The 113,626-nt window shown below is 40.7% G+C and overlaps 2 protein-coding genes across 4 annotated transcripts; both read right to left on the minus strand.

The window, feature by feature from the left end:
* Positions 1 to 1,764: 1,764 nt before the first annotated feature.
* Positions 1,765 to 98,357, minus strand: LOC127535495 (cytolytic toxin-alpha-like). The gene is made up of 5 exons (XM_051953657.1): positions 95,173 to 98,357; positions 90,977 to 91,362; positions 14,377 to 14,981; positions 13,735 to 13,860; positions 1,765 to 1,924 (listed from the first exon to the last, which is right to left on the minus strand). The coding sequence occupies exons 1-5, from the start codon at positions 95,270 to 95,272 to the stop codon at positions 1,765 to 1,767; spliced, it is 1,377 nt and encodes a 458-aa protein (XP_051809617.1). The 5' UTR covers positions 95,273 to 98,357.
* LOC127535328 (uncharacterized) lies at positions 56,735 to 75,434 on the minus strand. Of its 3 annotated transcripts, none has more exons than XM_051952992.1 (5): positions 75,405 to 75,434; positions 74,290 to 74,373; positions 68,263 to 70,845; positions 67,651 to 67,758; positions 56,735 to 62,543 (listed from the first exon to the last, which is right to left on the minus strand). In XM_051952992.1, the coding sequence occupies exons 4-5, from the start codon at positions 67,748 to 67,750 to the stop codon at positions 58,882 to 58,884; spliced, it is 3,762 nt and encodes a 1,253-aa protein (XP_051808952.1). In that variant the 5' UTR covers positions 67,751 to 67,758; positions 68,263 to 70,845; positions 74,290 to 74,373; positions 75,405 to 75,434; the 3' UTR covers positions 56,735 to 58,881. The 3 variants fall into 3 exon arrangements, with proteins under 3 accessions (XP_051808952.1, XP_051808951.1, XP_051808950.1); XM_051952991.1 differs by having other exon boundaries at positions 68,263 to 70,894; positions 75,405 to 75,433; XM_051952990.1 differs by lacking the exon at positions 68,263 to 70,845.
* Positions 98,358 to 113,626: the final 15,269 nt, after the last annotated feature.

The raw sequence follows: 113,626 nt of genomic DNA on the forward strand, positions 1-113,626 counted from the left end.
TGAGCTTCTCCAGGACCTTCCTCAGCTGAGCCCAGCAGATCAGGACACCTTGGGCTGCCACATCACCTTGGAGGAGCTGACCTCTGCAGTAACAAAGATGGCCTCAGGGAAAGCACCGGGTATGGACGGTTTACCAGCAGATTTCTTTAAACACTTCTGGAGCACCCTGGGACCGGACCTGCTGGACGTGTTTCAGGAGTCTTTCCTGAGGGGAACTCTTCCGGCCTCCTGCAGGCGGGCGGTGATATCGCTTCTGCCAAAGAAGGGGGACCTGACGCTGCTGAAGAACTGGAGACCCGTAGCCCTTTTATGTACGGACTATAAAATATTGTCAAAGGTTTTAGCCAACAGACTGAAGGGTTTTATGGATTTTATCATTGGTGCTGATCAGTCTTACTGTGTCCCTGACAGATCCATGTTGGACAATTTGTTTTTAATGCGTGACACTTTTGATGTGTGCAAACTGTACAACTTAAAGACTGGAATAATATCTATTGACCAGGAGAAAGCCTTCGATCGTATCGATCACTCCTTTTTGTTTTCCACATTGCAGGCTTTTGGTGTTGGGGAGCACTTCCTTTCCTGGGTGAAGCTGTTGTACAGTGGTGCATGTTGTGTAGTGAAGGTGGGTGGTGGGCTCAGCAGTCCTGTTACAGTTGGCAGAGGTATCAGGCGGGGTTGTCCTCTTTCTGGCCAACTGTACAGTGTGGCCATTGAGCCTCTTCTTTGTAAACTCAGAAAGCAATTGAGGGGCTTATGTTTACCTGAACCAGCTCAGAACAGGTCTTTAGTTGTGTCTGCTTATGCTGATGACGTTAATGTTTTTGTGCAGGGTCAGGAGGACACCCAGCAGCTAAAAAACTGTCTGGGCCTCTATGAGAAGGCTGCTTCAGCGAAAGTTAACTGGGACAAAAGTGAGGCTTGTTTGGTCGGCCACTGGAGTGCAGGGAACATTCCCAGTCTTCCTGGTGGCCTCAGGTGGGGAAACAGGGGGCTAAAGGTCTTGGGAGTGTATTTGGGAAGTGAGGACATTATAGCTAAAAACTGGGAGGGAGTGCTGGAAAAGGTAGAAGCCAAGTTATCTAAATGGAAATGGTTGCTACCTCAGATGTCTTACAGGGGAAGAGCTCTGATTGTCAACAATCTGGTGGCACAGACTCTATGTGCTGAACCCTCCATCTGAACTGATGAAACATTTGCAACGGCTCCTGGTGGACTTTTTCTGGTCGGGTCATCACTGGCTTCGAGCATCCGTCCTGTACCTTCCGGTGGCAGAGGGGGGACAGGGCCTGATCGACATCGCCTCCAGGACTGCTGCTTTCAGGCTTCAGGCAGCTCAGCGGCTGCTGTATAGATCATCTCTCAGCTGGTCGGCGTTAGCTGTGCTGCTGCTCCGGAAAGCTGGAGGACTGGGACTGGACAAGCAGCTGTTCCTGTTGAAGCCCCCTGCTTCAAGCTTTACTGAACTCTCACCTTTTTACATGTCTGTGTTTGAGGCCTGGAGGACTCTAGTGTTCACTCGAATGTCTGACCCAAAGCCCGGGACGTGGCTGTTTGAGGAGCCACTTTTCAGTAATGATCTCCTGGTTAGCACCGTGCTGTCCTCTGTCACGCTGAAAAGTGCTTTCGTTAAAGCAGGAGTCACGAAGCTTGGACACCTCGCAAGAACCCCCGTGGAGAGACTGGCTCAGCTTACTGGCATAAGATCAACCAGAGTGCTGCAGAACTTGATGAAGGAGGTGTGGCAGTCCCTGTCGGGGCCCCTCAGGGCCTTTGCTCAGAGTCGGGGTCTGGCTGAGCGTTGGACAGACGGCCATGAGTACACCTTCCCGTCTCTGAGTGTGAATCCTGCAGTGGGTGACTGGAGAGAGCAGAGTGGGCTGCTGCTGTCTCTGAGGAGTCCAGTACTGGGTACTTTGAGCTCCTGCACAGGAAAGCAGTTTTACCTGAGCTGCATGAAGGTGCTGAACCTGGACTCCCTCACTGGAGTCAGGGAGTCCAAGTGGACTGAGAGTTTTGGCTCAGGCTTTTCCCCTAACGGCAGCTGGAGGGTCCTGTATAAGCCTCCTGTGGAGAAACGTGTGGCTGATCTCCAGTGGAGGATTATACATGGAGTAATAGCTACGAACAGATACAGAGCTCACCTTGATCCAAACACTGGGGATGGATGTCCTTTCTGCTCACACACAGAGACCACCAAACACCTGGTGCTGTCCTGTCCCAGACTAGCTGGGCTTTTTGGAACGCTGCAGGAGTGGGTGGGGGGTTTGGGAGAGGTGTTTTCTTTTCCCCTTTTCATCTTTGGTCCCAAATACATTCCCAAGAAAAAGCGAACGAGCATTAAGTATATCCTTGGGGGTAACAGGAATACCAAGTGTTTGAAGAAATTCTGTGTAGTTAAGCAAATTTCCATTATCACTGAGAAGCTGAGTAAGCAAAACTATATTATTATTGAACCAGGAGTTGAGAAATAAAGATTTGTTTTTGTATTTGATAAACTGATTCTTCCAAATGAAGCATCTGTGAGGAGAGAAGTTGTGCTTATAGATTAAGGACCATGCCAACAACATCTGCCGGTGAAAGTTCGACAGAGCTAGGGGAAGTTTATCTATTTTATAATCACACAATAAAACAAATTCAAGGCCTCCAATGGCAGAAAAAATACATTTGGGTATAAAGTTCCAAGTGGATGTAGGATTATGAAGAAACTGCTTAATCCAGTTAACTTTAAAGGTATTGTTAAGAGTAGTGAAATCAAGAAAGTTTAGGCCGCCAGAGTCATAAGTGTTCATAATAACAGATTTTTTAACATAATGCGTCTTATTCTTCCATATAAAATTAAACAACAATTTGTCAATGGCACTGCATACCTGTTTTTCAACAGCAAGAGGGGTAGCTGCGTAAGTAAGTCGAGACAGCCCTTCTGCCTTGGTTAGGAGAACTCTACCTTTCAAAGACAGATCTCTTTGAAGCCACTGGTTCAGTTTTTTCCTGGTCTTGTCTATGATCACATTAAAATTTTCGTGACATCTATCTGTCTGATTTTTAACAATAGTAATTCCAAGGTAGGTGAGTTTGTTTCTAATAGGAATTAAGCGTTTTTCAGAACAAAAGAAACAAAAAGGTAAAACCACCCCCAGACCTCCCCATAAACATTATGGTATAAATGAAGGAGTCAATAAAAACAGGGCCAGAGGAAACATTATGGTAAATAAATGCAACGACGAAGAATGAAGCATATAATGCAGCTAGAATAAAAAGTACTAACAAAGAGAACATTAAAATTAGTTTTAAAAGCAGCAGTCAGTTTTCTTTTTAAAAACAGAAACAAACATAACATGAATAAACTTGTAGCAGCTGATTTTAACTGATTTTAACTGCCATACAACAACCTGCTCCACTAGACTACATTTCTACATTGCAGCTAGGCTAGCATTAGCATTAAAGAGCTACATGCTAAGTGAGTTAGCATAGCGGACAGGTGGCCACCAGTCTGCTTCCAAGAACATAAACATGAAAATCACCAGCAGTGCAGAGAAACTAAATATATTTACTCAACTTAACTATGATTCTGAGGTATTTATTTTTATTTTCTGTTGTTCTCCTTCCACTCCTCTACATCTCAGAGGAAAATATTGTCTCATGACTGTAAATCCATATATGGTCATAAAACTGCCAGTGAGCAAATTCAAACTTTTGGACAGAGAAGAAATAAAAGATGAACTAAAGGTCTGTTTATTGTTTCTGTTTTTTCCATGTAAAACTGGGACATTTTTAAATGTTGTCGCTTCAGTTTAACTAGTTTAGTTTGTTAAAAAGTTAACCTGTTAACTTAGTTAACTGAGTCACAGACTAGTTAGTAGCTGGTTCTGGTAGTTTGATAACAATCTGGAAATTGACTAAAGTTAGCTAGATGTTTTTCTTATTTTTTTACTTTTAAATTAATATTTTTATATTATCTCTTGACATTTATTATTTCATGTAAGTTTTTAGTAAATTTACATTAACAGCAAACCTTCGTGAGACTAAACTGTGAGTTTTTAAACAGAATTCTCATATTTTCATGTTTAATTTTTTGACTCTGTGGATCTCGTCTTCAGCAACATCGGAGGACTTTTGGAGTTTTTTCTTGTGGAAAAAAAAATTCTGGTGAGTTTAAACCAATAAGGAAATTATCTGAAGTAAACTGTTAGTACGACAGACCGAAGCTCAGCTATGAGACGCCACTGAGACTTTATCATAGGAGTAAATCTGCCGTTAACGGATTAATTTAGATCATATTTAATGTTGATAATCGGTTAGCTTGTGGTAGCTGTCATTTGTGTGCAAACAGTGTAATTCCTGTGCAAACTGTCCAGGTTTCAGCACTGTGTCTAAGTGCACAGGGGCCTGGCTAATTCCTGGTGTGGTGTCATAAAGAGATGGAGCAGTTATCATTTAGTCACTGCTTTATTTGAGCTGTTCTTTGGATTGGAACCAGTCCAGCAGTTTGCTGAAATATCTGAAATAGGCCTGTTCTATGTGTTTAATGTGGTTTTACAGCCCCAACATTGTGACTGAAACGACTGATTTCATTCCTGAGGTCACATTTCAATGACAATAACATATGTTTGATATGTTTGTAAAAGACATTATTTCTTTATTTTAAACATAAAAGGCATCAATAAATCACAGTAATTACATTCTACAAAAGACATTAGACACATAATAGTGTAAACATTGCTCTTCAGAGGGCAGAATAACTGTATTTAATCAGTGGACACCATTTGTTTTTAATATATTACATTATAAGTGTTTATACTTTACTAAAGTACAGGTTTATTATCAGTATTATTGCTGCTAAACGTGCTGCATAGGTGTACACATTATTTATTTAGCCAGAGTTAGTACTTCCGTATCCTAAAAAAGTACCAGAAATGTACAGAAAGTAGCTTCAAATGCATTTTTGAAGGGAAACAACAGTGTGCTGTTTACTGTACAATTAAATGGAAAACTACAAAACTCAACTACAAAATACCAGTCTTCTCTCATCTTTTGAAACATTACTCCCTCCCACAAGATGCATAATCTACAACTATAATAAGATTCAAATATAATAATAGATGCAAAACAAAAATATAAATAACATAGTTTTTTTTCCGATTGCTAACAAGCATTGGTCCAAACTGAAGTCACATGTTCAAAACTCTTAACATAGCCTGCATTTCCATCATGTATCTCAGCTAAACAGTTAATCTCATCCCCAAAACTGTTTCTCACCAACAGAAAAATTCATACGTTTCAAAATAAACTCATCCAACCACAACACCAGCAAATACCTTCAACAAACGCTGCCACTCTGAGCATGCTGAACTGCAAAATACCAACAACAGAGAGCATTACATGAAATAAATTGTAATCTTTGATAAATGATAAAATAAGATCTTTGCACTTTGAGTGTTCTAAATGATTGTAATATTTTGCAACAAGAATGAATCGGGAATGCACCAGTTTACTTCAAGAACATTGACGTATTTTCTCTGTGCCTTTGCATCGGTACTTTGAGACCATGCAAAAAATAAAAAGTCTACTGTAAACAAAAATAAAATGTAGAATCACAGAATTCAGGGGGCAGAATAGAAATCAAGAGATAAAATTCAAAAACCAACAACATGTACATGTATACTGTAACATTCACAAGCTCTCATCTGCATTTGGCCTCATGTTTCCATCCATTACATCTGATGTCATCTGTAGAACCTTTATATCCTCTGAACACATTCCCATTAGAAAACGATGCTTTCAGGAAATGGTTCATTTGTTTGAAATTGTTAAAACTTGAGATTTGTTGTGGATGGTTGATGTTGCTCCTGAACAAGAAAGTTTTAGTTTGTCTGAGAACGATCAGTAGCAGTCTCAGTCTCAGTTTGTGTGTGTGTGTGTGTGATCAGGTGCTGGCTATACTTGTGGGGACATTAGGTCCCCACAAGTATAGGAAAACCAAAAGAAATGTCATTTGTGGGGACCTCATTTGGGTCCCCATGAAGGGAAACAGTGTTTTCTTGGCCATGTTGTTGTTACTGAAAAAAGTAAAAGTGCAATAACGTTTCTTTAGGGTTAGGCATTGTTTTGGTTAGGGTTAAGGTAAGGTAAGGGGATATTTCGGCTCCCCCGAAGGGGGAGTCGAAATGTGCGCTGGCACAATGGGCTTAGAATAGGGTTAGGGTAAGGGTTCGGGTTAGGGTTAAAGTAATGACTCCTAATACTGTGAGTGAGAATGCAGTGATATTACTGTGAGCACTTTGACAGTAAGTTAGTGCAGAATTTACAGCAACATGTTTCCAGTGTTTCTTTGAACTTTGTCCAGATTATCCACAGACTAATAACTACATTTAGCTGCTGCTGCCTGACAGTCAACATGAATAGAAACTGAGCTTCATGCCAACACATGATAAAGTTGAACAAATGAAATGTGACATTTGACATCCAGAATAAAAGTTTATTCAGTCTTTCTCCTGCTTTTAATAGTTGAGAAGTGTCTCTGTTTGTGACTGATGTCAGAAGTTTAGTTTGTTTATTTTGGCTTCCATCTGATTGCGTACCTGAGGAGGCCGTCGCTGCCTCACCTGTGTAGCAGCAGCAGGTGAGTCTTCAGGTTTGTGGCTGCAGAGTAACAGACGGCAGCTTTTTACACACACAACTTTGGAGTTAAACCATGGACAGAATTCTTCCACTCGCTGCTTCTCAGACCCTCTGATCCAGTCTTTGCTCTCCAGCATCATCCTCCATTTTTATTGATCAGCTGACGGGTCAATAAGGCAGCAAAAGCTCAATTTCAGAGCGTCCTCTGCTGGACAATCAGACCAACTGCTGCCAATGCTCTCTTCCCTGGACGTCTGACGTTACGGTGAGCGTATTGCGTCATTTCCTGTTCCTGTTTCAGCACTGTGTTGTGGTGTTAGCATGGCTTCTGCTTCTTCCTCTCCCTCTCCCTCTCTCTCTTTCTCCTGCTCAGTGTGCCACATGTTTAGTTATTCCTCTGCCTCCTTTAGTGATAACGATATATGTAATAAGTGCAGCCTTTTTGTAGTTCTGGAGGCGAGGCTCTCCGAATTGGAATCGCGGCTCCGCACCATGGAAAATAACCCGCTAGCAGCTAGCCAGGCCCCCTTAGCCGGTGCGGACCGCAATAGCTTAGCTTGTGTAGCATCTGTTAGCCGTCCCTTAGCAGCGCCCGAACAGCCGGGTGGATGGGTGACAGTTCGTAGGAAAAACAGTCCTAAACTCAAGCCTGCTGTCCCGGCTCACCACAAACCGCTTCATGTTTCTAATCGTTTTTCCCCGCTCAGCGACACACCCGCTGAGAAACCAACTCTGATCATTGGCAGCTCCATAGTCAGAAACGTGAAGCTAGCGACACCAGCGACCATAGTTAAATGCCTCCCAGGGGCCAGAGCGGGCGACATAGAAGCAAATTTGAAACTGCTGGCTAAAGATAATCGTAAATATAGTAAGATTGTTATTCACGTCGGCGGTAACGACACCCGGTTACGCCAATCGGAGGTCACCAAAATTAGCGTGGCATCGGTGTGTACTTTCGCCAAAACCATGTCGGACTCCGTAGTTTTCTCTGGACCCTTGCCTGATCTGACCAGCGATGACATGTTTAGCCGCATGTCGTCGTTTCGCCGCTGGTTGTCTATGTGGTGTCCATCAAACGACGTGGGCTTTATTGATAATTGGAGCTCTTTTTGGGGAAAACCTGATCTGATTAGGAGAGACGGCATCCATCCCACTTTGGCTGGTGCAGCTCTCATTTCTAGGAATATGGCTGATTTTATTAGTACTCCTAAAGCATGACAACCCAGAGTTAAGACCAGGATGCAGAGCTGTAGTCTTATACACCTCTCTGCAGTTTCCTCACAGCTGTCACCCTCCAGTAATTCAGTTAATTCAGTTAATTTTATTGAGACTGTGTCTGTCCCCCGACCACCAAAATTCAATAAATTAATCAAATCAAAAATATACAAAAGAAATAGTAACCACAAAAATTTAATAAAAATTAATACCTCTATTTCAACAGAACACAGAGACAGGAAAATTAAATGTGGTCTGTTAAATATTAGATCTCTCTTGTCTAAATCTCTGCTAGTAAATGAGTTGATAACTGATCACCAGATTGATTTGTTCTGTTTGACTGAAACCTGGTTGCAGCAGGAAGAATTTGTTAGCCTAAACGAATCAACTCCCCCTAGTCATATTAACTGTCATATTCCTCGAATCACAGGCCGAGGAGGAGGAGTAGCAGCAATCTACCATTCTAGTTTAAAATTGAACCAGAGGCCTAAACCTGATTACAGCTCATTTGAAAATCTCACTCTTAGTCTCTCTCATCCAAATTTGAAAGCTCAGAAACCAGTTTTATTTGTTGTTATATATCGTCCTCCTGCTCCTTATTCTGAGTTTTTATCTCAATTCTCAGACTTTTTATCCGAATTAGTGCTCAGTTCAGACAAAGTTATTATTGTGGGTGACTTTAACATTCATGTTGACGTAGACAGTGACAGCCTTACAACAGCTTTTAATTCATTATTAGACTCAATTGGGTTTTCTCAACATGTAAATAAACCAACTCATAGTTTTAATCACACTCTTGACCTTGTCCTGACTTATGGCTTAGAAATTGAAGAGTTAACAGTATTTCCCCAGAACCCTCTTCTTTCTGACCATTTTATGATAACATTTCAATTTAAAGTAAAGGATTGTTTAGCAGCTGAGAACAAATATCATTACAGTAGGTGTTTGTCTGACAATTCAGTATCTAAATTTAAGGAAATAATACCCTCACTGTTTACTTCAGCAACATTTACTGATAAATCAGAAGGCAAATATTATTATTTTACCCCCACAGAAGTGGATTATTATGTTAATAATGCTTCAGCCTCACTGCGTACAACTCTTGATAGTGTTGCACCTGTAAAAAAGAAAGTTATATCTCAGAGAAGACTTGCTCCTTGGTATAATTCCCAGCTGCGGACTTTAAAGCAGGCATCCCGAAAGCTGGAAAGAAAGTGGTATTCCACTAATTCAGAGGTAGTGTATGTGGCTTGGAAAAATAGTCTAGTAATCTATAAAAAAGCTCTTCATAATGCCAGGACAACTTATTATTCATCTTTAATAGATGAGAACAAGAACAACCCTAGGTTTCTCTTTAGCACTGTAGCCAGGCTGACAAAGAGTCAGAGCTCTGTTGAACCTTGTATTCCTTTAGTTTTAACCAGTAACGACTTCATGAGCTTCTTTACGCATAAAATAGTTCTGATTAGAGATAAAATTAATCTGGCCCTTCCTACAAATGTCACAGATGCTTTTGAATTGGCTGTTAGACCTGATGAATCTTTAGAATTCTTCACTCCTATATGTCTCTCTGAACTAATTTCAACAGTTTCTACATCCAAACCATCAACATGTCTTTTAGATCCTATCCCAACTAGACTCTTCAAGGAGATTTTACCTTTAATTAATTCTTCAATGTTAGATCTGATTAATCTCTCTCTAGTAACAGGCTATGTACCACAGGCTTTTAAGGTTGCTGTCATCAAACCTTTGCTTAAAAAGCCCACTTTAGATCCAGATGTGTTAGCTAACTATAGACCGATATCCAACCTACCATTTCTCTCTAAAATTCTGGAAAGAACAGTTGCAAATCAATTGTGTGAACACCTACAAAGGAATAATTTGTTTGAAATGTTTCAGTCAGGCTTCAGAGTGCATCATAGCACAGAAACAGCTCTAGTGAAAGTTACTAATGACCTTCTCATAGCATCAGATAATGGACTAGTCTCTATACTTGTTTTGTTAGATCTTAGTGCAGCGTTTGACACAATCGACCACAAAATTTTATTACAGCGTCTAGAATATTCAATTGGCATTAAAGGGACAGCACTGGATTGGTTTAAATCCTACTTATCAGATAGGTTCCAGTTTGTGCATGTCAACAATAACTCTTCTGAGCAGACTAAAGTTAATCACGGAGTTCCTCAGGGTTCTGTCTTAGGACCGATACTTTTCACATTATACATGCTTCCTTTAGGCAATATTATTAGGAAGCATTGTATTAACTTCCATTGTTATGCAGATGACACACAATTGTATTTATCTATGAAGCCAGATGAAACTGATCAGTTAGCTAGACTGCAAGATTGTCTTAAGGACATTAAAACCTGGATGACTTTTAACTTCCTACTGCTAAATTCAGACAAAACTGAAGTCATTGTATTTGGCCCCAAACATCTTAGAAACTCGCTTTCAAAGCAAATAGTTACTCTGGATGGCATCACATTGGCCTCCAGTACTACTGTGAGGAATCTTGGAGTTATTTTTGACCAGGACATGTCCTTTAACTCACACATAAAGCAAGTCTGTAGGACTTCCTTTTTTCACCTGCGTAATATTGTAAAAATCAGGAACATTCTGTCTCAGAGTGATGCAGAAAAATTAGTTCATGCTTTTGTTACTTCCAGGCTTGACTATTGCAATTCCTTATTATCGGGTTGTCCAAATAGCTCTCTCAAACATCGACAGTTGATCCAAAACGCTGCTGCGAGAGTACTGACAGGAGTTAGCAAAAGAGATCATAGAGGTTCGGCTTGTGTCTTCATTGTACAGCTGACCCCCTCTTGGACGTCCCTTCGTTCTGCCCCTAGTCATGCTGCTATAGGCCTAGGCTGCTGGGGGACTTTTCTTGACGCACTGAGCCCTTCTCTATCTACCTTTACATTTAATATGTATACCGTTATTGCAGTACATTCACTCTGTTTCCCCCTGTGCTATTTCTCCGAGTGTCCCTGGTCCCAGAGCTGGATGCTTCAGATCTGCGGTCGATGTTCCACCAGCTGGTCCAGTCTCCACCATGTCCACTGTGGGATGCTGCTACTGACCTTCCACCAGCCCTCTGCTTCCAATTCCCTTTTTCCACGAGTCAACTCTGCATCGCCTTCAATATACTGTTATGCTAACTTACATACTGTTTGAATTTTACTGCTAGCTATATAAGGAGTATGTTTAATGTCAGAGCCGTACATCATAAGAGTAAACTATGAGTCAGTTTTCAATGTTAGCTTATACTTTGTCTGTGTCACATATCCTGTCATGCATGTATTCAAATGTGTGTTGTGTTTTCCTTGCTTTCTCACCCCTCCCTCTTCTCCCATCCCTCCCCCTTGCCCTCTTCTGTCCTTCTCAACCCGCCCGGCCAGCAGGCAGATGGGTCCCCCCTATTTGAGCCGGGTTCTGCTCGAGGTTTCTTCCCTGTTAAAAGGGTGTTTTTCCTTGCCACTGTCGCCTTTGGGCTTGCTCTGGGGGTCAGGCATATGGGTTCTGTAAAGCGTCTTGAGACGATTTGACTGTAATTGACGCTATATAAATAAAATTGAATTGAATTGAATTGAATTGAATACTGAGGCTGTTCTTTTTCCTCAGTCTCTGAACATAACTGCCAAAGTTTACAGTTGAACAAGAACTACCTTCTCCAAGACTGAGGACAGAAAAAGTAACTTCAAAATCAGCCTAAAGATTGAGAGAACAGAACTGAGAATCAGATTTTTCTCTTTGATATGAGTCTGAACCACAAAGTGTTTAAAAGCAGCTGGAACACTGAAGAAAGAGAAGAAAATATCACCACAACGACACAATCAGATAGAATTCAGTACAGATCAATAAGGTAATATCAGAAAATATCTACAATAATTGTAAATGTCATCAAAACAAAAATCAATTCACAGAAACGGATTTATTTTGCAGTGGAGAAAATAAGTTTTTTTTAAATTGCAGCACAAAATTGAGTCACTGTTTTACATTAAATATTAAAGCGGAAATCAGCAGAAATGTGTATGTAAATATTGTAGAGATACTAAAATGTATAACTGAAGTGATTTACTTTTTAAATCTATCAAATAAGGCTGTAACTGGCTGGACGTTACTTTCTATCATCATCTGACTCTGGTTCTACGTCTACGTTGGGTTTTGTTCTGTTCTGAGGATGTGGCTGCAGATTCTGGACTCTACAGGAATTTCTCTCCTTTCTCTACTTGAACCATTAACTCTGCTTTTTCTTTCATGTCCATCAGAGACTCAACTCGTTTCTTCCAGCCTGGTTTGCCCTCAGATTTCTCTCCTTCAATCAGCAGGTCAATGTAGTCTGGATTGTAGAGAGGATTGAGCTTCAGTGAAATCTCTTTCAGTCTGTTCAGACATTTGGAGGATTTCTGAATCAGTTTCACCTCCTCAGTCTGCAGACGATCATATTCAGCCTTCAGGCCATCAATCACTTCCTGAACTATCTTCTTCTGTGCTTTGGCTTTCAGATGCTTGTAAGATTTCTCATTTCTGTTCATCTCTGCTTCATGATCTTTGAGATGTTTTATTGTCTCTTTTATTTCTTCCATCTTGGCTAACCCAAGTTTAATCTGCTCCTGTAAACTTTCAACTGAATCCTCCAGCTGTCGTCTCTCTTTGAGGACCTCCTTTGTCAGTTTCAAGCTTTTAGATTTGATGACATTCAGAGCAGCAAAGAAGTTTTCCATGCTGTTTGTTCCCATGTTCCAAAACATCTTATCAAAGCTTACACCTGTGTTGTTGGTCACAGATGATTTGTTGTCTACAAACAACGCTGAATTATTGAATTTGAAGTGAACTGGCAGCCCGTCATCTGTTTTAGGACATGGGACACCTGAAGCTTTGATGGCCTCTAGAACTGGAGGCTGCTGGCAGTCTGCAAATGTCACCAGAATCTGGATGTTTTCTGCCACATCTTTGCCAAACATTGAGAGAACTGAATCAAACACATGTTTCTGTGTTGGTGTGAGTCGTGCTAAAGTATCCTCAACTACAAAACACAAAGCATCAATTTGACCAACACCATCGTCAGCAGAGAAGAGATTACATAGCTGCTCTGTGATCAGTTTGTCTCTTTTTATTCCTCTTGTATCTCCAAATCCTGGAGTGTGAATGATGGTCAGTGAGTGATTTATTTGAAATCCCTCCTGGTGGTTGATTTTGTACACGGTGACTTCAGACGTCTGGCTGTGACTTTGTGATCTCCACTGATCCTCATGGACTAACTTAAAGCGATATGAGTCCTCCCATTGGACACCCAGGATGTAGTTGATCATTCCGTTGATCAGAGTCGACTTTCCTGATCCAGTTCCTCCACAAACAATTATTGTACGATTCTCCCTCCTGCTTTCTCTTCCAAAGGTAAACTTCCTGCAGCCGTCTGTGCCAACTTCTTCTTCTTCTGGTTTCAGTTTGTAAACTGAGGGTGAATCAGAGTTCATCCTTATGCATTTATGTTTCAGATATTGTGGAACAGACCTTGTTGTAGAGACATTAACAGTGATGCTTTCTTTGCTTTTTCCATCCACACCACAGTCACATCTGACCCTGACTGCATATCCTGTCTCTGACTGAAGCCCTGAAATGATCGCCTCTTCAGCCGTTGTCTTCATTTGTTTCCACTGCAGATCTTCTTCTTTCTCCTTATTGTCTGTTTGTGTGAACTCCAAGATGTAGCTCAATATCTGGACGTCCTGTCCGAGCTCAGCAGGTTTCTTCCAGCTGACTGAGATCTCACATGAGTTTGCTTCAACGTGAGGTTCTCCAGGAGGGCTGCAGGGTAAGGTTTTAATGGAGTCACTGACTACATTGGCCGGCCCGACGCCTGCTGAGGTCACTGCTCTGCATCTGAACATGTACTCTGTGTTTGGACTCAGATCGCTCACTGTGACTTCTCCAGCTTTCAGCACTTTCTTTTGCTTCCATTCCTCCTCTCCTCTGACACAGAACTCCACAAAGTAGGAGGTGATGTTCTCTGCTCCAAATCTGGGAGGAGAAACCTTCAGATTCACACTGTTGTGGTTTATGTCTGCTGCTGTCACAGTTTCAGGCTTTGAAGGCGGCTCAAAGTTCTCACTGACAGAGAAACCGTCTTCATAAAGGTAGATGCTTGAACCTTTCTGTGTCTCATTTGTTAAACCCACCATCAGGAACTTTGTGTTCTTGTTCTCCATGTTGGCTTCTGCAAAATCACTGAAGAGTTTTGCTTTTTTCCTCATTTCATCTGTTGTTTCTTTGGAACGGTACCATTGTTCTTTCTCTATATTGTGAGTCCTTGGATCTTGAACTTCTTCTGGTTTGATTGTTCCTTTTAAGTAGTTTGATAAAGCTGAGAGGTATGGTTCATCACTTCCCAGTGAGGTGAAGACAAAACACACAGCATGCTCTGCACTCAGACTTTCCTTGAATAGATCAGTTTGAGATTGGATGATCTTGGTGTTTTTCATCATGTTGGTAAAAGACATTAAGGTATAGATTTCTCTCCCTTTACAGTCCATCCACTCGTTCAGGTTTTTGCTGTTGAAAGGTGAAGAATGTCTCTTCTTCAGGATCTCTGCCAGCTCAGCCTCTTCTTCTCCTCCTCCTCGGATTGATGGAAGTTTCTTTGCTAAGGTTCGTTGAAATTCCAGCTTGTTCTCAGAGCACATCTCTTTAAAACCTTTAATCTTTTCTCCAATCTGTGGGAAATGCTGTGCAGTGGTGGATCTCAGAGCATCATTGGACCTCATTTCCAGCTCACTGAACTCCTCCAGGACTCTCTGTGCTTCTTGAACTAATCTTATGCTTATCTGACGGACCAGTTTGGCAGCAGAAGAATCTAAACTAGTCAGTGGCAACAACCAGACCTTCATTGGTACAGCCTTTTCTCCGTTGGCTCCCAGTAATGTTGGCAGACTTTGGTAGACTTCTACTGCTTCCTGAAAGGATGTAGGAGTTTTCTGAAGGCAAAAGTCTCCAATGAATCTGCAGGAGAATTTATCAAGATTGTTTTTGTCCTTGTCTTCCATTTTCAGGGAACCATCACCATCTTTAGAAAGGCAGGGGATTTTTTTGATCATCACTTTCATGTTTCCCTGAATGTCTTGATGGTTTTCTTTTTCAGACACCTCACGGTCAAACACAAAGAAGGCTTGTGCCCCATAAAGAATGGCTGTGACCACATGTGTTGCTAAACCTTTATCAAAAACATACTGGTGCTTCATATTGCCTCTTCCAAGATGATCCATGGACAGCTCCTGCATCTTTGTGGTTGCCTCGTACTTCAGTGTTACTCTGGCCTGATTTCTAGAAGACTTACTGTCATTGAGGTAATTGGCAGATCCAGAAACTTCAACCAGTCCACCCAAGAAACTTGCCTTCAGTGATGCGTTAACATTTAGTGCTGAAGATTTGTCCTCAATTGATTCAGATGCAACTATTTCGAAATCATTAAATGACTGTGGTCTCTCTGCAATATGTTTCTTCAGATCATCACGGTCCCACAGAGTTATTCCTGTAAAAGATAAGGAGACAAAATAAAGTTCAGGTGTCTTTACATCAAAAACACACAATGTGCTCGTACAAAGGACATTTGGTGGAGTCCCTTTTAAATGTCTGCTTCCTGTTTCCAGTTTCAGAATCTCAAATGTAAAATCAAACTTTTCGGGGCAGAAATTCAAGTGGATGATGTTACATGTGATGTCAGCCACTCTAACTGAAGGAAAATTCAGGATTTTCAAAAAATTCAGAAAACTTAACTGTGTAAAAACTGTAAAAGATATCAACATACAGATTTAGACAAATAACATTCAATGCCTTGTGACCCTTTTAAACTTGAGTGAAATTTCTGCTGTAAAATCTGATAAAACTACAAAGTTCCACAGATGGCTGGGTTTAGGTAGTGTCTCTCCGACTTCCCATTCATTTCAATGGGGATGTCTAACACAGTTGCTTTAAAATTTCATATAAACCGTTTGAGGAATCACTAACAAAAGTCATAGCACACCATTCCTGATTGATCCACACATTTTGATATATTTATGTGCTTCAATGCAAAAGCTTTACCGTATGACTTAATACACTGAAGCACATTTAACCAATGAAGACGGACGGGTATGTTTCTGTGTTTTCATGTTACGGCCAGGCGGAGTGTGAACCCAAAAAGCAGACACAGACAGGCAGGCAGGTACTGATTAGTTTAGTTTAGTTTAGTTTATTTAGAAGGACAATGTGCAGTAACATTAAAAAGATGCCTGCACCAGATTTAGCACAGAGCTAATTTCCATCTGCAGTCCTTTGCACAATAAAAATACATAACACTGACAGATAAAAATATTGCAGTCACACAGATGGGATACAATATAAAATACAATACAAATATTGCATTAAATACACAGAAAATTCATAAAAAATACACAGAAAATTCATAAAAAACAAAAATACACAGAAAATGCAGAATAGTCAAAGTGTAAGATAATGATGTGAAACAGCTTTACTATTACTGTCTGCTCCATATTTTAGTGAGTGCAAAACTGATGCTCTAAAAGCCAATTTTTGACCTCATGTGAGACGTTTAGAAAATCATCGTTATTCTTTAGATTGTCAGGGAGCTTATTCCATTCATTAGTAGCTTTAACAGAAAAGGCTGACCTTGAATAGGCAGACTTTCTATTAGGAACACTGCAGTCTCCCCGTGATACAGAACGCAAGGCTGTAGTTGTTTTTTGAGAGCGAAGTTGTACATATGTTCTTAAAGGTGGTGGGGCAGCATTATGTATAGTTTTATGTACCAAGCGGATGTCTGAGTATCTGATCAGATTGTCGAAACTAAGTAAATTATATTTTTCGAGTATTTTACAGTGATGGTATCTCAAAGATTTTTTATCAAGGATTTTCAAGGCCTGATTATGTAGCGATCTAAGCGGTTTTAAAGCAGTTTGACTAGCTTGAGACCATGACAACATACAGTACAGAATATGCGAAATGATCATTGCATTGAAATAAGATTTTGCCGCTTCTAATGATAAAGAACTTCTGATGTAACAGAAGTTGAAAATGCTATATTTCAGTTTATGACATAAATTTTTAATATGGTTTTTAAAATTAAGAGTAGGGTCCAGATACATACCTAGACATCTTACTTCATCAACATTTTGGATTATCAAACTATTCACGTGAATATTAGGCAGAAAGCTTTTGATTTTTTTGTTAGAGAAATACATCTCATCTTTTCTCTGTGTTCAAAGTAAGGCAGGACTTGTTAAGCCAATCTGCTGCTTTGTTCATAGCAGCAGATAGCTTAACAGCAACAAAATTTGCATCGGGACCGTGAGTAAATAAAACTGTGTCATCAGCGTACATCATGATCTCAACATCATCACAAATAGAAGCAAGGTCATTAATGTACAAACTGAAGAGCAATGGCCCCAAAATAGAGCCTTGAGGTACGCCTGTTGTACATGGTCTGAGTGGTGAGAATTTATCATCTATTTTTACGGGTTGAAAGCGGTCAGCGAGATAAGATCGAAACCAACTAATAGTACTAAATTGAAGGTTTGTAGTTTTTTTTAGCAGCACTAGATGATTAACGGTATCAAATGCTTTACGCAAATCTAGAAACACAGCCCCAACTACACCCCCTTTATCTAGACTGGATTTAATAACCTCAAGAAGATAAACAAGCTGTATCAGTTGAGTGTTTGGACCGGAAACCAAATTGCATGGGATTCAGCATGTTAGTAATATCAAGATGCTCAATCAACTGTTCCGCAACAATTTTCTCAACAACTTTAGAAACAGCAGGTAGTATACTAATAGGTCTGTAATTCCTAATATCTTTTCTGTTTCCTGATTTTAAAATGGGAGTTACAATTGCTGTTTTTAATGCAGAAGGGAAGACGCATTCTCTAAATGATTTGTTTATTATGTATGTTATTGGACCTGCGAAAACATCTTTATATTTCTTTAATAAAAGCGGGTCAAATCCCCATGAATCCTTAGTTTTTGAGTTTAATAATGCAGAGATAATATTAAGAACTTTTCCTTCATTTACATGTGTCAAATCCATTATTTCCAACAAGGGGGATTGTTGTCCTTCAGTGGGACCCTTGGCCATAGCCCCAGTGGAGGTTACAGATATTGGAGACAGTACAACGTTTAGAGGTGTGCTTAGTTCCAAGATCGAGGTCAAAAAATAGTCCTTGAACATGTTTGCAACAGTTAAGCTGTCTTTCACAGTGGCTTGTGTATAAGGTATGGATGTTCCAGAGTTACAGGACTTTATATCAAGTTCAATTAGTCCATTTTCAGTCCGTTCCCTTCCAGATAAAGTGTCAATACATTTCCAAATCATTTTAGTATTCCCCTTGGCTTGTTTTATTATGTCTAAAAAAAGTCTGCTTTTGCTTTTCTAAGCTGTCCTATGACTTTGTTTCTAAGGGTTTTGAAAATCAGCTGGTCAGTCCTCAACCTGGACTTCAGATACTTTTTTAAGGCAGCATCTCTGTCCTTCATTAAAGACCATAATTTCTCATTAAGCCATGGTAAAGTTTTTTGCTTCTGAATCTTCGCTGCTGTGTTTTTGTAAATTTAGAGAGGATTTGGGAAATAGCATTTTTAAGGGCACTACAGGCCTGGTCACATTGCTGCCCAGAAACTAGATCATTTTGAACGGTTGTTTTTATCTCGGCATATAAAAGCTCCATGTCACGTTTAAGAATAGAAGATATATGGGTCTTTTTCTATTCTGATTTCTGTAGCGGGCTTTAGATAGTTTCCTAGACACCAATGTTAAATTATGGTCCGATAAACCAGTTATGAGGTTATAGGTTTTATTAATACGGTCTGACTTATTAGTGAAGATCAAGTCTAGTAGGGTTTTTGTAGAGCTGGTTATTCTAGTTGGATTTTTTACCATTTGGGTTAGATTAAATTGTTTGACAAGAAGCCTTAGCTTATTGGAGTTTTTTTCTTCAACCAATCGAGGTTGAAATCACCCATTAAGATGGTCTCCTTATTGTCACAAACTTTAAGTACCTCTTTTAGTGAATCAAAAAATTCGTTATTCTTTTCATTTAGTGCCCTATATAAGATTACAACATTAAAAGACATTTCTGGAGATAGACAAATTGTGGCTCCTACACATTCCAGGTTATTTTGAGGTAGTTCTAACTGCTTGCATTGAAATTTCTTATTAATATATAACAGCACACCACCCCCTTTTTTACGTGGTCTGTCTTTTCTAAAAATATTGTAATTCTGCATAGTATAAACACCAACTGGGGTTTTCTTTTTCAACCAAGTCTCAGAGAGCCCTAGATAATCCAAGTTAGAGTTGAGCAGTAGTTTTTCCAGTTGTTCAGTTTTAGATCTAAGGCTTCTAATGTTAATGTGTCCACCAAGAATCCCTTTTGGTTTAGCTTCTGGTTCCCAAAGAATTTTAGCATGGTTTACAGTTTTGAATAATTTCGTTTGGGATTGTCTATGACATACCTTAGCTGATACAGGTGTTAGGGCTGAAAATTTTATTGGACCTGATATTGAATCCATGAGCCCCGCTTGAAGTGGCGCAGGTGTTAGACTGCGCCCAGTCGCCAAAGGCAGTGGCTCTGCTCCTGGCCCGCAGCAATTTCCCGATGATGGTAACAATGGGGTTGCTGTGGCTTCTATCCATGGACTATGTTGGACCACTGATCCACAGGCGAGGGTTATATCATTCCTGATGCTCTCCAACCCAGAGCGCGTCTTTTGGCGGAGGGAAGTAAGGCAGACACGGTGCAGCACAGGAGAACAAGCCGTACAATCCGCTCCCAGTGTCAGAGGAGTCGGGGCCGCCGACCACTGCGTCCACGCCGATCACCGGTGCCTCGACGACACTCGGCAAGGAGATGGAAGAAACACCGAGATGAGATTGGCCAGCCGTGCAAATCGGTGTAGATAATGTGCGTACCTGTAGGTTTTCTGCGGTGCTCCCATTGCCAGTGGTTGTAGAGAAGTTGTTTCTAAGCCGGGGTCCATGATATTCAAAAACTTTAGTAGGTCCGGGGCATTGGTGGATGTCTCCGGACAACAAAAGGCAGATACTAATTATTAGTGCAAAACTTTGTTTTGGTTTTAGAGCGGTATTTGTCTGTTTCGTTGTTCCTCCGTGTAGAAGAGTTGAATGAATGTAGTTGCCAAGACATATTTTCCGTATCCAACCTGCTTGATCGATTTGATTGCCTGCAGGTTTCCAGACAGACATTTAAAGTTGTCGCCGTATATATTGTATAAATCCTTCAAGATTTGTTCCGTGTCAGTGAAGCTAAAATTGCTTGTAAGCATTACGCAAATCAAGAGAGCTGCAGCTACTCCCTGCACACCGGGCACCGCCATCTTGGAATGATCAAGGGATTTAATGTATAAAATAAACAGGGAGCTCTCCATATGGGAGGAACAGGAAAAGAATTTACCTGGGAATTAAATTGAAAGTCAGGGCGATGAACCAAGTGGCCATGATGGGGGAGAATAAAACTAAGCAAGGGGGTGACTCACATCAGCAGTCCAGGGTGTCGGGAGATGAGGCAGTGACAGAGCTGATGTGAACCGGTGGCGGGGACAGCGGGGTGTTGGAGCCCAGAGCACACGGGAAAGTCCAGATTGGGGGAAGACTGGAGCAGACCGGGGGAATCCAGAATGGGGAAGGCAGTGGTGGCAGAACAGATCAGACGGATGTATCCAGCTTGGTGAACTGCAGGCAATGACCCAGCGGTGAGCTGTCAGGAGAGTCTGGCTTTGATGCAGCTGATCCGACATGGACCTTCCGTAGGCTGGACTGGAAACCGGCGGTGGCAGAACCCCTCCGGGGGCTGGACCAGTGGTCAGGCTGGGAGGGGGCGGTGGCGGAACCCCTCCGGGGGCCGGACTGGGAGCCGGGAGCTGATCCGATGGGAACCCCTCCGGGGGCCGGGCTGGTGGCCAGACTGGGAGCCAGCGGCGGCGCGACCCCTCCGGGGGCAGAACTGGATCCGGAGCCAGGGACTCCTCCGGGGGCAGAACTGGAGCGGAAGCCGGGGACCCCTCCGAACTGGAGTGGAAGCCGGGGACCCTTCTGAGGGCCGGACTGGGAACCGGCAGCTGATCCGATGAGACTCCTCTGGGGGCCGGACTGGAAACCGGCAGATGGACCGATGAGGACTCTCTGGGGGCCAGACTCGGACTGACAGATGATCCGATGGGGACCCTAGGCCGTAGGCCGGACTGGGAACCGGTGGCGGTGGGACCCATCCGGGGGCAGAACTGGATCCGGAGCCGGGGACCCCTCTGGGGGCGGAGTTGGAACCGAGGGCCCCTCTGGGGGCGGAGCTGGGGCCGAGGGCCCTTCTGGGGGCGGAGCTGGGGCCGAGGGCCCTTCTGGGGGCAGAGCTGGAGCCGAGGACAGGACTGAATTTGGGACTGGGGACCTCTTGGGGGGCAGGACAGAGGACAGGACTGGACCCGGGACTGGAGACCCCTCGGGGGGCAGGACTGAGGACAGGACTGGACACATGACTGGGACCCTCTCAGGGAGCCGGACTGGGGACTGAACTAGACCCAGGACTGGGGACAGAACTGGACTAGGAATTGGGGACCCCTCAGGGGACAGGACAGGGGACTGAACTGGAAGACAGGGAACCCCTTGAGGGACAGGACTAGATTCGGGACAGGGGACCCTTCGGGAGACCGGACCCGAGTTGGGGATTCTTTGGGGGAAGAGACTGGGGACTGAACAAAACCAAGACCTGCGGACCTTTCCCCCTTTGGGGGACAGGACTAGATTCGGGGCTGGGGAAAGGACTGAATGTGGAACAGGGAACCCCTTGGGGGGCAGAACTGGGAATTTCTCGGGGGACAGGACTGGACATGGGACTGAGGAGACCACCTCTGCAGGAAGGCCAATTGGGGAGATTGCTGCAGGGGCGCCACTTGGTGTTGCGGTGGCGTGACTCCTTTTCGGGACTGGTGGGGAGGCACTAAGCCTCTTCAGCCTTGAGGAGGCGCTACGCCTCTTCAAGTCTGCCGAGGAGGAGCTATGCTCCCTCAAGGCTGTCGAGGAGGCGCTACGCCCCTTCAAGGGTTCAGGGGAGACGTTACACCTCTTTAGGGCATGGGGGGAGGCGCTACGCCTCCTTAAAGCTGCCGAGGAGGAGTTATACCACCTCAAGGCTGCTGAGAAGGCGCTACGCCACTTCAAAGATTCAGGGGAGGCGTTATGCCTCTTCAGGGCCCAGGGGAAGGCGCTATGCCTCCTCAAGGCTGCCGAGGAGGAGCTAGACCCCCTCAAGGTTGCCAAGGAGGCTCTACACCTTCTCAAGGCTGCCGAGGAGGCGCCACACCCCTTCAAGGGCTCAGGGGAGGCCTCAAGCCTCCTCAAGGCTGCCGAGGGGTCGTTAGGCCCCTTCAAGGCTGCCGAGGAGGCTCTACATCTCATCAAGGACTCGGGGGAGGCGTTTTGCCTCATCAAGGACTCAGGGGAGGCGTTTGCCTCATCAAGGACTCGGGGGAGGCATTTCGCCTCCTCAAGGGTGCCGAGGGGGCGTTATGCCCCCTCAAGGCGCTGCACTGATTGCAGGTGGAGAGCAGCTGTTGCTCCTTCACAGCCACTCTTGATTATCAGAGCACAGAGCAAGAGAGGGAGGGGCCATGACATTTCATGTTGCCTGCTGTGATTCATTTTAACCTAAACCCAGCTGCTGTTTACATCTAGCTTCTCTCCTGCTATCTCTACTCCAATAAGCTGCATTTTAATACAGCTGAATTCACCATAAAGCTGTTTTTATTTACATATTGTTTTACATATTGTTTCTGTTGTCAGACAATGAAATGAGTATAAAATAGTGACTGAAACTCATTCAGACGACATGATAACCAGCATTACTTCAGTTCTAAGCTACTGCTCTGTCGGTAAAATACAGATTTTTTTCTTAAATTGCATTGTTGTCTGACAAACTGTGCCAATAAATAGATATAAAACAACAGCTGAGCTGAGGATTTGGTGATATTTCCACGTAAAATATCATTCAGAGAGTCTCCTTTCTGAAGTTGGACGGAACAGCAGCTCAGCTGCACTTAAAGCTACAGACACTGAAACAGCCCTTTTAGAACATTGAACATTTTTGCGTTTGTGGAGAAATCAGTGCTCTTGTGATGTATTTTTGGATGAAAAATTGAGAGACACATGAAGCTGGTGTGAGAGAAGAGGATGCAGAGGGACAGGGTTAGATGGAGGCAGATGATTCACTGTGGCGACTCCTGAAGGGAAAAAACTTAAAGAAAAGAGGAAGATTCTGGAGACATGAGACTTGCATTATTTTGTTGAAAAGGTTTTAGCCAAAGGTCAGGTATTGGTATTGAGGAACATGAAATAGAGAATATTTAGTTTGTTTTTTTTATCTGATTTTCAGCATCACAGCCAGTCGTGAAAATTTACATCTGCACAGTTTAGATCAGAATGGAAGCAGAGATGAAGATGGGTGTGGTCCAACCAGTGACTGTAGAAGTACTCCAATAATATGGTAACCACTCAGTTGGGGTGGGAATCGATGGCCGCCTGACGATTCGATAACAATTACGATTCAGGGGCTGCGATTTGATTATAAATCGTTTATTGAAGCATCTTTAATTTATGTATATTGTACATTTTCTCCTCTAACCTTCAATTGTTCTTGGTCTTCTTCCTTTCCCAGACCCATTCTCAGTGTCAGTAAACTGACCTGACATCAGTTTATGATTAAATATTCTTCAGCAAACCTCTGAACAGGAGAGTGAATGATTTCTGTAACACTCTTCACACTAAAGGCTGAATTCTCACCAACATCCAGAATATTGTGTCAGGAAAAAACCATGTTGCTGCTCAGGAACAAATAAAAGTTCTTGACTTCCATTCTGAGCTCCTCTCTACGTACTCTACCTCCATACCTCCTCATTTCTCACAACAACTACTTCGAACTGTTCTGTGGTTGAGGCTGGATGGTAAAGGAGGTCATGCATTTGCAGTTTCAGCCCAAAGGTTTGGAACGACCTTCCTCCCTCAATCGAATGTTCCTCCTCCATTGACATTTATAGGAGAAATCTTAAGGGGTAGATTCTGTCAGTAGCTTTTGGTTGCTCCTAATAGTTTCTATTTAACATTATGCTTAATCTTTGAACTAATTGTATTAATTGTTGTCCTGCTTTACCTTGTTTGTAGTATTTTATTTTACTAAAGTACGTTATGAATCTTTATTCTGTTTTGATTTTTTGCTGCCTGACTGTTAACATATTTAGCACTTCAACATATTTAGTCAAATCAGGTTATTTCAAATGTGCAAAATAAATAAATTTGATTTAATGACTTAGATAAATAAAAATGCTGCAGAATGGATCTAAAGAGACTGCAGGTAAAAACATTAATATATGTGACTTTAAATACTGAAAGTTTGTCTGTGATGCATCAGTGATGTTTCCATGTGGATTCTTACCAGGGATCAGTGAGTCTTTACGGCAGTCGTACAGCATCCCGAGACCGAAGGGTCGACCGAGCGCTGCCACCTCCATCGTCCCTCCAGATTCACAGTCCATCACTCAGTCTGAAGTGGAGACAGAAAACAGCTGATTAGTTCACTTCTGAACTCTTCTGCTGTCCAACCTGTCATTTTATTTGGAGGTGGAGCCTCAGCTGAGTTCATGTTTTCAGAGCTGTTTGTTTTTTACACAAAACCTATCGAGGAAAATTTTATGAAACCTGCTGGTAGAAAGGTAGAGCTCATAAAAGATTGGAGCTAATCCAGATCAGTTGATTTAAAATTGTGAGATAGAGCATCAGGTGTGGCAAAAGTCTGCACTATACAAGTTTTCCTTCTAGTTTTTGTGATGATGAGTTCAGCTCATCAGAATATCACCTACTGGTCTGAAGTCTGCTGTTTTGAAGTCTATACTTTGATATTTGGCCGTCGGCATGTTGGTCTTTTGAAAGCAGAAGTAACAAGTGAGAAGTAAATCTAAGTGACCAAACTGAGAACACCATGACAACACAATAACAAGCTGTCAATCACATGGTAGCCCCGCCCCCAAACAAACCCACTTTATTGTCTGTTTTCATCTAAACAGGACCATGATTTAATAAATGAAGACCGTGCTGTAATGAAGGAGACTTAAAACTACAGAGTGAAACCATAAACTTAAAGTGAAATTAATCACCAAGATAACAAGTCAAGTGAGAAGTAAATTCATTTTCTCATAGAATTCTATGCAATCAGATGATGTTTTGCAACCAGAGTCGCCTCCTGCTGGAAGTTAGAAAGAATGCAGATTTTAGGCTTCACTTCGCTTCTGTTTCAGTTTGTTAGCATTTAGTTGCCCTCATTCATTTTAAAATGTATATAAATATAAAAAAAATCCTTTCCTTATGTGTGATGAAGGCTGCTAAGCTCTGAGTGAACACACACTGTTTGGAGAAGAGTTTATTGTAAAGTGAAGGCAGATGGACTGTGATTTAACACCAAACGAATTATAATGCATATCAACCAAAGTAACTGGAATGTTTGGTTATTTTTCTGGAGGTGGTGATATTTTCTGCTGCAGGCTTTTTTACGAGAACTTACTGTTGCTGGAAATAGAGGTCCTCGAACTCCTTTTGTTAAGCAGCAACTTCATAAGATCTCCATCTGCAAAGTAAAACCATAGATAAGAGTCTGGAAGTCAGAATTATGATATGGTCACGCATATGTTGCGCTCTTCACAATTTTCCTGGGTTTCATGATCAGTTTTCACAATATAGTAGTGGTGTCAAACTCATTTTAGTTGATCGGCCACTAAAAGAAAGTATAGCGCAACGGCTCCTTTCCAATTCTTAGGTTCGAAATTCACCAACCACCACTGGTGTGATCGATTAAATCACAGACTGTCCAGATGTTCCACTTCAGAGACTTTATTGACAAAAGTCCACCTGGGTGTACAGAATGTCGTATGTGTGGTCTGAAAATAAAAATATATCACAAAATATATCTCTAAGTACCAACTACTATTTAACAGAAATTTGTTAATTCAAAATGTCACAATGACATTGTAGGGTGATTTAAAAGTGAACTTGATCTGTTGGGAAGCAATGTGGGCCTGCAGATCTGGCTGTAGTGACGAGAAGGCCTCTCTCAGTTCCCGCTCTCCACCCTTGTGCCCTGATCAGAGAGTATCTCCAAGGGTTTGCCTCGGCAGGCCACAAACCTCCTCAGAGCCATCAGGAAGCAGTCTGTGTCAATACTGGTGAAGAGATCTAAATGCACCGCCCTTGTGGTCAGGCATTTAAATATTATGCCCCATCTCTTTTCTGTTCTTCTGCCGATCTTTATGGTGTAGGCACCGAAACAATCGACCCCTGTTGAATAAAAGGACGGCTTATGGAAATGTAGCCTAGCTGGGGGAAGATCTGCCATGCGGGGGATGTGTGGCTTCCCACACTACTTCCTGCATTCAGCACAGTGATACTGATGACGCCGTATGGCCTCTCTTCCTCTTAGGATCCAGTATTTCCTCCTCACTTTAGCAAACACTCGTTCACTATCTGGATGGTGTAGCTGGTCATCGTAATGCCGATTGAGAAGCTGCGTGATTTTGTGCTTGGGGTCGAGGACAATCGGGTGGAGGGTCTCTAAATCGATGTCTGGTGTGTGCCGTAGCCGACCACCAACTCTGATGAGCTGTGCAGTCTTGTCAAATTGTGGAGCCAGAGTTATAAGGTGACTACTGCTTGAGAGAGATTTCTCTGCCCGCATCTGTTCATAATCATAGGGGAAACAGTCCTGCTGCACTCGCTGGAGTAGGATGTTCTCTGCCTCTCTGTAGTCATCAGCAGTGAGTTGGGCATGGGCCGCCCCCTGCAGGGACTGGGTAGTGGCTGCAACCAGTTCATTCTAGGTCTTAGACTGGGCAATTTCAGGAATAGCGGTGAGGGCAGGTGTGACAGCTAGGCCGCAGAAAGTCGATTTCTTCAGTTCCTCACACTTGGCAGTGACGGCTGGCACCTGTTGCAATTATGGCCACTGATCAGAGGTCTTTCGTAGAAAGACTGGACCTTGGAACCAGCGACTTGTGGCTGTAAGCTCTTGAAGGTGCTTGCCTGGAGTGATGTCGTCTGCAGCATTATTTGCAGTCTACAAACCTCCATGAGTCTCTAGCAGTCAGTTCCTGAATTTCTGCAACACGTGTTCCTACGAACACTTTAAATCTGCAAGAATCAGAGTGCAACCAGGTAAGTACAGAGGTTGAATCAGTCCATAGGGTGATCTGCCAGATGGGCAGAGTGAGCTCTTCTTTCAACACTTTCGCCAGCTGTGCTCCGGTTAGGGCTGCACATAGCTCCTGGCATGAAATTGATTGGTGTTTCTTCGGAGCTACGCGAGATCTGGTGGTGAGAAAGGCAGTCTCCACTTCACCTTCAGCACTCTGAGTGTGCAGGTATGCAACAGAGCCATAGGCACGCTCTGAAGCATCACAGAAGACATGTATTTCTCTCTGACTGGTCTCTGAGTCCAGATGTTCGCTGGTGTAGCACCTTGGTAGAATGATGTTCTTAAGAGCAAGGAGCTCGCTCTCTCTGCCAAGTGTGAAGGAGGTCTTCAGGAAGGGAGGGATCATCCCAATCTCTCTTTTGGTCCCACAGTCTCTGAACAACAACCTTGGCTCTGGTGGTATACGGCACAATAAATCCAAGGGGATCATATTGGCTAGCAAGCACCTGGTAAATGGTGCGGAGGGTGACCACTGTGTGCTCAATGGACTGGAGCTTGTAAGACAGTGTGTCTGAAGAACAATGCCAGAGGAGTCCAAGAGCTTGTTCAGAAGTATCTGGTTGACCTTGGATTATCCACAACTCTGCGCTGGTTGATCTGATATCAGGGGGCAGGTGGGAGATAACAGATGGTTTATTACTCGCCCACTGTCTCAGTTCGAAGCCCCTGCTGGCCAGTGTGTGCTTCAGATTATCCACTAGGGCTTTAGCCTACTCTTCAGATGAGAAACTTTGTAGACAGTTGTCCACGTAGAATGACTTCAGCACTGCTTCTCTGACGTCTTCTCCCTCGCTAGTGTGATCGATTGCATGTTTTTGGAGAGCGAATGTGGCACAGGAGAACTGGTGGTGCCGAATGGTAGCACTCTCCATTCATAAATGTCGGGCGGTTCCTCGCGTTTCAGATCTCTCCATAAGAATCTGAGGAGGGACTGGTCCTCAGGAAGCAGTCTGACCTGATGGAACATGCTGCGAATGTCGCTGCTGATAGCCACTGCATGCTCCCTGAATCTCAAAAGCACAGCCAGTAGAGAGGGACCCAGTGTTGGACCAGGGAGCAGGCGTCGGTTCAGGTTCTCACCTTTATACTCAAATGAAAAGTTGAAGACCACCCTGTTCTTCTCATTGTGCGTCACCATATGGTGGGGAATATACCAGCTTGTAGGAGTGTCTTCTTCACCTGGTTTCAACTTCTCAATGTAACCTGCTGTTGCCAGCTTCTGAATTTCGGCCGTGTAAGCAGCTGCTTTCTCTGGGTCTCGAGACAACCTTTTCTCTGTTGCACGGAGCTGAGGGCGAACTGCTTCCTTGGGAGCTTTGAGTGGGGGCATGTTCCGCACACGTAGGAGGGGGGTAGCGTATCTGTGGATGCCCTCTACATCCACTCTGATTGTTCTACTCTCCAGCAGGGCAAGAGCCTCTTGATCTTGACGTGAGCAGGTGCTAATCTTCTCATTGCGCCAGGGCCGAGTGTGCATTTGCCACAGCTTCTCCACATGGCTGTAGAGTTCCGACGGCTGTGACTGGATGGACGTGAATAAGATCTGCTGTTCTGCCCGACAATGCCGCAGAGCCTGTGCTGGGCCTTGGAGAGTCCACCCAAGACGAGTCTTTACTGCAGCAGGGCCTCCAGGGGGTCCCAGGCGTACTGGCTCTACTGGTGTGATCAGGTGTGGGTGATCTGAGCCAATGAGTAGAACTGGGCGGACAAGGTGCAGCGGTTGTAGTGGTAGATCTTTCAGATGTTTATATTTCTTCTGAAGTGCCTCAACTGGATGGGTGTGTTCAGCTAAACCCAGGCGTTTTGAGGTGAAGGCATGTTTGATGGCGTAAACCCGATGTGGTTCAGCAGCAGACAAGATGGTGAAGGAAACCATAGCACCATGTAGGATTTGCAATTCTTATCTAACAGTTCTCAAAGGGAGATTTTCAGGTTCCCCTTGAAGGCCAAGCTGCTGAGCTGCTGCTTGGAGGAGGATTGTGAGCTCCAAACCATTGTCTAGTATGGTGTAGTCATCCATGGTTCTGCTTCCATTCCTCAGCACAACTCTACTGACTTTGAGCAGCACCTTTTGCCCTTCTAAAGGATGGTCGATGTATAGGACCTCCTCTGTAGTGCTGGTAATGGGGATTTTAGTGGCGTCTGATTTCGCTCCAACCTGCTCTCTACCGCCACCAGCCCGTGCATTGATATCATGCAGAGCAAGAAGGTGACGGCTACTACAGCTGTGGTAGCGCATCTTCAGGTTACATTCAGCAGCTCGATGGCCTTGGCCACAACGCCAGCAGCGATGGTTATCTTTAATCCAACTCTGCTTCTGAATCGAGCTGAGCATCTTGAAATTAGTACAGTTATTCAGTGAGTGCTTACTGTTGTCACAGTAGGGGCAGTACTTCTTGTTGAGGTCAGCTGAAGGTGGTGGAGTTGTCTCCTTCTGGGGAGCGGGTGCTGTGCTCATAAAAACAGTTGACGGTCCTGTTGAAGCTTTAAAGGCTTTCTTCTGATCTTTGCTCTTGACTTCCCTCTCTCTCCTTGTGCTGATACTGAACTGGGTGTTGTCTTCCTGTATTTGGAGCTCGTACTCTAGCCAACCAGAAAACTCCAGGAGAGTTGGTATCGGCACGGTGAGGGGGAAACTAGAGTGAAGCTCATGGGGAAGTTTACTTAACAGCCGAGACACATGTGAGCCACACTCTAACTCAACGTTGCCTTTTCTTCCCAGTTGCTCCAACATGCTCACCAAGGAACGCACACGTAGGGCAAACATCCTGAAGGCTTTGGTGTCACCATGAGTGATATTTGGTCCATCCATGAGTTCAGCTATCCGTTATAGGGCTAACTGGTGGGGCTTTCCGTATTGCAGGTTCAGAGCTGCCATGGTGTCAGTAAAAGGACGTGTAGAGTTACTATATGAGTCTGCAATGAGAAGCGCCTCTTCGGTCTTAAGGTGATCAATGAGTATTTGATACCTAAATCTTTCTGAAGCATCACTGGGGAAAAGGTTATCAAGAGCAATCCTCAGACGATTAAAGTCCCATGGATTTGGGCTGCTCATGTCAGGAATTGTGGGCGTTGCGCCCCTATAGAACCGCTCCTGTCCTCACACTGGACTTGGGGTGTGGCGACGGAAGTGACGGTAATGGCGAGTGTCTTGTCTCCTGAATGCAGGGCCTCGATCTGACCTGTAGTGATGCTCCTCACTCTCAGAGGAACTGGGATCGGACGACTCTTGGGATTTCCTAGTGATTGGAGCCCTCCTATGGTTAACAAAGGAGGTGGGTTGCACCTTGAGTGGTGGGGAGAGATGTGCTTTCACTGGGATGGGTTCACATCTCAAAAGGAGCAGATGAACACTCGGTCTCCATTGGGCTGGTGGTCCTGGGCTTAACTAGTTCACTTGATGCCTGCAGTTGCTGAACTAGACCACTTAATTGCTCTACTTGTTCACGTAGCTTGCGGCTGTCAGAGGAGTTTTGACGGCTGATTTGGTCCAGCTTGAGCTGATTATGCTCACTCTGATAACAAAGTGTCGCATTCTGCACCTTTACCTCCTCCAACTCTGTGAGCAGGGCTTCTCCATCTGAGCCTAGTCTCTGCTGGTCAGTCCACCGGCGGGATTCTGTCTTAGAGGACCACCGATCCTTCAATATCCACTGGGTCAAGGGGATATCATCCTGGCTGATGGGTGATAACGAGCGCTCGCCTCCAGTTGCTCCTTCCTCTGTCCTCCTCATAGTACTGAACAGGGTGAGCTGAGAGAGGTAGAGGATTACTCCTTTGGAAGCCGGTGAGGTTGTAGCCTTGCAAGTGTGCGGGAAGGGATGGCTGCCTCCTGACGCACACTGGGCTTGTCCTCTGGTACTTCAGGCATCCTTATCAGTGGCGAGATGGCGATCCGGCTCGAAGGACCATAAAAGAAAGTATAGCGCAACGGCTCCTTTCCAATTCTTAGGTTCGAAATTCACCAACCACCGCTGGTGTGATCGATTAAATCACAGACTGTCCAGGTGTTCCACTTCAGAGACTTTACTGACAAAATTCCATCTGGGTGTACAGAATGCCGTATGTGTGGTCTGAAAATAAAAATATAACACAATATAAGAATATATCTCTATGTACCAACTACTATTTAACAGAGATTTGTTAATTCAAAATGTCACATTGACCTTGTAGGGTGATTTATTGCTATACCACAAATGGCCACTAGATGGTGCCATGAGACCGTACAATACGTCCCTTCACAAAATTCCCTTAGGGGGATATATACAAAGGCAGTATCTTTCATGCAGGAAATACCAATAACTATATGCAATTAGTAGAGGTTAGCACTCTACAGCACATGTGCAACACACACACATATCTCTGCAGTGACAATAGCCATAGCATATAAACTTCTTCTACAACAGCATACGTGGTAATAAACATTAACTACTACTACAATAAAAACAGGCACATGCAACCGCAACACTGCATTCCGTAGCGCCACTTAACGACGCTCAATTAACATGATGCCGCAGATTAAATATGAAATGCACAAACATAATTCAGCGGATATCCTTCACACTATGTATATCTTACTTAAACAAACTTACGTTCTTTCAAATGACGCACACAACGGCATGTACTAACAAGTTGAACACCGTCCTCTCAACTGCACCAGGGCTGGAGCATACCAACTTAGACGGGGTGAAATGTACCACTCCAAATGGAAGGGTGCAACAGTCAAGAAATGTTCGCCTTTGTTACAGCCACATTCAGCTCAATCTGATCTCCAGTGATCAGTAAAATCACAGCGTAATAACCTATAAATTACAACAACAACTAATTATTGCCCTTTGTTTTGGTGCAAAAAAGTGCATTTTAAAAATGTTCACCTTTAATGAATTTTCTTTTTACAAAACATTATGAACAACCTGAAATTTCTTAAGAAAAATCAATTCAGTTTTAACAACATGCAGCCTCAGTTGATCATTTCCACATCAACACCTACAGATCACAGAATGTCTACAAAGGAACGCAACATTTAGTCATCTGGAACTTGTGACCGGCTGATTAGCCGTCATACCGTACAGCTGCGGGGAGGAACTATTTGGCTTAGCCGTTGCAGCCAGGGGAGTTAAATTGAGTGACGGACATGGCTCCAATACACTCCTGGGCTGAATCCCAAACCGCCCCCTACACACTACCCCTCCGTTTGCGCGTTCCCGCGGAGGGTCCTCCATATTAAGGGCCGTCCCAAACCGCGTAGTGCGGAGGGAGAGTGGACTGTTCAGCCCTTAAATAGCGAGTCTGCATCGATGCTCACTCTGGACAACTTTTTCAGGAAGTGCAACGTCGAAATGGAGGAGGAAACAACATATCGATGTAAGTTCCACATGCGTCCTTTATTTCTCCCACGCCTTTATCACACTGACAGAACATCACAAAAAGAGTGGTGTAAAAAGATAAATCAAAAGAAACAAATCTTCTTCTCTGCTGACGTTTGATTTAGTTGTGCACCCCCTGACACCTTAAAATTTGAACACAACTGACAGAATTAATTTATTCATTCATTTGTTGGATTTGAAATGCCAGATAATAGGATTGGAAAAAATGTGAGTGAAAAAAAAGTGGGATGCTTTCGTCTTCTGGAAGCAGCAGCGATCCTTGTTAGTTGCAACCTGTGCCACAGCGCTACAGCCATGCACAGTAGGCATCTTTGTGTTACCATGGCGATGACGTCTTCCGTTCTCCGGTGAGGCGACAGGGCATCCCATTCCTGACGATAGTATTTACACACGTGGACAAAATTGTTGGTACCCCTCAGTTAAAGAAGGAAAAACCCACAATTCTCACTGAAATCACTTGAAACTCACAAAAGTAACAATAAATAAAAATTTATTGAAAATTAAATAATCAAAAACAGCCATTACTTTTGAATTGTTGATTAACATAATTATTTAAAAAAACAAACTAATGAAACAGGCCTGGACAAAAATGATGGTACCTCTATAAAAGATTGAAAACTATTTGACCAGAGTGACATGATTAACTCAGGTGTGTCATTTCATTGACATCACAGGTGTTTCCAAACTCATAATCAGTCAGTCTGCCTATTTAAAGGGAGACAAGTAGTCACCCTGCTGTTTGGTGAAAAGGTGTGTACCACACTGAACATGGACAACAGAAAGCGAAGGAGAGAATTGTCCCAGGACATCCGAAAAAAAATTATAGACAAACATCTTAAAGGTAAAGGCTATAAGACCATCTCTAAACAGCTTGAAGTTCCTGTGACAACAGTGGCTCATATTATTCAGAAGTTCAAGACCCACGGGACAGTAGCCAACCTCCCTGGACGTGGCCGCAAGAGGAAAATTGATGACAAATTGAAGAGACGGATCGTTGGAATTGTATCCAAAGAGCCCAGAGCAACCTCCAAAGAAATTAAAGGTGAACTCCAAGGCCAAGGTACATCAGTGTCAGATCGCACCATTCGTCGTTGTTTGAGCCAAAGTGGACTTCATGGGAGACGACCAAGGAGGACACCACTGCTGAAAAAAACTCAGAAAAAAGCCAGACTGGAATTTGCAAAAATGCATGTTGACAAGCCACAAAGCTTCTGGGAGAATGTCCTTTGGACAGATGAGACCAAACTGGAGCTTTTTGGTAAGGCACATCAACTCTATGTTCATAGACTCAAAAACCAAGCATACGAAGAAAAGAACACTGTCCCTCCGGTGAAACATGGAGGAGGCTCAGTAATGTTTTGGGGCTGCTTTGCTGCATCTGGCACAGGGTGTCTTGAAAGTGTGCAAGGTACGATGAAATCTGAAGACTATCAAGGCATTCTGGAGAGAAATGTGCTGCCTAGTGTCAGAAAGCTTGGTCTCAGTCGCAGGTCATGGGTCTTCCAACAGGACAACGATCCAAAACACACAGCCAAAAACACCCAAGAATGGCTGAGAGAAAAGCGTTGGACTATTCTAAAGTGGCCTTCTATGAGCCCAGATCTGAATCCCATTGAACATATGTGGAAGGAGCTGAAACATGCCATTTGGAGAAGACACCCATCAAACCTGAGACAACTGGAGCTGTTTGCTCATGAGGAGTGGGCCAAAATACCTGTTGACAGCTGCAGAACGCTCACTGACAAATACAGAAATCGTTTAATTGCAGTGATTGCCTCAAAAGGTTGTGCAACAAAATATTAAGTTATGGGTACCATCATTTTTGTCCAGCCCTATTTCATTAGTTTGTTTTTTTAAATAATTATGTTAATCAACAATTCAAAAGTGATGGCTGATTTTGATTATTTAATTTTCAATAAATTTTTATTTATTGTTACTTTTGTGAGTTTCAAGTGATTTCAGTGAGAATTGTGGGTTTTTCCTTCTTTAACTGAGGGGTACCAACAATTTTGTCCACGTGTGTATACCCTCCCCCTTCAATAATAGGTGCCCTCTGTTTCCTTGTTTTATTGGGGTGTATCTTGTTTGGGTTGCCCTTTGTTTTCTGTTCCTTTGTTTAGTTTTGCCTCAGTTTGTCTGGCTTTAGTTTCGTTTTCTCAGAGTGTGTTTTGTTTCCTTTTAGGTTGCCATGGCTGTGCTCTTTGACTCAGTTAGACCGGTTTCTCCCTTCCATAACTTTACAGGGCTCATGTGACCTCAAGTTTTAATAACTTCTGATATTAACATTAGTGTGTCTTTAGGTTGCCGTGGCAGTGTCTTCTGGCTCACTAGCTAGGTTTCTTTACTACATAGCTTCACAGGGCTTGTGTGGTTTCTAATTTTAATGAGTGTTTATATAAATATTTGTTTTGAATATATTTTTGTATAAATAAAATTTATATTTTTCTGTACAGTTGCCTCTGTATTCATTTGTGCACTTACCTGTGTTTCTAGTAGGGGAACCCTTTGTTGAGAGGCAGTATTAATAACATTCTTAGGGTGAAAGTCCCTAGGTGGCGTTGTCGGTTCAGTGTGTTAAAAGCCAGAAGGCCCTCACCAGTCCTAACTTGGTTGCGACCAAAGTCAGATAAAACCCAAGAAAAACGAGCACAAAAATGAGACAACTAAAATTAAACGAAGTCACAAAGCGACAACAAAATAGACAAATGCCAAAAATGATAAAATTCTACAAAAGACACAAACTAGACCAAAAATGACAGGTCCGGGATACAAAAACAACACAAGTGAGACAAAATGAAACGCAAAATGAGAAACAGAACAACAAAAACATAAATGACAAAACTCAGACAAAAAACAAAAACTAGACAAAATATTAGAAAAATGAGACAAAGGAACAAAAGAACAATGAGCAATATAGTAATTTACTTCATGTCTGGAAATTACTTAAATTTTTTTTTTTTTTTTTAAATTTACAGTTTGCCTTCTCTGGAATTTTCACTCTTTTACAAAGTCATGCTGTGGGCCGGATTGGACCGTCTGCAGGGTCCGGTTTTGGCCCGTGGGCCACGTTTGACAAGTAAAACTTGATTTCATGCCAACCGATAAACTTCCTGTTCTTACCTGACAAACAAGTTTAAGGCTTTAGTCAGTCTTTAGTTGAAAGGCAGAAAATTAAAGTATTTTCATTTTTTTTATTGAACTGAAGAACATTATTTAATTTATTTAAACTGTGTCCTGGGTTGTTTCCCTGTGAACTGTCACACATATGAATAAAAAAAAAAAAACATTAAATCATTGTTCTAAAGATTTTTAAACCATCTGCTGAGCTGCACATCTCTGAATTTTGATTAAACTTTTTGTTGCGTCATAAAAAACCAGCAAGGACACACTTTATTTGTTAGGACCTAGATAGAAATGCAGAAACAGCTTAAAGTCTATTTTATTGGTACAGTTACCAGAAAATGTTTTTCTGTGCAGATTGAGGAATCAGAAGATTCTGGAAACAGCTTTCAAACAGCTGTAAAAGCTTTGAAATCACTGTCTGGGTTTCAAAACTTGTCAAAGAATTATTTCTTTTAAAATCAGATGAGCTCCGTTACCTGAAGAAAAATAGTGTCCAGACTTTAACTGAATCCCAGAATTTAAGTCGATAACAGAGATTCTTTAGAAAGCAGTGATGAATAAATTGTAATAAACAGTGATTTTACACGTTAGCATGTTCACTGTGAAAACTCAAAGCTGTCACACTTTTGTTTTTCATAGTTAAACTATAAAGATCAGTTAATATGTATATTTAACTAAAGGTCTCACATTGTCAAATCAGAAGATAGCAGAAGGAATCATCACTCAGTTTAATTTAAATGAGACAGAACAGATTATTTTCAGACTTGCTGTATAATTGTGCTGTCAGACGAAGATGTTTTCTGCCATAAAAACAAACATCCGTAAATCTGTCTGGAAATCAGGAAAAACAACAAATCACCCCAGAACCTGCTAGAAAATCATCACATTTTAGATTGTTTTCCGTATCACAGTAATCCAGAGACAGTTTTCTCCACATCCATGATGACATTACAAACAGGAGCTGCTAACAGATCATTTAGAAACTTTTAAACTGGAGGATTTGACAAAATGTGAATAAATACAGGAAAAAAGTTGAGTATCAAACTGCAGCACACCACAAGCTAAAAAACATTTCTGATGTCCTGATTCCATCTGAGGATCAGAGTTTGTAGAAACTTACCTGGAAGAAAACAAACCAAGAAGAGTCCTTCCAGTAGAAAGATGACGGATCCTCTGAAGCTGCTCTGTGGTTGCTGCCCTTTAGATTCTGTCTGAGAGAAAATGCAGAATCACTGACAGGAGGAAGAAAACAGGAAGTCCTCAGGTGTGGGCTGTACAGTCACGCTTTGAAAATGCAGGTGGAAACCAGACAGGACAGACTACAGGAATTACAGTGAATGTTTGAGGACAAACAAGGTCTAATTAACCCTTTGGTAAAATGAAGTTTAGTCTTGATGGTAGTTTGTCCTGGTTTGGTTCATGTTTCTGCCGTTCATGTGACATCTGAGGCTGTCGCATGAACGGCAGAAAGTCATGTTTTGAATATGCAGGTCATCAAACCAGACAGACCACATTCTGCAGGAATGACAGTAAGTAATGATAAAATCTTATTAAACTGACTAGCATGATTCAGAACCAGGGATCTTCTTGCTGCAAGGTGAAAGCGCTAACCATTACGCCGCTGTGCAGCCCCGAATTGAAATAATTTGAAGATTTTTAAATCAATCTAACACTGCTGACACAGAACAGGACAACTGCATATTAATACAACCATTAACAGACAAAGAAATTTTACAAAAATGGAAGAAAATGTTTCCTCTGCACCTTTAAAAGATGAAAATAAAATAAAAAAATTGACATGTGGTGAGATTAGAAGGGATCTTGGTACTTAATCAGACCAACTATGGGTCTAGCACCCAGGAAATCTAGCTCTGGTGAGTTTCCAGTCACTAGGCCAACACAAGTTCCATTACACAGGAGGGGCGAGACATGTCCGATTCAACAATGTTTATTAACAAATTATCAAAAAAAGAAAATAATCCACACCAGTTAACGTACACCAGCTAAAAGAAAGAATGGGCAACAAGGAATTAAAACCTGGGCAGAGGCTTACCCTGCGGCAGGACAACCAAAAGGGGAGAAGAATCCTCAAAGTAATCACCCGTGACACTGCAAATCATACACACACAAAATCAAACAAAAGAAGGGGACCGTGAAGAAAATACCACCACCAGGGAATAACTGCTGCAGTAAGACACAGCACCTGTAACAGAAGACAAAAAAAGATTAATAAAACATGCCCAAACTAACCATAACTGGTGTTGAGAAAAGGAAACAGAAAAATGAATTAAATCCAAAACATAAAACAAAATACACTCACAAAAGCAAACAACAAAAAACAAACAATTAAACCAACTGATACAAGAAAACACACCAAAAGAGAGAATTAAAGCAATATCTAAATCATCAGTAAAAAACCCAAATCATTATAACAATTGCAGGAGCCCGGGTCACCAGGCATCAGTCCCCCAAAGTCCAAACAGGGGTGACACGGCCTCTGAACAAACCAGGCCCAGGCTGCACACAGCAGTGCTGGGCCCACAGGAGACTCCGCCCTAAGTTGAGAGCAAATTTTAAAAAAAAAAGCAATACCAAAAACAAGAAAACCGAAGCAACCAAAACAGCAGCACGAGTCCACGTGGTGATGACTGGACGCTGGACAGCTAAAAAGAAAAGAAAAAAAACTATAATTAAATAGATGGACCTAAAAATCAGCCAATTTAAAGGGCCAGGATTCATATACCCGGTGAGCCGAGGATATAAACCCTGGAAATACAGCCCATCCACGTCTTGGCCACACACCTGGAGCCGACCAACAATCCCAAACACACTGCAGGGCTCCAGCTGATCGTCTCCCCCAGGCCAGCAGTCAGCCACACTACAAGGAGTGGTGATTTTAATCAGTGAAAGTAAATACATGCAACAAAAAAGGACCAGAGCACTCACATTGTCGATGGCGCGCCTTGACAACAATTTACAGCAGCTGGACACAAAGAATGTGGCTACAACCAGAACACCGCCATGCCAAACCACAGCCACCACAACAGCAACCAGAGTGGAAGACAGTGAACTTCACTGCTGTGCACCTGAATATAAACAGCGCATGGTACCGCCCAGCAATTAAGGTACCCACCCTGCTGGCACAGTGCCTCACAGTGGCCAGGAGGAAAACATCCTCCTGTCACACACGTTTTACACAGAGAATCAGATAAAAGTGGTTTACACTCGTCACAAATAGAACTGATCAGCATTTCTAACATGGAAAGAGGAAAAAGACGACGCCGACTGCTGAGTGGAATGTCTCTGTGGTTTCTCTCTATTTGATCTGAAAAATTATTTTTTAGAAATTTATGGAGCAACAACAGAGACAGTATAGATTATCAACGAATGAAAGAATTAAAAAAATGGAATTTATTACTGGAAAAAAAGAATTTGTTTATCAAATAAAAGAATTTGTCACTGAAAATAAAATTACAATTTTCAGAGTTTTTCCCTTCATGTCTGCTTTCAGAAACAAATTGTGGTAAAGTGAGTTTGAGTTGTGTCTGTTTGTTGGAATTTTCTTTTTTATTAGTATTTTCATTTGTAGTTGATTAATTTGTTCTTAGATCTGAAATGCTCTAATTAATGTTTTCATTTTTTCACTAATTTCACTTTCTAATATTTTGTTGTTAATGTTATCTAAGTTTTTATTTGTGTCCTTATGTCTTTTATTTTCTCACAGATTTTTGTAATTTCAACAGTATTTTACTGTCAAATCAGCAGTTGGATAAAATGTTTATACAACATCTTCCTGTAAACAGCAAAGCACAGAGGACTGTAGAGCTGAATATTTGTAATGATTTCTTTGTAGAGTCGGTCAGAACAGACAAAGTTCTGATTCTTACACAGCTTTAAGACAGCAGAACAGAGTTAAATAATCTTTGGTCTAAAATAAGAACAAACAAAAACCAAACATCATAAATCCACATAACCAAGTATAATTAACTTAAATGACTTTTTCCTAAACCATCACATTGCCAGTACATTTAAAATATAGTTAACAAACAGATACACCACTTAGCATACAAATAAAATGAAGCATAAATTGTGATTTTTACAACCAAAGGAAATAAAAATGCAATAAAAAAGGTAAAACCACCCCCAGACCTCCCCATAAACATTATGTTATAAATGAAGGACTCAAAAAAAAAAACAGGGCCAGAGGAAACATTATGGTAAATAAATGCAGCGAGGAAGAATGAAGCATATAAGGCAGCTAGAATAAAAAGTACTAACAAAGAGAACATTAAAATTAGTTTTAAAAGCAGCAGTCAGTTTTCTTTTTAAAAACAGAAATATAACATGAATAAACTTGTAGCAGCTGATTTTAACTGATTTTAACTGCCGTACAACAACCTGCTCCACTAGACTACATTTCTACATTGCAGCTAGGCTAGCATTAGCATTAAAGAGCTACATGCTAAGTGAGTTAGCATAGCGGACAGGTGGCCACCAGTCTGCTTCCAAGAACATAAACATGAAAATCACCAGCAGTGCAGAGAAACTAAATATATTTACAAAACTTAACTATGAATTTGAGGTATTTATTTTCATTTTCTGTTATTCTCCTTCCACTCCTCCAAATCTCAGAGGAAAATATTGTCTCACTGCTGTAAATCCATATATGGTCACTGTGACACACAGAAATGTGTGATCACATTTTTTGTAATGTATATTGGTTATAATGTGTTGAATTGAATGTAAAAATCTGTGGATGGGATTATTTTTTATTTGAATGTTTGTATAAAGCTTGTCTAGGTGTAGTTCCTAGATTACTCCACAAGGGGGCTCAATCTTCTACAGAGATGGCTTAGAGTGTTTAGCAGCCTCGTCTTCAGGGAAGAAGAACAGCATCCACTGTCCGTCTCATTCTTTCTCCTGGTTTTCACAGGTTAGTTATCATCATAAAGTGCAAATTATGTTGAAACAACTTACACGATCTGTTACGCCTCAAATATTGTCGTAAGGACGCTATTTTTGATGCCAGTGTATGCATTTTTTGTATGCTAATGTCCGTTTGGCCTAGCAAGGATTAGCCTCGCAGGCTAAGTTCAGCTAGGAGTAGCAGTAATGGTGCTGCTATTGTTGTTTTCGAGCTTTTTTTTTTTTTTTTTTTTTTGCTTTTGCTAAATTTGTGGGGCTCCTTTGACATTCCTTTAAAATATGTAACATTCTGAATCTGTTTTTGTGTGTAAAAAGGGTTTGTGTTCAACTTTTCCAGACTTGCCAGTGCTTTTATGGAATTATGGGATTCTCATTACTTGTGTTAGTGGCACATTTTGCCGATTTTATTTGTACTGTTGCATAATAGATATTGCATTGTGTACACTGTGAAGAGACATGGAAGTATGGTGAACAAAGGGAAAAAAGAGTTAACAATAGATGCATTTTAAGTATGATGTTTGGATTACATTTCTATGTATTAGAAATAAACAGACAAGGAGAAGCCAGGGAAGAAGAACAGCATCCATTGTCCGTCTCAGTCCTTCTCCTGGTTTTTTCATAGGACAATAGGGTATATGCCCGAGCTAGACTGACGTACTTCCGCTAGATTCTCAAACAGCGTAACCACTTCCGGTCACTCGTGTAGCTGCAGAGTAGCTATGGCGTTCTTCACACGCTCGCTCCAGGATCTGCCCATAATAACGATTAACGACGTAAATCATTTTATTCAAGCATCGACAAGAGCCGCATTGAGTAAAAAAAGCAAGGGACACCAACTTTACGTTACAAGCTACATTCACAAGTACAAAGGTAAGACCTGAAACTGTGTTGTTTTTTGAAATGGTAAATGGTTGTATTTATATAGCGCTTTTATCCAAAGCGCTTTACATGATGATATGTCACATTTACCCATTCACACACACATTCATACACTGATGGCGGGAGCTGCCATGCAAGGCGCTAACCACAACCCATCAGGAGCAATTAGGGGTTCGGTGTCTTGCTCAGGGACATCTCGACATGAGCTTGACGGGCCGAGGATCGAACCAGCAACCTTCCAGTTACAAGACGGCCACTCTACCCACTGAGCCATGCCACCCCTGGGCTTTAACATTAGCTAGCATATGTCGGAGATAACACGTTTTGGTTAAAATGATTTACATTGCAAGCTTTTATACTATATATGTACATATTCATAATAATGACATTCCAAGTAACGTTACAAGGATCGTCACTACTGTAATGTTGTAGCTACTGCAGGCTTAACATATTGAGACTAGCTGGAGGATATATTATTTACCTTGTGAAAAAACAAATGTCTTGGTCTGAGTGGGCAAAGCGATGGATGCCAAACCGCTGCCTCAATGTCATCCTCTCCATCTCTTCCCTCAAGAGCTTGATCTATTTTCCTCCAGAGCAAGATCAACCACTACAGGATCTGGGAGAGAGGCGTAGTCATGGTGACCGGCAGAGTTTACGCTCGCTGCTGCCTCCTCCGGTGCATCCTCGGGCTCCGAGTCCACTGCCGCTACCGCCGGTCGCTCTGTTCTCTGCCAAACCCCCGGTCTTTGTGGGGGTAAGAAAAAAGAGTTCCATTCAAACAGCGAGGGCACAACTCCTTTGTTCAAGAGCCTCCGCCCTGCTGTGTCACGGAAATCATCCGGAGTAAAATGCCGGCTGCAAACCCGGGTACGGTCAGTGATCGTGAAGTTGTCCCAGTGAATAGCAGCTTTCCACTTTCTTCTCGTCTCGGGATCAGCAGGCAAAGAGTGAAAACTGAGAACAGAATTGTATCGACTGGATGCCTGACACAATGGAACAGAACAATGCTCCGCTGATGTACTATTTACCACTCGCTGCAGTTTGATTTTTTCGCACTTCGCCATTTTAAACGAGTGACCGGAAGTGGTTACGCTGTTTGAGAATCTAGTGGAAGTACGTCAGTCTAGCTCGGGCATATACCCTATTTAATCTGAAAACACTCTTTCTGCAGCTTCGGAGCTTCACCAAGATGGCGGAGTGAGCACACGCATGTGTGGGAGCTGAGCACCAATTAAGGCATAACTAAGTGATTCATAGCTTATATTACAAACTACTCGGGGTAACCTAGAGCAATGGTGAGTACAACGTGCTGAACTGGCAAACAACCTTATTCTGTGGGGAACTGTTACCATAATACGTGGAGGGGAGACTTTTGCTAACTTCTTCAATAAGCCAAAACGCAACAACAACGTATGGATGCGCCATTAGCAAAAGAAAACCCGCTTATGCACAACCTGCACGACTATTGCATGGCAGATGTACCTGCGATTTCTATTGTGGACGACGAATTCCCTCCGCTTCCTATTACACCGTCCTCTACACCTTCCAAACCTCCTGCGTCGAAGAAATTGAAGACACACCGATCTCTGAATATGAATGAAGGGGACTTGGTGAAAAAGATATCTGACATCTTTAACGCTAGACTGGACAGCCTGGAAAAAAACATGGAGAAGCTCATTTCTGATAATACTCTGAAAATCGAGGGTCTGAAAAAAACAGTTGACTTCGCTTGTGCTGAGATTCGGGAGATAAAAGGAAAGGTGACACAAGTTGATGCTGGAGCTACTGAGACGGAGAAGAAAATGTCTGTTATGGACCAACGAGTCTCTGATCTGGAGAACTACTCACGACGCTGGAATTTGCGCCTGTTTGGAGTGCCTGAAAATAAGGAGCAAGACGTCCGTACCGAGGTGTTAGGCATCTGCTCGGCGATCCTGCCGGAGTACAAAACTCTCAGACGCGATTGATACAGTGCATCGGCTCGGTCAACCACGGAAAGATATCACCAAGCCACGAGGAATCATCACGCAGTTTGCCACCTGCTTCTACCGTGACAAAGTCTGGAAGGCTGCAAAGAAGTCAGCATATCTACAGTCCAAGAACCTGCGTTTTGCTGAGGATTTGTCTCCAGCCAGCAGGGAGAGACGAAGGCAACTGTGGCCTCTGGTGGCCAAAGCACGTGAACAAGGGAAAACTGCCTACTACATCGGAGGGCGAGCCTTTGCTGAAGGAACTGAACTGATTCCAACTACTTGAAGGTGATAACTACATGGCTGTTTGCAAGGCTTATGCCGAGGAATGTTAGGACATGATGCTTATGGTTCATTGTTTTGCAGGCTGATTGTTCAAGTTGAAAGTTACACCCTATCACACTGTAGGAATGAACAAGGACAACTTTACTCAGGAGTTCTTTTATATTTATTGCCTTATAATTAATGTGATGTGAAGATAAGCCTGAAAACCTAGGTGCCTTTCTTTGTTTACAGCTTATATGTTTCACTGAATACAGAACCTAAGATGGGTCAGCTCCTGATAAGGAAGTTAATTCTCTTAAAGTTTATCCTATCTCTATACACATTTTGTTATCTCAATTCTTGTTATTAATGTGTTTTTATCCGTTGTTACCTTTAATGCCAGGGGGGTGCGAAATAATATTAAGCACAAGGCGTTGTTTCTGTTTGCTAAGAAGCACAAAACTGATTTCTGTTTTATCCAAGAGTCACATTCAGTTCCTGATGATGGTAAATTCTGGAGGTCCCAATGGGGTAATGAGCTGTGGTTGGCTCATGGATCTGAACACTCTGCCGGTGTTGCCATTCTAAAGCATAACTTTTCAGGATCCTTGTTGTTAACTATTTGTGACCCGTCAGGCCATTTTATCTTCCAAGTGATAGACATTGAAAACATCATAATTGCAATTGTTAATATCTACGGCTATAACTCACATAATGACAATAATCTCCTGTTGGAAACTTTAGAAAATCATATTCAAACTGCTTCTAATAACTTTCCTATCTCAGGTATTGTAATAGGGTGTGATTTTAACATGATACTTGACCATAATCTGGACTGTTGGCCTCCACGTAACTCAGCTGCGGTCAATGAAAATCTGAAAGTCTTTATGCAGAAATTTAATTTAATTGATGTTTGGAGACACCAACATTGTAACTCCAGTGTCTATACATGGAGTAATAGAACTGCTACTAGGAAATCACGGCTTGATTTTTGGTTAGTTTCTAGTAACTTGAATACTGATAAAACATTAGTTAATATTATTACAACGCCACTAACTGATCATAATGCAGTCGCCATGTCTATTCCTTTACATTCTGCTTCCACAAAGATAAATAGGAATGCTTATTGGAAGCTTAACAGTTCTCTTTTAAAACATGAGGCAGTTAAATCAGGCATAAAGAGGATAATAGCTCAATTCTGGAATAAGGCAAATGCTGATGATGTTTACGGAAGCAATTGGGAACTTATGAAATTTAAAACTGCTCAATATTTGAGAAACTATGGCAGTACCTCCAAAAACCAAAGACTAGAAGAAGAGAAAGTAATTTCTAATATAATTTCATTATCTCAGAAAAACCCTGCTGATATGTCACAAAAGGAGCGCTCTGATCTGATCTCAGAACAAACTAAACTTAATGAAATCTATTTACAAAAGGCTAAAGGTGCCTTTATAAGATCAAGAAAGAGGTGGATAGAAGCAGGAGAACAAAATTCAGCCTATTTTTTTAGCCTAGAAAAACATCATGGAAAGATTAATTTAATCCAGCAACTCAACATTAATGGTGATCTAACTGATGATCCTAGAAGAATTGCTGACTTTTGCTCCAGCTTTTACAGGGATCTTTACAAGACCAACTACTGTCATCAGTCAGCAACTTCATTCTTTAGTTCTTTGAGTAACGTCACTAAAATTACTGAGGATGACAAAGTTATGTGTGACGGAACTGTAACTGTACAGGAAGTCACTTATGCAATAGAACACCTCAAAACAAAGAAGTCTCCTGGAGTTGATGGTCTTTCCGCTGAATTCTATCAAACATTTATTGAAGATTTATCTCCCTTCTTACTTAAAGTAATTGTAGAAAGTGTGGAACGAGGAACTTTACCCCCTACATTAACACAAGGCCTGATTACACGAATTCCAAAGTCTAAAAAAGACCACCTACTTATTGATAATTGGCGACCCATTTCACTACTAAACAGTGATTATAAGGTATTTGCATCTGTACTTGCTAAACGGCTTAAGAATGTCTTAGACACAGTAATTGATGAGACCCAATCGGGATTTATGAGAAGAAGATATATCTCCAGTAATATTCACCTTGTTTTAGACTTAATAGACTACTCTTCTCTGTGCTCTGATGACAGTTTTATCTTTTTCTTAGACTTTTACAAGGCGTTTGATACCGTAGAACATAATTTTATCTTTCAAACAATTAAACATTTTGGATTTGGTGATTTCTTTTGTAAAGCAGTTAAAACTATGTATTCAAGAGGCAACAGTTCCATTAAACTAAAAAATGGGACTTCCCCAAGGTTTGATTTACAGCGGGGCATACGCCAGGGCTGTCCTGCTTCCCCTTACTTATTCATCCTTTGTACTCAACTACTTGCTACTCATATAAAAAATAGCTTGTTAAAAGGTGTCTTTATTGCAGAAAGAGAAATTGTAATAAGTCAACTGGCTGATGACACCACACTCTTCTTAAAAAATGCCTCCCAGGTCCCCATTGCTATCCATACAATAGATTTATTCTCTGCAGCATCTGGGCTTTGTTTAAATCTCAAGAAATGTGAGTTATTTCCTCTCAAAGACTACGATGAGTCTACAATTTACAATATTCCTATTAGAAACAAACTCACCTACCTTGGAATTACTATTGTTAAAAATCAGACAGATAGATGTCACGAAAATTTTAATGTGATCATAGACAAGACCAGGAAAAAACTGAACCAGTGGCTTCAAAGAGATCTGTCTTTGAAAGGTAGAGTTCTCCTAACCAAGGCAGAAGGGCTGTCTCGACTTACTTACGCAGCTACCCCTCTTGCTGTTGAAAAACAGGTATGCAGTGCCATTGACAAATTGTTGTTTAATTTTATATGGAAGAATAAGACGCATTATGTTAAAAAATCTGTTATTATGAACACTTATGACTCTGGCGGCCTAAACTTTCTTGATTTCACTACTCTTAACAATACCTTTAAAGTTAACTGGATTAAGCAGTTTCTTCATAATCCTACATCCACTTGGAACTTTATACCCAAATATATTTTTTCTGCCATTGGAGGCCTTGAATTTGTTTTATTGTGTGATTATAAAATAGATAAACTTCCCCTAGCTCTGTCGAACTTTCACCGGCAGATGTTGTTGGCATGGTCCTTAATCTATAAGCACAACTTCTCTCCTCACAGATGCTTCATTTGGAAGAATCAGTTTATCAAATACAAAAACAAATCTTTATTTCTCAACTCCTGGTTCAATAATAATATAGTTTTGCTTACTCAGCTTCTCAGTGATAATGGAAATTTGCTTAACTACACAGAATTTCTTCAAACACTTGGTATTCCTGTTACCCCCAAGGATTTTGCAATTGTCATGGATGCCATTCCTTCCGGTATCCTGACTCTGTTAAGAGGTGCTGGAAAACCAGTCTGTCCTTCATTAGACCCCACATTAACACCAGTTGGACATTTGTGTTTTTCGACCACAACTAAGAAAAAAATTGTCTCATCAGATCTTTATTTCAAACTGATATTACGACTTCCACATGTGTTGTTCAGTACTGGTCCAACATTTTCAATGGGTTGAACTGGGTCCATATATGGAATCTTCCATACAAATATTTAATTGCAAATAAAGTTAGAGAAATATCTTACAAAATAATTCATAAATACTATCCTACCAAATGCTACTTGTTGAGGTTTGGGAGAGATGTGTGTGTGGACTGTTCTTTATGTGGTTGTGAGCCTGAAACTTTGATGCACCTGTTTTGGGACTGTCATTACACTGCCACCTTTTGGAAAGAGGTACTGCATTATATTACTCTGAAAATTGACAAAGACTTTCTTCTGAAATGGGACAATGTGCTCTTTGGTGTTCATGATGTTAGAAGTAAAAAACAAAAAGAACTGTATGTCATAAATCTAATAATTATTTTGGGTAAATATCATATCCACAAAGCCAAGTTTAGCCATTCGAACCCATGTTTTTTTGGATTTCAAAAGGAAACAGAAAAGTACTTGGAAAGTATATGTGACTCTAAGAATAAGAAAGCTATGAAGACCTATCATTTGTGCTCTTTATTTCCTGTGTTTATTTAGCAGCCTTCCCCCCTGGCTGTTGTGTTGTCTGTATGTTTGGACATTGTAATAACTGCTGTTGTTATTCTTTGTAATAAATAATTATGACAAAATAAAATTTAATCTGAAAACAGGCTTCATCTGCGGGGCCTGTTACATCATAAAACTGCACGTGAACAAACTGACCAATGAGAGGAGAGAATTCAAATTCAAACTTTTAACGTTTATCTGGAGTAAACGGACAGAGAAGAAGAAAAAGAAGAACTAAAGGTCAGTTTATTATTTCTGTTATTTCATGTAAAACTGGGACATTTTTTACATTTTTTTTGCTGTAGTTTAGTTTGTTAAAAAGTTAACCTGCTAATAACTTAGTTAACTGAGTCACCGAATAGTTAGTATCTGGTTCTGGTAGTTTGAGAACAGTGAAGTTAACTGGAAATTAACTAGACCGAAGTTAACTTGAAATGTTTTTTTAGTTTTTTAAATTAGTTTTTTCATATTTTCTCTGAACATTTAGTATTTACAGTCAGTCAGTAACTCAGGAAGAGTTTTCAGTAAATTTACTTTAACAGCAAACCTTCGTGAGTCAGACTGAACTCTGAGTTTTTAAACAGAATTCTCATATTTTCATGTTTAGTTTTTCCACTCTGTGGTCTGGATCTAGTCTTCAGTAACAGTGGAGGAGTTTTGGAGTTTTTCTGGTGGAAAAAAAATTCTGGTGATTTTTAAACCCACAAGGAAATTATCCGAAGTAAACTGTTAGTACGACAGACCGAAGCTCAGCTATTAGACGCCACCGGGACTTTATCATAGGAGTAAATCTGCCGTTAACGGATTAATTTAGATCATATTTAATATTTTTCATCTTCTAGTTTGCGGCAACTGTGGCGTCATTTGTGTGCAAACGGAGTAATTTCTGTGCAAACTGTCCAGCTTTCAGCACCGTGTCTAAGGGTGTGGTGTCATAAAGAGATGGAGCAGTTATCATTTAGTCACTGCTTTATTTGAGCTGTTCTTTACATTATAACCAGTCCAGCTGTTTGTTCCTGCTGAAATATCTGAAATAGACCTGTTCTATGTGTTTAATGTGGTTTTATAGCCCCAACATTGAAACTGAAATGACTGATTTCATTCCTGAGGTCACATTTTATTAATAATAACCTATGATATGTTTGTTAAAGACATTATTTCTTTATTTTCTACAGAAAGGCATCAGTAAATCATAATAATTGCAGTCTGAAAAGGATATTTGACACATAATAGTGTCAACATAGGAAAACATACCGTAGTATTGTCTAAAATCATCTTCAGTTTCAGGCCTGATTTGACTAAAAACTGTGACGACATTAAAGTTTCATGAAAAACAGACTTTTGCTACAACAGAAACAGAATTTTAAACGGTGCTCATTAAAAACGGGTTTTATTCTGCGTTAATCAGTCATTTAATGGTTCCTTTAGTATCTGTTGTTTGTGCTCTTTCCAGTGACTGTTCAGCGTCTGGTTTCCTGCTGTCCTTTTTGGTTTCATTTCTCAGATTTGTTTGCTTTATTTGGTCCACAACAGATCTGGGGCTTCGTCTTGTGAGAGCAGATGAACTCTTTTTATGTTGAATAGTTTTCTTTGTTTTAGTCTCTTCTCTGTTGTGGATCCACTCTGGGTAATTAATGTCCTTAATCCCTGGTACTACTGAGACCAGACTGATGTGTGCTGCTTTTATTCACCAGGGAATTTATTTTGCTGCCATTTGATGTGTGCTGATGTTTGGGGTGTTAAAGGAATCTATGGATAAATAGGATTGTGATTTTCAGATTTATGCACTGTGGACAGTAAATATTAGCACTTATATTCCTTGTCCTTGGATTTATTTCATGTTTATCTCGTGGTTTAAGGTTCAACACTTATTTTCAAGCTTCCTTTAACTGAATGTTGGCTGTGGAGAAAGAAGAACTCCAACTGTTCTGCTTTTAATACTGAACAGAGAAAATAGTGTCAAAGAAAAGTCCTGTGGTCAATTTTTACCTGAAAAGTGAAGAATGGAAACACAGAAAATACCACAAATATAAAACATGTAGAAATGTTGAATCAGTTTATTCCATTTTGTTGTCCTTAAAGGTAACAAGAAGTACTGCTCAGAGTACTACAGTACTGGTGGGAGTAGTAATACCATTCCAGTCTTAATGACCGCATCTCGAGTCAGGAAGTTGGAACACCAGATCCATTCCAAGAAGAATCCATCTGATCAGAAGTTGATGAAGAAACAGTCATTCTCTGTATGTTTGATGAGTTTCTCTTGGTCACTGTGACTCCAGCAGATGGAGTTAGAAGTTTGTGAGTCCAGCAGCCCAACACTGATCAGTCAGTCAGTCCATCAGAACGTGTTGATTGATTGATTGATGGTTTGTTCAGGCTTCTCTGCTGGTTCACCTCATCAATAAGCAGAGACGGATCTTTGCTGTCCAATCAGGAGGCAGCACCATCATCCCTTTTCACCGACTAACTGATGACGGGGTTTTCCTTCCATAGAAACGTGTTGAATGTTGTTTATTTAGCAGAAAGTCCAAACAGCTCTTAGTGTGGTCAGTACGACTCCATGTTGAAGCTCCATCAGCTCCTTGTTAGTTTGACCTCAGACTGGAATGAGACTGAAATCCTGCTGTGCTGGTGTCTGTTGTAGGGATTCTGCTCTAACAAAGTCCTGGATGCTGATTGTGGAGGGCAGAATGAACCTGGAGCTGCATGACGGAGTTTCATCAGCATCACATCCTGTTTTCCTGCTTCTACGTCTTCAGGTGAGAACCAGGAGGAGGCAGCCTCCATGTGGAGCTCATTCAGAGGTTTGTACACCATGTTCAGATCCAGGAGAACTTCAGCTGTCACATGACGTCTGAGGAAGGTTTAAACTACTGCTCATGTTTCTGTTATTCAAGTCCAGAACTACAAATTAGACATAATTCATGTCACTGACTGATATTTTTGAATGAATTTAATCAGTTTCAGGTCAGCAACAGTTTCAGTGAGTTCTTGTCTGGTGTCAGCAGCTCAAATCCTGCATGTGTAGCTGTGTTTAGGGTAAATGGCGCCACCTGGTGGACAATTTAAATGATGACATTTCATCAAAACGAGGGTTCCAACATTAAAGAAGCTAAAATCCATTTTGTTGTCATCAGAATCAACTTTATAGACCAAGTTTGTTCACAAACAAGGAGTTTGACTTTGGTCAATCTGAGCTCTCTGTGTGCAGAAATCAGGAAAAAAGTCCTAAAATAAGGTAGAAGTTGAGAAGTAAAGAAGTAAAGTAGAAGAATAAAATCAGAGCAGCATAAAGAAGAATAAACAGCAGCATTTCCAGAGTGTGTGTAAAGTGTGAGAGTTAGTGAGGGAGGTGTGGTCCATTTAAAGTAGAGCAAATGTGAACAGGTTGATGGATGAAAACATTCCAAGACTGCTCCTGTTTATATGAAGCCAAACTACCTGAAAACAGCAGGAATAAGGTGTATATAAATACACAATAATAGCAGTAATATCACAGCCATAGTCCTGTAGAATAAAGTAATGACTCCTAATACTGTGAGTGAGAATGCAGTGATATTACTGTGAGCACTTTGACAGTAAGTTAGTGCAGAATTTACAGCAACATGTTTCCAGTGTTTCTTTGAACTTTGTCCAGATTATCCACAGACTAATAACTACATTTAGCTGCTGCTGCCTGACAGTCAACATGAATAGAAACTGAGCTTCATGCCAACACATGATAAAGTTGAACAAATGAAATGTGACATTTGACATCCAGAATAAAAGTTTATTCGGTCTTTCTCCTGCTTTTAATAGTTGAGAAGTGTCTCTGTGACTGATGTCAGAAGTTCAGTTTGTTTATTTTGGCTCCCATCTGATTGCGTACCTGAGGAGGCCGTCGCTGCCTCACCTGTGTAGCAGCAGCAGGTGAGTCTTCAGGTTTGTGGCTGCAGAGTAACAGACGGCAGCTTTTTACACACACAACTTTGGAGTTAAACCATGGACAGAATTCTTCCACTCGCTGCTTCTAAGACCCTCTGATCCAGTCTTTGCTCTCCAGCATCATCCTCCATTTTTATTGATCAGCAGAATCAGCTGACGGGTCAATAAGGCAGCAAAAGTTCAATTTCAGAGCGTCCTCTGCTGGACAACGAGACCAACTGCTGCCAATACTGAGGCTGTTCTTTTTCCTCAGTCTCTGAACTGCCTCCATGAGCTGCATGTCTCTGATGATTCTGTCCATTAGAAACCAAACAGCTAACTGAAGCTAAGCGGCTAACAGATGATTAGAAACACAGATTCTAACAAACCTGGCAGATAGTTTTTACCTGAACAGAGAAAGAAAAAACACTGGAGTCATAATGAAACATATTTATTGTTGACTATCAGATGAAACAGTGGAGTCTAAAACACTGAAACCTCCAGTGTGTGAGTGAATTTTCTGAACCATGAATCAATCCTGAAAATTAAAGAAGCTTCTGATGTAGAACAACAAACTAAGTTAACATTCAGAGTTTCTCACCAAATTCATAGAGAATCACTGGAAGCTATGAAACATATTAAATGCATTTCCTCCTCATAAAATCACATTTTAAAGTTCTAGTTTTAAATCCATGCATCATTCCATGTATTTATATGAGAGCTGTGGATAGATAGATAGATAGATAGATAGATAGATAGATAGATAGATAGATAGATAGATAGATAGATAGATAGATAGATAGATAGATGATAGATTAGTACAAAGAAATGTTAAAAAATCTTTCTTAAGAACATTCACATAAAATTTTTATGTGAATGTTCTTAAGAAAATATTAGAAGTTTTACTCATATATGTAATCACTTTAAGTATTTGTTGGATTTTTTTTGGAAGATTTTTACTCATTTTTTACATATTTTTTTAAATGAAACTTCTAGGGGAAATTTTTTTGGCTGATTTTTTTTTTTTTTCAGACAAACACTATTTTTTGGTGCCTGTAAATGAAGATACCAGGAGGGTTAAACTCCATAAGGAGCAGAGACGTCCTCCAATCTCACTGGATCAGTCCTAATGTGACGATGACTGAGACTCCGACCACTCAGTGATGAGTTCTACAGTCTGATGGACTAAAGAGGTCAGAGACAGCAGCTGGAGATGAACACTCCTCTGACTGATCTCAGTCCTTCCAGAGGATGCTGGATGTTGTCCAGGATGGAGAGGATCTTCTCCAGGGTCCTTCTCTCTGCTGCTGAGACCAGAGAGTCCAGCTCTGTCCACCACTGGTCCAGCTGTCCTCACCAGTCTGTCCAGTCCTGCAGCGTCCCTCTTTTTAAAGCTCCTCCCCAACAAACTACAGCAACAAAGAGAACACTGGACACCACAGACTGGTAGAACATCAGCAGCAGGTTCTACAGATGTTGAAGGACCCCAGTCTCCTCAGGAAGTACAGACCACTCTGTCCTTTCCTGTAGATGCTGTCCATGTGGTCTGACCAGTCCAGTTTATGGTCCAGCTGCAGTTCCAGGTTCTTGTAGGTCCTGACCACCTCCACGTCCGTGTCCCCGATGGAAACGGGCTGGAGATGGGGTCTGTTCCTCCTGAAGTCCACCACCATGTCCTTGGTCTTGGAGGTGTTCAGCTGCAGGTGCTTTGAGCTGCACCGTCCCACAAAGTCCTCCAGCAGAGCCCTGAACTAAACCTGCTGTCCACCCTCCACACGTCCAACAATCACAGCATCGTCTGAGTTCTTCTGCATGTGGCAGAGCTCAGATCATGCTGGAAGTCAGACGTGTAGAGAGAGAACAGAAGAGAGGAGAGCACAGAGCCCTGTGGCGCCCCCTGCTGCTGACCAGAGTGTCTGATGTGGAGCCGTCCAGTCTGATGAACTGTGGTCTCTGTGAGCTCGTCCCCCATCCACAAACCAGGTGAGTCCACTCCCACGCTGCTCAGCTGCTCTCAGAAGGACGTCTGGATGGAGTTAAAGCTGCTGCTGACTCCAACCAAGAAAACACATCAACACCAATATTTCTACAGGTTTTTAACTTCACTTTATTTCAACAAATGTTTTTCTTGAGTGTATAATTGTTGCTTCACAGCATGAGTTGTTTTCATCTCAGTCACTGATCAGCTGCTGTCAGCTCTACAGTTTTAGAAAACGGAGTCGACGGCTGCAGCAGAGTCCAACTCAGTTCACAATAAAAGTTTGTGGATTTCAAAGTGTGAGAGCACATCAGTTATCAGAGAACAAACAGGTGATTGTTCACTGTAAAAGAAGCACTTTACATCTTTGAACTTCTCTTCTGCACTCTGTGTTTACTCATTTAAATACAGCAGAATTCACAGGAATTCTTAAAGCGTTCACATCTTTTAGTTTCTGCTGTCAGACAACAAAACTAATGTGACATAGTGTCTGATCTGCAGCCCACTAAGAATACGTTAACCAGCAGTCACTGCTGAAGTTTAGAAGCACAATGAAAGCTAAAAAAACTCTCCATCCACATGAGTTAAAGACGCTGACAATTCACTGATATTGTTGTAAAGTCTAAGTTACTCTCAAAGTCATTGGAAAATTAAAGTATAATTTTATTCTGTAGACTAAACTTTCTCACTTTGTTAAAGGTTTAATAGAAACTTTCTGTTGGAGTTACACCTCTAACTTAAATAATAAACCCTCTTTTTTATTTATTTTCATCATGTTTAACTTTCCTGTTTACCTCGACAACAAGAAAACTGAAAAACTCTTTAAAAACTTTAAAATACAAACTTTTGTTTTCATTTCATTCTGTCCTGCTTTATACAAGGACATACACTTTGGAAAAATAAATTAAAGGTTTATTTGCTTTTTAGTAATAAAGTAATCTTTTAGATGAATCAACTAATCTGTGAAATCCATAATAGATCCACTGATAGAGAAATAGTTGTTTGAGGCAGTGCTGGTGTGTATCTTTCTACATTTGGATGTGATCATCCAAACAGCGGCCCACTCACTCCCAGAGCTACTGGAGGTCTGAGACTCTACAGGAAGCTTAAACTTTACTGGTTTCCAGTAGCTGTGCTGCAACAGGCTCTGCTAAATGCTGTTCTACTGCAGATAAACCAAGAGACAGAGCAGAGAAGTGATGAAATTACTGTGGAAACATTGAGGCTCCTTCAGTCAACACGTGCTCTAAATGATCTGTATTGACGATGTTAAAGTAGCAAAGAACTCAGCAGTAGGCTGAGAGAAAAACACACTGAGCTGATTGAACATCTTTATTCTGCTGTTCAACTTCATTTCTTTCATTTCTCACAGTTGATATGAATTTTCCTGCATCTTTGCCATCAGCTTTAACATCTAGTTTCATTTAAAGGTTCTACATTATTTATTCTCATTTTAGCTTCACATTCATGACAGTTTTCACAAATTAAAAACTGAGTCACTTAAAACCACTTCTCTGTTTTACTTCTTTACTCATTTCTTTCTTCCCCTTCAACTGTTCAGAAAATGTTATTTACACAAAGAAAAAAAGCCATTTAAGATGTTTCTGAACCATGTGGACCCTTTACAGAGATCATTTAAAGGATAAAGAAGTGACCCACAGTTTACTTTAAGGATTCAGAAACAGTCTGTTGAGAAATACTGCCACCTGCTGGTTAAGTGTAGAAGTGAATTACTGCTCTGAACTCTTCACACATTTTCTGTCCTCACATTTCTGATCAGTTGTGTTGAATGTTTCTCTTAGATGTGATAAAAACGCTGTACATCACTTGTTGTCAGCTGCAGCAGATCATTTCAGTCTAATTCATGCTAACCCAGACACAATGATTATTCTTCAATGTTTTACTTCTAAGTACTCAGTCTCTGACAAAGAATTTTTACAGTAACAAAGCTGTTGAACTGGTCTGTAAATAAACCAGAAATATTTTCTCACTTTCTGTAGAAAAACAGAAAACTTTAGAAATTTTGATCAATAATTGTAAATATGTTTAATATTTATCTAAATAACTGATTTTAGTGAACACATTTTATCTTGTTGTTTTTAACTCTGTCCATTTCTTCTCATTTATTTCCTGCTCTGACAAATGTAGTGAACACATTATACAGGATGGAGCATAAGTTTCCATACAGAGGAAAATGTATAATCTATATTTTTATGGTCAGATTCCCTAGAAGATGTTTGACGCTTTCTTTGGGGCACTTGAAGGCCATCAGGTGAAGATACGAGACATAAATCATCTCCAGGAAGGTATCAGCAACGACATGAAAGCAGAACTTCACCTGTGCTCTCCAGAGATTCACTTCAGGAGTGTTTTCATGGAGTGAACACATGAGGATGCAGCCACAGGATGCCAGCAGGTGTCACTGACCTGAAGAGGCTGAACTGAGAGATCAGAGAGGACAGAGGGAAAGTTTGATCTTTGTTTAGGATTTCTGTGCTTCATTTTGTGTTTTCTTTCATTTGTATCATTGTGTATTTTAACTATAAAGATGTTAAATTACAGAGATGTGTGTTTCTAACAGAAGTGTGGGCAGGTCTCTGAGGTGGGAGGAGCCTATAGAGGCCAGGTGAGCGATCAGTGTAGAGTGTTAGAAGGAGGAGGTCAGACTGAAGCTCTGCTGCTCAATCTGCCCTCATCCACTCAACCTTTATGTCGCCGTTTGTTTGCTGAGCTGTATTTTAGTTTGTGAAAACTAAATAAAAAGTGGAGCTCTGGAACTAAACTCCTTGCTGGTCAGCTGCTCTGATTATTTTGATGGCGTTTGGTTCATCCAGATTGTAGAGGTTTACCACCATCAAAACCCTACAGCCAACAATTATTTACAGAAAATAATAATCATGTCAACAGTAAACTTTGAACTTAGCAGCAGATGATTCAGTCTTGTTGTTTTCTGGAAACTTGTGGAGTTTCTCACAGCTTAAACACAGATTCTAACAAACCTGGCAGATAGTTTTTACCTGAACAGAGAAAGAAAAAGAAGAGAAAAAACACTGGAGTCATGATGAAACGTATTTATTGTTGATTATCAGATGAAACAGTGGAGTCTAAAACACTGAAACCTCCAGTGAAGATTCTTCAGTTGTTTTCACTTTCATCCATTTTCATCTTTCAGTGATTATCAGCTGAACAGTTTGACAGAAAAGTGAAATGTGTGAAAAATGTCCATGAATTTCATGTGATCATGTTTTCTAGGATCACAGAGCTACTTAGTGAGCAACGTTCTGCTGGAAACTGGAGGCTGACTTTTATTTCTAACATGAACAACAGCTGCAGTGGAAGAATCCAAGTGAAGGAAATGTGATCAGAGGATGTTCACTGATACTGATGTAACCCACTGAAAATAACCAAATTCAGGATTTACTCAATTTCAGTTTTTTTAGATGTAGCGGCCACTTTATGCCAGCAGGTGGCAGGTGGTAGCCCTGCAGCTAGAGAAAGGGTCAACCAGCGCTGCAGAGGAAGCAGATACTGAAACGGAGCAAAACAGACCACATGGAGTTCATCAGCAAGAGAAACGAGTAAATTGAAGGACTTTTCTGAACAACTTGTATTTCAGGAAAAGTTACAAGGAGTAACGAGTTTGAGTTTTGTCAAGGATTTAAAGGTTTTGTTTCCTATTCTCCGGTGAGTGTCGCTAATAACTTTACATGCCGTGCAAGCTAATGTAGCCTAGCTGACATACTGTTTTACAAAGAGTAACTCGTATTGGGCATGGATAAATGATACGTGCTTGTTATTTTCTGTCGTTATTGAATATTGTTTTGAAAGTTAGGGGAAGGACCTATTAAAAACCAATTGGAGTATGACTTGTGTTATGCAAATTAAAGTATGAATCGATGGAATGAAGAAAAAACGCTTGTTATGTTGCTCTGCGGGATCTACATGTCTATAGCAAGTTAAATTGAATGTGTTGAAACTTTGAACGTACTTTAAATGTATACTTTAGAACATTGAACGGTAAAAAAAATTCCAGATCTGGTGATGTTTGACATTGAGAGAGTAATTAATGTTGCCCTGCTTACGCAGGTTGGTTTTTTATTCACCCTGACAAATTGAGGGAAAGAAGCTGAGTTTATTGTGCAAATCGCCGATGGACATACCAACGGACAAAGGGCGTGCTACAGACGAACAGAGAGTACATCGCAGGTGTGAAGAGGATTGCTTTGCTGATTAGGACGACGAGGACTTCAATCTACATTCTTCTGTTCATCATACAGATAAGCACTGAATAATTGTCGCACTGCAGCAAAAGGAAAAAACACACTACCCGGGTAGATGAACTCTGGTTTTATTTTATTTAGTTTGTTATTTTGTCAGAGCTCTGATATTATTTTATTTCTTATTTCATTCTCTTTCTAAACTGAACTGATGGAGAGGTCAGGGAAAATCTGAGTTTCACAATTTAAAGGACAACATAAACTGAAAGGAAAGAACAATTGAACTCTGGGTCCTAACGAACTGAATCCTATTGGACTGAGAAAGGTTTTGCTTCTTTTTGAAGTGTGGGGTATCATAAAGGTACACCAGAGGTATTCATTGTATAATGCTAAGTGTTCCTGTTAAATAAAGGCCGGCTATATGTTCTAAAAAATTTGGGTAAGTGGTTAAATGCTTTTCCTCTACACCTCATTGAAAAGTGCCGAGGTTAAGAGATTGTGGCGCTTCCTACTGTGTACACAAACAAAGAGAAAAGTGCTACACTAATCTGATGGCTTTGATTGATGACGGAGACTCAGAGCTCAATCTGACAGATTTACCTGCCACAACTTTTTAGTGGTTCAAACGCTTTGAATCATCAAACTCTGATTCTGGTTAAATATCACCACAGCAACGACACAATCAGATAGAATTCAGTACAAATCAATAAGTTTCATATCAGAAAATATCAGCAGTAATGTAAATGTTATCAAAACAAAAATCAATTAACTGAAACGGATTTTATTTCTTTTTTTCCAATAGAGAAAAGAGTTTTATTTAATTGTAGCACATAATTGAGTCGCTATATTACATTAAATATTAAAGCCTAAATCAGCAGAAATGTATATGTATGTATTGTAGAGATATTAAAATGTACAACTGAAGTGATTTATTTTTTTAAATCTATCAAATAAGGCTGTAACTGGCTGGACGTTACTTTCTATCATCATCTGACTCTGGTTCTACGTCTACGTTGGGTTTTGTTCTGTTCTGAGGATGTGGCTGCAGATTCTGGACACGGCAGGAATTTCTCTCCTTTCTCTACTTTAACCATTAATTTTGCTTTTTGTTTCATGGTCATCAGGGAGTCAACTCGTTCTTTCCAGCCCGGTTTGCCCTCAGATTTCTCTCCTTCAATCAGCAGGTCAATGTAGTCTGGAGTGGAGAGAGGATTGGGCTTCAGTGAAATCTCTTTAAGTCTGTTCAGACATTTGGAGGATTTCTGAATCAGTTTCACCTCCTCAGTCTGCAGACGATCATATTCAGCCTTCAGGCCATCAATCACTTCCTGAACTGTCATCTTCTGCCCTTTGGCTTTCAGAAACTTCTCTTTCAGGACTTTCATTGTTTTTTTTTCTGTAACCTGCTTGTACTCCCACCTGTACTTCTGATTAAAGTGAACACTCCAGATACATTTCTTTGGGCACTGAGTACAGGATCCATTTCTCATTGCAGCACAACCTGCTTTATCTGCATCATTTGGTATCGGACAAGGATAGTGACAGGTGACATCACACACCTGACAGTTGGTGATGAAGTTTCCAGTACCAGAAATGTCATGTTGATAAGGCTTTGTGACAGTTACTTCAAACTCAAAGTTCTCATTTCTTTTCATCTCTGCTTCATGATCTTTGAGTTGTTTTGTTGTCTCTTTTATTTCTTCCATCTTGACTAACCCAAGTTTAATCTGCTTTTGCAAATTTTCAATTAAAATCTCAATCTGTTGTCTCTCTCTGAGGACCTCCTTTGTCAGAATCAAGCTTTTGGGTTCCATGACATTCAGAGCAGCAAAGAAGTTTTTCATGCTTTTTGTTCCCATGTTCCAAAACATCTGATCAAAGCCTCCATCTTCATCATCATCATCATCAGATTTGTTGTCTGTAAACAACGCTGAATTATTGAATTTGAAGTGAACTGGCAGCCCGTCATCTGTTTTAGGACATGGGACACCTGAAGCTTTGATGGCCTCTAGAACTGGAGGCTGCTGGCCGTCTGCAAATGTCACCAGAATCTGGATGTTTTCTGCCACATCTTTGCCAAACATTAAGAGAACTGAATCAAACACATGTTTCTGTGTTGGTGTGAGTCGTGCTAAAGCAGACTGAACTACAAAACACAAAGCATCAACATCTGTGACACCACGATGATCAGAGAAGAGATTACATAGCTGCTCTGTGATCAGTTTGTCTCTTTCTATACCTCTTGTATTTCCAAATCCTGGAGTGTCAATGATGGTCAGTGAGTGATTTATTTGAAATCCCTCCTGGTGGTTGATTTTGTACACGGTGACTTCAGACGTCTGGCTGTGACTTTGTGATCTCCACTGATCCTCATGGACTAACTTAAACCGATATGAGTCCTCCCATTGGACACCCAGGATGTAGTTGATCATTCCGTTGATCAGAGTCGACTTTCCAGCACCAGTTGCTCCAAGAAGAATTATTGTACGATTCCTCTTTATACTTTCTTTTCCAAAGGTAAATGACCTGCACCCAGATATGTTCATACGTTCTTCTCTTAGTGCCAGTTTGTAAACTGAGGGTGAATCAGAGTTCCTCCTTATGCATTTATGTTTCAGATTTGGTGGAACAGACCTTGTTGTAGAGACGTTAACAGTGATGCTTTCTCTGCTTTTTCCATCCACACCACAGTCACATCTGACCCTGACTGCATATCCTGTCTCTGACTGAAGCCCTGAAATGATCGCCTCTTCAGCCGTTGTCTTCATTTGTTTCCACTGCAAATCTTCTTGTTTCACCTTATTGTCTGTTTGTGCAAACTCCAAGATGTAGCTCAATATCTGGACGTCCTGTCCGAGCTCAGCAGGTTTCTTCCAGCTGACTGAGATCTCACATGAGTTTGCTTCAACGTGAGGTTCTCCAGGAGGGCTGCAGGGTAAGGTTTTAATGGAGTCACTGACTTCATTGGCCGGCCCGACGCCTGCTGAGGTCACTGCTGTGCATCTGAACATGTACTCTGTGTTTGGACTCAGATCGCTCACTGTGACTTCTCCAGCTTTCAGCACTTCCTTTTGCTTCCATTCCTCCTCTCCTCTGACACAGAACTCCACAAAGTAGGAGGTGATGTTCTCTGCTCCAAATCTGGGAGGAGAAACCTTCAGATTCACACTGTTGTGGTTTATGTCTGCTGCTGTCACAGTTTCAGGCTTTGAAGGCGGCTCAAAGTTCTCACTGACAGAGAAACCGTCTTCATAAAGGTAGATGCTTGAACCTTTCTGTGTCTCATTTGTTAAACCCACCATCAGGAACTTTGTGTTCTTGTTCTCCATGTTGGCTTCTGCAAAATCACTGAAGAGTTTTGCTTTTTTCCTCATTTCATCTGCTGTTTCTTTGGAACGGTACCATTGTTCTTTCTCTATATTGTGAGTCCGTGGATCCTGAAGTTCTTCTGGTTCATTTGTTCCTTTTAAGTAGTTTGATAAAGCTGAGAGGTATGGTTCATCACTTCCCAGTGAGGTGAAGACAAAACACACAGCATGCTTTGCACTGAAAAGTTCTTCATCTAGACCAGCTTCAGATGAGATGGTCTTTGTGTTTTTCATTATTTTGGTGAAGGATTTTAGAATGGAGATTTCTCTCTCTTTACAGTCCATCCACCAGTTCAGGTTTTTGCTGTTGAAAGGTGAAGAATGTCTTTTCTTCAGGATCTCTGCCAGCTCAGCCTCTTCTTCTCCTCCTCCTCGGATTGATGGAAGTTTCTTTGCTAGGGTTTTTTGAAATTCCAGCTTGAACTCAGAGCACATCTCTTTAAAACCTTTAATCTTTTCTCCAATCTGTGGGAACTGCTGTGCAGTGGTGGATCTCAGAGCATCATTGGACCTCATTTCCAGCTCACTGAAGTCCTCCAGGACTCTCTGTGCTTCTTGAACTAATCTTATACTTATCTGACGGACCAGTTTGGCAGCAGAAGAACCTAAACTAGTCAGTGGCAACAACCAGACCTTCATTGGTACAGCCTTTTCTCCGTTGGCTCCCAGTAATGTTGGCAGGCTTTGGTAGACTTCTACTGCTTCCTGAAAGGATGTAGGAGTTTTCTGAAGGCAGAAGTCTCCAATGAATCTGCAGGAGAATTTATCAAGATTTTTTTTGTCCTTGTCTTCCATTTTCAGGGAACCATCACCATCTATAGAAAGTAAGGGGATTTTTTTGATCATCACTTTCATGTTTCCCTGAATGTCTTGATGGTTTTCTTCTTCAGACACCTCACGGTCAAACACAAAGAAGGCTTGTGCCCCATAAAGAATGGCTGTGACCACATGTGTTGCTAAACCTTGCTCAAAAACATACTGGTGCTTCATATTGCCTCTTCCAAGATGATCCATGGACAGCTCCTGCATCTTTGTGGTTGCCTTGTACTTCAGTGTTACTCTGGCCTGATTTCTAGAAGACTTACTGTCATTGAGGTAATTGGCAGATCCAGAAACTTCAACCAGTCCACCCAAGAAACTTGCCTTCAGTGATGCGTTAACATTTAGTGCTGAAGATTTGTCCTCAATTGATTCAGATGCAACTATTTCAAGGTCATTAAATGACTGTGGTCTCTCCCCAATATGTTTCTTCAGATCATCACGGTCCCACAGAGTTATTCCTGTAAAAGATAAAGAGACAAAATCAAGTTCAGCTTCCAGAAGAAAATAATGTATGTTCTATCAAAAAGATCATTGTTGTACAACGACAATTTAGAGTGAGAGTCTCTCTGAAATCTTTCTTAACATTCAAAAGAGACATTTACAGATGTTTTAGTGAACTTTCCAGAATATCTGTTATTGGTAATGTTCTTATTATTACATTTTTTTTTAAACTTTGCCCAACTTGTTTTGAAGGATAAAGAAGAGAAGAGGATGAGAGTGATGTCAGAAAATGTTTTGTGGATTAACTGTAGTATCTGGTTGTTCCACCAGGTGGAGCCTGTCACTGTTTACAGTTTTTCTCAGTCACTTTGGTACATTTCACGAATCATTCTCGACACTGGCAAAATAGTCAGTGCAATTCTCAAAATAATTCGTACAAACAGCAAAACACCATGGATTACTTGCAAAAGCCAGTTTCTTCCTCAAAATCCTGAGTTCATCTCTCTAAAGTAAATATCTGTGTCAGTGAACATGTCAGTGCATCAGAATGATCAGTCCTTGTGTCATTGTGTGGATAAAACAGTCAGATTGCTGAGTCATGTTGTCATTCTAACACTGTACTCTGGAGGGATGTTCTGATGTAAACTATGGATAAATTATTGATGACAATTATTGTAAATTGTAAGTTACATCTTAGTGTATGTGGGAGATTGATTGTGTAACCGGCGCCAGAGCTAGGGGTCTCTGGGCCAGTCCATAAGATACACCAAAGTCTGAGCCTGGTGGATCTGTGAATCAGTGAGAGCAGACGAAGAATATACGTTCTTCATGAGGACAGCGCCGTTTTATTCTGACGCTACGGGCCTCAGGAAGTTGCTCTCGGTTGACCCACAGAAGCGCTCAAGCGCCATCTACTGGATTGGCAGCGGTCATTACACCAAATAAACGGTCATCCTTTCTCACTAATTCAGTTCTTTCTACTGGAAAGGAAAATGAAAAATATTTTTAAAATGGGGGGGGGGGGGGGGGTGACTGTTTTATGTTAAAACACAGGAAACCATAACACTTTCTCTTTTATATTAAAACTTAATAAATCTGTAACTTGCATTTGTTTTGTATCAAAACATTTTTATTTTGTTTATTTGACTATATTTTCAGTCCCTTACACTTGCAAGAGACTGGACAAGATTCACATTTATGCTTTTACTGTCTGTAGTTTGTTGACAGACCACGTCATTGTGATACAGAAAGGAGAACAGAGCTGCACAGCACAAAGAAAAAACAAAACAACAGTAGAAATGTGAACATAGGACAATCTCCTGAGGGAAAACTGTACATGCAGTGCTGCAGGAATTACACTTCAGTCTTCCTACACCTCCTGATGTTCCTGTCTGTTGGACCACAAATTCTATCCACATCATGAAGATCTTCTCTTGAGTCTTTCAGTGATTTCAGAAAACTCTAACCCTTCACACATTTCCTTTTGTTAGAGAAAGTCAAGATTCACCTGGAAGTAATTTACCAATTCAGGACAGATTTAGAAAAGAAGTCTAAAGGAAACGTATAGAAATATCTTTGACATATTCTGACAACTTGTTCAACCGTTCTGCATGTAAAGACTGATGTGATGAACTAATGCCTAAATGTTGTGGGGGTGAGACTATTCAACAGAGAGCCGTTATAATACATTTAGATCAACATGACAGAAGCAGCTGATAATGTAGGAAACAGCAGAGAATTGTACAGAATCATTTCATGGATGAACCAAAGCATTTATAACTTGTTCAGAGAAATGAGAAACTGATTTTTGATGTGAACAAGTGACAGAAAGATGTGAAGATTGAAGAAGTAGTTTGAGAATTTAAGCTCTGATCTGAGAAATGAAGCAAAGAGAAAAACTGTAATAAGCCCCAGCCAGAGCTCAAACTGGGATCAACCTGGATTTTGTTCTTCTATCCCAGTGACACATGGAACAGAGATGACTTCACATTAATTCACTAAAACACCAAAATCAGGACAGAACGAATGTTTGCTCTGTGTTACTAATCAATTGAATTTTCATTGATGATGCTTCGATGATTGAGAAAAAACTTTTCAAACTTAGATCCTGATGTAAAACATGCTCTCCTTTTACAACACTGACAGTAGACATAAACCAGGGATCAGGCTTTGTGTCGATACGATCATTTAAAAAATGTCTTGATTGGCTCCAATATCTTTCTTTCAAATTGAATTGGGAGATTCCTGGTTGACAACAAAAGAAAGAATGATGGAGCTTGTTCCTGTTGTGAGTGAACATAAATTAGATATTTACCAAGAACAAAACATTTAGTTTTTAAAATGAGGAGTGATTTGGAAAACACTGTTTAATGTTTACAGTTTACTCCCATCTGATGCAGTTGTATAGACCCATTTACTGTAGGTAAATAAAGAGGGCTGTGTACGCACCCTGGCAACGGAAGTATGGCGGCTGGCAGTGGCTTGTCAAGCCATGCAGGTACATTATCAGTAAAAGATGGCGAAAAATACTTTAAAAAGATCACTTTAACAAACGGCTCCCACATCCCTGTACACTTACCAAATGGGACTATGATGTTAGTAAGTGGCCCAATATTCAGTGGCCTGATATTTATTTGTATTTAGTTGAAAAACCTAGAGTTTACACTAGAGAGAAGCTGCGAGCATACAGATCTATAGAGGCCTATGATTATGCAATTTGTGGACAGGTACAGGTGAGATACAAGGACACTGACTAAGAGTTTTGTGTTATGTCTGAAATCCTACCCAGCCAAAGGCAAGGGCAGAAGACTATGATGTATGAGGCATGGATGATCATCAACAAAGTGGAGAACTACATACACACAGCAAACTGCACCTGTATGGCGGCGACTCCAGTCGCTTTATTATTTATGTCCCCCTGTCACAACAGTCAACAGGGCTTTTATTAGTGGATCTAATCGTGTGGGAACCGACAGCTCGTCAGTTTATTTTGCACTGATTTCACTTTATTTGCGACATCAGAGCACACGCGTGCATTGTTGATGGTATCCTCCATCCAATCCGCTGGCTTGATAGCCTGGAGCCACAGCCGCCTTCGGTTGCTCTGAAACAGCTGAGAGCCCATCGGCATGCGGTAGAACTTATGTCCCTCTTGAGTATTTCGGTTCGTACAACCAAAAACACAACAGCCTGACATTATGATGCCGACAGTTCAGCGTTAGCTTTTAGTTTTGCTGTGTGGTGTGAACAATGCCAGGTAAATGATATGAAGCGGTACTTCTGTTTCCTTGATGCGCACGCAGCTTGTTGATGACGTAGGCTCTGATGGGGTCTATTGTTTTATGCTAAAATCTTAATCACAGGAAAATGTTGCTGCATTTAATGGTTGAATTTTTATGACTGTTTATTTTTGAATAATCTTTTGCTAAATTACTGGCACACAATTATTTAGAATTTTTGTCATAATAAAAAATATTTATAGTCTCCATCAAAAAGGTGTGTTCAGAGGTGCAGCATCATTTAAATGTCAGATGATTAAAAATGTAATTATTTCTCAGTAACTGTAGTATTTATTTATTTACATATAAACTGTGGATACACAGTTGTTCTGTGGTTAGAACTGTCACCTTGCAGCTAAAAGATCTCTGGTTCCTGGTCTGGGATCTTTCTGCATAGTTTCCATGTTCTCCTTGTGCATACGTGGGTTTTTTTCTGGGTTCTTCAGCTTCCTCCAACAGTCCAAAAACATACTGAGGTAACTGGTGATTCTAAACTGTCTGTAGGTGTGAATGTGATTGTTTGTCTCTATAAGTATCCCAGTAATAGACTGTTACCTGTCCAGGTGTTTCCTGCCTTCACACTAAGTCAGCTGGGATAGACTCCTGCTGCCCGAATGAGGATTAAGTGGTGTATAGATAATGGATGGATGGACATGGAAGCTGACAAGGAGACTATTTCCTCTTACGAACAATCAAGTCCCTGATAAAGTAGTTTCTCACTTCAACAGAAGAAAACACAACTGTGATCAATGACACAAGTTTTTAGAAAAGATTGAAACTGCAGAAACAAACACCAGATATGAGTTTCTTTCATGGGGTGGCTGAGCTTAGCCATAGAGATAGGATGAGGAGCTCAGACATCCAGAGGGAGCTCAGAATACAGTCACTGCTCCTTTATGTCATGAAGAGACAGCTGAGGAGGCTCCAGCATGATGATGATGATGATGGAGATGAAGATGAAGACACCTCCTGGGTCCATTGGAGACTTTCCAGGCATGTCCCACTGGGAGGAAACCCTGAGGTAGACCCAGAGTTCACTGGAGGGATTACATATGTCATCAGGCCTAAGAACACCTGGAGATCCTTCAAGGAGGAACTGCAAAATGTTGAAGGTAAGAAGGACGTCTGGAATGACCTACTTCTACTGCTGCCACCACGATCCAACCAGAGATAAGGAGAAGAGAACTGATGGTTGATGGCTGCTGGTTATTGGTTGATTCAGGCACTGGAGAGGAGTCGACCAACTAAGGAGCAAATCTGGCATTGGACGACTCAGGACAAGATGAGACATGAACCAGGATGCAGGGCAGAGGGACTGAGATGTACAACATTGGTGACATGACACCAGACAGTGGCCATAACACCAACATTTCTGTGTTTAGTTACCAGACAGCAGAAACACCAGACAGTCCTTCTCTCTGACCAAACAATGCAGTCTGACAATGTTTATTATCATTGTGTTTTAATAAACATTTTACATGAGTGGAGTTCCTAATAATGTGTTAAATTCTCTCCAGTTTTGTTCCAGGAGTCTCATGCTGCTGTTGAGGGTAACCCTATATATTACAGCCTACCTGCTTCCTCCCAGCAATTAAATGTACAGTTGAAGAAAATGAGACTATGAGGACAAACAGAGTAAAGACTGTGAAGTCTGAGAGAGATTCTGCTCCAGAGAAACCTGAATACATCACAACTGAGCAACTTTGAGGACTTCCATGATTTGGATTTAAACTGAATCATTAAAAAATGCTGCAGAACTGATCTAAAGACAGCAGATAGAAAAAAATATATATAACTAAGTAATGAAAGTTTGATCCATCAATGATGTTTCCATGTGGATTCTTACCAGGGATCAGTGAGTCTTTACGGCAGTCGTACAGCATCCCGAGGCTGAAGGGTCGGCCGAGTGCCGCCACCTCCATCGTCCCTCCAGATTCACAGTCCATCACTCAGTCTGAAGTGGAGACAGAAAACAGCGGCTTAGTTCACTTCTGAACTCTTCTGCTGTCCAACCTGTTGCTCTGTTTTGTTGTTGGTCTGTAACCTGAATAGTTTCAGACTACAGTCATTCTCCAGCTGTCCTGCTACAACTTCACTGTTGAGCTTCAGAGTCGTGTCCAGATGCAGGAGGCAGCTGTGCTGAGAGAAAAAGCTCTAAAAAGCCTCAATAAGATGTTACTCTGTGACCTGTGGATGTGTGTGATTGTTTCTCTGTGAATGAGAAGGATCAGTTCCTGTTGATATGTTTGGTTTCAGCACATTTCATGCAGGTTGAAGTAGTTTCTGTAGAAACAGTGAAGACCCGACAAAGGAGACTGAAAACTGGTTGAGTTTAGTCTTCAGGTGAGTTTTAACAGCAGCAGGAAAATGATTCTGTTGACACCAAGAAACTTCAATACATCTGTGGCAAATATGGTTTTTAGTAGAGACACATTTTATGAGTCCTGACTGTCCATACCGTATCTTCCTGTTTCTGATTTAACCAGGTAAGTCCCTCTGAGGTTAGGAAGCTCTTTTCTAAAGGAGGTCTGTCCAGGACAGCAGCAGCACAAGATCTACACAGAAAAAGTAGAAGCTCAGCGACGTTTGATGAAGTTAGCATCAGATAGGAATAAAATACAGATTCTGTCACCATCATAAACTAGAATGAAGTCATCTGACTGGTTGTTAAACTCCTCATCTGTCTTTAAAGTGTGTTGACGTTCCAGTAGAAAAACTAAAGTCTTTCTCTGCACTAACTGCAGCTGCAGCGCTAACGTTGCTACCAGAACACGAGTCGCTGCGTTTCAGAAGCTCAAACTGTGTTTCTGTGACAAACCTGGTAGCTGCATCTTTGTGGACTGAAATTAGTGTCAATAAAATCTGAACTCGTAAAAATAAATCAGCATTAGAAAATACAGACGGTGAAATTCTAGTTTGAGTTTCTGTAGAAAAGATTTGTTTTGGTAAAAAACAGTAAATGTAGAAACGGACCTCTTTTATCTAAAACTCAGCAAAGTTCTCAGTGTGTGATGCTGAAGTTTCTTCATTTCATGAACTCAACCTTTATTTAAACTCAGAACACAATGAAGTACGGAGGCCTCATTTACTGTGTAGTCAAAGAGAATAAAAGACGTCGGGACACAAACAAGAAACTTGGATCACAATAACAACAAAAATATTAAAGAGTGAAGTTTGTAAAACAGTGAAACCATAAATCTGAGTATTTCAAAAATAATAAATAAATAAACTAATACAAGGACAGATGATATAAAATCAAAACCTGAATCACCCTGAGAGTAAAATGAGTCCAGCTTTAATGGTTCTGCAGGTTGCTGGTTCACAGAAACTTCAACTGGATTTTCCAGAGTTCAGTGAAAGCAGCACCTGCAGAGTGATTCAGTCACAACGTGTTTGAAAAGAGCCGCATTAAAAGACAGAAATGATGTTATAGAAGCAGATTAAACACAGTAAAGACCTGATCAATCAATGAAACCCAGTCATCAGTTACACAATAATTCACTAATTAAGTTCTGTCAAACTGTAAAAATATATTAATAACCTGTCAAGTCCAGCTGCCAGTTTTTAACTCTCTACTGTTCCAGTGTACGTGAGTAAATGTACTTAGTTACTTTCCACTACAGCTCACAATGAAAGAACCAAGTGAAGGTAAATTGCTGCACAATGACTGCATTTAATTATCATTATTATTGAGTCTTTTTATTCTCTGATACTTTCTCCTTCTGTTCCTCTACATCTCAGAGGGAAATATCGTTTTTTTGACTTCATTTATCTGACGGCTTTTTAAAGATGCACATTTGTCAACAGTGTGGATCAACAAGCTTTTATAATAAAACACACAGCTGCTTATTAAACCTTCCAACCTTTGAATCTTCTTCCAAACAGCAGTAGTGATGTTATAGAAGCAGATTAAACACAGTAAAGACCTGATCAATCAATGAAACCCAGATTCTGACTACAGACAGGAAGAACCACGACCTCAGCACAGCTCACAGTGATGATTGTTAGAATTATCAGCAGAAATAAATCTTTCTGCAGATGATAAACTGAGTCCAAACTTCATCTGATACGTGTCAGTAGAAACGTCTCAATAATCCACACTGATGGAAAAGTTTCCTTCACTCAGCATTTTATGGTTTATGAGGGTTTAATAAGTAACAAGTATGAATTCTGTCTTTTTTCACAAATCAATTTTTTTCTGCTCGTCCACAAACTGAAGTTCCTCCTTCAGACCATCAACAACAGCTACAAACTACAAACTCTGGTGTTTTCTGTCCACTTTACTTCATAAGTTCAGGATCATACTGAGTCTTATTTGAGCCAAACGTCTGCACGCTCACAGTTTATCAGCAAATACATTTTATTGTTCATCAGCCTGAACAGAGCAGCGTTTCTGGAGAATCAAAGTAAAGCTTTTACACCATTTTTCCGTCAGTTTTTAAGTTTCGGTGCAACACAACAGATTGTGTAGCTCCGTTTGTGGTAGAAAGTTCTGTTGTTGTACATTTACAGGAGAACTTGTAGCTGGAGGCTGAAGTCCTCAGTTTTAATGAGACACAACTGAATAAAAGCAGCATCCTGTCAGTGGAAGTTCTTTTCCTTCCACCACTTCACTGTGGTCTTCATCAGCTTGTTCTTTACCTTCACCGTCATGTTTATTTCAGGGTAAGAACACAGATCAGAGGAGTGGAGGTGATAAATCTGATGCAGACGTTTTTACTGTCTGTTGTCTGATTTTATTCTTGTTTTCATGATTTAAACACTTTAAAGTGTTTTTTTCTGATGCACATGATTCATCCTCTAGTCAGCCTCACTCATTCTTGTTGGACGTCTTTTAACTTCCTGCAGATCATGGAGGAGACTAATAACTACATTTACCTGCTGCTGCCTGACAGTCAGCATTAATGCAAACTGAGCTTCATGACAAATATTTAATTCATCTGACATTCAAAACCCAAGTATAAAAGTTTGTTTGTGGACTTACAGTAGGAAGGTGTTGATCCTCTGAAGAACATCTGAGGTTTCTGTCTTTATTTCCTCTCTCAGGAACAAACAGAACAACGAGGCTGATTTCTCAGAAATGGTGTGACCTACATGTTTCCGTTTCAGATGACATGCTGTGTTAATATGACAGCCTTCAAGCATTGAGTCACGTTTTACTGCCACCGGTGTAAAAAAATTCTGTAAGGAATACTTTCCCATACTTCCAAATTACAAAAGTTGTTTCCAGGGTAAAAATTGTCTACTTTCTGATGGAAGCATCATATTTTATCTCAGTTGTATGCTTACATCATTTTTGTGGCCATTTATGGCAAAAAACAGGCAAAAAATTATGATTTTCGGTGACAAAAATTTTTGTACTTTGATATGGAAGCAGTAAATCCTGTGTTAATGCTTCTTTGATGAGGTATTTTAAGGTCCCTTTCCCTTGTTCATGTTGTGTGCTTTAATTTGGAACCCAGTTTTAAGGCTTGCAGGTATTCCAAGGTGTTTTTCAGTACCTGTGTTTACAGAGGGTGCAGTGACAAAATCGCTTGCTATATTTCAAGTTTAAGGTAAGAAGTTACCATATATTTCATATTATTGGAAGGACTATAACAGTTATATGCAAGTGTTATATCCCATTTGATTCTCTGGGACCTGGCAAAAATGATGATGTGCAGCAAACAAATATTTTATTAAGTCAGCTAAGAGCACACAAGCAAAATGCTAACCCACCCTGTTGAAATTCTTGATTTGTAAAAAAAATTATTGATCCTGGTGAAAAAAAACTAACACTTGGGCAATTTTGACCATACAGCTTCAAAAATCAATCCCAGTATACTTTAAAATGTTGTGCAGATGGTGATTACATTATTTTGTTGATTTTGATGCTCAGAAACAAGTGTTAGTTTTTTAAACATGGAATTTTACATCTTTTTTAAAAATTTCTGCCTGGCAAATTTTGGGGTATTAAGGTGGTTTGTATTCTTTTTGTTACTTTCTCACTGCCTGACTCTACTAAATATAGTTAAGAAATCTTTGTTAAAGGGGAACTTCGGGTTTTTTCAACCTGGGGTCTGTTTTCATGTCATTTCATACATGTGAGTGATGGAGAAATGAATTTTCGACATAGCTCCAGTAAGTACCAATACCACTTCACAGATCCCTCTTCAGGGGAAAAGCTGATGAACTAGTGGTCAAGTAGTATGGGGAAGAGCAGTACAGCAGGAAGACAGTTAATCAAATAGATTATCTATCTGAAAATAGAACAGATGCTGCTCGGGCAGCAAAATCACATAAAATGCTCATGCTATACCAGGAGGCACTGGCAGATCTGAGAAGTGACTGATGATTAGTAAATATACATGACCTTTGTATGGACTCTTTAAGATGTTCAGTCAGTAAATGGTATAGTTAAAGCAAGGTTTTCCATGTATTCACAACACAGTACTTATAAATGTCAGGAATATGAATGCTCATGTTGTTGTCAATTTCCGCCTGAAGTGTCTGAGAAAAAATGGCTGCAGCTCAAAAGTGGTTAGAGATTTTGCATTTCTGATTTCAAATCAGAATTCCTGAGAAAATTTTACAATAGAAAATTTATGTTTTAAATTTCCAACGGAAAGTCGAAAAAATGGCCATTTTGGCAGTGAAATGTGACTCAAAGCTTGAACCCTGTCATGTGACTCCAACCGTACAGCCTGAGAGGTTCTCATGAGAAAAAAAAACAACTAATCCTTCAAACGTGAATAATGAACTTTGCATCTAATTTCATTTTAGACTGAAACTATGTAAGTGTCTTGTACATGTTTATTTCATTATCTGTGATCTGTCCACTGTCAGGGCCTCCTCCTCACCCCCTGTCCCGCCTGGCATCCAAATCCCCTTTTCCTACCTTTCTCTCTCCCTGTCCTCTCTCCCCAGCTCTGCACCGGGTGGAGCACAGCCTCACGGCTGCCTCCACTCTGTAATTTGCTCTCCCCAGAATCCGGGCAGCTGTGGCTCATTCATTGATTACTCCTCCTCACAATAAAAGACCGGCTCATCCTCCCAGACTCTGCCAGATTGGAAACTTGACTGCATAGTCAGTTTCCCTCTCGCTGTGCTTATTCTGTCTGTGTTTCAGAAGCCTAGTCTAACGTTGTTTCTCCTCTCCCTTTGCCTAGTGATCCAGCTGCCCGGAACCCCTCCTGTCCTGTCTGCCTCCCTCAAACCCAGCTCAGATTCCCCCCTTGGACCCCGCCGGCACCGTGTTTCCCCCCGGATCCCCTCCTCGGCTCCACTCCGGCGTCCCTGGACCATCTGCCGTCTCCCGGCTCCACCTGCCGCACTCCCGGATTGCCAGCGCTCGGCTTCCTCCCATCTCCGGCTTCCTCCCATCTCCGGACCCACACCACCTCTTCCCCCCGGACACTCCTGGCTCCCCGCATCGCCCACACACCCCTCCCCACAATAAAACACTTCCACTATCCATTCCTGCCTCAGTAGTGTGGTTCTCTGCTCGAGTTCAGATTCTAAATCTGTGACAGTCCACAGGTCAGAGCTCTGAAAGTGTAGCTGAGGGATGTTCATAGATGTTGGAATCTTTACTTTGAAGAGTTACTAGTTGGATTTTTATGTTTAAGAATTCACTTTAAATGAAGTTCTAAAGGTTTCTGGCCTCTGACCTCTCCTGGACAGTGAAGCTCATCTCCACCCCTTGGGAGGAACACATCTATGATTGTTAGAAGCTGATCTGAATTTGGCTCCAAAACTTTCTGTGTAAAGTCACTGGAATGGAAATGGGAGCTGGAGCTCAGAGAAAACAAGGTTTCTGAAATGGGCTCTTTCATGAAAACTTCAACTAAAACAAAGGCTTTATGGGAGCACAGAGAGCAGGAGAGAAGCTAACAGCTGGAAACAGCAGCAGAGTTTAGGTTGAAGTGAAGCTCAACAGGTGACAGGAAAATACAGAAACACACTCAGTCACTGTTTACTGGTTTAAAGTAAAGATTCCAACATCTATGAACGTCCCTCTGTTACACTTTCAGAGCTCTGATCTGTGGACAGATCACAGATCATGTTGGACACAACTCTAGGAACTGTCTTACTGCTGTGGGGAAATTACAAACAAAATGAATCAGTGGATGCAGAGCTGAACACAGATTATAATTTTAATAACACTGGATGTAAATTCAACACTATTTTTTCTGTAAGTGTTTTAATCATGAAAACAAGAATAAAATCAGACAACAGACAGTAAAAATGTTTGCATCAGATTTATCACCTCCAGCCCTCTTATCTGTGTTCTCACCCTGAAATAAACATGTACAAAGACAAGACACTTACATAGTTTCAGTCTAAAATGAAATTAGATGCAAAGTTCATTATTCACGTTTGAAGGATTAAAGGTTTTTTTCTCATGAGAACCTCTTAGGCTGTACGGTTGGAGTCATACTAACACAGTCCATCATCTCCAGAATACGTATCTTTGCTTGGAAAGCTGAATGTTTTATTTACTTACAGTCAGTGTGTTGGACAGTCAAACTGCTGATGGAGTTGAAGTGCAGAAGGAGTCTGTGATACACCAGCAACAACGTTCACCTCCCTGTTAGAAAGAACATTTATTTCACTGCAGCACTCATAAAAATCACTGCCTGCTATTGTTAGGATTTATTATTTTTGTCAAGACACTGCTAGCATAACACTGAATTTATCATCATGTATATAAATAGTAGAACACTGATGCTAAAACACTTTATTGTGGAACCAAATTATTAACTGTGATGACCTGAACAGAGACAAAGCATCAGACTCTGAGGGTCCTAAACAGGTCAAGCTGGAATAACACAGTGTTCTTGCGTTACCTCACAGTATACTCCTATTTCCTTGCAAGGTAACAACTAACTTCACTGCTCTTGGTTTTCCAAAGTGATTTAAGGCTGGTGATCACAACAATCCTCCCTATCAGATACCAGCAGTAACTGCATCCATCACAGCAAACAAAGGAGGAGAACTGACAGAGCAGGAAGTGTTAGAAAGGAGGGTTCTGTTCATGAGGTGCAGCTCTTGGAGATCAGATGAATCGTTGGTCAACAGATATGGACATTTCTGTTCACCAACCAAAGGAGACTAACTCTAAACCACCCCCACCTTGTAGCCGGTCACATTATAGAACAAAATGTGTTCATATCAGACTTTTTCCTTTTCTGGGAGGCTGTTCCAAACACAAAAAGTCCTTGATCGAGATTTATTGAGACACTGATATGAGAAAATAAACAGCTGAACTGTAGAGAAGTAGTTTGTCTTCCATCTCAAATAAACAAACACACGATTTCACAGTAACAGTCCACAAAAACTCAAGTTTGTTACAAGTCACTGTTTTCTTCAGAGTTTCCAGTAAAAGTCACAATAAATGGACCTAAATGAGACTTTACATTAGCACCCATGATGAGAGACAAAATGTCAGAAAAACAGACTTCAGATAAACTAAGACAGCATCATTAAACTGATCTGAGTTCAGCTACAAACAAGAATTTACAAAGAAACGACAGAGTGCAGCTTTGTGCTCAAAATGCGACTATGACGCTTAAAAACACTGAAACAACATTTAAACACGATGAGGAGACAGAAACTTACCGCTCAGTTTGCCTCTGATCAGATATGAAGGGATTTTAGATGAACAATGCACATATAAAGAGACACACCCATACCACAGGAAGCTCTTACAACCAGACAGGAAAAGTACAGACAAAAACACCCGTTTCAAGAAAGAGCAACCAGTTCTCAGAAATGCCGTAATCTTGAAAGTGAATGTGGTTGCCACATGGCTCTATGAGTTATGACAGTTTTTATCAGCTGCTTTGGTACATTTCTCAAATCATCCTCGGCATTTGCTAAACAAAAAGGGCATTTTTCAGATCAATTCGTACAAACAGCAAAACACCACAGATTACCTTCTAAAGCCAGTCTGTTGCTCAAAATCCTTCGTTCATCTCTCTAAAGTAAATATCTGTGTCAATGAACATGTCAGTGCATCAGAATGATCAGTCCTTGTGTCATTGTGTGGATAAAACAGTCAGATTGCTGAGTCATGTTGTCATTCTAACAGTGTTCTCTGGAGGGATGTTCTGATGTAAACTATGGATAAAGTTTTGATGACAGTTATTGTAAATTGTAAGTTCCATCTTAGTGTATGTGGGAGATTGATTGTAAGAGACTGGACAAGATTCACATTTACTCTTTTACTGTTTGTGTTGTAGTTTGTTGACAGACCACGTCATTGTGATACAGAAAGGAGAACAGAGCTGCACAGCACAAAGAAAAAACAAAACAACAGTAGAAATGTGAACATAGGACAATCTCCTGAGGGAAAACTGTACATGCAGTGCTGCAGGAATTACAGTTCAGTCTTCCTACACCTCCTGATGTTCCTGTCTGTTGGACCACAAATTCTCATCCTCATCATGAATATCTTCTCTTGTGTTGAGAAAAACCCAAATGGTAGAGGGTGGAGAGAGACCCGGTAAATCCCCCTAGGACCAACTAAATTAATAATTGATCTTCAAGGATCACTGGACTCCCTCTCCTCCTCAGCTCTCCGTAGGGTGACCACCTACCAGTAAGCCCAAGGGGGGACAAGGGGTATGTTTCTGAGGGACAATGTGGGACACCCTTCGGCGCGACAGTGACCTCACTTTGCAGACAGACTCACTAATAGTAGTGAAGCCATTTCTATCACATACCTCTTTACATATATTAATAACGTATTATTCCCCTAAACATTTGTAATTGCTAATGTATGGTCATGAATAGGGCTGCTCAGTGCAGTAGTGGTTAGCACTTTCGCCTTGCAGCAAGAAGATCCCTGGTTCAAATCCTGGCCTGGGTCTGGGATCTTTCTGCATGGAGTTTGCATGTTCTCTCTGTGCATGTGTGGGTTTTCTCCGGGTACTCCGGCTTCCTCCCACAGTCCAAAAACATGCTGAGGTTAATTGGTTACTCTAAATTGTCCGTAGGTGTGAATGTGAGTGTGATTGTGTGTCTGTATATGTAGCCCTGTGACAGACTGGTGACCTGTCCAGGGTGTCCCCTGCCTTCACCTGAGTCAGCTGGGATAGACTCCAGCACCCCCCATGACCCTAATGAGGATAAAGCGGTGTATAGAGAATGGATGGATGGATGGTCATGAATAGGCAACCATTGTGTACCATGTGTATTTTTTCTAAATAAAGATTCATAATATTCTTTAAAACAAATCAGTGAATTGACAGATGCACTTTCACTGAATATTTATTCAAAGTGAATACACTTACATACATACATTTTTCTTGAACTGGTATTTTTTGTTTGAGGCGTGCAGCATTGAGGAGGGCCTTTTCTTTCACTACATAAGTGTAGAAGTCCTTGCAGCTCAATGAAAAGTTGCTCTTCACCTGGATTTCAGACTTGATCAGGTCCACCGAACATCTGTTTCTTGTGTCCGTCCAGCATCCTGTCATCAGTGAAAAGACCCTTTCCACTGAAGCATTGGTGATGGGAACACTTAGGATGAATGAAGCAACTGCTGTTAGGTTTGGTGTGTGTGTGTGATTGAGTAAGGTGGCCCACTTCTCCACAACTGGAGCTCCTGACTGCAAGATGGCCTGTTGCTGTGGCAGAATGACACAGAACTCATCATACAGCGCATCCATGTCCAACTTCTTGGTCAGCTGCAGGGCCTCAACAGATTCACAGAGATGGGAGAAGTTAAATGGGCTCTTCTGTAGTGCCAGGTTAGCCACTTTCTTTTGGTAGTTCGAGTCTGAGAAGTCATAGCGCTGCTCCAGGTGAGAGAGGACTGGTAGAAGTTGGATATGTCCTCTCTGATTACAGCTGCCTGTCTGTCTGGAAACTGCTGGAGGAGTACAGTTGTCTGGGCCCCAAAGAAACTATCACTCCGTCGTTGCTGTAGCTTGATTTTCAGGGAGGACATCATGTCATAGACAGTCCCGTTTTCTTGCTCCAGCACAAGCACAGCATCATGAAAAATTTTCAGCGCATTGCTGAGGAAGGACAGGTAAAACTAAAAGAAGTAAGGAGAATCAATGATCTTGTGTGCTGACGCTGTTAGCATCATCATCATTTCTCTAATCTTTGTTTCATGTAGTAATATTAAAATGAAATAAGAAAAGTTGACAGGGTATATACAATATCTTAAAGTTAATTTTAATATCTTTTAAAGGCTTTTTCAAGACTTTCTCAATATTTTATAACACCTCACCACACTACACCTCAAGCTGTAACCATTTGGGTTTGGAGGAATAACATAGATGCTAATCTGGATATATATGAGTTAGGCTTTATAACTACTATTGGTAGTATTGCTGGTATTAATAGTAATGTGACTAGTAGTAGTAGCAGTAGTAATACACCAACTACTGCTGCTGATAATGTCACTGCTACTACAACTTGCAATGCTAGTACAAATGCTGACACTAAAACTACTACTCTAACGGCTATTTATACTACTACTACTGCTTGAACTTTTGGTATTACTGTTACTGCTGTGTGTACTTTTAGTATTACTACTACTGCTTGTACAGCTATACTACAGCTACTAATAATCGTCTGGTATTTGGTTGTCCAGCTGTTAGCTTGCGTTAGTGTTTTGCCAGCGGCTAACTGGTTAGCTCTCATAGACTCTGAACAAGATTTAACAATGAAAAAGGACCAAAAAAAATTCTTACCTATGGAAAGTTATTCCAAGTTTCCTTGTCTCCGACGTGTGCAATTAAATGCAGCGCAATGAGCCGGCATTGTTCCTTTTTTTGTTTTCGCCCCGTACACACCAATGGAAAATACTGCAATTTTGACCCGACTAGCCTTGTGTCTCCGGAGGCACGCTGCTATAAGGGGCATGTCATATCTACTCTTCATATCTATGATGCCACCTCTGCTCTGACCCCACCCACTCAGAGCGACAGTGTCGTGTCCAGCTGTTCTTTTGGCTGCCTGGGGGCTCGCTCACTCTGGGATTGTGACCGACTTTTTTTTTTTTTTTGGCATGTTGATTTTGTGGGACAAAGCTTCAATTTGCGGGACATGTGAATTGAGCCTAAAACGCTGTACGTGCACGCAGTACGCGGGACGGGTGGTCACCCGAGCTCTCCGTCTAACGGGTCCGGTTCTCCAGCCCATTGGGGTCCAACTCAGATGGATTCTGAAGAACATTTAAGCTGGTATTCGAGGAAAATTTGCCTAGCTTCTCACTGCCTTCATCCAGACGCCTGTCCTGCTTCCTCTGATAATTAATTTAACTGAGTAGCCACTTTCGAATGGTTAAATTAACTACCAGTCACGTCTGTTAACGGCAGCTTTTCCTATCACGGGTTTTGGCACTTGGTAAGTTGCTCGGTTAAAGTTTAGAAGTGAGGAATAAGAAACCTCAAGGATATGTTTGTAATAGGCCACCCACGGCCCCAAAGACCAGTAACCTTTCAGAACCTTTTTTAGATGTAATGCACACAACAACCTGACTTTCTACCACCAGAGAAAATATTCATAATTAGTGACTGTGATAGGGATAAAGTGAATTTCCAATCTGTTAACTTTAATTGCAGGAAAAATGTTTATTCTAAAATTTAGCAAGGGCGTAGCAATAGCTCTTAATCATCAGACAATTAATCAAACATCCATACTCTTTCAATGGCTTAACACGACTCATAAGTGGAACTGTGCTTTCATAAAAGAAAAGTAATAATCACCCAGATTACATAATTTGGAGGGGAGAGCAGTCGGTTTGGCCGTAGTCGGCTGCTCACCTGAAACCCGACAAGCCTTTGAGACCCGCCAGGGCCCAGGGGGAAGTGGACGGGGGTCTGGTACAGATTTAGATCTGTATGTATCCAATTTAGTTGTTTGGGTCAATAAAAACTTTGTTAATCCATTCTGGTGTTCTTCCTTTGGAAATAATAGAGTCCAGCAATGTTCCATCAGTCCGTGTTATATCCAGATCACAGTTCCGTAATCCTCAAACACTGCAGAAAAAGCAGTACTTTTGTCCATAATTCCAATAGAACAGTTATTCCGTTGCAGATCATGTTGAATTCCCCGTCCGAGTTACGTGATAAAATCCCCTTAGCTCAGGGCATTTCTACCCTGGTTTGCATCGAGCGACTACCACCCGACGACTGCCCCCTTGCGTCTCGATCAGATGTAATTTACAGTGAACTGAACCTTTTGCATATGCACTGACTTCACCCTTAATTAACATAGCAATGATCTCATACTAAATTAACTTGACCAATAGCTTCATTTCTAACCCCTCCCAACTCACACACTTCTGCCATTCACTGAACGCATGGACACCTCCACTTTTAAGGAACTGAAACTATCTGCTTTCGACTGTCCAGACAGCCCGTCTCCAACTGATCCCTCCTGTTTGAAGAACCAAAACTATCTGCCCCTGATCTCTCCTGTCTGCACCTCAGCACAGGCTCCTGATCAAGAAGTGGAGAAACAGATGTCAGCCTCTAACTGTCGCTGGCATTCCATTGTGCAATTTTTTGGACAATGTGTACAGACTTATAAAAATCCCCAATCTATTTTGAGTTTAGCAACCTTTACGGTGAACATTTGACCCTAGTTCACTTAACTCTTGACTTCTCACCTCATTACAAAGTTAAACACCTCTTATTTTAACAGTAGTCAAAACTCTTTCTAAAACATCTCAGTTTCATAGTAATCAAAACTCTTAAAACCATTTCTATTTCATAAAGCATGAATTCCCCATTTTAGTCAAATCTATCAAAAACATCAGTTTCCTATGGTAACCAAAAACATCACTTTTACAGTGAGTTGCTGTTCCAACTTGGTTACTTCTAAAAACAAAGATTCTCAAGACAACCTTTCAAAAATAATCAAACCATCACTTTTTACAGTGAGACACGCTTCTGATTTTTACACTGTTTCAATGTTAATTAATAGAAACTTGGTTATTTCAAACAGATTCATTAGGTTATGGCATAATTTGATCCTAAATCACAGGTTATAATATCACAATGTTCCCTTATTTAGCTGTTGTTCTGTCAGAGTCTCCCTCTTGTGGCTGATTCGGGGATCTCATATCTCCATGCTTCACAGTCGTGTCTTTCAGTGATTTCAGAAAACTCTAACCCTTCACACATTTCCTTTTGTTAGAGAAAGTCAAGATTCACCTGGAAGCAATTTACCAGTTCAGGACAGATTTAGAAAAAAAGTCTAAAGGAAATGTATAGAAATATCTTTGACATATTCTGACAACTTGTTCAACCGTTCTGCATGTAAAGACTGATGTGATGAACTAATGCCTAAATGTTGTGGGGGTGAGACTATTCAACAGAGACCCGTTATAATACATTTAGATCAACATGACAGAAGCAGCTGATAATGTAGGAAACAGCAGAGAATTGTACAGAATCATTGCATGGATGAACCAAAGCATTTATAACTTGTTCAGAGAAATGAGAAACTGATTTTTGATGTGAACAAGTGACACAATGATGTGAAGATTGAACAAGTAGTTTGAGAATTTAAGTTCTGATCTGAGAAATGAAGCAAAGAGAAAAACTGTAATGGGTTGAAGTGGTTAAATTCTAAATTAACTTTTATATTAAGAGTAAGTCATTTAAAAATGATCAATTATTGATCATATTGTGATAAACTTTTCATCGATATCATCCAGCTCTACGTTGTCTGTTGACATCTTGTGTGAGTGAATTTTCTGAACCATGAATCAATCCTGAAAATTAAAGAAGCTTCTGATGTAGAACAACAAACTAAGTTAACATTCAGAGTTTCTCACCAAATTCATAGAGAATCACTGGAAGCTATGAAACAGATGAAGTACATTTGTCCCTCATGAAATCACATTTTAAAGTTCTAGTTTTAAATCCATGCATCATTGTATTTATATTAGAGCTGCTGCGACACAATGATCAATGACTCCAACCAAGAAAACACATCAACACCAATATTTCTACAGGTTTTTAACTTCACTTTATTTCAACAAATGTTTTTCTTGAGTGTATAATTGTTGCTTCACAGCATGAGTTGTTTTCATCTCAGTCACTGATCAGCTGCTGTCAGCTCTACAGTTTTAGAAAACGGAGTCGACGGCTGCAGCAGAGTCCAACTCAGTTCACAATAAAAGTTTGTGGATTTCAAAGTGTGAGAGCACATCAGTTATCAGAGAACAAACAGGTGATTGTTCACTGTAAAAGAAGCACTTTACATCTTTGAGCTTCTCTTCTGCACTCTGTGTTTACTGATTTAAATACAGCAGAATTCACAGTCATTCTTAAAGCGTTCACATCTTTTAGTTTCTGCTGTCAGACAACAAAACTAATGTGACATAGTGTCTGATCTGCAGCCCACTAAGAATACGTTAACCAGCAGTCACTGCTGAAGTTTAGAAGCACAATGAAAGCTAAAAAAACTCTCCATCCACATGAGTTAAAGACGCTGACAATTCACTGATATTGTTGTAAAGTCTAAGGCTGTGTCCGAAATCGCATACTAACGTACTACATACTACATTCTCAATGAGTATATACTGTATACTACGTACTATAAGTATGATTAGAATGCCGACCGTTCACACTGTAGTATACTACTCTGTTTCCCATAATGCATTTCAAACCTCTGACGACAAAAACCGGAAGTACGGCTTTCAAATATCTCGGCTGAATAGACCTTTTCGCAATGACGTCAGAGTCTGGGACACGTGACCATACCTTCCTTAGCAACGCACGCCGCCATTTTAAGAGGGGGCAACAAAGTCATTAGCAACCGCCATTTGACCGCCGAAACCGCGCAGTTTTGACCAGGAGAACAATGTCTGCTGATTATTTCGGAAATCTTGAGCCAAAAGCCAAGGTACGGTATCAAGAAAAATTAGAACTCGTTGGTTTGCAGTCATGTCCGTACCAAATTCCTCTGGTTTCATGGGAAAACGACCCTACTACGTGGCCAGATCTTCAATGGCACTCCATTTACGAGTACCTTATCAACAGCCCAGGCATCCACACAATGGAGAAGATGAAGACTTATAAAAGCCTGGACTCATACGTTTTCTTTGAGGTATGCTTATATTTATATGTTTTTGTGCATACAGGTCAATGTCAGAATGATAAATGACTTGTAAGATACGGCTACACCAGCTCCGCAATGCTAAGCTAATGTTAAGCTAACGGGGTGAGCCATTACACCTTTTAATTTCAAGTGGAAGTAGTGTATGTATATTAGTTAGATGTGCATTATCAAAACTAAGAGTCAGATACCTGTAAATGAGCTCTACCCACCCTAGGCCCAAGGGTATGAGGTGCTAACAATAATGAGGACAATGCTGCTGATTACAGCATAGTAGTTAGCAGAACGAAAGGGAGGAGAGAAGGGAGACTTGTTTGTTCAGTATTGAGTTTAGGAGTGTTTAACAATAGCAGTGTGAGTAGAAAGACCCCTGACTTTTTGTGGGAAGCACAGCGAGCACTAGCCTAAGCATCACGAGGTGCATTTCCTTGAAAACGACCTATTCGTGGAGTATATACCGACTTCAAGACATGTTTTGGACAAAATATGTTACTGGCTTGTGTCGTCTGGATGTCCAAGGTTGGATTATGGCCGTTTTTTGTGGAATATTTTCATCTGTGTGTAATAATGAACCCGGAAATGTGAGTCGCGCTGTGTATGTTGAAGCTGGGTATAGAGAACGGATGGATGGATATTCGTTGTTTGTCGGACAAATGTGGTTATATTACCCGCTGTGGTAATCACATCTGAAAGTGGTTTATACCGGCGGATTCATGATAATCTAAGCTTTCCATCGGCGTATAGTGTTTGTATAATCGCGTTTGCAGTTTCAGACATTTAGCAAATTGCTTATGCAGATTTCAAAGTGTACCGCGGGCGGGACACTGAAGCGCAACAGGTTAAGCTTATTAATTAATAATTTCAGAAAATCAGTTAAGGGGTAATAATTTCATGAAACACAACATACCACTGACGAAATGCTGACTGCAAACATAGGACCATTTTGGCTGTGGGCTCCATGTGGTTCCATTATTGTTAATCCGCCTCAATGCTTTGAGCCATAAAGTCCTTTTCTGGCCCTTTTCAGTCGGAATCCTGTAAAAGGAAATGTTCTTGTTGCTCCATGACTGAGAACTACCGCCAAAAACAGCGCAGGTTTTGGGCATATCTGCTTTTGGTTGTTCAAATCGGGAGGGAAACGTGGGAAAGTAATGGTCGTCAAGGCAAAAGCATACCCCTCTTAAAATGGTGGAATCGCGTTGCTAGGGGCGGTGACCGGCGGTGACGTTCGATGATGACGTTTCGGAAAAAGGGCTTCAGGTCGATTTTACGCGAACAAACAGTTGCATAATTAATGTGGCAATTTCAAGCCGGCACTCCTCATGCAGTTATTAGCCAGATTATGCGAATCGTTTCAGTTGTAGCTGCAGGCTATGGGAGGTAGCTGCTACTTGTTCTGTATGCAAAGCGAGCTGCTGCAACTAGCTGCTAGCATTCAGTAGCACGTTGTGAGGCGTCTGACAAATTTAAAACGTTGGTCAGAAAACGCCTATTTCTCAAATCTGTGGGGTGATTAGGATGACTACTTAACCACATAAAATAAAAATCGCCGCGGTCCGGCCACATATCCCGCGGAGGCTTGCATTTCGGTGGATAGCTCGCAAAGCATTATGGGGCGGTTGAGTATGACGAGTGTGGTAACCGCGCATACTTAAAATTTTTCCGGATATAGTATACATCCGGGTATTTCTCGCGTACTCAATCTATTCATACTATCTAATGTGAACGCACTACATACTTATTTTGACGTCACATTTAGTATGAGTAGAACGTTAGTATGCGATTTCGGACACAGCCTAAGTTACTCTCAAAGTCATTGGAAAATTCAAAAGTTTAATTTTATTCTGTAGACTAAACTTTCTCACTTTGTTAAAGGTTTAATAGAAAATTTCTGTTGGAGTTACACCTCTAACTTAAATAATAAACCCTCTTTTTTATTTATTTTCATCATGTTTAACTTTCCTGTTTACCTCGACAACAAGAAAACTGAAAAACTCTTTAAAAACTTTAAAATACAAACTTTTGTTTTCATTTCATTCTGTCCTGCTTTATACAAGGACATACACTTTGGAAAAATAAATTAAAGGTTTATTTGCTTTTTAGTAATAAAGTAATCTTTTAGATGAATCAACTAATCTGTGAAATCCATAATAGATCCACTGATAGAGAAATAGTTGTTTGAGGCAGTGCTGGTGTGTATCTTTCTACATTTGGATGTGATCATCCAAACAGCGGCCCACTCACTCCCAGAGCTACTGGAGGTCTGAGACTCTACAGGAAGCTTAAACTTTACTGGTTTCCAGTAGCTGTGCTGCAACAGGCTCTGCTAAATGCTGTTCTACTGCAGATAAACCAAGAGACAGAGCAGAGAAGTGATGAAGTTACTGTGGAAACATTGAGGCTCCTTCAGTCAACACGTGCTCTAAATGATCTGTATTGACGATGTTAAAGTAGCAAAGAACTCAGCAGTAGGCTGAGAGAAAAACACACTGAGCTGATTGAACATCTTTATTCTGCTGTTCAACTTCATTTCTTTCATTTCTCACAGTTGATATGAATTTTCCTGCATCTTTGCCATCAGCTTTAACATCTAGTTTCATTTAAAGGTTCTACATTATTTATTCTCATTTTAACTTCACATTCATGACAGTTTTCACAAATTAAAAACTGAGTCACTTAAAACCACTTCTCTGTTTTACTTCTTTACTCATTTCTTTCTTCCCCTTCAACTGTTCAGAAAATGTTATTTACACAAAGAAAAAAAGCCATTACAGATGTTTCTGAACCATGTGGACCCTTTACAGAGATCATTTAAAGGATAAAGAAGTGACCCACAGTTTACTTTAAGGATTCAGAAACAGTCTGTTGAGAAATACTGCCACCTGCTGGTTAAGTGTAGAAGTGAATTACTGCTCTGAACTCTTCACACATTTTCTGTCCTCACATTTCTGATCAGTTGTGTTGAATGTTTCTCTTAGATGTGATAAAAACGCTGTACATCACTTGTTGTCAGCTGCAGCAGATCATTTCAGTCTAATTCATGCTAACCCAGACACAATGATTATTCTTCAATGTTTTACTTCTAAGTACTCAGTCTCTGACAAAGAATTTTTACAGTAACAAAGCTGTTGAACTGGTCTGTAAATAAACCAGAAATATTTTCTCACTTTCTTTAGAAAAACAGAAAACTTTAGAAATTTTGATCAATAATTGTAAATATGTTTAATATTTATCTAAATAACTGATTTTAGTGAATACATTTTATCTTGTTGTTTTTAACTCTGTCCATTTCTTCTCATTTATTTCCTGCTCTGACAAATGTAGTGAACACATTATACAGGATGGAGCATAAGTTTCCATCCAGAGGAAAATGTATAATGTATATTTTTATGGGTCAGATTCCCTAGAAGATGTTTGACGCTTTCTTTGGGGCGCTTGAAGGCCATCAGGTGAAGATACGAGACATAAATCATCTCCAGGAAGGTATCAGCAACGACATTAAAGCAGAACTTCACCTGTGCTCTCCAGAGATTCACTTCAGTAGTGTTTTCATGGAGTGAACACATGAGGATGCAGCCACAGGATGCCAGCAGGTGTCACTGACCTGAAGAGGCTGAACTGAGAGATCAGAGAGGACAGAGGGAAAGTTTGATCTTTGTTTAGGATTTCTGTGCTTCATTTTGTGTTTTCTTTCATTTGTATCATTGTGTATTTTAACTATAAAGATGTTAAATTACAGAGATGTGTGTTTCTAACAGAAGTGTGGGCAGGTCTCTGAGGTGGGAGGAGCCTATAGAGGCCAGGTGAGCGATCAGTGTAGAGTGTTAGAAGGAGGAGGTCAGACTGAAGCTCTGCTGCTCAATCTGCCCTCATCCACTCAACCTTTATGTCTCCGTTTGTTTGCTGAGCTGTACTTTAGTTTGTGAAAACTAAATAAAAAGTGGAGCTCTGGAACTAAACTCCTTGCTGGTCAGCTGCTCTGATTATTTTGATGGCGTTTGGTTCATCCAGATTGTAGAGGTTTACCACCATCAAAACCCTACAGCCAACAATTATTTACAGAAAATAATAATCATGTCAACAGTAAACTTTGAACTTAGCAGCAGATGATTCAGTCTTGTTGTTTTCTGGAAACTTGTGGAGTTTCTCACAGCTTAAACACAGATTCTAACAAACCTGGCAGATAGTTTTTACCTGAACAGAGAAAGAAAAAGAAGAGAAAAAACACTGGAGTCATGATGAAACGTATTTATTGTTGATTATCAGATGAAACAGTGGAGTCTAAAACACTGAAACCTCCAGTGAAGATTCTTCAGTTGTTTTCACTTTCATCCATTTTCATCTTTCAGTGATTATCAGCTGAACAGTTTGACAGAAAAGTGAAATGCGTGAAAAATGTCCATGAATTTCATGTGATCATGTTTTCTAGGATCACAGAGCTACTTAGTGAGCAACGTTCTGCTGGAAACTGGAGGCTGACTTTTATTTCTAACATGAACAACAGCTGCAGTGGAAGAATCCAAGTGAAGGAAATGTGATCAGAGGATGTTCACTGATACTAATCTGATGGCTTTGATTGATGACGGAGACTCAGAGCTCAATCTGACAGATTTACATGTCACAGCTTTTTAGTGGTTCAAACGCTTTGAATCATCAAACTCTGATTCTGGTTAAATATCACCACAGCAGCTACACATTTAGAAAAAATTCAGTACAAATCAATAAATTTAATATCAGAAAATATCAGCAGTAATGTAAATGTTATCAAAACAAAAATAAATTCAAATAAACAGATATTATGTCTTTCTTTGTAGTGAAAAATAGAGTTTTATTTAATTGTAGCACATAATTGAGTCACTATATTACATTAAATATTAAAGCCTAAATCAGCAGAAATGTAACTGTATGTATTGTGGAGATATTAAAATGTACAACTGAAGTGATTTATTTTTTAAATCTATCAAATAAGGCTGTAACTGGCTGGACGTTACTTTCTATCATCATCTGACTCTGGTTCTACGTCTACGTTGGGTTTTGTTCTGTTCTGAGGATGTGGCTGCAGATTCTGGACTCTACAGGAATTTCTTTCCTTTCTCTACTTTAACCATTAATTCTGCTTTTTGTTTCATGTCCATCAGGGACTCAACTCGTTCTTTCCATCCCGGTTTGCCCTCAGATTTCTCTCCTTCAATCATCATGTCAATGTAGTCTGGATTGTAGAGAGGATTGAGCTTCAGTGAAATCTCTTTCAGTCTGTTCAGACATTTGGAAGATTTCTGAATCAGTTTCACCTCCTCAGTCTGCAGACGATCATATTCAGCCTTCAGGTTATCAATCACTCCCTGAACCGTATTCTCCCCTGTGGCTTTCAGATATTTTTCTTTCAACTGTTGCAGTGTGTGTTTTTCTTTAACCTGCAGGTGTTGATAAGGTTTCATGACAGTTACTTCAAACTCAAAGTTCTCATTTCTTTTCATCTCTGCTTCATTATCTTTGAGTTTTTTGCTTGTCTCTTTTATTTCTTCCATCATGGCTAACCTAAGTTTAATCTGCTTCTGCAAATTTTCAAATGAAATCTCAATCTGCTGTCTCTCTCTGAGGACCTCCTTTGTCAGTTTCAAGCTTTTGGTTTCTATGACATTCAGAGCAGCAAAGAACCTCTTCATGCTTTTTGTTCCCATTTTCCAAAACATCTGATCAAAGCCTCCATCTTCATATTCATCTTCATCATCACCTGTGTTGTTGGTCACAGATGATTTGTTGTCTGCAAACAACGCTGAATTATTGAATTTGAAGTGAACTGGCAGCCCGTCATCTGTTTTAGGACATGGGACACCTGAAGCTTTGATGGCCTCTAGAACTGGAGGCTGCTGGCCGTCTGCAGACGTCACCAGAATCCGGATGTTTTCTGCCACATCTTTGCCAAACATTGAGAGAACTGAATCAAACACATATTTCTGTGTTGGTGTGAGTCGTAAAGCAGACTGAACTACAAAACACAAAGCATCAATTTGACCAACACCATCGTCAGCAGAGAAGAGATTACATAGCTGCTCTGTGATCAGTTTGTCTCTTTTTATTCCTCTTGTATCTCCAAATCCTGGAGTGTCAATGATGGTCAGTGAGTGATTTATTTGAAATCGCTCCTGGTGGTTGATTTTGTACACGGTGACTTCAGACGTCTGGCTGTGACTTTGTGATCTCCACTGATCCTCATGGACTAACTTAAAGCGATATGAGTCCTCCCATTGGACACCCAGGATGTAGTTGATCATTCCGTTGATCAGAGTCGACTTTCCAGCACCAGTTGCTCCAAGAAGAATTATTGTACGATTCCTCTTTGTTCTTTGTTTTCCAAAGGTAAATGACCTGCACCCAGATATGTTCATATGTTCTTCTAATTTCAGTTTGTAAACTGAATCAGAATCAGAGTTCATCCTTATGCATTTCTGTTTCAGATTTGGTGGAACAGACCTTGTTGTAGAGATGTTAACAGTGATGCTTTCTTTGCTTTTTCCATCCACACCACAATCACATCTGACCCTGACTGCATATCCTGTCTCTGACTGAAGCCCTGAAATGATCGCCTCTTCAGCCGTTGTCTTCATTTGTTTCCACTGCAGATCTTCTTCTTTCTCCTTATTGTCTGTTTGTGCGAACTCCAAGATGTAGCTCAATATCTGGAGTTTCTGTCCGAGCTCAGCAGGTTTCTTCCAGCTGACTGAGATCTCACATGAGTTTGCTTCAACATGAGGTTCTCCAGGAGGGCTGCAGGGTAAGGTTTTAATGGAGTCACTGACTACATTGGCCGGCCCGACGCCTGCTGAGGTCACTGCTCTGCATCTGAACATGTACTCTGTGTTTGGACTCAGATCGCTCACTGTGACTTCTCCAGCTTTCAGCACTTCCTTTTGCTTCCATTCCTCCTCTCCTCTGACACAGAACTCCACAAAGTAGGAGGTGATGTTCTCTGCTCCAAATCTGGGAGGAGAAACCTTCAGATTCACACTGTTGTGGTTTATGTCTGCTGCTGTCACAGTTTCAGGCTTTGAAGGCGGCTCAAAGTTCTCACTGACAGAGAAACCGTCTTCATAAAGGTAGATGCTTGAACCTTTCTGTGTCTCATTTGTTAAACCCACCATCAGGAACTTTGTGTTCTTGTTCTCCATGTTGGCTTCTGCAAAATCACTGAAGAGTTTTGCTTTTTTCCTCATTTCATCTGTTGTTTCTCTGGAACGGTACCATTGCTCTTTCTCTATATTGTGAGTCCGTGGATCCTGAAGTTCTTCTGGTTCAGTTGTTCCTTTTAAGTAGTTTGATAAAGCTGAGAGGTATGGTTCATCACTTCCCAGTGAGGTGACGACAAAACACACAGCATGCTTTGCACTGAAAAGTTCTTCATCTAGACCAGCTTCAGATGAGATGGTCTTGGTGTTTTTCATTATTTTGGTGAAGGATTTTAGAATAGTGATTTCTCTCGCTTTACAGTCCATCCACCAGTTCAGGTTTTTGCTGTTGAAAGGTGAAGAATGTCTCTTCTTCAGGATCTCTGCCAGCTCAGCCTCTTCTTCTCCTCCTCCTCGGATTGATGGAAGTTTCTTTGCTAAGGTTCGTTGAAACTCCATCTTGAACTCAGAGCACATTTCTTTAAAATCTTTCATCTTTTCTCCAATCTGTGGGAACTGCTGTGCAGTGAGGGATCTCAGAGCATCATTGATCCTCATTTCCAGCTCACTGAAGTCCTCCAGGACTCTTTGTGCTTCTTGAACTAATCTTATGCTTATCTGACGGACCAGTTTGGCAGCAGAAGAATCTAAACTAGTCAGTGGCAACAACCAGACCTTCATTGGTACAGCCTTTTCTCCGTTGGCTCCCAGTAATGTTGGCAGACTTTGGTAGACTTCTACTGCTTCCTGAAAGGATGTAGGAGTTTTCTGAAGGCAGAAGTCTCCAATGAATCTGCAGGAGAATTTATCAAGATTGTTTTTGTCCTTATCTTCCATTTTCAGGGAACCATCACCATCTATAGAAAGGCAGGGGATTTTTTGGATCATCACTTTCATGTTTCCCTGAATGTCTTGATGATCTTCGTTTTCAGACACCTCACGGTCAAACACAAAGAAGGCTTGTGCCCCATAAAGAATGGCTGTGACCACATGTGTTGCTAAACCTTGCTCAAAAACATACTGATGCTTCATATTGCCTCTTCCAAGATGATCCATGGACAGCTCCTGCATCTTTGTGGTTGCCTTGTACTTCAGTGTTACTCTGGCCTGATTTCTAGAAGACTTACTGTCATTGAGGTAATTGGCAGATCCAGAAACTTCAACCAGTCCACCCAAGAAACTTGCCTTCAGTGATGTGTTAACTTTTAGTGCTGAAGATTTGTCCTCAATTGATTCAGATGCAACTATTTCAAATTCATTGTATGACTGTGGTCGTTCTCGTAGATGTTCCTCCAGGCCAACATGGTCCCACAGAGTTATTCCTGTAAAGGATAAGGAGACAAAATCAAGTTCAACCTCCAGAAGAAAATAAAGTATTTTAAATCAAAAAGACAACGTTATCGTAGAAGGAAAATTTAGAGTGAGAGTCTCTTTGAAATCTGTCACAACAGGCAGAAGAGACATTTACAGACATTTTAGTGAACTTCCCAGAATACCTGTTATTGATAATGTTCTTATATTTACATTATTAACTTTGCTCAACTTGTTCTGAAGGATAAAGAAGAGAAGAGGATGAGAGTGATGTCAGAAAATGTTTTGCAGATTAACTGTAGTATCTGGTTGTTCCACCAGGTGGAGCCTCTCACTTTTTGTTATACTGTAATGACCAGTAAGAAAAAAGCTGTTCAGATGCTGAATCTGTCCTGGATTTAGTTCACCGATGCCTAGATTAAGATAAGACAAGATAGTCCTTTATTACTCCCCACGTCAGGGGAAATTTCCCATGTTACAGCAGCACAATAAATGTAATAATTATAATAACAATAGTATATACAATATATACATCGTGAAGGATGAAAAATGAATAAATAGAGAAGTTTGAGGACAGTTTTACGATGCTTGGAATCTCCGTACGCCACATGGAATTTGCATAAAGTAGAAGTCCCGTCTACTTCATGCTTTCTGCAATACATTTTGCTGCAGTGTTTTTGAAATAAAAGTTTGCGGCCGAGCCACTGTGTTCATTTTACGCATCTTCCGGACGGTCAAGCTGAAAGCTTTGTCACGTCACCACGTACTGGCCTGCTGTTGCTTGAGCGCTGCCATGTGACAATGTTGTGGTACGCTAGTGACCGCCCAACATCCGTGCGATTTTCAGATGCGGTGCGTTGACATGAGGGAAAATCGCATCTCGTGGACACGCACCTTCAAACTGCAGACAGTTTATGTTGGTAAGCAGAGAACATTGTAGGAGTGAGCTAGCAACGGGGCACCATGACAAAGACCTCTGTGATGCTCAATAAGCCCCGGCCAGAGCTCAAACTGGGATCAACCTGGATATTGTTCTTCTATCCCAGTGACACATGAAACAGAGAACGAATGTTTGCTCTGTGTTTGTCGCTGATCACGGAGAAGAACCCAAGCAGCAGGCACAGACAGAAGGATGAAATTAACAATGATTTAATGAAAATAAGAATATGGGAACAGAAAAACTCTTAATAACTGAGGCAGGAGAGAAACAACAAGGTGGAGAAAATAAACTAAACTAAACAAAGGGCGGACCCGAAGGCCGAGGTAAAACCAAACATAAAACTAACTAGAGTGAAGGGGAAGATAGCTTACTGATTGTCCGGGTTATGGAGGACGGAAAAGGGCAGAGCTGACAGAGCCGGCGGAGAATGTGGCGATGGCTGGGAAACTGGCAAGATTATCCAGGGGGGGGGGCGGGGTCCGAGGAACGGGACGTGGCGAAGGTAATCCAGGGGGGCAAACAGAGTCCAGGGAGTGATGCACAGAAGACGGTGAAACGGCAAGTAGCTGGGAGAGTTGTGTAGCGGGGAGGATCGTTCAATGATGCAGCGCTGAGCAGAGTCTAGAGCCATGCTTTATACGGCACTGATTAGTGATCTCTGCCTGCTGCACTCTCAGCACAGCCATTCGTCATGAGGTTGATGAGCCGGCTCGCTGCAGCAAGAGGGGCGTGACAGTGTAACCAGTAATTGAAATTTCATTGATAAGGCTTCAATGATTGAGAAAGAACATTAAAAAAATTGCACCCTGTTATAGAATGTGTTCTCCTTTTACAACAGTGACAGTAGACATACGCCAGTGATCAGACTTCATGTCAATACGATCGTTTAAAAAATGTCTTGATTGGCCCTAATCTCTGTCTTTGAAATCGAATTGGGGGATTCCTGGTTGACAACAAAAGAAAGAATGATGGAGCTTGTTCCTGTTGTAAGTGAACATAAATTAGATATTTACCAAGAACAAAACATTTAGTTTTAAAATGAAGAGTGGTTTGGAAAACACTGTTTAATGTTTACAGTTTGCTCCCATCTGATGCAGTTCTATTGTTTTATGCTAAAATCTTAATCACAGGAAAATTTTATTGCATTTAATGTTTGAATTTTTATTACTGTTTATTTTGAATAATCTTTTGTTAATTTGCTGGCATACAGATATTTATACTATAAGTTTTTTTTATTATTTATAGTGTACATCAAAAGGGTGTGTTCAGAGGTGCAACATCATTTAAATATCAGATTCAGATTCAAAATTAAATTATCTCTCAGTAACTGTAGTATTTATTTATTTACATATAAATTGTGGCTACACAGTGGTTCTGTGGTTAGAACTGTCGCCTTGCAGACAGAAGATCTCTGGTTCCCGGTCTGGGATCTTTCTGCATGTAGTTTCCATGTTCTCCTTGCGCATACGTGGGTTCTCTCCAGGTTCTTCAGCTTCCTCCCACAGTCCAAAAACATACTGAGGTAACTGGTGATTCTAAACTGTCTGTAGGTGCGAATATAAGTCTGATTGATTGTCTCTATAAGTATCCCAGTGATAGACTGTTACCTGTCCAGGTGTTTCCTGCCTTCACACTAAGTCAGCTGGGATAGACTCCTGCTGCCCTAATGAGGATTAAGTGGTGTATAGATAATGGATGGATGGACATGGAAGCTGACAAGGAGACTGTTTCCTTTCATGAACAATCAAGTCCCTGATAAAGTAGTTTCTCACTTCAACAGAAGAAAACACAACTGAGATCAATGATACAAGTTTGTAGAAAAGATTGAAACTGCAGAAACAAACACCAGACATGAGTTTCTTTCATGGGGTGGCTGAGCTTAGCCTTAGAGATAGGATTAGGAGCTCAGACATCCAGAGGGAGCTCAGAAAACAGTCACTGCTCCTTTATGTCATGAAGAGACAGCTGAGGAGGCTCCAGCACGATGATAATGAAGATGCCTCCTGGGTCCTTTGGAGATTTTCCAGGCATGTCCCACTGGGAGGAAACCCTGAGTTAGACCCAGAGTTCACTGGAGGGATTACATATCTCATCAGGCCTAAGAACACCTGGAGATCCCTCAAGGAGGAACTGCAAAATGTTGAAGGTAAGAAGGACGTCTGGAATGACCTACTTCTACTGCTGCCACCACGATCCAACCACAGATAAGGAGAAGAGAACTGATGGTTGATGGCTGCTGGTTATTGGTTGATTCAGGCACTGGAGAGGAGTCGACCAACTAAGGAGCAAATCTGGCATTGGACGACTCAGGACAAGATGAGACATGAACCAGGATGCAGGGCAGTGGGACTGAGATGTACAACATTGGTAACATGACACCAGACAGTGGCCATAACACCAACATTTCTGTGTTTAGTTACCAGACAGCAGAAAACACCAGACAGTCCTTCTCTCTGACCAAACAATGCAGTCTGACAATGTTTATTATCATTGTGTTTTAATAAACATTTTACATGAGTGGAGTTCCTAATAATGTGTTAAATTCTCTCCAGTTTTGTTCCAGGAGTCTCATGCTGCTGTTGAGGGTAACCCTATATATTACAGCCTACCTGCTTCCTCCCAGCAATTAAATGTACAGTTGAAGAAAATGAGACTATGAGGACAAACAGAGTAAAGACTGTGAAGTCTGAGAGAGATTCTGCTCCAGAGAAACCTGAATACATCACAACTGAGCAACTTTGAGGACTTCCATGATTTGAATTTAAACTGAATCATTAAAAAATGCTGCAGAACTGATCTAAAGACAGCAGATAGAAAAAAATATATATAACTAAGTAATGAAAGTTTGATCCATCAATGATGTTTCCATGTGAATTCTTACCAGGGATCAGTGAGTCTTTACGGCAGTCGTACAGCATCCCGAGGCCGAAGGGTCGGCCGAGTGCCGCCACCTCCATCGTCCCTCCAGATTCACAGTCCATCACTCAGTCTGAAGTGGAGACAGAAAACAGCTGCTTAGTTCACTTCTGAACTCTTCTGCTGTCCAACCTGTTGCTCTGTTTTGTTGTTGGTCTGTAACCTGAATAGTTTCAGACTACAGTCATTCTCCAGCTGTCCTGCTACAACTTCACTGTTGTTCTTCAGAGTCGTGTCCAGATGCAGGAGGCAGCTGTGCTGAGAGAAAAAGCTCTAAAAAGCCTCAATAAGATGTTACTCTGTGACCTGTGGATGTGTGTGATTGTTTCTCTGTGAATGAGAAGGATCAGTTCCTGTTGATATGTTTGGTTTCAGCACATTTCATGCAGGTTGAAGTAGTTTCTGTAGAAACAGTGAAGACCCGACAAAGGAGACTGAAAACTGGTTGAGTTTAGTCTTCAGGTGAGTTTTAACAGCAGCAGGAAAATGATTCTGTTGACACCAAGAAACTTCAATACATCTGTGGCAAATATGGTTTTTAGTAGAGACACATTTTATGAGTCCTGACTGTCCATACTGTATCTTCCTGTTTCTGATTTAACCAGGTAAGTCCCACTGAGGTTAGGAAGCTCTTTTCTAAAGGAGGTCTGTCCAGGACAGCAGCAGCACAAGATCTACACAGAAAAAGTAGAAGCTCAGCGACGTTTGATGAAGTTAGCATCAGATAGGAATAAAATACAGATTCTGTCACCATCATAAACTAGAATGAAGTCATCTGACTGGTTGTTAAACTCCTCATCTGTCTTTAAAGTGTGTTGACGTTCCAGTAGAAAAACTAAAGTCTTTCTCTGCACTAACTGCAGCTGCAGCGCTAACGTTGCTACCAGAACACGAGTCGCTGCGTTTCAGAAGCTCAAACTGTGTTTCTGTGACAAACCTGGTAGCTGCATCTTTGTGGACTGAAATTAGTGTCAATAAAATCTGAACTCGTAAAAATATATCAGCATTAGAAAATACAGACGGTGAAATTCTAGTTTGAGTTTCTGTAGAAAAGATTTGTTTTGGTAAAAAACAGTAAATGTAGAAACGGACCTCTTTTATCTAAAACTCAGCAAAGTTCTCAGTGTGTGATGCTGAAGTTTCTTCATTTCATGAACTCAACCTTTATTTAAACTCAGAACACAATGAAGTACGGAGGCCTCATTTACTGTGTAGTCAAAGAGAATAAAAGATGTCGGGACACAAACAAGAAACTTGGATCACAATAACAACAAAAATATTAAAGAGTGAAGTTTGTAAAACAGTGAAACCATAAATCTGAGTATTTCAAAAATAATAAATAAATAAACTAATACAAGGACAGATGATATAAAATCAAAACCTGAATCACCCTGAGAGTAAAATGAGTCCAGCTTTAATGGTTCTGCAGGTTGCTGGTTCACAGAAACTTCAACTGGATTTTCCAGAGTTCAGTGAAAGCAGCACCTGCAGAGTGATTCAGTCACAACGTGTTTGAAAAGAGCCGCATTAAAAGACAGAAATGATGTTATAGAAGCAGATTAAACACAGTAAAGACCTGATCAATCAATGAAACCCAGTCATCAGTTACACAATAATTCACTAATTAAGTTCTGTCAAACTGTAAAAATATATTAATAACCTGTCAAGTCCAGCTGCCAGTTTTTAACTCTCTACTGTTCCAGAATACTTGAGTAAATGTACTTAGTTACTTTCCACTACAGCTCACAATGAAAGAACCAAGTGAAGGTAAATTGCTGCACAATGACTGCATTTAATTATCATTATTACTGAGTCTTTTTATTCTCTGATACTTTCTCTTTCTGTTCCTCTACATCTCAGAGGGAAATATCGTTTTTTTGACTTCATTTATCTGACGGCTTTTTAAAGATGCACATTTGTCAACAGTGTGGATCAACAAGCTTTTATAATAAAACACACAGCTGCTTATTAAACCTTCCAACCTTTGAATCTTCTTCCAAACAGCAGTAGTGATGTCATAGAAGCAGATTAAACACAGTAAAGACCTGATCAGTCAATGAAACCCAGATTCTGACTACAGACAGGAAGAACCACGACCTCAGCACAGCTCACAGTGATGATTGTTAGAATTATCAGCAGAAATAAATCTTTCTGCAGATGATAAACTGAGTCCAAACTTCATCTGATACGTGTCAGTAGAAACATCTCAATAATCCACACTGATGGAAAAGTTTCCTTCACTCAGCATTTTATGGTTTATGAGGGTTTAATAAGTAACAAGTATGAATTCTGTCTTTTTTCACAAATCTATTTTTTTCTGCTCGTCCACAAACTAAAGTTCCTCCTTCAGACCATCAACAACAGCTACAAACTACAAACTCTGGTGTTTTCTGTCCACTTTACTTCATAAGTTCAGGATCATACTGAGTCTTATTTGAGCCAAACGTCTGCACGCTCACAGTTTATCAGCAAATACATTTTATTGTTCATCAGCCTGAACAGAGCAGCGCTTCTGGAGAATCAAAGTAAAGTTTTTACATCATTTTTCCGTCAGTTTTTAAGTTTCGGTGCAACACAGCAGATTGTGTAGCTCCGTTTGTGGTAGAAAGTTCTGTTGTTGTACATTTACAGGAGAACTTGTAGCTGGAGGCTGAAGTCCTCAGTTTTAATGAGACACAACTGAATAAAAGCAGCATCCTGTCAGTGGAAGTTCTTTTCCTTCCACCACTTCACTGTGTTCTTCATCAGCTTGTTCTTTACCTTCACCGTCATGTTTATTTCAGGGTAAGAACACAGATCAGAGGAGTGGAGGTGATAAATCTGATGCAGACGTTTTTACTGTCTGTTGTCTGATTTTATTCTTGTTTTCATGATTTAAACACTTTAAAGTGTTTTTTCTGATGCACATGATTCATCCTCTAGTCAGCCTCACTCATTCTTGTTGGACGTCTTTTAACTTCCTCCAGATCATGGAGGAGACTAATAACTACATTTACCTGCTGCTGCCTGACAGTCAGCATTAATGCAAACTGAGCTTCATGACAAATATTTAATTCATCTGACATTCAAAACCCAAGTATAAAAGTTTGTTTGTGGACTTACAGTAGGAAGGTGTTGATCCTCTGAAGAACATCTGAGGTTTCTGTCTTTATTTCCTCTCTCAGAACAAACAGAACAATGAGGCTGATTTCTCAGAACGGGTGTGATCTGTACTCTGCTGTTTCAGATGTGAGGGAGGGAAGTCCAGATTACAGATCTTTATAGGTTTGTTCTTATCAGCAACCTTTGGAGCCATAAACCACTTCACAGATAGTACAGCTGGATTCAGACTGGATCTGGACTGATTGTTTACTGGTGTTAGGCTGCTTTTGAACAGGTTTTAGACTGGTTTGTACCTTCTGACTGGTTCTGTACTGGTAACTGGCTGGTGGTGACACCAGGTCTGCAGTCATGTGGCACTATTCAGTCACCTTTGTAGTTTTCCCTTTGCTTCCCGTCGCATTGTTTTTCAATCAATCATGGCAATATTAATTTAAGAGTTTACACAAAGAGACTCCATACTACAGTGAGAACAGATTTCTACAAAGTTATATCATCCATCCATCCATTCTCTATACACCACTTTATCCTCACTAGGGTCATGGGGGGTGCTGGAATCTATCTCAGCTGAAGGCAGGGGACACCCTGGACAGGTCACCAGTCTGTCACAGGGCTACATATACAGACACACAATCACACTCACATTCACACCTACGGACAATTTAGAGTAACCAATTAACCTCAGCATGTTTTTGGACTGTGGGAGGAAGCCGGAGTACCCAGAGAAAACCCACGCATGCACAGGGAGAACATGCAAACTCCATGCAGAAAGATCCCAGGACCAGGCCGGGATTTGAACCGGAGATCTGCTTGCTGCAAGGCGAAAGTGCTAACCACTAGACCACTGTGCAGCTCCAAAGTAAAATCAGTTAATTAAAAAACAAAATGTACAGTAAGTGACTGTCATCTATTCAAACCCTGTAGCATGACCAATCTAAAACAACTGTTTCCTGTTCTTCATCAATCAAAGCTTTACGAGAAAGTAGCAAAGAGAAAGACTCAGTTGAAAAAAGCTCAAATTGAATCTGGACTAGAGTTCACCAGAAGATGTGTGGAGACTCTGAAGACACCTGGAAGAAGATTCTTTGGTCTGAGGAGACCAGAATGGAGCTTTATGGCCATCAGATGAGACAACAAACACTGTGCATCATCACAAACACACCATCTCTACTGTGAAACACGGTGGTGGCAGCATCATGGTGTTCCTCAGCAGCAGGTCCTGGAAGGCTTATAAAGGTAGAGGGTAAATAGAGAAATCCTGGAGGACAACCTGATGCATCTGAAGAGAACTGAGACGTGGAGAAGATCAGTTTTCTATCCCTGTTTGAAGACGAGGAGAAAGTTCTGGAGGCCGAGTCACAGTCCAGATCTCAATCCAACAAAGAATTTGTGTCTGGACCTGAAAAGTTCGGTTCACTCAGGATCTCTGTGGAACCTGACAGAGTTTGAACAGTTTATAAAGAAGAATGAGGTAAAACTGCAGCATTTAGATGTTCAGGTTGATTGAGACCAACAGGACCAATGATGGAACTGCAGTTAAAGTTACAGCTGCTGACTTGAAGTGGGCGAACACTTATTTAGATTTAATTTAATGACATTAATTTGTAGAACACATTTCATATTTTGTCATCAGTTGAAAAAACTCCAAAGCTTTTTATGCATAATTTTCAAAATTTCCCTAAAACAGTAGAAAAGAGAGTTTTAACTTTTTCTCAGAGTCAGAAAAGACGACCGCCTGCATTCTGCATTCATATTTCTGTTCAGTTTGGGCCCTTGCTGCTGTTGGACTTTCAGTAAACACACCACAGGACAACAGAACAGCCGGTCTGGTGTTAATCCTCCTCCTGCGCTGATGATAAACCAACAAATCCTCACCACCCAGCCGCTAATTTCACCCTCATATCTGCTGCGTGTGACGTGGATTTGTGGCATTCAGGTGACAATGGGATAAACGGACGCTGATCTGCAGGCGGGGCAGAAGGAGGGAGGAGGAACAACGGTGTGAGTGTCGGTCAGCTGACAGAGGGAGCGCTTGTTTAACAACACACTCCGTCCCAACACACACAAACACACACAATGTGCAACAGTTCATGTCACGACACTCGGCTGCACCATTGTGCCTCAGATGACACAATGCATTGTGGGCCAACACTGGCCCTTTATGCTGACAGCTGATTGGATGTGTGTGCGTCCAGATTGGACCCCCACACTGATTCTGACCCGCTGAACTGTGAAACAGGAGAAGCCTTTTTTTCCCTGAAGCCAGCTCACATCATCACCATCATTATCATCATCAGGTTGAGTTTCCTCTGATAATTTTCCTGTGACAGTGAGATCCTCCACATTAAATCCAGTATCATCAGTCAGTTGGTCTACGTCGGTACATCATGTGGCGCTTCTCCTTTGGCACCTACTCGACTCGACTCGACTCGGCTTGGTTTAGGTCGTTTTCCATTACAGCTGAGTGCCAGGGAACTTATTGAATTTTATTACTGATAAAAATTCCTTAAAATTATGGAAAAATGTTTTCATATCAAACCAACAGTTGTGCTATGACGAGCAGGAGCCAGTTTATGGCGGCAGTAAATTTGGTGATACTACAGTGCATAAGAGTGAAGTTATTGAATTTGCGTGTCTGTCTTCTGTTGCAGCGGTTTTTCAGTTTGCAGACGGTCCATGTTTACTCATTGCACAGCTGGCTGTGCATAGACACCAATGTTATTTCTGCAGTTTTAAAGACGGCTACTGTTGATCAAACTGGTCTTGTAACACTGTCTAGCTCACAACAATGGGAAACAGGCATAGTTTATGTTTTGACAACATACATTTAATGAGTTATTGATGCCAGAAGTCTGAATCTGTGAATATCTTTCCAATTTTACCCAGCTGCATTTTGTTTCCAGATGTCGCCATAATTTTCTGGGCTTCATGCTGTCATTTGCGAGCATTTCACCACAAATAACACAATTCTGTCTTGTCCTTCACTAAAACCAAATTTAAGGCAACTCTCGAGGTACAGCCAGAGTTTTTTTAGGTACCGATGAATCTTCACCAGTTTTGCATTTTTCAGACATCGTTCCCGTCAGTAATTTTCTAACTCCACACAAAATAATGAATCGGCATGAGCTAGCATCTAGCAAGCCAACCTGGAGAAAGCATGGACAGAAGTTTAGAGGTCAAGGAGGTGTGACCATCAAAGCAGCAAAGGATTTTTGTGGAAAAAACAAATAAATGTGTTTTTAAAATGTTTTGTAGGTAGACTTGTGATGACGCAGTAAAATGAAAGTGAAATGAAAATCTAAGTTTTATAAACTCGTAGCCTCAGAGCAGACAAAACTTTGCACCTCTCTCTGATCTCTGGCAATCCCTGCACTGAAACTGCTTTTTTTAACAGAAAATATAAACCTCTGCAGAGAGAAATTCTGGATTTAACACAAACAGAACACTGTAGCTGTCTCCTAATTCAGAGGCTGCATCCTTGGAAGCACTTAGGCCACGACGGTGAAGCCTTGGAAAGACGTGAAGATCAAACCATCACTGCAAATATGAAGCCCATGTGGTAAAAGTCCCAAAAACTGCAGTTCCTTAAATGGCCACTTGAAGCTGGATCCAAAATCAAGTCAATCCGCTTTTAGCTCCATGTTAAAATATCCAACTTTACATCAGAAATATTCATATTTACAGCCTGGTATAAAAGCAGTTTTGGTCTCTGTAGTTAGCTTTCCATCCATCAGAACTACGCTGGAACTTAACTGTTTAAAATTGTATTAAGGCTTAAAGTTCTGCAAATAAAAAATAGACAGTGGATTTACATGTCTAATGTAAAACTACTTCAAAAACTTGTAATCTTAAATTGATCCTATATTGGTTTTAATTATTTCTACACATCGAACACTGCTTCATATTATAATGCTGCCACCACGTTTTAACATCATGATGCTGCCACCACCATGTTTTAACATCATGCTGCTGCCACCACCGTGCTTCACATCATGACGCTGCCACCACCGTGCTTCACATCATGACGCTGCCACCACCGTGCTTCACATCATGCTGCTGCAACTGTGCTTCACAGTGCCGGTGGTGTTTTAGTGATGATGTCAGTGTTTGGTGTCCATCAAACATACCGTATCACCAGTTGGTCAAAAAGGTTTGTTTTGGTCTCCTCAGATCAAAGAACTTTCTTCTAGTTGACTTCAGAGTCTCCACATGTCTTCTGGTGAACTCTAGTTCAGATTTAGTCTTTCTCTTTGTCTCCCTTTAATATTTAACTGATGAATAACACCCAGCAGCTGGAGTATGAACAGTCTGTCCCATCTTGAGCCAAATTCCCTCAATTTCCTAAGAATGAATTTAACTGTGCTTTAAGGGGTATATAGATATATATATTTTAATTAAATGGGAATATTTTGTAGAAATATGTTTTCAATTTGATATCAAAGAATCTTTTTGTTGTAAATTCAAATTCAAAATTATATTTTGTCTCATTATAATACAGTGGTACACTAACTGTTTTACGCATTTAAGTATCCTTCATTTAATATAAAAAAATACACTTGACCTCATGAAAAACCCATGTTTAAAATATATTTAAATTACAGAAAATTGCAGTATTTTTTATGAGACAGTTATTTTTCAGTATTTTTTGGCTCCCCAGCAGCAGGAGTATTAGTTTTCTTTTTACTCTTTCCTGTTTCTTTTTTTTAACAGTGCAGTGGATGGAGAAGCCATCTGTCTGCTCAGAAATACTGTAAGCCTGCTGCTGTTTTCATCATCAGCCGGGCCAGCAGGGAACCGGACAGGATTACCCAGCAGCCTCCACACCAGCATCCGTCCGTCCAGATTCCATCTCCAAGACAAATATCCATCAACAACCAGAAAACACAGAGTTTGGGTAAAAGCCGTAACCATGAAGTCAAAACTGGGGCACTGAAACTTATTTACTGCCTTTGTGACTCTTTTTGTCTCTTCTGTTTTAACCCTCATGTCGTCCTGTGGGTCAAAATTGACCCGTTTTAAATTTTGAAAATGTGAAAAAAAAATTCACAGCAAAACGTCTGATGTCCACATTTTCAACATTTTTGGTAAATCTTAGAACATTTTTGGTGGGAAAAAAAGAAATGTTAAAAACAAAATGTTTCTTTAGAACATTTACACAAAAAAATCCACCAAAATCCAGCAAATTTTGCTGGATTTTGGTTGATTTTTTGTGAATGTTCTTAAGAGAATATTAGAAGTTTTATTGATATATCTGTAATCACTTTAGATATTTTTAGAGTTTTTTTTTGGAAGATTTTTTAAAAATATTTACAAGAATTTTCTTGCCACATTTGGGGGATTTTTTTCAAAATAAAACTTTGAAGGGAAACTTTTAAGGAATTATTGGAATTTTCTTCCTGAAGGTTTTGCAAATTTTCTGAATTCTTGGATTTTTGTCGGACGACGAAACAATATTTTTTGATGCCCATAAATGAAGACAACAGGAGGGTTAAGGACTGCTTTTATTATGTCTTCTTGTTGTTGCACAGCTTTGTGGAACACTTTAAATTTACAGCCCACACTGTATGAGCATGTGGCAGGTAAAAACTCTACAATTTGCTGAATCTAAAATATTTTTTAAAATACGTAACACAAAAACTTCATACTTGCTTTTACACCAATCACGTGTAGCATTATGACCACCTGCCTAATACTGTGTTGGCCTCCCTTATGCGGTCAAAATGCTCTGAACCATTGGGTCTGGACCAGAGGACCTCTCAGGGTGTCCTATGGGGTCTGGACCAGGAGGTTGGCAGTGGATCCTTTGGGTACTCTGGGTTGTGTGTTGAGGCCTCTGTGAATCAGACTTATTTGATTCCATTGATCATTTGGAAGTAAGAGAATATGTTCTGTTCGGTTGTAGCCACAGCAATGGAACAAAAGATTCTGTTGCTGTACAGCTAAAAATGACTACTTCGTCTTCCCGTCACTTCTGTCTGTGCTTGTTTCCTGCACTGTTTTCACACCCGATGAAAACGTCTATCAAACCCCTACCAAAATTTATTTAAAAAAACAAACTCTGGGACCTTCTGTGAAAAGAAGGAGAGACTGAGACAGAAGAAAAAGCAAACACATATTTAGCAAAAAAAAAAGAAGTATTTTCAGTTTTACATACATGCACATAGCTGCAGTACCTTGTTGCTCCACTAGGAGAAGCCTGTTATTGTTGAACACTGTAGTTTCATAGAAGTCTTTATCATGGTGCCCCTTTACCAGCTAAACTCCCACAGTGCTCTCTGCTTATGTTATAGATCAGTTGTAGTACCTTGTTGTTCCACCAGGTGGAGCCTCTTACTGTTTAATACTGTAGAGACCAGAGGAGGGTTTAGCTAGTAGTGGGCACCATGACAAAAAAAGACTTATGTGGTGCTTAATGACCTCTGACAAAAGCTCATGCATTGAAAAGAACGTCTGGATCAACTAATAACACATCTATTTTTAATGTTACATACATACCAGAACCTCCTTCACGTCCAAATCATACGTCTGCAGATGAAAACGGAAACATCAACACAAATGTCACTGAGCTCAAGTTGAGTGACAAATTCATTGATTACTGATTAAATTTTGGGTTATTTTAAGAGAATAATTGAAAATTTGCATCCCTAACGTCCTACAACAAATATTGTTTTAGATTTAAGGATGTAAACAAGGAATTGTAAAACAACGTTTGTAGTTTCAATGTTCTCGGTAAACGTAGTGATGTGAGAACCAGACTGACTGTTTTAGTGTTTATCATGTCTGTGTGTGTTTGTGCATCGTGTTGTAGGAATTCTACTTCCTTTAATCAGAACTCTGTTGGTGTAAATCATTAAATCAGGCAGTAGACGTGGTGTTGGGTGGGTAATGTGTGAGTCTGCAGCAGATGACTGTGAGTAAATCTAACGTCCTCTGGACAGATCCTAATGTGTGTTTTTCTGCTCCCTAAACCTCATGCGTGCTCTGGTTGTGTGTTTATTTATTTATTTGATCTGTGCGTGTTGTAATGTGTGCGACGGGTCCAGGCTGCCAAAGTCCAGATTTATGCCAAGATTAATTATGAGCATGTTGTCCAGATCGGGATGAAAACTGACATGTGCAGTAATCACATTACAGAGTCAGACGGGGAGAGTTCGCAGAGCGCAGGTTACAGATGGACGGATAAATCCTGCCGTCCATGTTTGACACGCAGTGACTGAGGCCTGAAGGCTCTGCTGCTTCTGTCAGGAAACTTTCTGAGCTTCAGACACTTCTGGTGGATGTTTTCTGCATCGGTTTATGGTGCAAACATCTCAGTTTAGGTATCTAGCATATGTAGGGCAACTTGAGGCGCACTGCTGCTTTTATAGTCTTAATCCGCCAAAGAAGTTACATCATTTTCGGTTTTGCAAAAGCACTGACAGGATTGCTGCCTAATTTCGTTGTACATTAGACAATGACAATGAAGGAGCTCTATTTGACTTAGTTTTATTCTGTTTGTGTTCTGTAAAGAAAACAAAAAAGTAAATGTTTCAACAGAGGGGCATCAAAAAATACTATATAAAAAAACAAAACAAAACAAAAAAACGTCTCTTAAAAATACAGTACAGTGGGTCTTTGACTTACATAGGGGTTCCGTTCCTATGGATTGATGTAAGTCGTAAGTCGGAACTTTGGCGAAAATGCAAACAAGCTGTTACGTGCATCACGATATCGATCAGTCCTCTATTAAGTCATGGATACCAATGACTTTAATGCATGTATGAATCCTTTTACAAGAAGATAAAAGAATTTTATGATGGGCTGATATTGTTGTGGAGGTTTCAATGTTTATTGTTCAGTTCCAGGTTTACCTAATGTCAGTGAATGTGCCATGTTTAGTTAGCTGACCTCTGATTGGCTGAGAGTCAGCAGTAGAGAGAGCTGGGTAAGGCGGCTAATTCTGGAGCTAAGTTATGGGTTTTTTCTACTTATTCTGGAGCTAAGTTATGGTTTTGTTTTTTTTAGGAATTCTGGTGTTGGCTATGGCTCTCAGTAGCCTGAAGGTTCAATAAACCGGCAGAGAACCAGATAAAGTCTCACTCATTCATCACAGAGGGTTGCTACAATATGTTGACCTGTTTTTACAACTTGACCAATGTTTGTGGTGTTCTGACCATTTTATTTAATCTAATTTCACTTCCATGGAAACAGCTTTCTTTTTCTTCAAAGCATCAGAAGAGTCTGACTTACGCTTGGAGCCATAATGAAGGGCATAAAGGTACAACCGGAGAATGGAAACACAGTGACTGTGTGATGACGTCTTCATCCGCTCCACTGGCCAATAGTTCCACGTAACCAGTTCAGATGTAATGACAAAACGCCGTAAGTCGAGGACATCATAAACCGAAGACACTTGTATTGTCCAAAAATTAAAGTGTTTTCTAGCCTTACTTTGTTTAATGTTTCTGCCTAAAATGTAAGATCATATAGACCCCATCAGAGCCTACGTCATCAACAAGCTGCGTGCGCATCAAGGCAACAGACGTACCGCTTCATATCATTTACCTGGCATTGTTCACACCACACGGAGTAGCAAAACTAAAAGCTAACGCTGAACTGTCGGCATCATAATGTCAGGCTGTTGCGTTTTTGGTTGTACGAACCGAAATACTCAAGAGGGACATAAGTTCTACCGCATGCCAATGGGCTCTCAGCTGTTTCAGAGCAACCGAAGGCGGCTGTGGCTCCAGGCTATCAAGCCAGCGGATTAGACGGAGGATACCATCAACAATGCATGCGTGTGCTCTGATGTCGCAAATAAAGTGAAATCAGTGCAAAATATACTGACGAGCTGTCGGTTCCCACACGATTAGAGCCACTAATAAAAGCCCTGTTGACTGTTGTGACAGGGGGACATAAATAATAAAGCGACTGGAGTCGCCGCCATACAGGTACAGTTTGCTGTGTGTATGTAGTTCTCCACTTTGTTGATGATCACCCATGCCTCATACATCATAGTCTTCTGCCCTTGCCTTTGGCTGGGTAGGATTTCAGACATCAAAACACAAAACTCTTAGTCAGTGTCCTTGTATCTCACCTGTACCTGTCCACAAATTGCATAATCATAGGCCTCCATAGATTTGTATGCTCACAGCTTCTCTCTAGTGTACACTCTAGGTTTTTCAACTAAATACAAATAAATATCAGGCCACTGAATATTGGGCCACTTACTAACGTCATAGTCCCATTCTGTAAGTGTACAGGGATCTGGGAGCCTCTTTCCATTTGTTAAAGTGATCTTTTTAAAGTATTTTTCGCGATCTTTTACTGATAATGCACCCGCATGGTTTGACAAGCCACTGCGAGCCGCCATACTTCCGTTGCCAGGGTGCGTGCGCAGCCCTCTTTATTTACCTACAGTAAATGGGTCTATAGATGAATAAATAGATGGATTGATAGATCTGTAGCTTTAATGACAAATGGTACCTATAATGATAAAAAAAAATGTATTTTGAGAGATTGCCATTGCTTATGGATGTACCTATTTACTATCTTAGTTAAGAAAACTTATAATTTAACAACCAAATCTGTGTAAAATTACAGGTCCAATTAGGGATCAAGTTTCCTCCCACAATCCAGTTTGCACCATTAAATATTTAGTGTGTGCTAATAACTGATGCCATTTTCCTGGATAATCGTGGATCAGCTGCAGTTCCTGGTTGTTCCACCAGGTGGAGTGTCTGACTAGTTAATACCATAGCGACCATCGGAGGCATCACAGTGATATCATTGTGGTAGTTTAACTAATAAAGGAGCACCATGACAAAGACTTGTGTGACGGTATTAAACAGGGAGAGGCAGAAGAATACGACATATTTTCTCCTTTTCAAAGATAGAAATGAATTCCAGACAAACAAAGAGTAAGTTTTATACAAGTCAGCCATTATTAACTCCTACATTACAGAAGAGACCGTCAGTGCAGTGATGAAACATGATGGAGAAAATCAGAAACCTACACAAAGTAAGAACCACATAAACCTCATGAACCCTGAGTTAGGGGCTCGACACACGGGAAGCGACAGTTGAGGGGGGAATGCGAAAGTCATTGAAACAGGAGATAGATTCAACACACGGTGCGCGATACTTGGCAGTGGCAGGCGACGGCAACACATGGCGCGCCGTGCAAAAGCACAGATCGCTTGTCTCCCTCACTTCTGACTGGCTGTGAAATTGGAGGGATTTTTTACGTTTTCAGAGTTTCATGACAGAAAAACATAAAGATGATGAGCTCGAAGATATTGCTGGATTTACCCGAAATTTTACTCGACATTGGCTTCTAAAAGTTTACCCTGGCGGCAACCAACTCCCATGCAGCAGCTTTTTTTATTTATATCACGATAGTCATTAAGGGAAAAGGATCATAAAGAATCGGGAAATCAATCACGGCTAAAATGATTTGCTCCTCCATGTTGAAAAGGGCTGAAAACAATGGTTGAAAACCGGAGCGGACCATTAATGTATAGGAGTGGACTGCACTGTGTAACATGCTGTAAGCTCATTGGTCAGTGAGTGAAACCCTCGCTGATTGGTTGAAACTCCAGGCGACAGCGACAAAAGTTGAACATTTTTCAACTTTCTTGCATCGTGTCGCAAGCCAGCGGCTGCACGTCTACGTGAATGTGCGCAAAATTTCACATGCACGAATGTCGCCATCGCGTTGTTGGGAGGGGGGAAAGCGATGTTCATCTCGTCGCACAGCAGCCATAGAAAATGAATGGAGCGCGACTGTTGTCGCTTCCTGTGTGTCGAGCCCCTTAGATCAAATTCAGGATAAAAGCAGTGAATGATAATGCAGTAAAATACGAGCTCAGTTCACAGGTTTGATAGCGAAGTTAAAACAGTGATAATTTATGGAAATGATGTGAACTCCTCCCGCTGCTTAATGCTGGTGTGATGAAAATAAGAGCAGGACGTATCATCGTCTCTGACGGGAACATCTGCTGTGTTAAACAAACCACGAATACGAATCTTTTACTTTATGTTCATTCAGTTCAGACACAAATCAAGCTGAAGCCTGAAGTTACCTCAAAGCCTGTTTGGCTGCACAGAACTCCAACTCTTTTACAAGTATAAAGTAACAAAAACATCATGGAAAGACGCAAAAGAACCACAAGAAGCTCATAAACAACCACAGTGACTCTTAATGACTAAAAAGGAGACACTGATCCAGCTTTAATGTTCTCAAAATTACAGAAAACACACAAAAAACAACAAAGAGCCACAATATGAATACAAGCAGACATTACACCACCTAAAGGTTATTCAAAATGACCATGAATAGAATAGAATAGAATAGAATCACTTTATTCATCCCCGAAGGGAAATTGAAAACACACAGCCAACTGCAGAGACAAAAAACAATGACAGAGAAACAAAATCACCACAGAGTGACTCAGGATGTCTGCAAAGAATAGCAAAGCAACGAGGACACAGAAAACCACCTAAAAAATGTTCAAAATGACCACAGAGATGCAAAAATGCGACAAAATGACACAAAACAACCTAATATGAACTCAAAATGACCTTGAAAAGACACAAAAACTCACAAAACAACGACACAAAATGACAAGATATTCACATGATCACAAGATATTCAAAATGACTATAAAATCTCACAAAAATTTAACGAAAACACAAAGAACAATAATAAAGGCAAACAAAACCACCATAAAGACACATGAAATGACCGACAACATACTCAAAATGTACATAAGAATAAAAAACCCTCAGAAAAAAAATAAAGACACACAAAAGAACCACAAAGAGACATGATATGATGCACAAAATATTCAAAGTGACCATAAAAACTCACACAAAGTCAATGAAAACACACAGAACAATGGCAAAAACTCACAAAATAACAATAAAGACACACAAAAGAACCACAAAGAGATGAAAAATGGCTGACAACATACTCAGAATGAAAATACCAAAAAAAACCCACACAGAACAATTAAGAAAAACACACAGAACAACAAAAAATCACGCAAAAAAAAACATAGAGACACGCAAAACAGCAACAAATATACATGAAATGACCCATTAGATTTTAAAAATAACTATAAGACAAAACAAAACCAAAAAACACACACAAATCAATAAAAAAACACACAGAACAACCATAAAGACACACAAAACGGCAAAAAATAGACATGAAATGGCCCACAAGATATTCAGAATATCTATGAAAACACAAAGAACACACATAAAGCCAATAAAACACACAAAACAACTATTAAGACACACAAAACGACAGCAAATAGACATGAGATGATGACAAGATATTCAAAATAACCATAAAAACAAAACAAAAAAACACACAGACAAATGAAAAAGACACTGAACAACCATAGAGACACACACAAAACAACCACAAAGACACATAAAATGGCCGACAACATACTCAAAATGACTGTAAAGACAAAAAAATCCAAAAAATCCCCACACACAATGATGAAAAAGACACTAAAATAACAAAAACACAAAAAATAACCATAGAGATACACAAAATGATAACAAATAGTTCATAAAAATTCAAAATAACTATCCAAAAAAGCAACCTAAAACTCGTTTCCTGAAGATGGGCAGCCCCTGTGACTGGCGTTGCCATGGCGTCCGTCACCTTCCGGCTCGGTTCGATGGCCTGACGGATGGCGTGAGAGCAGAGCGGACCTCCTCCTCTGCGCTTCAAACCGATGAGGGCCATTCATTAAACATGACCGTCTAAAAATAAAGGCCTCCTCCTTTCACCAGAGCTGCTGGCTTTAATCTGGGCCAGAGCTTCCAGTGGTTTGCATCAGCACATGAGAGACTCAGCGACGGAGAGGAAGAGGACGGCGTTTCATCTTCAGGGGCGGATTTGTACTTCAGTCGGTTCGCAGCTCGAACTCCGACCTTCAACCAAAGCCTCATATTTACATTATTGCTATTATGCAGCAGGGAGCTCTGATTAGCACACTGATCACATTCAGATAAAACATGAGCTCAACAGGAGCTGGTAAGTGGACTTAGAATCAAAACAGCCATTTGCTCCTGTTTCCGGTCTTTATGCTAAGCTACGCTAACCAGCTGCTGTCTGCGGATTCATGTTGACTGCACAAACTGAATCTGAACTCTGTTGTAACATCGCAAAACCGACTCACTGAGTGTCATAAAATGCAACTAAAAACAAGCAATTGAAACATGGCTAGTAAAGCATGGCGGTGGCAGCATCATTCTATGTGGTAGTTTCAGGGCTACTTAGTCACAACTGAAAGAAGGATGAAATGGAAATTAGGAATTGTTCTTGTTTCCATTAACTGCCTTAGAGTGAAAAAATGAGTGTTGTCAGAAGGTGGCGCTACGTTAGCTGTAATAAAGTTTAAAAAAAGCATGGAAGCATGGTGGCGGCAGCATCATACTGTGTTGGCACTTCAAGGATGCCTGGTCATAAATGAAGGAGGAATGAAGTTTAAGTTCTGAATTATTCTTGTCTCCATTAAATACATTAGCTGTAGTAAACAGAGTAGATCAAGCACTAAAGCACGGTGGTGGCAGCATCATACAGACATGGGAGCTTCAGGGCTACTTGGGTCAGAACTGAAGGAAGATGAATGGGTTCTGTAAAGCGTCTTGAGACAATTTGACTGTAATTGACGCTATATAAATAAAATTGAATTGAATTGAATTGAATGAATGCTGCTGAATACAGAAGAGGTTCTTTAAGAAAACCTCCTCTAAAAGCACAGAGGCCTCAGACTACAGTGGTGGTGTATCCATTTTTATCATCATTCCTGAAGATAATTGCTCTTCAAAAAGAACAAAAGTCTAGATTCTTATTTTGTGGGGAAATGGTTGAGGATTATGTGGACTTTAGGCACAGCTGCATCTCTGACTATTCTAATGATGCTGTTTATGGCTTAAGTTTTACTTTAATTTGCTGTTTACTTGCTGTTTACTTGTGCTTTCAGTCGATGTTTTGGTTAAGTTATTGCACCAAAAGTTCTTCAATAGGTTTAGGCACCAAACCTACTTTAAGTTTAGCTATTTGAACTACTTGAGTTTGTTAATTTACTTTAGTTTAGGTGTGAAAGCTATTTGGTTAAGTTATGGCACCAAAGTTACTTGGTTAAGTTTAGGTACCAGACACAGCTGATTAAGTTCAATCACAAAAACAATTTTGTTAAGTGAAGGCTCCAGACCTATTGGGATTAGTTATGGCACCAGAACTATTAGGGTTAGTTTCTGCACCCAAACTACTTGGTTAAGTTTAGCTGTCAAAGCTATCTGGATAAATTATGGAACCAGAATGATTTGGTTATGTTTTTGTCCCAAAACTACCTGGTTAAGTTTGGACATAAAAACTGCTTGGTTAGGTTAAGGTACAAAAAATAGTTGATTGGCTTGAGGCAGAAAAACTACCTGGTTAGGTTTAGGTGGTAAATCTGTTCAGATAAATTATAGAACCAGAACTATTTGGTTAAGTTGAGGCACCACAATTATCAAACCAAGAACTATTTGGTTCAGTTTTTGCACCAAAACCTCTTGGTTTAGTTTGGACACCAACAATAGCTGATGAAGTTTAGTTACAAAACCTACTTAGTTAAGTTTAGACACCTGAACTACTTGGTTAAGATTAAGTACCACAATTATGGAACCAAGAACTATTTGGTTAGGTTTTTGTACTAAAACAGCCTGGTTAATTTTAGACACCATAACTACGTGATTAAATTTAAACACCAACAGTAGTTGGTGAAGTTTAGGCACAAAACTACTTAGTTAAGTTTAGGTACCAACGATAGCTGATTACGTTTAGGCAAAAGTACTACTTGATCAAGTTGAGGCGCCAAAACTACAGAGCCACAAACTATTTGGTTGTTTCACCAAAACCACTTGGTTTACTTTAGGAATCAACACCATTGGTTTACGTTTAGGCACAAAAAATGACTTTGTTAAGTTTTGGCACCAAAGTTATTTCGATAAATTGCAGAACCTGGTTAAGTTTTTGTACCAAGACTTCCTGGTAAAGTTTAGACACCATAACTACTTAGTTAAGTTCAGGTACCAAAGCTGTTTGGATTAGTTGAGGCACCAGAACTTCTTGGTTAAATTGTGGCACCGGAAGTATTTGAATTAGTTTATTCACCAAAAGTCCTCGGTTAGTTTTAGGCACCTAAACTACTTGGTTATTTCTAGAAAAGTTTCACAGTTGTGACATGTACCACACCACAAAGCTCCTGTTTGTACGTTTCCATACGACTCAGATTATGACAGTAAGAGGTTGGCGATGTTTAGAGTTGATC

The sequence above is a fragment of the Acanthochromis polyacanthus genome, chromosome 9 (assembly GCF_021347895.1).
Source record: "Acanthochromis polyacanthus isolate Apoly-LR-REF ecotype Palm Island chromosome 9, KAUST_Apoly_ChrSc, whole genome shotgun sequence".
Classification (NCBI taxonomy): domain Eukaryota; kingdom Metazoa; phylum Chordata; class Actinopteri; family Pomacentridae; genus Acanthochromis; species Acanthochromis polyacanthus.

Coding starts and splice junctions, on each gene's coding strand:
- LOC127535328 (XM_051952990.1), bottom strand. CDS start 67,750: ATGGACTGTGAATCTGGAGGGACGATGGAGGTGGCGGCACTCGGCCGA. Junction 62,544..67,650: donor TAAAGACTCACTGATCCCTG/GTAAGAATCCAC, acceptor TATCTTTTACAG/GAATAACTCTGTGGGACCGT.
- LOC127535495 (XM_051953657.1), bottom strand. CDS start 95,272: ATGGACTGTGAATCTGGAGGGACGATGGAGGTGGCGGCACTCGGCCGA. Junction 91,363..95,172: donor TAAAGACTCACTGATCCCTG/GTAAGAATTCAC, acceptor TATCCTTTACAG/GAATAACTCTGTGGGACCAT. Junction 1,925..13,734: donor GATCTGAGTCCAAACACAGA/GTACATGTTCAG, acceptor TTTCCTGTGCAG/GAGCTCAAAGTACCCAGTAC.